Consider the following 119,995-nt stretch of genomic DNA (forward strand, 5'->3'; position numbering starts at 1 on the left):
ACTTTATTGTAACACAATGCACGTAAAGGTGTGCCCACTCTTGATAAGAAAGAGGTGTACATATGAAGTCCAAACGTCTCTGTCATGCACTCCTCAGCAAGAAGAGGTAAAAATAGGTGTGTTTATCCTGTGATTGAGTACTATAAAGCCATTTATCTCAAGGGGCTGTTATACTAGTCATATGCGTTATGATAGGGGATTTGGAATGACACACAGTCCCTTTATCTAAAAGAAACACTCCAGGGGTTAAGTTTTCCTGTTCTGAAGTGAGTGACTTCCTGCACAAGTGTTAGGGGTACATGCTGCATGCACACCCTACATGTGAGCTGTAACAAAATAAAAAAGGCATGTTCATTACATGTCCATTAATGTATTGAAACATGCACATCACTTTGGACCATATTTAATCATTCTTTACATTAGTTGGCGTTTTTGTGATCAGTTTGTTTTCCCATTGCTGTACATGGCACTCCTCAAAAACCACAGTGGAATGTTTCTGAGCAAGGGTTACTGTGGAAACAGTTGCCAGGCAACAGCACAATAGTGCTCTGTTTTTGATCAGACCACACCTTATAAATAGAATGCATAAAACTGACTTGTTTCTCCACATTATACATCAAAACCCATTGGTCTACTGATAGAGGTACAATTCAGTTGATCATTGATTGTTATGATTCCTTATATAAAATAGGCTGCACAGGAAACAGAAAATCGTAACTGATAAAAAAAAACCTAGCTCCCTAAGCCAGTGTGAAGTACGTACCTGTGTGCTCCAGAGACCATCAACTCTCCAGCACAGCCTGTCTTCTTTGGGAGAACTGTATGCTGTATAGCTGATCATTCTCTGCTCCCTTGCCATGACAGCCGCAGCAACAGGCTGAGCCAGCCAGGCCAATGCAGAGGCCCAGCGGGACTCCCCTGGCCCAGCTAAACCCACTACAGCTGTTACAACCCAGTCAGCTCCATCATGGGCTTGGGTTTCTCAGAGTCCATTTCCCATCTCCAACTCTGTCAGTCTGTTCCAAGTCACTCACAACTCCATCATGCTAGCAGTCATGTTGCCCATGCACACTATTCCTTATATAGTGCACAACTTTTGATCAGAGCCCTTTAGGCCTTGGTCAAAAGAAGCACACTACAGTATAAAGGGAATAGGGTGACATTTGGAATAATAATGGTTGGTCTGGACAATAATAACTTCTGCCATACTCTCCTCTGCCAGAGTACTCTCCTCTGATACAAACTTGTTCTGTCTCCTGGCTACAGCCTTCTCCCTGGTGTGGACTCTGAGAAGGTGACCTCCTCTCTCTCTCCAAAAGGTGTGCTCAGCGTCGAGGCCCCCCATCCAGGAAAGAGGCCGCTCCATGGCCATCAGCTATAAGTAAACTCCCCATGAGTAAGCATCCAACATTGTGTAATTTTGCAGGCACCAGTTCTCAAGTGCAATTCATAGCTAATACTTGACATCTTCTTCAGTGGCTTGTATTTTATACCGTAAATTGCATTGTTAGTGTCACTTCTTGTAGTCACTGTCAATCAACTCGTTGAATGTACTGCCTGTTTGTGCAAAATTGCATTTTGATATATTTCATTGGTCCTGTAGATCCAACCCTTTCTCTATTCCCTCTCGTGGTTGTCTTTGAAAAACTGACAGGAGAACTGACAGACATCTAATATGTTTTTTTTATTAACAGGGATGATGATTGGGACTAGCGACTAGTACCTAACAACCAATCATAGCAGGAAGAGCCAAGCATACAGATAATCTGCAGTGGATATTGGTCAACTGGAGAGAAGCGCTTACAGACTATCAGTAACATTTCAGCTAACTATCTACTAACCCTAACCATAACCCTAGCCCTAACCCTAACCTTAACCTTTATCCTAACCCTACACTTAACCCTTACCCTAACGCTAGCCCTAACTCTAAGATAACCCTTACCCGAACCCTTATTCTAACCCTTACCCCAACCCTAACTGTAACCTTAGAAAGCAGTTGCTTATCAACATTTAGTCAGTTGCTTATCAACAGATAGTTTGTTGATAGCATGACCATCTGTAGAGCATCTACAGATGGACTATCCAAATAAAGTGTGACCGTGACTTTTTATATAACTGACCATGTCTGTACACTCAATGATGTATGCAAGTGAGTTGGGAGATAAGTTTCCACCAGGAAATCAGTACTTCTGCAGTCTCATAATGTTTAAATCTTCTGATTTCAAATAGATATACTGTAAGGTGCTTTTTAAAATGTATTTTCAATATAGTGGGCATTTCCAGTGAATTGTAGGAAGAGGAGTGGCTAAGGATAGTTCTCTGTGCGGTTGGAGTCATGGGAAGTTTCTTAAAACCTTCCGCTGAACAATCGGGTTTGTTTGATAAATAATACACAGCAAAGTCTATAAATGTTAATATGAATGAATAATTCATTTTGTAGCAGTCATGCATACTATTTGTCTTTATTTTGTCTTATTGAAGAATATATACAGTACCAGTCAAAAGTTTGGACACACCTACTCATTCATTTTTCTTTATTTGTACTATTTTCTACATTGTAGATCAAAACTATGAAATAACACATATGGAATCATGTAGTAACCAAAAAAGTGTTAAACAGATTCTTCAAAGTAGTCACCCTTTGCCTTGATGAAAGCTTTGCACACTCTTGGCATTCTCTCAACCAGCTTCACCTGGAATGCTTTTCCAACAGTCTTGAAGGAGTTCCCACATATGGAGAGCACTAGTTGGTTGCTTTTCCTTGTACTCGTAACTTACTGCATGTAAAAGATGCCAGGAGACAAGTAGATGCATTAGATTACCATGCATTTTGTTATTCATGATCCAAAATGTGAAGGGAAAAAAATTAGAATACTAGTGGATCTCCAGAAATATCATCCTATTAAAAAGCTAGAAGTACTGTAGAAGCTGAGTACACAAACAGTTATAATAACAGTACTCTCTGCCTGCAGCCTGTGAGTAGACACTGAGTAGAATGGGTACATCAATGTGACAGCCCACCACAGAGACTAGGCTACTGTGTAGTCAGTTCATCAGAGACCAACATACTCTTGCATAACAAGCCAAAATCTCTGAGCCAAATTTAGCACACCACCTCCCTCTAAGCTATGATAGTCATTTACACTGTAAATAAATCCTTTGTAGCACAGCAGGCTAGCTTCAGATTCCACAGTGGACGTAGCAGGCAAATTATGTAATATCATTACTGTAAAAATAGAATACAATAGCATGGTTCATTCTGTCAAAGACTGTTAACACATGTAGTGCATGGTTCAGATCGTGCCCGTGAGGTTTCCTCTCTATATACTGTACACACAGCTGTTTGTCAGGGATGAATGAAACACAAAACATGTATTGTCATGAATGAAGTTTATATATAGCTTGGTTATTACTGTAGCTTTGGTCTTTTTTCAGGTGATGAGTCATACATTATCTTCCTTTATTATCTGCCAACACCTTTAGCAGGGCTGCCTTTGAAACTAAACTCCAAACTAGATGGTCATGAAGTTTATTGTTGTCAGCACCATTTCCATCAGGGCAAATCCCTGGTACATGTAAATGCTTCTGATTCTGATTGGTTGGTCTGGAAAATCTACCAATTGACAAGAGTGGCTCATATCCAGTGACAACGTTTGTGAATCAGAGAGTCGGAGTCTGTGAGTAATGCAATTTCATCAGTGTCTCAGTTGACAACAGTACAGTAGACCTCCGGTTGGTCGCTTATACACAACCATCTAGTGTGCACCTATGGAGCTGTCACTCGTGCCCTGTGTATCCAGCCCATTAACATCCCTCCTGTGAGTTTGATGAAAGAAAACAGCTCTACACCATCTCAATGGGCTCAATACCAGACACACAAGACAGGGGTCTGAGAGCCTTTTAGCTCGGATATTGGCTGGCAATGTTTTAACTCCTGCTTGAAGCTATTAGTGGGCTGCTTTAAAACCCCAGACCTCGATATGACACTTTGATCAGAGTAAAGAACACTGACCTTACATCCTCTTAAAGGTTTATATTTATGTTTATGAAGGGTTTATAATTACGTTATTGGTTATTTAATCATTTGTAAATGCAATATAAACCCTTTATATACCCTTAAGTTTTACCATGTGAATAGAGCCCATAGAATAGGTATTGGTTTGACATGACTTATCAGAGATTTATACATAGAGAGAACTTATCTGGTTAACTTGATTATACTGTAGTATTGTAGTTGACTATGCTGCCTAGTCTGTTGCCTCGATCCAGGAAATCATCAGATGCTCAGAAGGCAGGAAAAAAGGATCAGTGTCAGCAGATAAATCATTTTGTAACAATGTGTTTCCTTGACTATTTTGTCATTGTTTCATAGATACTTTCACAATCTATTGGCCACTGTATGAATGTTGGTTTTGTCATCCTTGGTGCAGATAATGTTGTGCACTACAACACAGCGTGGGGGACAGGTTGGTGCTGCTGAATTCTAATGCTTCCTCTGCTGCTTGAGCTTTCATCTTTTTTGCAGGATGCTATAGGTGTCTGAGCAGTGCAGCAAGGAACTGTGGCTAATAACGGGAGGCTTATTATAGCCCTAGCAACAGGAACGGGATTGGTGGCTGCGCAGGGTGAGCCTATCAGCTATTGGCTGGCAAGGGAGACCGTTCTAAGCACAGAAATTAATCTCATGAAAGCTTCAGTACAGCAGGCTGCAGCAAGAGACTGCAGTCTAGGGTTGGGGAATCCAACAGCTTGCCACTTTAGCTTATCAGTCAGTGTGGGGTTCTGTTTCCGTATTGGAATAAACAGATGTGCAAGAATAATTTGTGTGTGTGAAACTACTGTCGGGGAATGGCAGATAGCATTGGCTTATGGCATCCACATGACATAGATTTATTGTCATGTAAATGAAATTGAGGTTTTGAGTAAGAATATCATATTTCACCTATAGGAAGAGAGTACAGTATACATGGTTTATTGATATAGCCTAGAAGTATGCTTTGATCCATATCGTCATTTTGTAGATGATGATGAGCAAAGCACCTTATCTCTCTCTCTCCTCTTTCTCACTATCACATGCACACATATACAGTTTCCACAGATACCTACAAACATGTTTGAACTTTGATCTCTGACCCAGCATCTCTGACCCAGCACATGAACAGAAAATGAGTGTTTCAAAGGAGAGCACAGTGTCCCAAATGGGTTTCTCTGTCACACTGTCCAATGGTGCACTACACTCTCCTTTTTAAACTGTCCAATGGTGCACTACACTCTCCTTTTTAAAATGTATATGGTGCACTACATTCCTTTCTAAAATGTCTATGGTGCACTACACTCCTTTCTAAAATGTCTATGGTGCACTACACTCCTTTCTAAAATGTATATGGTGCACTACACTCCTTTTTTAAATGTCTATGGTGCACTACACTCTCCTTTTTTAAATGTATATATGTGAGTAAAATACTGGAGAGGACAGGAAACATTGTAGCACTGAGTAAAATACTGGAGAGGACAGGAAACATTGTAGCACTGAGTTTATAGGATGAAATATAGTGAATGAGTTGGTAGTTCAGAATGACAATAATAAAAAAAGAAATTAAATCTACATACTGACAAACAAATAACTTGAATGAGCAACAGATAGCAATGTAATTTCCTAAAAACATACACTACCGGTCAAATGTTTTAGAACATCTACTCATTCAAGGGTTTTTCTTTATTATTACTATTTTCTACATTGTAGAATAATAGTGAAGACATCAAAACTATGAAATAACACATATGGAATCATGTAGTAACCAAAAAAGTGTTAAACATATCAAAATATATGTTATATTCTTCAAATAACCACCCTTTGCCTTGATGACAGCTTTGCACACTCTTGGCATTCTCTCAACCAGCTTCATGAGGTAGTCACTTGGAATGCATTTCAATTAACAGGTGTGCCTTCTTAAAATTTAATTTGTGGAATTTCTTTCCTTCTTAATGTGTTTGAGCAAATCAGTTGTGTTGTGACAAGGTAGGGGGGTATACAGAAGATAGCCCTATTTGGTAAAAGACCAAATCCATATTATGGCAAGAACAGCTCAAATAAGCAAAGAGAAACGACAGTCCATCATTACTTTAAGACATGAAGTTCGGTCAATCCGGAAAATTTCAAGAACTTTGAAAGTTTCTTCAAGTGCAGTCGCAAAAACCATTGAGCTATGATGAAACTGGCTCTCATGAGGACCGCCTGTCACGGTTTCGGCCGAGGCTGCCTCTCCTCCTTGTTCGGGCAGGCTTCGGCGCTCGTCGTCTCCGGAATTCTAGCTGCCACCGATAGATGTTTCATGTTCGTTTGCTTTTGTCTGTTTGTGTCACACCTGTTTCTGTTTTACGTGATTAGTGTCCTATAAGTTTCTCGTTGTGTTTGTCATGTGTTGTGTATGATTGTTTTTCGTCAGTGTTGTGTTTGCTCGGTTGAGCATATTCTCTCCACTGCGCTGGAGCTCGATTGCACTTGTTTCGTGCACTACTTCATTTTGTCGCACCTGTTTGTGCGCCTTTTGCCTATACGCCTTGTGCGTAGTTTAGCTGTTGGGCTTAGTTGCCCTGTTGCCTGTGTTTGGGCCGGAATACAGCATTTGGAACCTACCGTCTGCGTCCTGCATCTGATTTCCTACACTACACCTACACACGCCCTGACAGAATCATACACCAACCATGGAATCAGCAGGAGCCGAAGCAGCCCAGACAAGACTGGAAGCCCAGGTTTGGGATCAGCAGGAGCAACTCCTGCAGATGGGGAACGCCCTGCAGGAGGTGATTACCACACTCCGAGGCTGGGGTTCGCCTCCACCACCGCCCGCCCTGCCAGCACCATCGGCCAGCCCGCCCGTTCCAGCACCGGAACCTCGAGGAGTCCGACTATCTCTCCCGAGGGCTTACGACGGGACAGCGGCTGGGTGTCAGGGATTCCTGCTCCAGGTCGAGCTATACCTGGCCACCGTGCACCCGGCACCTTCAGGGCACGAGAGCGTGTCCGCTCTGATCTCCTGCCTGGCCGGAAAAGCGTTGGAGTGGGCCAACGCGGAGTGGAGGAAGATAGGCGCCACGACCATTACGTACACTGAGTTCTCCCGCCGCTTCAGGGCGGTGTTTGACCATCCCCCGGAGGGGAAAGCGGCGGGGGAGCGTCTGGTCTTCCTCCGACAGGGGAGGAGAAGTGCCCAGGAATTCGCACTCGAATTCCGTACTCTGGCGGCAGATGCAGGGTGGAATGATCGGGCCCTCATCGATCTATATCGATGCAGCCTACGAGAGGACGTCCGTCGGGAGCTGGCTTGCAGGGACGCCAGTCTCACCTTCGACCAGCTGGTGGATATGTCCATCAGGCTGGATACCCTGCTGGCTACCCGCGGACGTCTTGCGGAGGGTCCGTCCATTCCACCCTCCAGCGCCTCCGAGCCTTGTCCCATGGAGCTCGGGGGCGCTGGCGCTAGAGAGAGGAGGAGTCGGCAGGCTAGGGGGTCCATCCACTGCACCAACTGTGGCCGGGGAGGACACACCGCGGCTAGGTGCTGGGGATGGCCTCCTAGGGGAGATGACGACAGGCCCCGCACTGGGGATTCCCTCCAGGTGAGTAGGCGCCCCACTCACCCAGAGCTCTCTGTTGCCCATTTTTGTATGCCTGTATGTTTTCCACAGGTAGCACCTCATGCCCAGCATAAGGCGCTGGTAGATTCAGGCGCAGCTGGGAATTTTATTGATAAAAGGTTTTGTTTAGCGTTAGGGATTCCCCTCATTCCTGTTGATGTTCCTTTTCCCGTTCACGCCCTAGATAGTCGTCCGTTGGGTACGGGCTTGATCAGGGAGGTCACGGCGCCACTTAGGATGTGTGCGCAGGGGGGTCATCAGGAGATGATTCAGCTGTTCCTGATTGACTCTCCTGCGTATCCGGTGGTGCTGGGAATGCCCTGGTTGAGTACCCATAACCCAGTGATTTCGTGGCAGGAGAGGGCTCTGATGGAGTGGTCTGCTCAGTGTGTGGGTAGATGTTTGGGCGTTTCCGTAGGGGCTACCTCGGTGGAGAGTCCAAACCAGGTGCCCGCATTGCACATTCCACCTGAGTATGGGGATTTGGCTATTGCGTTTAGTAAGGCGAGGGCGACGCAGTTGCCACCCCATAGGCAGGGGGATTGTGCGATAAACCTCCAGGCAGGAGCTGCGCTCCCACGGAGCCATGTGTATCCTCTGTCTCAGGAGGAGAAGAAAGCTATGGAGATTTACATAGACGAATCACTGAGACAAGGATACATACGGCCGTCCACTTCCCCCGCGTCCTCGAGTTTCTTTTTCGTGAAGAAAAAGGATGGTGGTTTGCGCCCATGCATCGATTACCGTGGTCTCAATCAGATTACGGTGAAGTATAGTTATCCACTCCCGCTGATTGCGACCATGACTGAGTCGTTGCATGGGGCGCGTTTCTTCACGAAACTAGATCTCAGGAGCGCGTACAACTTGGTGCGCATCAGGGAGAACGATGAATGGAAAACAGCCTTTAGTACCACCTCGGGCCATTACGAGCATCTGGTCATGCCATACGGGTTGATGAACGCTCCATCAGTTTTCCAATCATTTGTGGATGAGATCTTCAGGGACATGCAGGGGCAGGGGGTGGTGGTGTACATTGATGACATTCTCGTGTACTCACCTACCCGTGTCGAGCATGTAGCCCTGGTGCGCAAGGTGTTGCGGAGGCTGGTGGAGCACGACCTGTATGTGAAGGCAGAGAAGTGTCTGTTTTTCCAGGAGTCGGTGTCCTTTTTGGGTTATCAGTTGTCTGCGTCAGGGGTGAGGATGGAGGTAGATCGAGTGTCGGCCGTGCGTAATTGGCAAACACCAACCACTGTGAAGGAGGTGCAGCAGTTCTTGGGGTTTGCAAATTACTACAGGAGGTTTATCCGGGGGTTTGGACAGGTGGCAGCTCCCATCACGTCTCTGTTGAAGGGGGGTCCGGTGCGTCTGCAGTGGTCGGCCGAGGCGGACAGGGCGTTTGGGAGGCTGAAGGACCTGTTTACCTCGGCCCCGGTGCTGGCGCACCCGGATCCCTCTTTGCCGTTCCAAGTAGAGGTGGACGCGTCGGAGGCCGGGTTAGGAGCCGTGCTTTCACAACGATCTGGCGCGCCACCTAAACTCCGCCCCTGTGCTTTTTACTCTAAGAAGCTCAGTCCGGCGGAGCGGAACTATGACGTAGGGGACAGGGAGCTGTTAGCCGTGGTACAGGCTCTAAAGGTGTGGAGGCACTGGCTTGAGGGGGCTCAACACCCTTTCCTCATTTTGACGGACCACCGTAACTTGGAGTACATCCGAGCGGCGAGGAGGCTGAACCCTCGCCAGGCAAGATGGAGTATGTTCTTGACCAGGTTTACGTTTAAGATCACGTACATCCCTGGGTCACAGAATGGCAAGGCAGATGCGCTGTCTCGGCGGTATGACGCGGAGGAGAGGTCCGTGGAGCCCACTCCCATACTGCCTGCGTCGTGTCTGGTGGCGCCGGTAGTGTGGGAGATCGATGCTGAACTCGAGCGGGCGTTACGCACCGACCCTAGTCCATCACAGTGCCCGGAGGGTCGGAAGTACGTTCCGCTCGAGGTTCGGGATCGATTGATTTATTGGGCTCACACGTCACCCTCCTCTGGACATCCGGGTATCGGCCGGACAGTGCACTGTCTTAGTGCCAAGTACTGGTGGCCCACGTTGGCTAGGGATGTGAGGGTTTATGTTTCCTCTTGCTCGGTGTGCGCCCAGTGTAAGGCGCCTAGACATTTACCTAGGGGTAAATTGCTACCCCTGCCCGTTCCACAACGGCCATGGTCCCACCTCTCAGTGGACTTTATAACAGATCTTCCCCTCTCCCAAGGGAATACCACCATCCTGGTCGTTGTGGACCGGTTCTCTAAGGCCTGTCGTTTGCTCCCCATGCCGGGTCTTCCTACGGCCCTGCAAACCGCCGAGGCACTGTTTACCCATGTGTTCCGGCACTACGGGGTGCCCGAGGACATTGTGGCTGATCGGGGTCCCCAATTCACCTCCAGGGTCTGGAGAGCGTTTATGGAGCGGTTGGGGGTCTCGGTGAGTCTCACCTCGGGCTACCACCCGGAGAGCAATGGGCAGGTGGAACGCGTAAACCAGGATGTGGGTAGGTTTCTCAGAACATACTGCCAGGACCGGCCGGAGGAGTGGTCAAGGTACGTTCCCTGGGCCGAGATGGCCCAGAATTCCCTACGCCATTCCTCCACGAACCTAACCCCATTTCAATGTGTGTTAGGTTACCAGCCGGTTCTGGCACCCTGGCAGCAGAGCCAGATCAAGGCTCCTGCGGTGGATGAGTGGGCGCGGCGCTCGGAGGAGACTTGGAACGCTGCACACGTCCACCTGCAGCGGGCCCTCCGACGTCAGAAGGCGAGCGCTGATCTCCACCGCAGTGAGGCACCGGTGTACGCACCTGGTGATCGAGTCTGGCTCTCTACCAGAAACCTGCCCCTCCGCCTGCCCTGTCGGAAACTGGGTCGGCGGTTTGTAGGGCCATTTAAAGTCCTGAGGAGGTTGAACGAGGTTTGTTATAGATTACAGCTACCTGTGGAGTATAAATGTGTTAACCCCTCGTTCCATGTGTCCCTTCTCAGGCCGGTGGTAGCGGGCCCACTCCAAGACGATGAGATCTTGGAGACTCCTCCGCCCCCGTTGGACATCGAGGGGGCACCGGCGTACTCCGTGAGATCCATCTTGGATTCGAGACGTCGGATGGGGGGTCTCCAGTATCTAGTGGAGTGGGAGGGGTACGGTCCGGAGGAGCGGTGCTGGGTGCCGAGGAGAGACGTGTTGGACCCATCGCTTCTGACGGAGTTCCATCGGAGGCATCCGACGCGCCCTGCGCCGCGTCCCCCTGGCCGTCCCCGAGGCCGGAGTCGGCGCGCGTCTGGAGCCGCGCGTCAAGGGGGGGGTACTGTCACGGTTTCGGCCGAGGCTGCCTCTCCTCCTTGTTCGGGCAGGCTTCGGCGCTCGTCGTCTCCGGAATTCTAGCTGCCACCGATAGATGTTTCATGTTCGTTTGCTTTTGTCTGTTTGTGTCACACCTGTTTCTGTTTTACGTGATTAGTGTCCTATAAGTTTCTCGTTGTGTTTGTCATGTGTTGTGTATGATTGTTTTTCGTCAGTGTTGTGTTTGCTCGGTTGAGCATATTCTCTCCACTGCGCTGGAGCTCGATTGCACTTGTTTCGTGCACTACTTCATTTTGTCGCACCTGTTTGTGCGCCTTTTGCCTATACGCCTTGTGCGTAGTTTAGCTGTTGGGCTTAGTTGCCCTGTTGCCTGTGTTTGGGCCGGAATACAGCATTTGGAACCTACCGTCTGCATCCTGCATCTGATTTCCTACACTACACCTACACACGCCCTGACACCGCCACAGGAATGGAAGACCCAGAGTTACCTCTGCTGCAAAGGATAAGTTCATTAGAGTTACCAGCCTCAGAAATTGCAGCCCAAATAAATGCTTCACAGAGTTCAAGTAACAGACACATCTCAACATCAACAGTTCAGAGGAGACTGTGTGAATCAGGCCTTCATGGTCGAATTGCTGCAACGAAACCACTACTAAAGGCCACCAATAATAAGAAGAGACTTGCTTGGGCCAAGAAACACAAGCAATGGGCATTAGACCGGTGGAAATGTGTCCTTTGGTCTGGAGTCCAAATTTGAGATTTTTGGTTCCAACCGCCGTGTCTTTGTGAGACGCGGTGTGGATGAACGGATGATCTCTGCATGTGTATATCCCACTGTAAAGCATGGAGGAGGAAGTGTTATGGTGTGGGGGTGCTTTGCTGGTGACACTGTCTGTGATGTATTTAGAATTCAAGGCACACCTAACCAGCATGGCTACCATTCTGCAGCGATACACCATCCCATCTGGTTTGGGCTTAGTGAGACTCTCATTTGTTTTTCAACAGGACAATGACCCAACACACCTCCAGGTTGTGTAAGGGCTATTTGACCAAGAAGGAGAGTGATGGAGTGCTGCATCAGATGACCTGGCCTCCACAATCCCCCGACCTCAACCAAATTGAGATGGTTTGGGATGAGTCGGACCGCAGAGTGAAGGAAAAGCAGCCAACAAGTGCTCAGCATATGTGGGAACTCATTCAAGACTGTTGGAAAAGCATTCCATGTGAAGCTGGTTGAGAGAATGCCAAAAGCTGTCATCAAGGCAAAGGGTGGCTACTTTGAAGAATCTAAAATCTAAAATATATTTTGATTTGTTTAACACTTTTTTGGTTACTACATGATTCCATATGTATTATTTCATAGTTTTGATGTCTTCACTATTATTCTACAATGTAGAAAATAGTACAAATAAAGAAAAACCCTTGAATGAGTAGGTGTTCTAAAACTTTTGACCGGTAGTGTATATGATTCATTAAACCTATTTTATCCTCCATTTTAATGGTAATCGATTTGTTGACAAGATTACGTGACTTCAGTCTACATTTTTTCTGTTGTATAGCCATAGTGCCAACCCTTTACTTGATTCAATTGAAGTTGAATTCCATTTCAGAGCAAAGAGAGCATACATGTTACAGTAGTGTTCTACCTGAGCTCACAGACACAAGGATCTGTGTCAAACAAATGTAAAATTAAATAAATAAACACAAACAAAACATAGCCAAAAAAACTAAATAAAATCAAACATTACTGTATATCAAAACAATTAATGAACTGTTCTTAATGAATGAACCATCCTTTCTGATGTGTCAAAAAATCTAAACAAAACAAATGATAAAAGAGTTTAAAGTTTCTTTCCGATTAAAAGTCATCTGAATTGTTAACTCTCGCTATCTACGTTGAAATACAGAGGAAAAAGTAACATACAGTGTTCAAAAGTGGCCTTGTGTCCCAGAAGGGACTATGTAAGTACCAGGTTTAATTACATGTGTTAACTGTACTTACTAAATTACATGTGTTAACTGTTCTTAGATTAGCATGGCAAAAATGGAAGGTATAACAGTGTCTCTCTGGTGATGGCACCAGATGAATGGCATAAAGTAACACCCTGACACACCTCAAGTTGTTTGGGTTTCCCAGGGCAAGAGATCATATCTGAGACCTAAAAATACAATTAGCTGAGTTTTAGCCCATTATGATAGAGATTATAAATCTAATAAAATCTAGAGAGCATAGCAGCAAGATGGAGAACAACATCCTCAGCAATATCTATTTGGATACATGTTTAGCTCAGAGGATGCGAGCTCAGAGGATGCGAGATGTACAGAGTGGGTTAAAGACTATATGTGGCGTCCCAAATGCCACCCTCTTCCCTATAGTGCACTACTTTTGACCAAGGCCCATAGGGCTCTGGTCAAAAGTAGTGCACTATATAGGGAAGAGGGTGGCATTTGGGACACTGTTAAAGTCCTAGATCATTTAGATCCGTTCTTTTGTCCTCGTGGGAATCATTCAGTTGGGACATTCAGCCCTCGGTGGTAAATAACGTTAACAGTGTTTGACAAATGACTCTCCCTGTTTGCTTCAACCTGAAGTACTAATAGCCAGCTATTATTTGACTAGCGTTTGCATTATATTGCATGAGCAGACGTGTACTCACTGTACTGGTGTCATGCAAGTTTGTGTAGATCTAAAAGCACAAGTGGGTTTTTACTGTCGTTATGATTCTCTTTTTGCATACATGGTTATGGAGGATGCCTATGGAGGATGTTGAATCAACTATTTCAAGTGGCAAAGGAGGCACACACAATAATAGCATCCTAGCAGCACACAGCAAGAGGTTACAATAAAAAACAAACGTTGACTTATTAGTGACATCACAACAATACACTAGACTGCCATGGAAATGGTGCATTTATAATTTTGTCATATAATTTTTTTATTAGCATAGTTATCTCGTTTCTTGTGCAACTGCTACATAATGACTCACATTCAAGATATTTGTCACTCAGGAACAGCTAAAAGGTATAAAAACAAACAAAAAATGTATACTGTCAGAAATAAATTGTGGTCCATGTTGTGAATTGATAACAGAAACACTGATTCTGAAAACTTCACCATTGTTCAAACTGGTTAATAACATGACAAAATCAGTACTCAAATATAGTTCAAAGAACAAAGTATTTGTTTTACAATGCCATTATTATAATTTAATGTGACAAAGCCATTATTATAATTTAACATGACAAACACCAGCTGGTAAGATTAAGCAAACACTGGTGTGTTTTTCCCCACTTTTTTTTCTTCTATTAAACAAATGATATACACATATTGCATGCCACTATAGCAATGCTCATAGCATGTCCATTTTTTACGATCACCATTTTGGTATAGCAAATAAAAACAAAATAAGAATAAGTTATAAATAAGAAATAAATCAGAAAAAGCCTATGTTTTCTCAATCATATCAATACTTAACACCCACAGTATAAGATAATAAAGCCAAGCTACTGTATGTTTAAATACATCACCAGCATGCACAATACTGAATAATCGATATTATTGTAGTAATCATCTTACACTGAAGAAACAGTATAGTAGGCAAGTGCATTTAATAAAACAAACACAGAAGTAAACCACAAACTCTGAAGCTGCTTTAAGATAATTTCTTTGTTTTAAACAAAGTCTCTGCCTTTAGATAGACTCTATTGGAGGTTAAGCTATGTTTCCATCATATTTAGAGCAGTCAGAGGACAGTCAAATTGGATTTAATGCCGATTATCCCTAAAACTAGAAGTCGTGAAAGAGGAAATTGATAACAGTATTTTATCCTTACCTCATTGCCATGATTAGCATTAACTTTACAATAAACATCCAACATTTTAACAAAACATGTGCATTTTACTTTTTCTAGTTGATTTGGTCAGATTAATAGTATTTGCGTTTTCTTGGCTTTCCTGCACTCCCTTCTAGAGTGAGTGATATTATATCTTAAAGGGCAACTCTGCAACTTTTGAAACCTCATATTCATTATCTCCAGCACCAAACCAATGTCTACATATGTGAAAACAGTGCATTTCTACGTTTAGTAGAAAAAAATATAGCATTAAAATGTTCTACCCGATTACATCATCAAAAGTTAAAACATTTTAAAAACAGTGATTTTCAAACACTATGATATTTGCAGTGACGTGGGGAGCAAGAAAATACCCTCCCTCTGACTAGAAACTCATTGCAGGTTTTGAAAATCACTGTTTTTCTTACTTTTAATCCTACCCTGTGATGTCACAGAGAAGCATTTTTTAGGACCTTTCTTCTTATCTTTTTAACCACAGATCATAGAAACTAGCTGTTTTCACATATGTAGACACTGGTTTGGTGCTGTAGATAATGAATATGAGGTTGAAAAGTGGCTAGTACTGGGACCATTGCAAACTATTTTTGTGAGGCACTCTCACTCAAGTGTTTTTTTCCCCCCCTTCCTCAAGTGTCTGACTTTCTATCATGCATAAACCTAACTAAGCAGCTTCCCTTGGTACGACAATAGTCCCTATGCCAGTGTGAGACTGCCAAACCAATCCAACAACAACCACTTCAGGCTGATTGACTGACATTTCAGTGGTTTTGGCAAATGTCAAAGAGAAAATCAAGAAGACGGAGGCCCTTTCAACCATTTATATATATTTATATATATATTAACCTAAGATGTAACCTCCCCTCTCACCTTTCTTTTGATTATTTTCTTTTAACACATGGAAAAATAAAGAACTGCTGCTGCGGTACGATCATCGGCAAAAGCGGCTGCCAAAGCCCACCGCCCCTTCATAATAATTTTTTTCTAAGTGTGGTTTATTAATCTTTGTTGCCCTCCCCTCCCTCGTCATCCTGCTGGTCACTTGTCCACAGTGTTAAGTTGTCTCGGAGCAGCTGCATGATGAGAGTTGAGTCTTTGTAGGAGTCCTCATTCAGGGTGTCCAGCTCAGCAATAGCGTCATCGAAGGCGGTCTTGGCCAGATGACAGGCCTGCTCAGGGGCATTCTGGATCTCATAGTAAAACACAGAGTAGTTAAGAGCCAAGCCAAGGCGGATGGGGTGGGTGGGCTGCATGTGCTCTTTGCTGATCTCATGGGCCTCGTTGTAAGCCTTCTCTGATGACTCGATGACGGTGGCCCTCTTCTCGCCCGTGGCCACCTCGGCCAGGTAGCGGTAGTAGTCGCCCTTCATCTTCAGGTAAAACACCTTGCTCTCGTGCTGCGTTTCATTGCAGTTCTTGATCAGGTAGTTATCCAGCAGGTTGAGCACGTCCTGACACACAGCCTCCAGCTCCTTCTCAATCTTCTCTCTGTAGGCCCGAACCATTTCAATCTTTTTCTCATTTCCATCTGCAGAGGTCTTCTGCTCGATGCTAGAGATCACCCTCCAAGAGGAACGGCGGGCCCCCACCACATTCTTATAGGCCACAGACAGGAGGTTCCTCTCCTCGTTAGATAGGGCCTCATTGAGCTCTGTTACCTGGGGAGGGGACAGAGCAGTGGTCATAAATGCACTATCCTGTGTAAGACAGCCAAAAAAAACTATGTTATGCATTCATGAACGTAAACAGTTTTTTTTTTTTAAACAATATCACGGACAGAAGGTATGGTTTTACATGAAATCATACCAGAGCATTTATTGTACTCTATGTCACAGCCCTATACAATATCATACCTATCATATCTACTGTACAGTATGTTCTGTTATTATTCTAACTGGATGCACATACGGCACTGCATTGGGAATGAGCAAGATTCAATTAGTTTCCATGGCAATCAGCTCACTTAGTGCACCAGTAGCTCCAGCTGCCATGTGGACAGCTAATGCTAGCAAGTGGAGAACCATATTGAAGATATTGAGAGAGAGTGGGGGTTGGGACTGGAGAGGGGGCAGAGGGTTGGAGGTAGCTATGTTCCCACAAGGAATCCAGAGGCAGCTGCAGTGTAAGTGTAGACGGTCAGTCGATCATCGCACAGGCAGTTCCTGTGTCTCCCTGACCTTCTCCTCTGCTTTAAACTGACCTTTTCACCTGTCTAAAACCCCTTGTAATGCTGTCACCCTGGACATGCTTTTCACCTACTACTTGACTCTATACGTAAAAGGTAGGAGGTAACGTGTTAATCCCGGGAATGTCAAATAGTGTACTGTAAAAAGCACAACAGTAACCTTTGAACTTTTAACGTTGTAAATCCTGACCTCGTTCTACTAACCTACAAGGTATTTAGTGTCTCTGACTGAAAGACATTGGGTAGCAAATTACAATAGGTAAAAATAAATATTCTCAACAGTTTAACCCACACACAAATGTCACATATACAGTATCTTCCCTGGGTCATTCCAACAATTTGGTGCCTTTTGAGATATGTAACTTGGTGAAAAAAAGGTTTGATTTAATAAAAACTTAATAAAAAACATGTTTTCAAATCTCAAGAGGTTAAATATAAAATAACACGGTTGACATCATACATCTACCATAAATTCCCTTGTGACGGGGAATGGAAGTTTGTGTGCAACAGGAAGGGACAATTGAATGCAAGCTTCAAAAAACTAAATGAAATTGTTAAAACATTTCTAGCCTGTCTATCTATGGGTAACAGGGTTGATGTGATATGCTCGACCCACTCAGTTTTCCACCACAAAAAAAACAGAAAATTGCCAAAGAACCAGCTCACCTGCTTTTACACTATGATTTGACTATTAGATGTTCAATGTTTATTTTATTTTGTATCTTCTCTTTAACTCTGCATTGTTGTAAAAGGACCCGTCAGTAAGCATTTCACTGTTAGTCTACATATGTTGTCTACGAAGCATGTGACAAATAACATTTGATTTGTTTCTTTTGAAACTTTTTTTTTAAAAGGAATAGTTTCAACATATTAAAATGAGATTTCAGTTCACGTAACAGGGTAGACCTTAAAATGAGGGACAAGTTTTTTTGTTTGTTTTTTACCTTAAAATGAATCAATAATCACATGAAATAAATAATAGTATTAAGAAATGACTTTTTCAAAACAACTAAATAACTAGGGCTTTAGAATGATGATGAAATTCTGGGGTTAAGTAGGTTAAAGTCTTTTTGGAATTCACAGAGGGTGCACAGAGTGACATGTCAAAATGCTGAATCTTTATTCATATTAGAAATCTGATTTATTGAATTATCCATGTGGTCTATATTAAAGGGTACTTCATTTAAACAGGCTTTTAAAATGCAATATTGGTGCAACATTTCTACTTTAAATACCAAAGGGATGCAAAAGACACGTATTTTGTGGAACGACCCCCCTATCTGTGTTGAATATCACATTAAGAGCAACTGAAAAGACCTGAGACGATCAATATCACTTCCAGTCCACTTCCAGATTACCTTACATCGATAAAACACACGTTTTTATCCCCACCTAAATCAATATCTGCAAAACAATTAGATTATCTAGATTAGAACTATAGAGAGGGAAGATGCAGACAGCAAAATGCTACAGTTTAAATACAGCTACAGAGAAAATACAGCTTAATGAGTGGCCCATTCTAGCAAAGTGCTCTCTCTCATTGAGAAGCTAACGTTGCTCCTTTCTGGTGAGCTGATGTGACATTCCCCTCCCAGCCTGATAGAGGAGCACAAAGGATGCGGCTGAAAGGTGACATCACAGCCATCGTGTGCATGGATGACAGAATATTTCTAAACAGGCCTTTTTCCTTCCCAGCTTGAAATGCAAGAACATACAATTCACAGCTCAAATGCCATGGCATTACTAAGCAAATGTTCAATTACTATCTAATTGTTAGTCCATCTGATTGTGATGGATCCGTAAGAAACATAATGAACAGAGAGTGCAAAAGAACACAAGTGATGTTGGAAAAGCCCATCATATGCAATTCTTGTCAGTGAATCATCATTGTACCAAAATGCTGATGTCAGTAAATATAAATATAGAGAGGCAGCCTACCATACTGATCTGAATACCTAATTGCCAGGCCGAACAATTATTGATGGGCTGGGTAAAAATCTGTCACGACTATCCTGAACACATTATGCTACTGTAAATGCATTACATATTTAAAAAATAAAAATGCCTTCAATGACATTCAATGCATTCACTGACAAAGCAGCACTGCCTATAGTTGCATCTTACTGCATTGATGCATTAAGGAACCAATGCATGCAGGGTAATATTGTACTGTACTGGTCAAGGTGAGATCTCAACATAAAAGTATACTTCTCATTGCTTTTTCCTGCCATCAAGTGAACCCTGGCTGCAGTGGCAAGGAATTTCCCATAGGAGAGGGGAATGAGTACACACCCCTACACTGCAAAAGGCCCAGTTCTGACTGCATGCACTGACACAGCAGATTGCTTAAAGGGAAAGGAATCCCACATGCACATATCACTACAATTATGTTGCTTGCAACCAGAAATCTGAGACAGAAAGTATTATTAGGTAGTAATAATAATGCTTAAGATTTTCTTTCATTACAGGGTGAAAAAACAGTTGTTGAGTATAGTTTTAATTCTAAAGCACTAGGCTAGGCTACATAATGATTGGAGGAGACTGGGCATATAGGTTTAGGGCCTAATGACAACGCATTTTTCACACAGTGTGAGACCTGTATCAATAAACCAAACAATAATCTAAATGTCATTCAATTACTTTAAAGAACACACAGCTCATCCATATCCAAACATATAGTATGTCTAGAGGCTACTGCACACGTTGACAGTGACACACAATGCGACATACAGGTGCAATGCAGAATGATAATGTGATCAAGTAACTTAATGTAGCTCAACGACTGAACACTAAAGGATCAATATCCAATCTGATCATTGACTCACTGCAATACGACAAAATTATGCTGTCTCCTACATTTGTTTTATGTAAAGAACTGGAAACTGAACAACCATTTATGCAGGAATAGATCCTTATCCAGAGAACATCTGTAGCCTATATGAACACATACACACACACACTATATATATATATATATATATATATATATATATATATATATATATATATATATATATATATACACATACATATATATATATATATATTATCAAGAGGACACATTTAACTCACAAATATAATTTAACAAATATTACTATTATTACTAGGCTATTATTTAATTCAATCTAGATATTACAGGAAAAATCTATCAATATTCGAGCAACCTCACATGGCACAATCCTAAAGACCAAATTCTAAATGATCTGAATTTAATAGATCACATGGGGAATTAAGTCCCACTGGGCATACACTGGTTGAATCAAAGTTGTGTCTACGTCATTTCAATGAAATTACGTTAAAACCAACGTGGAATAGACGTTGAATCGACGTCTGTGCCCAGTGGCATAAAACATTTTTCAAATGTTGTAATGTGAGGGACACGTTTGACAGAGAAATCAATGTTCTTTGGTGCCTCTGAATACATTTCGTGGTAATATTACTCCACTACATTTATTTTAAAGGCACGAGAAAGGCACCGCCCAAGGAGCATTCGATAGCATACATTGATTGCCTTTCTTGAATGTTTGAGCTCCACATGCAGGCTATTCTATTCGTTATAATTAAACAGTGATTGAGCCCTATGAAACAGACTTGATATTCTGAATGGTGTAGGCTAGTTTTGGTGTAGGCTATTGCAATGCAGTGTAGTGATGTCTAGGATTGCTGGCAAAACCTTTACTGAATCTAATATCAAATTGTTTAAGTTCTATACACATCACATCCATGAAAAATCTCTAGGAATGCAATCCAATATCTAAATAGAGATCATTCATATTTATTAGAATTACATTGTAGATAAATCAATGTTTCATTGAACACCATATCATAGACCTTATTCATAGCCAATTCACATGCAATGGTTTTGGAGGAGAGACTTACCGATTTCATGGCAGCTGCCATATCATCATATCTTTCAGCCTGTTCAGCCAGCCTGGCTTTCTGCACCAGCTGCTCGCGATCAACCATTTTAATATTTGGTAAGTGTGAACGTTATTCTATAGGTTTTGGGATAAAATGATATGTGTACTACTCGCAATGCTGTGAAATTCTATGCGAACCTAGGCTACAGCTGTTCCGTATAGTCTGTGCTCGTGCCGACGGGACACCCTTTCTCGTTCCTCACAGTTTCCCCTGGCTGCGTCATCACTCAGAAAGGTGGGTGTCTAGCTACTGATGTAACAGTCCTTACATGGGAATCCAGAGGTCCTGCATATGTGGGATGAGAGCGAATCAGATTTCCTGTTTCATTCCCACTAGGCAATCAATGGCTATGTGGGAAATTGAGTCCAATAGGTCTCCTTAGTGATTCTAAACCTAACCCTTACCCTAACCCATAACGCTAAACCTAACCTTAACTTCATGTCCACACCCCAGCTCAACCCTAAACCTACCTCTACCTAACACCTGACACCTGACACCTGTCACTGAACTAACCAATCACTGTTACCAATGCAAAGAGTGACCTCTCCTGGCAAGATAAGCTTAATACAACTATTTGTCATATACTAGTGTCACAACTTGATTGGGCTGCCTGTTTCCTCTGAGAAAATCAGATGCTATCCTTGCAACACAACTGGAAGTCTTGCCAAACATTTTTCAAAGGTCAGATATCCTTATTCATATTCAATGGGTCTGGGAAGTCCCAAATGGAACCCTATTCCCTATATAGTGCACCACTGTTGACCAAGTAGTGCACTATATCACACACAATGTCAGTGCATTAAAATCAAGTTACTGCAGGGAGATGGAGTGATGGAGAAGGGACCGCCTGCTTTCTGTACATTTAGTCCAGCGGCACCAATCCAATGAGTCATTCAGAACCCCCTCTGCTGGTACAGCATGGTATAACGTCATGACTCAGTGCAAAGGATGGATGAATCATCACCGCCTGTGCTAACTCCTTGCATTTGCGAATCACTAAGGGGTGAATCCTAACTTCCCATTGACATTAATGCATTACTAAGTGAAAATTCGACCTAAGTGGAAGTTTAGGATTCACCCCTAAACGTAATTTATTTGGGCTTTTTTGACATAGTTTCAGAGGACTGTAGGTCCAGGTAGAATGTGTTTGTCAGTCACACAAGTCTGAATATTAGCTGGAAAGGAGTCCTACATGTATTGTTGTAGTGGGGACAATGGCGAACATGCATTCTGAAGAATCAGGACATTGTTGGTTCACACCTGGCTCCAGTTGGAGGGACAGATCAGCTAATTAGTAAAGATGTTCCAACCAGATTAAGGTATCACAAACGTCAGATGATTATTTTCTGTCTCTCAGACCTTCAATGTAGGATGGCTGCATATTAGGCACCAACGCTTACCGTCTTTCTTCTCTCTGCCTGCCTTTCTCTCACTCTTTCTTTCTTTCTTTCTTTCTTTCTTTCTTTCTTTCTTTCTTTCTTTCTTTCTTTCTTTCTTTCTTTCTTTCTTTCTTTCTTTCTTTCTTTCTTTCTTTCTTTCTTTCTTTCTTTCTTTCTTTCTTTCTTTCTTTCTCTCTTATGGAGATAGAGTACTGCCATCTCTCCTTCTCTCTCTCTCCCTCTCACACGCTCACTCCCCTGTCTCACGCCCCTCTCTCCCATCTTTCTCTCTTTCTCTCTCCTCTCACTCACTCACTGTCTCCACACTCTTCACCTTAGTTTCAACCCCTTCCATTTTTCAAGGCAGTGGTGAGAGAGATAATCTGCTGCTAACCTAAATTCATAGAAAGAAGTTGAGTTGAGTCTCAATATAACCTGAAAACCCTCTTGAGTCAATTTCAGAAATCTAATTAGCATAATAAAATAATCCCCATAAAAATATGTCTGTTTAAACTAGACATATCAGTTTTTTTGCATGGGCTGTGTCTATGACCACTCTATGGAAAGGTGAGTCTTTCATGAACACATACATGTTGGTTGTTTTGCTCTAGGATGCCCACAAGACTCACCAGAAGATAGCCCAGCACCAGTTTAAAAATGAATGGAAGTATATATGGAAGTAGTTTAGTGCCTATAAAAGTGTTATAAAAAAAAGAAATACTTTCCTGATTTTTCTTATATCTCTCAGATATAGGACAGACACTTCAAAACAAACTTCCTTTATATTTTTTGGGGGGGGAGTGGGGACTATCTGTTTTTCCTTGTATGAATGTGTTATGCGGTTGGGTTAAAGGCAGAAGACACATTTCAGTTGAATGCATTCAGTTGTACAACTGACTAGGTATCCCCTTTCACTTCCCTTTCCCTTCTATTGGCTAATAGCAGTAAAGCCAAATTCAATGTTTCAGCAAATAATTTTTGTACAGTGCCTTCGGAAAGTATTCAGATCCCTTGACTTTTTCCACATTTTGTTAGGTTACAGCCTTATTCTAAAATTGATTAAATTGTTTTTTCCCCTCATCAATCTACACACAAGACCCCATAATGACAAAACAAAAACACGTTTTTAGAAATGTTTGCTAATTGATTAAAAATAAAACACTGAAATATCACATTTACATAAGTGTTCAGACCCTATACTCAGTACTTTGTTGAAGCACCTTTGGCAGCGATCTTTTGGCTGTAGGCTCCACATACTCTCTGCATGATCAGATGACTTGTGTGACCATTTGTCCGCCCAGACTGTACATACATGAACATGAGCTGACCTGGCTGGGAGTCACATTACGTTTTTCTAACATAGGATGCTGTATGTGCACATACTGTATACTGTAGGAAAATTATCACTATAGATGACAGTGGATTGTTTTGTGATGGAGACTAAATATCACTCAACATGTACTGTACATTCATAAATATGGGAACATGGGAACATGATCTTGAAAACGTAAAAACAAATTTGTCATCAATCAATCAGGCATATCATGTCACTACAATGCTTACAGATACATTCAATCTTGTGATCTTCTAATGTTTGATAAATGCAGATACCTGGATGCCAGTTTTATGGGCTTTCAGAAATCATATAGTGCAACTCCATCTCATTGGGCTACTTATTGCAGTCCCTAAAATACAGTGCCTTGTGGTTAAAATATCAAATAGAAAGAGGAATGTATTTCAAAGGTCCAGTTGCTCCAAACAGCTAAGCTGTTGGCAAGCCATGAGCGATTTTCTAGAAACATGCATGTGAAGTGGAGCAACCAGTTGCTATATGTGCCACTGACTGTAGTAAATACATAAATAAAAAGGAGGGACGCATGTCTGGTCCGACATACAGGCCCGGCCATGAGCACTATTGTTGTCTATTTCCATACACCTTGACAACTGTCCACACTCAGAGAACATGAACAAGATTGTACAGATTTAAGCGCTTAATACACCACCATCCATCCAACCATCCATCCACAACACGGAGCAAAGTACAGAGAGATCCTTGATGAAAACCTGCTCCAGAACGTTCAGGACCTCAGACTGAGCAGGACAACAACCCTAAGCACACAGCCAAGACAACGCAGGAGTGGCTTCGGGACAAGTCTCTGAATGTCCTTGAGTGGCCCAGCCAACTTGAAACCCATTGAACATCTCTGGAGAGACCTGAAAATAGCTGTGCAGCAATGCTCCCCATCCAACCTGACAGTGCTTGAGAGGATCTGCAGAGAATAATGGGAGAAACTCCCCAAATACAGGTGTGCCAAGCTTGTAGCGTCATACCCAGGTGGAAACAGGATGTACCTGAGCTCAATTTAGAGTCTCATAGCAAAGGGTCTGAATAAGATATTTCTGTTTTTTTATTTTTAATAAATGTGCAAACATTTCTAAAGACCTGTTTTCACTTTGTCATTATGGGGTATTGTGTGTAGATTGCAGATGTTTTTTAAATATTTTTTATCCATTTTAGAATAAGGCTGTAACGTAACAAAATGTGGAAAAGTCAAGGGGTCTGAATACTTTCCGAAGGCACTGTATATATATTTGTTTTATACTTAAAGGGGTCCTAACTACTTACAGTTACAGTTCATGTAAGGAAATTAGTCAATCAAAATGAATTCATTAGGCCCTAATCTATGGATTTCATATGACTCGGAATACAGATATGAATCTGTTGGTCATAGATACCTTAAAAAATGGTAGACACGTGGATCAGAAAACCAGTCAGTATCTGGTGTGACCACCATTTGCCTCATGCCTCATGCCTCTCCTTCGCATAGAGTTGATCAGGCAGTTGATTGTGGCTTGTGGAATGTTGTCCCACTCCTATTCAATGGCTGTGAAAAGTTGCTGGATTTTGCAGGAACTAGAACACGCTGTCGTACACGTCGAACCAGAGCATCCCAAACATGCTCAATGGGTGACATGTCTGGTGAGTATGCAGGCCATGAAAGAACTGGGACATTTTCAGCTTCCAGGAATTATGTAAAAAAAAAATTTTTGGTAATGAATATAAGCTACAAGATAGAGAGGGTAATTCACCTATTACAAACAGCCTATGTGAATGCACCCGTACACGCAGCTGTTTTACCAAAATAATGCAAATGCTGAAAGTAGTAGCCTAGTTATTATTATTCATGCATGCAAACAAAAAATTATACTGAATAGCAGTTTGGCTTAGAATACCAACACTACTGTGAATGTGAACGAATTAATGCGAATGGAACAAAACAGCGGTACAAAGTAGGCCTAGTAAACAAAATGTCAGATCAATATGAAACAATCTATATTTAGGCTAGTTACATTAACAGTAAATAAACGCACTAAACAAAAAGCAAATGGAGATCCAAATAACCAAAACATAGCCTACAGCCTATTGCAGTGAGATGTAGCCATGCACAGCTGTCTTGCCAAACAAATAGGCCTATAGGCCCACTTCAAACATGGAAAACCATGCTGCTCATGAGTACAGCAACACGTGATATGACACAATACACTTCTGTGGATTAAATTCCACCCACTTAATCAGTTAAGCAATGCCAGCCTACCATAAACACGTTTCCAATACGTACAGTTCCATTTACAACCACAAAAACCAATAGGCTTCCAAGAAAATCATAATAGAATGTATTTATTTCTATGATGAAACATACCGATATGTAGCTACACCCAGGGGTGTCATTTGGGTTCTTGCATTGGAATTAAATTGAATTCTGCAGCCACTCTCTTCCAATGAACCAGTTGCTATTACATGAACATCTTTTAACAAAAACCCGCGGCTAGGGTAGGATTCTAGGCTAACCTGGGCTGGCTCCTCTGTTCCAAGATCATCAGGAACAGTAGGAGGTGGAGGGGCCTGTGGAGACATTATCCTGGCGGCACTTGTGGAAGGGTGGGTAGGCTCTGTATGCGGAGCTATCTGGAGCTCGGCAGCATCATCGCTGCTGGGCTTGGCGGTGGGCTCGGTGGTTTGATGCTGCTGTTGCTCATTACTCTCCTTCTCCTTTTGGCTTTGTTTGGGTACTTTGGCAAAGCCAATTTCTGATATCCATCGTGGCAGTAGCATATTAGCTGGTTCGAGCTAGCTAAATAGGCTAATGCTTATAACACTAACACTTTTTACAGCTAGCTAAGACGCTAACTAAACTCTGTAGTGGTGGGGCGTGAGGCAGAGTTGTGTGCTTCAATGGTAAACTTTTTATAAATCAAAATCAAATATTACAGGCAGAGGCATATCACAATATTCACTTAGCCTACCACAGATGAGAAGCATTTTGCCCACTTTTTATGGAAACCCATAGGAGTCTGTAGCACCCCAGTGGCTTTCCATAGCCCTCCTACACACACTGCGACACACTCTGTCCATTGTGCCGACACAGCACAGCAGAGATGCAGATTTTGCACCAACCTGGCACTCATCATTTGAACTTTCTTGCTATTTTTATATAGGTACATAAAACTAAAACTGAGGGTGCACAAGTTTCAACTGAGGGGGCCCCCTTGTGGATCCGGGCCCGCATACATTCACTTTATAGTATCTCATTGACCACCCATATGTAGTTGGCTGAAAAAATGACATCTGCATGTTCTGTAGTGCCATACACTATCATCTTTTCATTTCAACTTCCCACAACAATGCACATCTTTAGCGCATGCAAAGTTGAGCATTCTTCTCTTGTTGCTACACTTCTACAGGCAGACTGTGTCCCGCAGGTATAGAGGGTTGGGACGAGAATGTTATCCACTTTCCTCAAAGAGGATTACAGCCTCAGGCAGCTTATCTTCATAAAGGGTGAGGGTAAGGAGAGCCCTGTTGTCTCCAGCAGCCATCTGTCTGCCCAGTGTAGAGCTGAGAGGGGTTGCTCTCACTGAAGTTAAGCGGGAATTCAGCAACTCTTGGAGGACAGTGGAAGTTGATTAAAATGCTTCTTTATTGTTAAAACCAAAACATTCTGGTCCTTAACCTTCATCAGGGTTGCTCTCACTCACATAAGGGCTAATGGAGGGGATGCTAGGAGTGGATGTGTTTCTGTACCCTGATGGACTGAGAATTGCTACACCAGAGGATATTAGGCAATGGGAGCTGGACACCGCCAGCCAGGTGTCAAGTCAGGTGTCTCAGGAACCCCCCGTCCGGCTCTTTGTGGCTCTTTTCCCATACAACCCTGCTGCGATGTCCCCAAACCCTGAGACCGCCGCCGAGGAGCTCCCTTTTGTGCCAGGACAGATCATCAAGGTAATGTACTGAGTAGTTTATCTCTACTATAGCATATCAACCGTTGTGCTCAGTTGGTAGAGCATGGTGCTTGCAACGCCAAGGTTGTGGGTTCGTTTCCCACGGGGGGCCAGGGGGGCCAGTATGAAAATATATGCACTCACTAACTGTAAGTCGCTCTGGATAAGAGCGTCTGCTAAATGACTAAAATGTAAATGTTGTGTTATAACTGTTTATACCAGGTGTTTAAACTGTCTATAAACTAATGATTGACAGTTTGTAAACAACGTATAAACTCCTTTTTAAATACTACTTTTTTGTATACCTTATGTAAAGAGTTACCTCCCATTTTAAAGGGGGTATATATGATCAAACCAAGTTAATATGAGGTAGGCAGATTATAATCAGTTATACAGTATATTGGATTTTATTTTTTATCAGTCCTAGATGCTGGTGTTTCCTGTTTGTTCTCTGTTAATGCGTAGGCCTACTTGATGTGCAAAAGCTGTGGTTTCCTCATTTCCTGTCATCATTTGCAACTGGTTGATGTTGACCTGATAACTTTCCACTCATGTTCCTTTCTTTTACACATGCACAGTAGAGCTGTATCATTACCAAACAAATCTCATGATAGCAAAATGGCTGACTCCTGTCTCTGTCTCTGCCAGGTGTTTGGAGATAAAGACGATGATGGTTTCTACCATGGGGAGTCTGGTGGTCTGTCTGGTGTCGTGCCTAGTAACATGGTATCTGAGATCCCAGTGGATGATGACTACCTCAAGCATCAGCTAATGCAGCAGGGTTTCCTGCCTGTCGACCACACCTGTACAGGTATCTCTTTCTCTCACTCTCTCTCACACTCTCTTTTGCTCTCTCTGAAATAATGTATATTAAAAAGAATCAGAGATTTCTTAATGATGACAAATGAGATCTGGTGTGCCTCCCAAACGCACCCTATTCCCTATATACACTAGGGCCCTGGGGATAAGTAGCACATTATATAGGGAATAGGGTGCCATTTGGGATGCAGTCCTAGACTATGATCTAATCCTTCAACTCTTGAACTCTGTGTTTCCCATCAGATCCCAGTGAGGAGTCTAGCGTGCTAGATGACTTGGTCGTCCGCAGGATGGTGGCCATCTTTGAGTATGACCCTTGGGAAAGTTCCCCCAACATGGACAGCAACGTGAGTGTGGAAACTCCACATGGATGTCCAAATCCACTTTAACTTTCTTATTTTGGTCTTTTGAATTTAGTGAACTCCATTTCTGAGGTAATCACAGTTATAGGGCCTCACTGTGCATATTACAGCTACACCAAATGAACAGTAACTTTTCCCCCAAAACATTTTCTTGTAGGCTGAGCTCGCCTTCCGTGCAGGGGACATAATATATGTGTTTGGTGATATGGATGAAGATGGATTCTATTATGTGAGTGCTGGTTAAGTAGTCTTTGGAGAAATGTTACCTTGTTTTCCATTGGTTGTATATCTAAATGACGACTGCTTTGCCAATGTCTAATCTCCATCCAGGGGGACCTTCATGGGCTGAGAGGCCTGGTGCCATCCAACTACCTGGAACCACTACCATGGGAATAGGATTAACAAGGAGCATCGGATACTGTGTCAAATATCAAGATTTTGTCATATTCTTTCTTCTGCATAAATACTTATGACCACAGAAATGTCCTCCATAATTTGTAATGATCATGGGATAGGTTTTTTTTTGAGCCGTGTAACGCAGTAGAGTAACGCAGTAGACAGATTTCGCTCTGTCCAAAGAAATCCTATGAACTACAAACCTTTTGTTGGATATTTTAAGGTGCAGTAAGATTGGCCAAAATAATGAAATCATGGTTATCGTATTACATAATGATTTCCAGGAGTACCTTTGTCAGCAGCTAGGGTATTGCGGCCTTAAAAATATTATTTTTATTCTCACTTTGCTGACCGGGATGTATGTTGTAGTTATGCCTATATTTGCCTTACCAGATCTTTCGGTTTAGAAAGGCTGTGAGCAATCTTTCCTGTCAGAGAAATCATTTTCTTCCTTAGTACTATTTGCATGTTTATATACAATTGGCTTTTGTACATTTTTGGTAATGACCAACTGAGATTATGATGGAACATTGATCACATTGAATTAAGATATCTACAGTATGCAGAATTTAGCAGTACTATTAAACTGTTCATTTTCTGAAATCTGTTTCATTCCCTTGTTCCTCTGTACCTCGTTAGCGGGTTTAGAATTATACAGGGCAGGATCTTCATCAAAACCAGATGCTGATCACTGAAACAACTGTAACTGTACAACTTATTTTACTATAAACTGCACTGAGATTGTTATACAAATATCTACAATTTTAGAATGACCATAAACCATGGAAAGCAAACCATGAAGAAACACTATTTATTTATTTTCATTAGTACAATATTGCAATCACATCCACTTTTATTTGAGAAACATGATCAAATACTTAACGGGAAAATATATTCAGAGGACTGCATTTCTAGTACAAAATTAAATACAACTTAAAAATAGACTTTGGTCTCCAAGCTTTTCAGAATCTATCATTGATGTCAATGGAGTCCCTGTAGTGTTTTCCTCCGTAGCCAACAGTACACTCATCCATAAAGTAGGAAACACTACACTGTGCAGAGGAGTTTAGTAGTACTCTCTACTTTATGGATGACTGCACTGTACATCAGTATCTTCTCGTTGCTGTGGGAGCTTCATGTTTGGTGCTGCTCAGAACTCCTCCTCAGTCCAATTATCACAGCAAATTCAAGACAGAAACTAACTAAATCATCACAAAAACATAATGTTTTTGTAATACATTGCGGATGTGTAACAAAATGATCTAATAATTTATAAAAGTGTACTAAAATCATCTCAACCAGTAGAACCAGTAAAATGTTACAATAGTTTTGTAATACATTGTCTTTACTGTCACCAGACAGTAAACCTCTCCTATGTTTTATACAAAATGATATTCAATGAATCTATTGAGCTACATCAATCAGTATATCACAGGGTCTTACCAGCTTTCTCTCCTCTATCCCAGCAGAAACAGAAGTGTGAACTAACAGTGGTGTTCTTATGAAGCCTCGTAGTCACGTGGTGTAAACCACAGGAAGAGGTCTAACAGTCTCTCTACAGCGATCTCTCCTTCTGTCTCTGAGATACACCACCCAACCCACGCCCATACGGCACAAATAGACAGACAGCTTCACTGCTGACAGAGTATGTGTCCCGAATGGCACCCTTTTCCCTTTACAGTGCACTACTTTTGAACAGAGCCGATCGTGCTCTGTCCAAAAGTAGTGCACTATATAGGGAATAGGGTACCATTTGGGACACAGCCAGAGACTGTGGTCCCCCCTTTTAAGGACATGCAAACAGAAGATAACATCACCTATTAAAAATGAGCTACTTAGATATTGTGAAATTGATATATATTTTATTGATCCCTTTTCAAATTGATTTGACGTACTGACGCACTGTCCATGTTGACTATAGCCTAGAGAAGAGATCAACAGCTTAGGATGTGTTGAACCTGTTATGGGATTCACAGTAAACATTGTTTTAGGCTTATAATAGAATAGATCCACTATTAAAGGAGTGAAGCATGGGTATATATGAGGGTGTATCTCAGACATGCTATAATTAATTGATTCATAACCTGTTTGGTGCAGATATCAGCTTTTCATTGCTTTAAAATATTTGATAGTATAGGTTACACTACCGCTTGTTCTCTTGTCTTCTAATACACTTTGCTAACAGACAGGAACACTAAAGACACACCTCTACCCAGTTTACGGTAGCAGAACATGTGCTATATGTAATAGGCACAACTGAAACTTGTGAGATGATTTTTAAGTGAGATATGTCCTCTGTTGTCAAGACAACCTAAACCTCAGAGTCAAGTCAAGCGAGAGAGGAGGAAGTGAGGATGGGTGGAAACTGTGTGTGCAACTGTGCAAGAGATGTTTGTGAAACGTTGACAACACACCGCGATACGTTCCAAACCTACACTTTTCTTTGTTCAGTTGAAAACACTTGAAGACCTACCAGTTCTCTCACATTGAATGATTTCAATGGGCATCACTACTAGTATTTCAACCTCCCTACACTGTAATTACACTGTACCTGCCTATTTAACTACCATGTAATAACATAGATATTACAGACACATGGTAAAGTTATGGTCCTTGAGTAGCTCTGGTCCAGGGCGTTACGTGTGGCTTTAGCCTCCTTGAAGGAGTCCTATAGCAATTTGCCAAACATGACTGTGCAGCTAGGAGATTATTCCCTTGGCTCAACGCACTGTAGTGTTATTTCTGTGTAACATGGGACTACTTAAGGGGAAATGGATAGTGTAGCCTACCTGTACCTAAACAAGAAGTGCCCTAAATGAAATCAGTGGCTATTATCCACAGGTTGTTGACTAGGGATTGATTGAATTATACCAGTGTGAAATTGTTAGGTGTGTGGTGTCCTGACTAACCTGACCTGGATATGGGAAATATAAAGTCTACAGAGTGGAAATTATATTTTCAGTCAAAATACATGATTATATGACCACATTTTCCCTTATGTAACCGCTGAATCTGAGGGGGGGACATTTGGTTGGAGATAAGTAAGTACTTACTTTATGAGGGGTTGTACAACTTGCAGTGCATTGCTTTGTGCAGTGTGAAGTTGGTCAAACAGGATGAAGAGAGGAATGGAGTGTGTGCTGTTCCCCATTACTGCCACTTGGTGGATTGTAGAAGAAATGACATAGAAGATTAAATCACAAATATTCTTTGTGCTGCCCTGTGCTTCTTAGTGTAAATAAAGTGAAGAAGAAACAATGTGTTTATAGCTTTAACTGATTGGGTACACCTAATATAAAAATGACATGGATGTGCTTTGTTACCGGACAATATAGATCAGAATTCCAGTGCTTTGATACTGATTCTCACCAGTTGTGTTGTTGGTTCTGTGGAAAAGCACAGGTCAAATAATGACACAGACTGTTCAATAACAATAAGAAGTTTGAACGTGAATTAAAATATTGTAAAAAAATTATTAGAGGACTAATAAGAGGGTAATAACAATGCTTGGCGTAATGCCTCAAGTATTATTTTAATACATAACAAAAATAAGATAAAATCAAATCTCTGTGCATTATTCATGCTGTCTCCTTAAACACATTACCCCCTTGAATAAACTGTAACAACTCTAATTTGGCAAGTAAAGTGAACTTGAAAGAGAATAACTGCATTATCGTCATAGCAGAGCGAAATATAAGCATTTGAGATTTTTACAATATTGGGCACTCTCTAATTCACTGACACCCAAATCCAAAGATGCTGGTATTTAGTTGGGCAGTGAAAGTCCAATGACTGATATTTGACATTTACATTTTAGTCATTTAGCAGACACTCCAGAGTGACTTACAGTTAGTGAGTGCATACATTATTTTATTTTTTCATACTGTCCCCCCATGGGAATCGAACCCACAACCCTGGCGTTGCAAACTCCATGCTCTACCAACTGAGCTACATCCCTGCAGGCCATTCCCTCCCCTACCCTGGACAATGCTGGGCCAATTGTGCTCCGCCCCATGGGTCTCCCGGTCGCGGCTGGCTACGACAGAGCCTGGATTCGAACCAGGTTCTCTAGTGCCACAGCTAGCACTGCGATGCAGTGCCTTAGACCACTGCGCCACTCAGGAGGTATATCACAGAAGTGATGAGTAGCAGAGTGCTGACTAAGACAACTTGACTTCCAGAGCGATACACCAGGCGACCAGTCAACAGCTGGACTGGGTGATAGGTTCCCACCATAGGCTCTTCACCAGCAAACTGAAGCTGAGAAAATGCAGCAAGCTGTAGGACACAAAGATGAAACTAACATACAGTACAAAATACAACTCAATAAAGTAATATAGAGAACAACTTAACTTGTTTACAATACATTTACATTCTCAGTGACACAGCAGGTATGATTGTACAAGTATAATGTCAGGTATACTAGTGACATAGGTGAGGTGAGGTAATGCCAAAGGTAATTCTTTAAAATGGAAATCTGCAGTAGAAATAACAAACCCACTCCCCGCCCCTGTTGCAGTAAAAAGCTGAGGGATGGGGCTGGACAAATGTAAGCACCCTCAAATTCACAGACAGAGCTATGGATGCAAGGACTGACCATCCATGTTTTGAGGCAATATATTGTTTGCTTACATTTACTTTGTTCACAAAAAACACACTTATATTTTGAGTATGACAGTTGAACTAAACTCATGAGGCATTTATAAGTTACAGTATATTCTTCAAGAATCAATGGGTAAATATAAATTATTTATCAATCCAAAAATGGATGTATCATCTGCTGATTGCCCCTTTGAAGTACCTGTTGCTTGCTGAGAGGAATGGTGTTTTTGAACACGGTCCAAACTACAGCTTCTGTACAGGGAGGTGTGGTGAGAGCCCTGGTAGCGGAAATAGCTGGTCATATTACACTGAGAGGGGATGAACATGTCCAGGGACACACCACTCAGTGTAGTGTTGGAGCCTAGAGGTGGACACAATAAAGACAATGGAAAAAATACAGGGTAAAACTATCTTAAGTTGCCTCTATGGAACTACACAGTAATAACATAAGGTAAAATGTTGCCAAATACAGTTTATGATGAGAGCTGTAATTTGTCTACAAAATAAGCTACTGTTCATTCTACTAGTGATTGCTAATAGCTTTATCGAAGACACTGTGGTTAAAAAATAAGGGTTTTATTACTTTGTATTCATCACGTGCCAGTTGTACTTTAGTCTCTTGGCACTTATACCAACGTGACTATAAACTACCAGCACTTTCACATAGGCCTATCCCTGTACGATCCGGAACATGGATCATTTAGGACCTGGATCCATGCTATAAAAGATACAAAACAATAGTTGTTGTTTATATTGATATTGTTCATTCATGATGGAGCCATATTTTTTGTTGGAGCTTCCCAATTCCTGAAAATGTAAGAGATATCAGTATTTTCAGAGACTATAATTTATCAAATTTCATAACAACCCAAATCGAGGCTAATCTATTTATCATGTTGTAGAAAGTTGGATAAGATTAAGCAGAAAAATACCTCATAAAAGAATCCAAGAACTCCAACCCCTGCAGGGTCTTTCAGAGCATCAGCCAAAGAGTTGTATTCCTCTTTTATATTTACTATATGAAGCTGAGGACGTCAAGAGATATAATTAAACAATTAATTAAAGATTGCAATACATGTGAACATGAAAAAGTGTATGTAAATGTGATTGATGTATAGAAATTGTACACATACTGTACTTAAAATATCTAAAACTATGTGATAATCATAAATCAATTATTATGGAACTGTTTCCTTTCTTTTGATCATCATACCTCCTTGGGATATCTTTCTCCATCGATGGTGTGTTCTGATCCTGGGGCTCCATCCTTGCCCGAATGCAGGTGGAGCTGTATTTCCTGGTATGGCACGGTCAGATCTCCACCCCGAACCTTCACTGTGGCAGGCAGGTCCACTTGAACTGCAGCGAGATGAACGCTTTAGTCCGTGTAAGAGGAGATATGTGGAGTCCATGGACCTAGCATGTACTGTACTATTGTAATGTTCAGTGTATGTTGTGGAGCTTTGATCTTAGATCAGATCTGTGAAATATCAAGGCATTAGAAGGGTGAATAGTCCTTGCTATTCATGTTCAATACAACTACAATACAGCATGCTGATATACTGTATCATTAGCAGGAGGACATTGTACTGTAAAAGTAATGCAGTGTTGTAAGGTGTCCGTCTGGTAGAGTTCTTCTCATCACAATGTTAATGGGACTGGGCTCTTCCACCACATGCCTCAGTACCCGTGGCCCAATCATCCGGTCCTTCACAGAGAATAACAAGACATAACATTGGTTATGTTTAAAGAACATTGATTCCAATGGGTATTTTAGAATATGTATGTATATGGTTTGTGCAGTGGCCACCATATGAAACCTGGGACTGGTAGCACCAATCTAGAGAAGGGATTTAAGGACATCATGAATCATCCAATGGTATTTTAGTGTTTAAGATACAGTATAAACAAGTTCTGTCTGAGTATTTCACTTCCTACAATAAAAATAAATTATATCATGAGATGTGTTGCAAAGTTCACTGTTATGGTCTTTGTTGTGTATTTGTTGTGAAGCTTCAAATACCAAGCGTTTACTGTAGTTTGTAGTATATTTAACTAGTTACTTTCCACTCAAGCATAGTTTTGCTGTAGTTTAACTTATAAAGGAATAACTTAGCTAATGTTAGCTAACTAGCTAGTTACATTTTCAGAGTAGTTTCCCCAACATTGCATACCCAACATACACACAAATACATCAAGTTTCAACCCATTTTAGTTAGTAAGATTTTATTGATTGATTGATTAAATCAATAAAACAAACTCACCTGACCCTTGAATCTTCACAGTGATGGTGAAGAAAAATGAAAATGCATTGTGATTTATGTTTGGTTGGGTCAAACTGAATCAGTTATTTTCTAAATGATGCACTTCAGTGATGCACTTCAGTTTGACTCAACCAGCAATAATGCCACAATTCCCATTCCGTGGTTGCCATGGTGCTATATGGCAGCCATGGTTGTCTACTCCTGGTAATTGTATCTTTATTTAATTGCTTTAATTGTTATTTTTATGTAACAATTTTACTACAACTTTTATTTTCTGGTAGCTTATCAAGTGTAGATTGTAAATGTCTTCAAATATTAACCCAAAATGTTAAACTGGAAGCATCCCAAGGCTACCTATTGACATTCTTAAAGTGAAGGTAGTATAAATGTAACCACATGTAACATATGGATTTCCATTAGTACAGGTTTAAAAAGTCCCAATGCAAAGTTACCTCAAAAAGTCCCAATGCAAAGTTACCTCAAAAAGTCCGATCAGAATTCCGAAGTCGTGCCGTATTTTTTGTTGTTGTTGAGGGAAGACGCATCATAAATAGGACCTGGTGTGGTGATATTACTTGCAAAACCTAGAACAAGACGTTACCAGTGCAGATTGCAAAGTGCGCTCCATAAGTCACATCCCTGTGCGTAGAGCTGATACATGTTGTTAATCTTTTAATATGGAGATAGGCCTCTCATTTTCCAATGGTCCGCAGTTGTTCTGCGTAGTTATGCTAATATATTTGAGACACGTTTATTGCAGTTAATTTGATCAATTACCTTTCTGACTGTTTACCTGGTTTCTTTGGTTTATCTAGTGACCAGTACTTGAAATAAATGTTGCTTCTTTGAAAAGATTGTCCTGGCTGAGGATCAGTTTTTTCTGTGTTAGTGTGGTGCTATTTACCTTGATTCTTTGTATTACCTTGTGACCAGATCAACACTATTGATTTTACTCGACTAGTGCTTGAAAGCATTGGCCTGACAGACATGAAAATTACATTAAGTGGAAAGGATCAGAGGCTGATTATCTTTTATCACATCTCTTTGTTTGTAATGGTGGCTGCCATGGTTACTGCAAACACAGAACATGAAATGCTACCTGAAGTCACAAAAATACAGCATCACAGCCAGGTAAACACCCAGGTGTGTGTGTGCGCGTGTGCATGCACCATTGGATTGACAGATTATCTAGTGTCCACAGCAACACTATGTATTATTCTTGACCAGTGCTTGTGATGTAGGCCTACTGTGGACTTAGGCATGCTCTCACTAAACCCCCTCTTTTCTCTTTCTCTGTGTCTGCCTGCCTGAACCTCTAGGACTGTGGCCGAGGACACCCTGGACTGACACCTTGACGTGCCTGGCCCGACCCCACCTGGACCCTTCTACCTGCAACCTGCCTGTTGAGGCCTTCACTGGTTCTGTCTCCCCCTCAAGTCACTGACCCCCAAACAACGTGATCAAGACAAAGGAGATAATTGTGGACTACAGGAAAAAAAAAGGACTGAGGACGCCTCAATTCTCATCGACGGGGCTGTTGTGGAACAGGTTGAGAGCTTCAAGTTCCACATCACCAACAAACTATCATGGTCCAAACACACCAAGACAGCTGTGAAGAGGGCAGGACAAAGCCTATTCCCCCTCAGGAGACTGAAAAGATTTGGCATGGGTCCTCAGATCCTCAAAAGGTTCTACAGCTGCACCATCGAGAGCATCCTGACTGGTTGCATCACCACCTGGTATGGCAACTGCTCGGACTCCGACCGCAAGGCACTACAGAGGGTAGTGATACGGCCCAGTACATAACTGGGGCCAAGCCTCCTGCCATCCAGGACCTCTATACCAGGCGGTGTCAGAGGAAGGCCCTAAAAATTGTCAAAGACTCCAGCCACCCTAGTCATAGACTGTTCTCTCTGCTACCGCACGGCAAGCGGTACCGGATCGCCAAGTATAGGTCCAAAAGGCTTCTTAATTGCTTCTACCCCCAAGCCATAAGACTCCTGAACAGCTAATCATTGCTACCCGGATTATTTGCACTGCCCCCCCACCCCCACCCCCCTCTTTTACGCTGCTGCTACTCTGTTTATTATTTATGCATAGTCACTTTAACTCTGCCCACATGTACAGTGCCTTGCAAAAGTATTCATCCCCCTTGGTGTTTTTCCTATTTTGTTGCATTACAACCTGTAATTTAAATGGATTTTTATTTGGATTTCATGTAATGGACATACACAAAATAGTCCAAATTGGTGAAGTGAAGAAAAATAACTTGTTTCTACAAAATAAATAACATAAAAGTGGTGCGTGCATATGTATTCACCCCCTTTGCTATGAAGCCCCAAAATAAGATCTAGTGCAACCAATTACCTTCAGAAGTCACATAATTAGTTAAATAAAGTCCACCTGTGTGCAATCTAAGTGTCACATGATCTGTCACATGATCTCAGATTATATATACAGTGAGGGGAAAAAAGTATTTGATCCCCTGCTGATTTTGTACGTTTGCCCACTGACAAAGAAATGATCAGTCTATAGTTTTAATGGTACGTTTATTTGAACAGTGAGAGACAGAATAACAACAACAAAATCCAGAAAAACGCATGTCAAAAATGTTATAAATCGATTTGCATTTTAATGAGGGAAATAAGTATTTGACCCCCTCGAAATCAGAAAGATTTTTGGCTCCCAGGTGTCTTTTATACAGGTAACGAGCTGAGATTAGGAGCACACTCTTAAAGGGAGTGCTCCTAATCTCAGTTTGTTACCTGTATAAAAGACACCTGTCCACAGAAGCAATCAATCAATCAGATTCCAAACTCTCCACCATGGCCAAGACCAAAGAGCTTTCCAAGGATGTCAGGGCCAAAATTGTAGACCTACACAAGGCTGGAATGGGCTACAAGACCATCGCCAAGCAGCTTTGTGAGAAGGTGACAACAGTTGGTACGATTATTCGCAAATGGAAGAAACACAAAATAACTGTCAAACTCCCTCGGCCTGGGGCTCCATGCAAGATCTCACCTCGTGGAGTTGCAATGATCATGAGAACGGTGAGGAATCAGCCCAGAACTACACGGGAGGATCTTGTTAATGATCTCAAGGCAGCTGGGACCATAGTCCCCAAGAAAAGAATTGGTAACACACTACGCTGTGAAGGACAGAAATCCTGCAGCGCCCGCAGGTTCCCCCTGCTCAAGAAAGCACATGTACATGCCCGTCTGAAGTTTGCCAATGAACATCTGAATGATTCAGAGAAGAACTGGGTGAAAGTGTTGTGGTCAGATGAGACCAAAATTGAGCTCTTTGGCATCAACTCAACTCGCCGTGTTTGGAGGAGGAGGAATGCTGCCTATGACCCCAAGAACACCATCCTCACCGTCAAACATGGAGGTGGAAACATTATGCTTTGGGGGTGTTTTTCTGCTAAGGGGGAGTGGAACAAAACCAATGAAGTTGTCTGCTGACAGGACAACTTCACCACATCAAAGGGACGATGGACGGGGCCATGTACCGTCAAATCTTGGGTGAGAACCTCCTTCCCTCAGCCAGGGCATTGAAAATGGGTCGTGGATGGGTATTCCAGCATGACAATGACCCAAAACACACGGCCAAGGCAACAAAGGAGCGGCTCAAGAAGAAGCACATTAATGTCCTGGAGTGGCCTAGCCAGTCTCCAGACCTTAATCCCATAGAAAATCTGTGGAGGGTGCTGAAGGTTCGAGTTGCCAAACATCAGCCTCAAAACCTTAATGACTTGGAGAAGATCTGCAAAGAGGAGTGGAACAAAATCCCTCCTGAGATGTGTGCAAACCTGGTGGCCAACTACAAGAAACGTCTGACCTCTGTGATTGCCAACAAGGGTTTTGCCACCAAGTACTAAGTCATGTTTTGCAGAGGGGTCAAATACTTATTTCCCTCATTAAAATGCAAATCAATTTATAACATTTGTGACGTCACGAGAGGCTACACAGCTTTCAGCGGGATTGCTCAAGTAGTGCAAGGAGACAAGGTTCAAACAAAACAAGGATTTTATTATAGGTCTTGGGAAATTAACGAAAATATAACAAAATTCTGTTCTCTTGTGGCTCTTTAAGGGTTAACAGTTCAGGGATGTCTCTTCCACATCCAAAATCATAATTCTCACTCGCTCAGATAACTTTTCCCCAGCCTTACTGTAGTCCACGTTGCAGCTAGTGGCCAACCCAGCAAAAAGTCCTTCCAAATGTCTCTCACGTATTTCCACAGGTGCATATATCCAAAGGTGAGTATTTCCCAAAGGTAAGTATCTCCAAATCCTTATATTCCTCATGGAAGTGGACGTGCAGCACTCTTGTCCTCCAGAGAGCCCAGGTTGGAGACTGTGTTTCTTCACCCCCCACACACTCCCTCAGTATGTCTCTTCCCTTCCCAAAACCTTCAGCTCATCAGCTCCTCATTTGTTTCAGCTGCGTGGGAAGATTGGCCATAGAGGGGTGGAGTTCCCGACCATACCAGCAGATGGAGCCATAGCTGTCTGGGTTTGCAGCCACCTCAGGGGGATGTAACGTCCCTCCAGGACACAGCCTCTCGTGACATCACACATCCCCCTCCTCGGGACCGACGTCCTCGTCGGGGTAAAGGCAGCGAAGAAGGCATCCCGCCGGGAGAGGGCGTCCGCATTGCCGTGGTGCTTGCCCGCCCTGTGGACAACAGAAAAGTTAAACGGTTGCAAGCTCAAAAACCATCTGGTTACTCTAATGTTTGATTCCTTGTTCTTGGCCATCCACTGCAGAGGGGCGTGATCAGATACCACCATGAAACGTCGGCCCAGGAGATAGAACCGAAGGGACTCCAGGGCCCAGACTACAGCCAGACATTCTTTCTCCACCGTTGAATAGTTCTTCTCTCTTGGAAGTAACTTTCTGCTTAGGTAGAGAATGGGATGTTCTTCACCGTCATGTGCCTGGGTGAGGACAGCACCCAGACCCACCTCCGAAGCATCCGCTTGGACAATGAATTCCTTCTTGAAGTCTGGTGCCACCAGGATCGGACTGGAGCAGAGTGCTCGCTTCAGGTTGAGGAAAGCCGCCTCCGCCGCAGGGTTCCACTTCACCATTCGTGAGTGGCGTTTGGTCGTCAGCTCCGTCAACGGTGCAGCTATGGTAGCAAAATCTGCAATAAAGCGTCTATAGTAGCCAGCGAGGCCCAAAAATGACCTTACTTGCTTCTTGGTGATGGGCTGCGGCCAGTCCTGTATGGCCCGCAGTTTGGCTTCCTGTGGTTTGACCAACCCCCGCCCAATGGTGTACCCCAGGTAGTTTGTCTCACTGAAGGCCAGCTTGCACTTCTTCGGGTTTGCCGTGAGCCCTGCTTCCCTGAGCGAATCCAGCACCGCTTGTACCCGGGGTATGTGGCTGGCCCAATCCGGACTTTGTATAACAACATCATCCAAATAAGCCGCTGCGTACCTCTTGTGGGGCGCAAGGACTCGATCCATCAGGCGTTGGAACGTGGCAGGTGCCCCGTGGAGACCAAACGGAAGTCGGGTATACTGGTAGAGCCCCTCCGGGGTGGCAAAGGCTGTCTTCTCCTTGGACGCCGGGGTCAGGGGCACCTGCCAGTAGCCTTTTGTGAGATCAAGAGTGGTTAGAAAACGAGCATGCCCCAAGGAGTCTATTAAATCATCGACACGAGGCATTGGGTATGCATCAAATTCAGACACTTCATTCAACTTTCGATAGTCATTACAAAATCGTACTGAACCGTCTGGCTTGGGAACTAGTACGATGGGACTTGCCCAGGCACTGTGGGACTCTTCGATTACTCCCAACTCCCGCATCTTCCTTACCTCCTTCTGTATAACCACTTTACGAGCCTCTGGCACGCGGTACGGGCGCTGGTTTACCGTTCGGCCAGGCATGGTGCGGATCTCATGTTGGACCAACTCTGTGTGACCGGGAAGGGAGGAGAAGACATCCTGGTTCTGCTCCACGAGTTCCAGGGCCATCTGTCGTTGATGTGGGGACAGATTTGGACCCAGCTGAACCTCTTCTCGCGCCGGTTCCTTGGTCTCTGTGGGGGGTAGACAGCTGAACATCGCCTCTCTGGCGTGCCACTTCTTTAAAAGGTTAACATGATAAATCTGCTCGGTTTTTCTTTTATCTGGTTGCCTCACCTTGTAGTTTACTTCTCCCATGCGTTCAATGACCTCATATGGTCCTTGCCAGGTTGCCAGGAATTTACACTCAACGGTTGGCACCAGGACCAGCACTCTGTCCCCCGGCTTAAACTCCCTGGGTTGAGCAGATCTGTTGTAGGAGGCTTGCTGTTGCCGCTGACTGGCCTCCAGGTGTTCCCGCATCATGGGATAGATGGCCTTCATTCTCTCCCTCATAGCCCCGACATGGTCGATCAGTGTCCGCTGTTGGCATGGCTGCTCCTCCCAGGCCTCCTTGGCGATGTCGAGCAGTCCTCTGGGTCTGTAGGAAAGCAAGAGCTCAAAGGGTGAAAAACCAGTAGAAGACTGAGGTACCTCTCTCACCGCAAATAATATGTATGGTAACAGCTGATCCCAGTTGCGCCCATCTTCCCCTACCGCTTTCCGCAGCATGGATTTTAGTGTTTTGTTAAAACGTTCGACTAGGCCATCTGTCTGGGGGTGGTAGACCGAGGTTCTCAGCTGTTTGATTTTCAGTAAAGCACAGAGTTCTTTCATCACCCTGGACATGAATGGAGTCCCTTGGTCCGTCAATATCTCTTTTGGGATTCCCAGACTAGTTGAGAGACGGAACAGCTCCTTGGCGATTTGTCTGGACGTAGCCTTCCTCAGCGGAATGGCCTCCGGGTACCGGGATGCATAGTCCAGAATGACCAGAATGTATGGATGTCCCCTGGAACTTTTCGGTAAGGGCCCGACTATGTCTAATCCAAACCTCTCAAAAGGAGTTTCGATAATGGGCAAGGGAATGAGCGGGTTTCTATATGTGGGCTTTGGCGCAACCTGCTGACACTCAGGGCAACTACGGCAGTAGTTCTCTATCTCTTTGTGTACTCCTGGCCAAAAGAAACGTTGCATGATTCTTTCCTTAGTCTTCTCTACCCCCAAGTGGGCCCCTAGCGGGTGTGTGTGTGCTAGGTTGAGTACTGTGGCCCGATAGGGCTGTGGCACGAGGAGCTGTTCATGCACTTCATCATTTTTCTTGACTATCTGATATACTAACCCCCGGTTTACTGCGAAATGGGGGTAAGTAGGGTTTGTCTTATCACCTAACACTACACCTTCTAATACCTGCACATTTCTTAAGGCATTTGCAAGAGTAGGATCTTGTAATTGAGCCGTACCATACTGGCCTGTGAGAGGGGGAAGCTCTTGGGTGCCTGGGACGTCTTCTTCACTGGAGAACGGAGCACTTTCCTGGGCTGCGTTCTCTTCTCCCGTATCCGGATCAGTCTCGGTGTCGGTCTGGGCACCTGCCATCCCTATCAGAGCCCGGGCGGGAGTGAGTAACTCGGAGGATTGCACCGGAGCCTTCCCAGGATGAGTCTTGCCTCTCCGTTTCCGAGGTACTCGGGTTATCCTCTCCTGAGACTCTCTCCAGAGTGGGTAAAAGGCTGGGCAGTCTCGTCCAATTAGGACAGGGACGGGGAGGGAATCAACCACCCCCGCCGTCGTGTGTATGGTTCCCCGTGTGCTGGTCATTGTAAGTTCAGTAATAGGGTATTCTCTGGTGTCCCCATGGACACAGGAAACTGGGAGGACTTTCCCCGGGGTCAGACACGTTGGGCCCACCAAATCCTTACGCACCAGGGTGGCCCGGCTACCAGAATCCAGTAAGGCCTCCACATCATGGTGATTCACAGTTACCGGGCAGGTGGGGGGTCGATCTGGGCCGCCATCTACGACTCCCAAGAGCGAGGCAACACGGTGTGTGGGTGCTGAGCTGGAGGACTCCGCAGTGGGCATAGGTTCATCGGCTGGTTTCCCACACTGCCAGGAGATATGTCCCATCTCCCCACACCGGTAACACTGTCGAGTTTCCCCCTCCTGGTGTACTCTTCTTGGACCCGCCTGGTTTCTGGCTCCCCCTGGAGCCGGGATAAGTCCTGACGTGGCTGGGTTCGAGACCTTGGGGTCCTTTGGACGGGTTCTTCCCATTTGTGGTGGGGCCGCACTCCTGGGGTCTTTTCGGGAAGCATTCAGCATCTCCGCTGTGGCCTGGTACTTTTCCACAGCTTCCACGGTCAGATCAGCCGTGGTCAAGGCCTGTTGACTGATGAACCGTTTTGCCTCATAAGGCAGGGCGCGTAGGTAACGATCCACCACAACGGCCTCCACCACCGCCGCTGCTGTATTCCTCTGCGGATCCAGCCATTTCCTTGCGATTCGGACAAGTTCATGCATCTGCGCCCGAGGAGGTTGGTCTGGTTGGAAGGTCCAGCTGTGAAAGCGCTGGGCCATACCAAACTTTGTGAGTCCATATCTGCTGAGGATCTCAGACTTCAGGGCATCATAGTCAGTAACCTGGTCAGGGCCCAGGTCCCGGACAGCATTCAGCGATTCCCCGGTTAGAAAGGGGGCTAACAGACCAACCCACTGTTGCTTGGGCCAGGCTTCCCTAGTGGCCGTGGCCTCAAATGCATGCAGGTATGCCTCAATGTCATCGGTAGCTCCCATCTTAGATATAAAGTCACTTGCCTTTATTGGGCGGGTATTTTGGACAACCCTCTGTCTCTGCAACTGCAATTCCTCTGCCTTCAGAAGGTTGGCTTTCTTTTGCTCCTCCAAGAGAGCCACGTTTGCTTGCATCTGGGCTTGCTGGCCAGCAACAAGGGCTTTCAATATGTCCTCCATTTCAGTCGGCGGGGAGCCTACGGCCAACTTGGAAAACTGGGTGATCAAACCTTCGGTATCCCCCTCTGACATGCACTATTAACGCTTGAGCATGCCCGTATTCTCCACCATCTGTGACGTCACGAGAGGCTACACAGCTTTCAGCGGGATTGCTCAAGTAGTGCAAGGAGACAAGGTTCAAACAAAACAAGGATTTTATTATAGGTCTTGGGAAATTAACGAAAATATAACAAAATTCTGTTCTCTTGTGGCTCTTTAAGGGTTAACAGTTCAGGGATGTCTCTTCCACATCCAAAATCATAATTCTCACTCGCTCAGATAACTTTTCCCCAGCCTTACTGTAGTCCACGTTGCAGCTAGTGGCCAACCCAGCAAAAAGTCCTTCCAAATGTCTCTCACGTATTTCCACAGGTGCATATATCCAAAGGTGAGTATTTCCCAAAGGTAAGTATCTCCAAATCCTTATATTCCTCATGGAAGTGGACGTGCAGCACTCTTGTCCTCCAGAGAGCCCAGGTTGGAGACTGTGTTTCTTCACCCCCCACACACTCCCTCAGTATGTCTCTTCCCTTCCCAAAACCTTCAGCTCATCAGCTCCTCATTTGTTTCAGCTGCGTGGGAAGATTGGCCATAGAGGGGTGGAGTTCCCGACCATACCAGCAGATGGAGCCATAGCTGTCTGGGTTTGCAGCCACCTCAGGGGGATGTAACGTCCCTCCAGGACACAGCCTCTCGTGACATCACACATCCCCCTCCTCGGGACCGACGTCCTCGTCGGGGTAAAGGCAGCGAAGAAGGCATCCCGCCGGGAGAGGGCGTTCGCATTGCCGTGGTGCTTGCCCGCCCTGTGGACAACAGAAAAGTTAAACGGTTGCAAGCTCAAAAACCATCTGGTTACTCTAATGTTTGATTCCTTGTTCTTGGCCATCCACTGCAGAGGGGCGTGATCAGATACCACCATGAAACGTCGGCCCAGGAGATAGAACCGAAGGGACTCCAGGGCCCAGACTACAGCCAGACATTCTTTCTCCACCGTTGAATAGTTCTTCTCTCTTGGAAGTAACTTTCTGCTTAGGTAGAGAATGGGATGTTCTTCACCGTCATGTGCCTGGGTGAGGACAGCACCCAGACCCACCTCCGAAGCATCCGCTTGGACAATGAATTCCTTCTTGAAGTCTGGTGCCACCAGGATCGGACTGGAGCAGAGTGCTCGCTTCAGGTTGAGGAAAGCCGCCTCCGCCGCAGGGTTCCACTTCACCATTCGTGAGTGGCGTTTGGTCGTCAGCTCCGTCAACGGTGCAGCTATGGTAGCAAAATCTGCAATAAAGCGTCTATAGTAGCCAGCGAGGCCCAAAAATGACCTTACTTGCTTCTTGGTGATGGGCTGCGGCCAGTCCTGTATGGCCCGCAGTTTGGCTTCCTGTGGTTTGACCAACCCCCGCCCAATGGTGTACCCCAGGTAGTTTGTCTCACTGAAGGCCAGCTTGCACTTCTTCGGGTTTGCCGTGAGCCCTGCTTCCCTGAGCGAATCCAGCACCGCTTGTACCCGGGGTATGTGGCTGGCCCAATCCGGACTTTGTATAACAACATCATCCAAATAAGCCGCTGCGTACCTCTTGTGGGGCGCAAGGACTCGATCCATCAGGCGTTGGAACGTGGCAGGTGCCCCGTGGAGACCAAACGGAAGTCGGGTATACTGGTAGAGCCCCTCCGGGGTGGCAAAGGCTGTCTTCTCCTTGGACGCCGGGGTCAGGGGCACCTGCCAGTAGCCTTTTGTGAGATCAAGAGTGGTTAGAAAACGAGCATGCCCCAAGGAGTCTATTAAATCATCGACACGAGGCATTGGGTATGCATCAAATTCAGACACTTCATTCAACTTTCGATAGTCATTACAAAATCGTACTGAACCGTCTGGCTTGGGAACTAGTACGATGGGACTTGCCCAGGCACTGTGGGACTCTTCGATTACTCCCAACTCCCGCATCTTCCTTACCTCCTTCTGTATAACCACTTTACGAGCCTCTGGCACGCGGTACGGGTGCTGGTTTACCGTTCGGCCAGGCATGGTGCGGATCTCATGTTGGACCAACTCTGTGTGACCGGGAAGGGAGGAGAAGACATCCTGGTTCTGCTCCACGAGTTCCAGGGCCATCTGTCGTTGATGTGGGGACAGATTTGGACCCAGCTGAACCTCTTCTCGCGCCGGTTCCTTGGTCTCTGTGGGGGGTAGACAGCTGAACATCGCCTCTCTGGCGTGCCACTTCTTTAAAAGGTTAACATGATAAATCTGCTCGGTTTTTCTTTTATCTGGTTGCCTCACCTTGTAGTTTACTTCTCCCATGCGTTCAATGACCTCATATGGTCCTTGCCAGGTTGCCAGGAATTTACACTCAACGGTTGGCACCAGGACCAGCACTCTGTCCCCCGGCTTAAACTCCCTGGGTTGAGCAGATCTGTTGTAGGAGGCTTGCTGTTGCCGCTGACTGGCCTCCAGGTGTTCCCGCATCATGGGATAGATGGCCTTCATTCTCTCCCTCATAGCCCCGACATGGTCGATCAGTGTCCGCTGTTGGCATGGCTGCTCCTCCCAGGCCTCCTTGGCGATGTCGAGCAGTCCTCTGGGTCTGTAGGAAAGCAAGAGCTCAAAGGGTGAAAAACCAGTAGAAGACTGAGGTACCTCTCTCACCGCAAATAATATGTATGGTAACAGCTGATCCCAGTTGCGCCCATCTTCCCCTACCGCTTTCCGCAGCATGGATTTTAGTGTTTTGTTAAAACGTTCGACTAGGTCATCTGTCTGGGGGTGGTAGACCGAGGTTCTCAGCTGTTTGATTTTCAGTAAAGCACAGAGTTCTTTCATCACCCTGGACATGAATGGAGTCCCTTGGTCCGTCAATATCTCTTTTGGGATTCCCAGACTAGTTGAGAGACGGAACAGCTCCTTGGCGATTTGTCTGGACGTAGCCTTCCTCAGCGGAATGGCCTCCGGGTACCGGGATGCATAGTCCAGAATGACCAGAATGTATGGATGTCCCCTGGAACTTTTCGGTAAGGGCCCGACTATGTCTAATCCAATCCTCTCAAAAGGAGTTTCGATAATGGGCAAGGGAATGAGCGGGTTTCTATATGTGGGCTTTGGCGCAACCTGCTGACACTCAGGGCAACTACGGCATGAGTTCTCTATCTCTTTGTGTACTCCTGGCCAAAAGAAACGTTGCATGATTCTTTCCTTAGTCTTCTCTACCCCCAAGTGGGCCCCTAGCGGGTGTGTGTGTGCTAGGTTGAGTACTGTGGCCCGATAGGGCTGTGGCACGAGGAGCTGTTCATGCACTTCATCATTTTTCTTGACTATCTGATATACTAACCCCCGGTTTACTGCGAAATGGGGGTAAGTAGGGTTTGTCTTATCACCTAACACTACACCTTCTAATACCTGCACATTTCTTAAGGCATTTGCAAGAGTAGGATCTTGTAATTGAGCCGTACCATACTGGCCTGTGAGAGGGGGAAGCTCTTGGGTGCCTGGGACGTCTTCTTCACTGGAGAACGGAGCACTTTCCTGGGCTGCGTTCTCTTCTCCCGTATCCGGATCAGTCTCGGTGTCGGTCTGGGCACCTGCCATCCCTATCAGAGCCCGGGCGGGAGTGAGTAACTCGGAGGATTGCACCGGAGCCTTCCCAGGATGAGTCTTGCCTCTCCGTTTCCGAGGTACTCGGGTTATCCTCTCCTGAGACTCTCTCCAGAGTGGGTAAAAGGCTGGGCAGTCTCGTCCAATTAGGACAGGGACGGGGAGGGAATCAACCACCCCCGCCGTCGTGTGTATGGTTCCCCGTGTGCTGGTCATTGTAAGTTCAGTAATAGGGTATTCTCTGGTGTCCCCATGGACACAGGAAACTGGGAGGACTTTCCCCGGGGTCAGACACGTTGGGCCCACCAAATCCTTACGCACCAGGGTGGCCCGGCTACCAGAATCCAGTAAGGCCTCCACATCATGGTGATTCACAGTTACCGGGCAGGTGGGGGGTCGATCTGGGCCGCCATCTACGACTCCCAAGAGCGAGGCAACACGGTGTGTGGGTGCTGAGCTGGAGGACTCCGCAGTGGGCATAGGTTCATCGGCTGGTTTCCCACACTGCCAGGAGATATGTCCCATCTCCCCACACCGGTAACACTGTCGAGTTTCCCCCTCCTGGTGTACTCTTCTTGGACCCGCCTGGTTTCTGGCTCCCCCTGGAGCCGGGATAAGTCCTGACGTGGCTGGGTTCGAGACCTTGGGGTCCTTTGGACGGGTTCTTCCCATTTGTGGTGGGGCCGCACTCCTGGGGTCTTTTCGGGAAGCATTCAGCATCTCCGCTGTGGCCTGGTACTTTTCCACAGCTTCCACGGTCAGATCAGCCGTGGTCAAGGCCTGTTGACTGATGAACCGTTTTGCCTCATAAGGCAGGGCGCGTAGGTAACGATCCACCACAACGGCCTCCACCACCGCCGCTGCTGTATTCCTCTGCGGATCCAGCCATTTCCTTGCGATTCGGACAAGTTCATGCATCTGCGCCCGAGGAGGTTGGTCTGGTTGGAAGGTCCAGCTGTGAAAGCGCTGGGCCATACCAAACTTTGTGAGTCCATATCTGCTGAGGATCTCAGACTTCAGGGCATCATAGTCAGTAACCTGGTCAGGGCCCAGGTCCCGGACAGCATTCAGCGATTCCCCGGTTAGAAAGGGGGCTAACAGACCAACCCACTGTTGCTTGGGCCAGGCTTCCCTAGTGGCCGTGGCCTCAAATGCATGCAGGTATGCCTCAATGTCATCGGTAGCTCCCATCTTAGATATAAAGTCACTTGCCTTTATTGGGCGGGTATTTTGGACAACCCTCTGTCTCTGCAACTGCAATTCCTCTGCCTTCAGAAGGTTGGCTTTCTTTTGCTCCTCCAAGAGAGCCACGTTTGCTTGCATCTGGGCTTGCTGGCCAGCAACAAGGGCTTTCAATATGTCCTCCATTTCAGTCGGCGGGGAGCCTACGGCCAACTTGGAAAACTGGGTGATCAAACCTTCGGTATCCCCCTCTGACATGCACTATTAACGCTTGAGCATGCCCGTATTCTCCACCATCTGTGACGTCACAAGAGGCTACACAGCTTTCAGCGGGATTGCTCAAGTAGTGCAAGGAGACAAGGTTCAAACAAAACAAGGATTTTATTATAGGTCTTGGGAAATTAACGAAAATATAACAAAATTCTGTTCTCTTGTGGCTCTTTAAGGGTTAACAGTTCAGGGATGTCTCTTCCACATCCAAAATCATAATTCTCACTCGCTCAGATAACTTTTCCCCAGCCTTACTGTAGTCCACGTTGCAGCTAGTGGCCAACCCAGCAAAAAGTCCTTCCAAATGTCTCTCACGTATTTCCACAGGTGCATATATCCAAAGGTGAGTATTTCCCAAAGGTAAGTATCTCCAAATCCTTATATTCCTCATGGAAGTGGACGTGCAGCACTCTTGTCCTCCAGAGAGCCCAGGTTGGAGACTGTGTTTCTTCACCCCCCACACACTCCCTCAGTATGTCTCTTCCCTTCCCAAAACCTTCAGCTCATCAGCTCCTCATTTGTTTCAGCTGCGTGGGAAGATTGGCCATAGAGGGGTGGAGTTCCCGACCATACCAGCAGATGGAGCCATAGCTGTCTGGGTTTGCAGCCACCTCAGGGGGATGTAACGTCCCTCCAGGACACAGCCTCTCGTGACATCACACATTTTTGACATGCGTTTTTCTGGATTTTTGTTGTTGTTATTCTGTCTCTCACTGTTCAAATAAACCTACCATTAAAATTATAGACTGATCATGTCTTTGTCAGTGGGCAAACGTACAAAATCAGCAGGGGATCAAATACTTTTTTCCCTAACCATATCAGTGTGGATGACAGATCACCACCTCAAGCTGAACCTCGGCAAGACGGAGCTGCTCTTCCTCCCGGGGAAGGACTGCCCGTTCCATGATCTCGCCATCACGGTTGACAACTCCGTTGTGTCCTCCTCCCAGAGTGTGAAGAGCGTTGGCGTGACCCTGGACAACACCCTGTCGTTCTCTGCTAACATCAAGGTGGTGACCCGATTCTGTAGGTTCATGCTCTACAACATTCGGAGAGTACGACCCTGCCTTACACAGGAAGCGGCACAGGTCCTAATCCAGGCACTTGTCATCTCCCGTCTGGATTACTGCAACTCGCTGTTGGCTGGGCTCCCTGCCTGTGCCATTAAACCCCTACAACTCATCCAGAATGCCGCAGCCCATCTTGTATTCAACCTTCCCAAGTTCTCTCACGTCACCCCGCTCCTCCGCACACTCCACTGGCTTCCAGTTGAAGCTCTCATCTGCTACAAGACCATGGTGCTTGCCTACGGAGCTGTGAGGGGAACGGCACCTCCGTACCTTCAGGCTCTGATCAGTCCCTACACCCAAACGAGGGCATTGCGTTCATCCACCTCTGGCCTGCTGGCCCCCCTACCTCTGCGGAAGCACAGTTCCCGCTCAGCCCAGTCAAAACTGTTCGCTGCTCTGGCACCCCAATGGTGGAACAAGCTCCCTCACGACGCCAGGACAGCGGAGTCACTCACCACCTTCCGGAGACACTTGAAACCCCACCTCTTTAAGGAATACCTGGGATAGGATAAAGTAATCCTTCTACCCCCCCCCCCCCCGCCCCATTTTTTTTTTTTTTAATAAATAAATAAACATATTGTAAAGTGGTTATCCCACTAGCTATAAGGGGAATGCACCAATTTGTAAGTCGCTCTGGATAAGAGCATCTGCTAAATGACGTAAATGTAAATGTAAGACCAAGGAGCTCTCCAAACAGGTCAGGGACAAAGTTGTGGAGAAGTACAGATCAGGGTTGGGTTATAAAAAAGTATCCGTAACTTTGAACATCCCATGGAGCACCATTAAATCCATTATTACAAAATTGAAAGAATATGACACCACAACAAACCTGCCAAAAGAGGTGCCGCCCACCAAAACTCACAGACCAAGCAAGGAGGGCATTAATCAGAGAGGCAACAAAGAGACCAAAGATAGATTGGAGTATCTGTCCATAGGACAACTTTAAGCCTTACACTCCAGACTTAGCCTTTACGGAAGAGTGGCCAGAAAAGCCATTGCTTAAAGAAAAAAATAAGCAAACACGTTTGGTGTTCGCCAAAAGGCATGTGGGAGACTCCCCAAACATATGGAAGAAGGTACTCTGGTCAGATGAGACTAAAAGTGAGCTTTTTGGCCATCAAGGAAAACGCTATGTCTGGTGCAAACCCAACACCTCTCATCACCCCGAGAACACCACCCCCACGGTGAAGCATGGTGGTGGCAACATCATGCTGTGGGGATGTTTTTCATCGGCAGGGACTGGGAAGCTGGTCAGAATTGAAGGAATGATGGATGGCGCTAAATACAGGGAAATTCTAGAGGGAAACCCGTTTCAGTCTCCCAGAGATTTGAGACTGGGACGGAGGTTGACCTTCCAGCAGGACAATGACCCTAAGCATACTGCTAAAGCAACACTTGAGTGGTTTAAGGGGAAACATTTAAATGTCTTGGAATGACCTAGTGAATGCCCAGACGTCAATCCAATTGAGAATCTGTGGTATGACTTAAAGATTGCTGTACACCAGCGGAACCCATCCAACTTGAAGGAGCTGGAGCAGTTTTGCCTTGAAGAATGGACAGAAATCCCAGTGGCTAGATGTGCCAAGCTTATAGAGACATACCCCAAGAGAGTTGCAGCTGTAATTGCTGCAAAAGGTGGCTCTGGGGGGGTCTCTTTTGTTTTGTCTTATTTCTTGTGTGTTTCAAAATAAAAAATATTTTGCATCTTCAAAGTGGTAGGCATGCTGTGTAAATCAAATTAATTCCAGGTTGTAAGGCAACAAAATAGGAAAGATTTCAAGCCACTGTACACATTGACTATGTACCGGTACCCACTGTATATAGCCTCCCTACTGTTATTTTATTTAACTGCTGCTCTTTAATTATTTGCTCTTTTTTACTTCTTTTTTTTTTCTTCTTAAAAACTGCATTGTTGGTTAAGGGCTTGTAAGTTAGCATTTCACTGTAAGGTCTACACCTGTTGTAATCAGCGCATGTGGCAAATAGAATTAGATTTAAAACACTCAGAAACCTGGATTCCTTTACTCACCATGACGTCTTTAAGTGTTTGTACCCTCTATAGCCATGGATATTGTCTTAGCCTTCTGGTAATATTTAACCGTGATTTAATACGGGATGGGAAACTGACTGTTGCTCTTTCCTTATTTGAAATGGTGAATAAAAGGGAGACTGCTTTCAATTTGTAAATTCTGAATCAAAATTCAAAAGACACTAGCACATCTGAGACGGGTGTTGTTTCAGACCACAACAATATGTCCTCCAAACACCGGCTTCGAGGGCATTATCACTTTTATACAACGGGTTACCAACATATTCAAATAATAATAATAATAATAATAATAATGATTGACATGTTTTCATTAGAAACGTTAATTTCATTAATTTATTCATACTATTTCATCCTTCCACGAGATATAGTCTCGACACAAATCTAGGGTTGCTACCCAAGCCGGCTGGTCGTTCATTCTATCGGTTCGGTTGCCAGAGATGCGACCCAGTTGTTAAGTATTTTTGTTCTAAATCTATGGATGCGACCCAGTCGTTCGTTCTAAATGTTTCGTTGCCATGATGGCTGGCAACGTTCTTATCCCTTGCTTGCTAGCTAGCTAGCCAACTTTGGCTAACACAGTCATGTCAAAAAGTGGAACCAGAATAACAGCAAAGTAGCTGCATTTGCATTTGTTTAAGCTGTTTTCTAGTGATTTGTTTGTTGTTGATACATCCATAACAATGAGCTAATGATGTGCGAGTTCTCCTGGCATAGAACATTTGTTCTCTCGCCAGGCCACTGTTCAGAAGAGATAACCAACTGCAGCTAACACAAACACTTCAAACTGAAGATGGAATGATTGCAAACTAGCCTCATTTTGTGTTTTTCTATTGACATTTTTTTGTATATATCCATAAAAATGATGCTGATTCATGACTTCGACTGGCTGAGAAAAGCTGCCAGGCTGTCTGTCTCGTCCCGACTTCCGACACATTCATTACCATAGGACAGCTGGAGATCGAATTTCAATATTGAAGCAATTTTTAAAATGTCGGAGAGACAAACCACAAGGTTATTACAAATCTCCTCTGTTGAAAACCAAATGCTAGTCTAAAAGAAATGGGAGATAATGTGTAGATTGTTTTTACAGTGTAGATCTAGTATATACACGTTGCCTGGCTGAGCTGATGAGACAATGGATTGCGCAGTCAGATGGAACAGAGGAAATAGGCATTTCAACGTCATATATTTAGCCGGTGGTAACTTGTGGAATAGACCCCGGCTGGAATGCGGTTTTAACCAATCAGCATCCAGGATTAGACCCACCCGTTGCATAAATAGGGAATAGGGTGCCATTTGGGACACAGGCAGAGACAGTCGTCCTCCTTTTAAGGACATGCCTACTCCTTGAAGAGAGGTGCATCAGAATGAAATCAATGCATCACAGGCGCATCACAATGAAATAATTGCATCACAGGCGCCTCAGTACATGTACTATATGAGAGCAAGAGTATTTGCCGAGTTGCTATTTAACACAAGTGGAAGTCCTCCTAAGACTAGGTATGCAATTTTCTTGACAAAGTTGCCAATAATTTTGACTATTACTCAATCATGTCAAACAAAGGAACAACATAAAGGCTCTCATCAGCACCATAAGCACTTTGAAGGACAAAAGGCTTATACAATTTCAGATCATCAACTTTGACAATAACTTGGTCATCAACACCATCAAACACAGTGAATGCATGGTGATGTTCACTGAAATTATCAGTATGCAACTTGTCCAGCAATAAATATACAATATTGTCAACCACAATGATCTTAGTTATTTTACAAAAGACTGGCATTTCATGCTCCATCTTACTGCAAACTAACAGTCCCTCTCTGTACTCAGTGCCATCCATCTTAACCCAGCTGGTAGAGTAAATGGCTTTCTGCATAGTGACCTGAGGTGACACTGCCAACTCCTCACCACCAGTAAAATCACTCAGGGAAAATGCTTTCACCGGTCCATACTCAATAGGTCTCGGTGGGGATGTCTCCCAGTGATGGCCTATAGAAAATGGGTGTTTTTGGGCAAGGGACTTAGTAATGTTCTTGAAGTTTTTGAGGGTGTTCTTAAAGAGTTTGTGCTTGGCCTCAAACCTCATGCTCCACATATGTAATAAAGGACCAATTTGTCTTATGCATGCTGGGTAATGTATCATAAAGTGATTTTTGGTTATTACGTTTTTATGTGGGTACTGTTTGAAAAGTGTGTGATGTTCGATTATCAAATGCTTCATATACACAGTCATGCCCTGGCTAAGAAAAGGGGAAAAAAACAATGTTGATTATTTGCAGTAAGATGAGCAGCAAATTCCAGTTCTCATTTCCTGGTGGAACAACATCACCCACAATCAAGGGAATGTTTCTCACAAGACAGAGAGTTTGAATATAATTAAGTGCTATGCTATTTCCACTGTTCTCTAGGTTGACTTTAGTTGGACGGTTTTTGTGCTCCAAGTACCCATAGTCAAACGAGTAGATTCTAGAGAGAAGCGCACGTTTCAAAATAAAATGTTCAGAGACATATTCAAACAACAATTTTAACTCAAACTGAGCCACCCCTTCAAGAATGTCATGCATTATGTCCACAGAAAAATTACTACAAACATTGGGAGTGCTGCAAAGAATTTTTCTTTACACCACACACGGATGGGAGCTGTGGGTCCAGGGACGGCCTGTTCAATAGGGCGATATGGGCGACGCACTGCCAAACGGGAAAAGGAAGGGATTTTTTTCTAATCAATTATATCACGGCAACAGTAGTTATCAGTGTTGTAATCTGATCTGACTGCCACTAAATGTCAAATCAGGCTAAAGTCGTGCTTCAAATGGCCCCGCCCGTTTTTGGGGCGATTTCAGTCAAGTTGAAAATCGCCCAGAAGTCTCTCATAGCCTGTCATGTAAAATCTATTTTTTTCAAATTTCAAAGCTTTCAATACATTCTCTATGGGTGTCTGTGGGCTTGCACTTACGCGCTTTCGTCATTTGTGACGTAACCATGAACGTAACTAAGAAAATGGCGTCTAGCAGCGTCTCTGTTGCGACCTGCAGTGTGGCGTTATTTTATGTTTTTAATTTGTAGACTTAGTTTACAAACATTCTGCCAACCATGGATTTCCAGTGGTTGGTTTTGGACTGATCTTGTTGATCGTGTACATACCCGCTACGAACGGACTAAATAATGAAAACGCTGCTGGCAGCGGAATCCCAATACAGCTGGGAGACTTGGCTGGATGACAGAGTCCCGGACAGAGAAGTGGAGCCGGCCGGCTTCACCCTGGTCAGAGCGGACCGCGATCCTGGTAAGAGAGCGACTCTGTACCCCGACATTGAACTGCTTTCTGTGTCACTGCGACCTTACTATCTGCCCCGTGAGTTCCCCCAATTGTTTGTTACCGTTGTGTACTGTTGATAATCACAAGTTTACTGGAGAACTGAGACCAAGTAGAGACTTTGGACAGGGTGGATATGGTATAATAAAGGCAGTTTATTCAGAGGTAAAGATATCTGGAATCGCGTGCACGGACCCGTTCGTCAAACTCTTAGGGAGCTATCTGAAGAGAGCCCCGAAAACATTGTGCAGACATTTTATACAATAAATGATGTAGGTTGAATCTAGTAGTTCTGATCTTCTGATTGGTCCTGATGAGTTGGGCGAGGTCCCCTCCACTGTTGCATTGGCTCTGAGTCGGGTTCTCTGTCTTCAAATGTTCAGCCTAAAGAGAGGGGATTTTTGTGTGTGTGTGTGTGTGTGTGTTTAACAGTGATGATGTGTGTGTGTGTGTGTGTGTTATCAGTGATGATGTGTGTGTGTGTGTGTGTGTGTGTGTGTGTCCTCAGAGCAAGAACTCGTGAGTTGGAAGAACTGAGAGACCTATGGCGTGGGTGTTGTCCTTGGCCACCTGCTGACAAGGCTGACAAGATAGGACTCTTTTGTCCATTGTTATAGGATAGGAACAGCATTGATTGAAAACAAACGCCCAACACAAAATGGGTCATGCACAAGATTTTAGTCAGACCAAGCTATAACATTATATATTTACTACGACAGTACATTCAACCAAAAGCTAATATAACAAAGGCATCAGAGATTATTTATAATCTGTCACAGAAACTGGAATCCATCTCCCCAGATCAGTCAATAAATGCTTCTGGTATTGACTTATATGCTGCCCCTGTCTTCATGTTGTTGCTGGACATATCTTTTTTTAAATGTGTGTAGGTCACCTAAATCATCAGAAAAATTGCCCCTCCTGAGAATTTTTTCAGGAGCCGCCACTGTGTGGGTCTGATTGCAACTGATTCAAATGCATTTCAAATGTATCTTTATCACGCAAGAAAATCTTACGGTCATCCTCAGTGTAAACCGTCTGAGCATTAGACTTTTCTATCAAACAGAACCGGCAAAAGTAATGACCACTGAAGGACTCTGTGAAACCAACGACTGCATGCATCCCCAGTCTCCAGTTATTTGGCAGATAGTGCCATAAACTATCAGTTGAAAAAGGCAAATTTACACCATCACTTACACCAGTTGTTTAACAACATTAACCAAGGGCTCTAGAATGGCATCAAAGACATATTTCTTTAGATCTTGATAATGAAATAATGACACTAAATGAATATTCATCACAGCAGAGTTCAACTTGGGTGGCAGATTCCTGAGGACAAAATAAATGGCGCCTATCTTGTGAACACCATGCTCGGATCCAAGTGGGTTGGCAGTTTCAAAGTCATCATAGTACAATTGGATCTGTAAAGCATTTCTATGTTTTGAGAAAAGGGATGAGTCTTAAAGTAACTTCCATCACAAATGTCTTCATAAGTATCTTCCACAAATGAACTTTTAACAAAGCACACCTGTTAATTGAAATGCATTCCAGGTGACTACCTCATGAAGCTGGTTCAGAGAATGCCAAGAGTGTGCAAAGCTGTCATCAAGGCAAAGGGTGGCTACTTTGAAGAATCTAATGTATATTTTCATTTGTTTAACACTTTTTTGGTTACTACATGATTCCATATGTGTTATTTCATAGTTTTGATGTCTTCACTATTATTCTACAATCTAGAAAATAGTAAAAATAAAGAAAAACCCTTGAATGAGTAGGTGTGTCCAAACTTTTGACTGGTACTGTATATTAAAACATGAACATATTACTTACCTTTCACTGCTGCGCAATTCCAGCTTCCCTTACACTGTCAGTAATTAGATGAAAAGGACATTTCAAGTTAAAACCGGAAGCTCAATCAACACTGCTCAGTGCCACCGCCCAACCTCTCACCTGGGAGTTATATTAGCACAGAGCGTGTAAAAACAACTCTTAAATCAACACCTCAACACTACAAATTTAACACCAAGAAAATGAACACTTGTTTACACTGGCCAATTTGCTGTGTACTGCCATACCCCGTTCAAAGGCACTTCAATCTTTTGTCTTGCCCATTCAACCTCTGAATGGCACACATACAGTACACAATCCATGTGTCACGACTTCCTCTGAAGCTGCCACCTCTCCTTGTTTGGGCAGGCTTCGGCGTTCGTCGTCACCGGCCTTCTAGCCACTGCCGCTCCTCATTCCATTTGTTTTGTTTTGTTTATTACACACACCTGGTTCATATCCCCTCATCAGTACCTGTATAAGTGTTCCCTCTGCCCCCTTGTCTTTGTGTGTGATTGTTTATTGTGGAGGATAGTGGAGCTCCTTGTATTTTGTATCGCCGGGATATTTCCCTGTGTTCCTTGTATTTTGTATCGCCGGGATATTTCCCTGTGTTCCTTGTATTTTCCAGTGCGCACTGGAGTGTTTTTGATGCGTTATTGAAGAATTTTGAAATGAATAATGGGCAGATATTGTACAAGCCAGGTGTGCAAAGCTCTTAGAGACTTACCCAGAAAGACTCACAGCTGTAATCATTGCCAAAGGTGACTCTAACATGTATTGACTCAGAGGTGTGAATACTTATGGAAATGAGATATTTTTGTATTTCATTTTCAATAAATGTGCAGACAGGGGTATTGTGTGTAGACGGGTGAGAGAAAAACAATCTATTTAATAAAATTTGAATTCAGGCTGTAACACAACAAAATGTGGAATAAGTCAAGGGGGTATGAATACTTTTTGAAGGCACTGTACTCGGTGTAGATCAGAGTCCAGTGCTTTGATAGTGATTCTCACCAGTTGTGTTACTAGGTCAAATAATGACACAGACCGTTCAATAAAAATAGGAAGTTTATGAGGTGAATCAAATATTAACAATAATGATAAGAAGTGTGCTAATAACAGGGTGATGGCAATGCATGGAGTAATGCCCTCTCAAGTATTATTTAAACACATAACAAAAACAAGATAAAATGTCTTGGTGCAAAATGTAATGATGTGTCCTTAAACACATTACCCCCTTAAATAAACTGTAACAACTATAATTTGCCAAGTAAAGTGAACTTTAATGAAAACAACTGCATTACCGTCATACACAAACATATTCTGGGTTGTTTGGTTGACTCAACTGCTGGGTTGCAGGTGGTCAGTTAGTTGGGTTGTTTTCTTTTAAAAGAGCAAGGTTGGGTTGTTGATGCTGGGTTATTGGTTCTGGGTAATTGAGACTGGAGGCATAGTTTAGTAGGAGCGTGGCTTTCAGATAGTTATTTTTAGACACCCGTGAGAGTAAATATCATTCCTGTTCATCTGTTCTGTCGTACAGTTATCACATGTTAAGGTTGAACATTGACATTTTTGTAGCTTCACTGAGGCTTACAGAAGTGTATGAGTTCCTTAAAAGCCTATGTAAAAGGATACCACCTTATTATAATATGTAATAAATAATTAATTAATATTCTACAAGAATGTGTAAAATGCAAAACATTAAGGAAAAATTAAATGTGCAGTATGTAAACTTAACATGATGAACAGGACTGACATTTACTCTCACGGGTGTCCAATAAGATCTATCTGAAAGCCATTCCCATAATAAGCCACGCCTCCTGAAAATAACCTAAGGATTACATTCAAAAAGACCCAGCTGCTAGGTCAACCCAGCATGAAAGTAAAAAATACCAAACTGAAGGTTAAATAAAATCATGTTTGGGTAATCCCAACCACCCAACATGTTGGGTTATTCACGCAACCCCACTGGCTGGGTCAAAATACCCCAGCTTGAGTTCTGTCCAATATTTACCCAGTGCTGGGTAACCAAAGAACCCGAATTGGGTTGTTTTTGACCCAGCATTTTTTAGAGTGTAGCATTTGAGATTATGATAATATTGGTCACTCTCTAGTTCACTGATACACATATCCAAAGATGTTAGTATTTATTTGGGCAGTTTATTTGGGCAGTGGGAGTCCAATGGCTGATATCACAGTATGAAAATGTATGCACTCACTAACTGTAAGTCGCTCTGGATACGAGCGTCTGCTAAATGACTAAAATGTAAAATGTAAAATCACAGAGGTGATGAGTAGCAGAGTGCTGACTAAGACAACTTGATTTCCAGAGCGATACACCTGGCGACCATTCAATGGCTGGTTTGGGCGATAGGTTCCCACCATAGGCTTTCCATCAGCAAACTGAAGCTGAGAAAATGCAGCAAGCTGTAGGACACAAAAAAAAACATGTTAGACATACAGTATAATAATACAACTCAATAAAGTCATACAAATAACAATTTTTTTTTACAATACATTTACTATACATTCACGACAGCAGGTGATTTCATAGGTATAATGTCAGGTATAAAAGTGACCTAGGTGAGGTGAGGTATAATGTCAAGCATAATACACCTGTTGCCTGCTGAGAGGAATGGTATTTTCGAATATTGTCCAGACGACAGCTTCTGCACAGGGAGGTGTGGTAAGAGAGCCCTGGTAGCGGAAATAGCTGGTCATATTACACTGAGAGGGGATGAACATGTCCAGGGACACACCACTCAGTGTAGTGTTGGAGCCTAGAGGTGGACACAATAAAGACAATGGAAAAAATACAGGGTAAAACTTTCTTAAGTTGCCTTTATGGAACTACACAGTAATAACTTATGGTAAAGTGTTGCCCAATGCAGTTTCAAATAAAAAATGTATTTGTCACATGCGTCGAATACAACAGGTATTACCGTGAAATGCTTACTTACTAGTCCTTAACCAACAATGCAGTTCAAGAAATAGAGTTAAGAAAATATTTACTAAACAAACTAAAGTAAAAAAAAGTAACACAATAAAATTACATAACAATAACGAGGCTATATACAGGGGGTACCGGTACCGAGTCAATGTGCATGGGTACAGGTTAGTCGAGGTAGTTTGTACATGTAGGTTGGGGTAATGTGACTATGCATAGATAATAAACAGCGAGTAGCAGCAGTGTAAAAACAAAGGGAGGGGGCCATTTGATTAATTGTTCAGCAGTCTTATAGCTTGGGGGTAGAAGCTGTTAAGGAGCCTTTTGGACCTAGACTTGGTGCTCCGGTACCGCTTGCCATGCGGTAGCAGAGAGAACAGTCTATGACTTGGGTGACTGGAGTCTTTTACAATTTTTTGGGCTTTCCTCTGACACCGCCTAGTATATACAGTTGAAGTCGGAAGTTTACATACACCTTAGCCAAACACATTTAAACTCAGTTTTTCACAATTCCTGACATTTAATCCTAGTAAATATTCACTGTTTTAGGTCAGTTAGGATCACCACTTTATTTTAAGAATGTGAAATGTCAGAATAATAGTAGAGAAAATGATTTATTTCAGCTTTTATTTCTTTCATCACATTCAGAAGCTTACATACACTCAATTAGTATTTGGTAGCATTGCCTTTAAATTGTTTAACTTAGGTCAAACGTTTCGGCCTTCCACAAGCTTCCCACAATAAGTTGGGTGAATTTTGGCCCATTCCTCCTGACAGAGCTGGTGTAACTGAGTCAGGTTTGTAGGCCTACTTGCTCGCACACGCTTTTTCAGTTCTGGCCACACATTTTCTATAGGGTTGAGGTCAGGGCTTTGTGATGGCCACTCCAATACCTTGACTTTGTTGTCCTTAAGCCATTTTGCCACAACTTTGGAAGTATGCTTGGGGTCATTGTCCATTTGGAAGATCCATTTGCGACCAAGCTTTAACTTCCTGACTGATGTCTTGAGATGTTGCTTCAATATATCCACATAATTTCCCTTCCTCATGATGCCATCTATTTTGTGAAGTGCACCAGTCCCTCCTGCAGCAAAGCACCCCCACAGCATGATGCTGCCAACCCCATGCTTCATGGTTGGGATGGTGTTCTTCAGCTTCAGACCAGAGGACATTTCTCCAAAAAGTACTATCTTTGACCCCATGTGCAGTTGCAAACCGTAGTCTGGCTTTTTTTATGGAGCAGTGGCTTCTTCCTTGCTGAGCGGCCTTTCAGGTTATCTCGATATAGGACTCGTTTTACTGTGGATATGGATACTTTTGTACCTGTTTCCTCCAGCATCTTGACAAGGTCCTTTGCTGTTGTTCTGGGATTGATTTGCACTATTCGCACCAAAGTACGTTCATCTCTAGGAGACAGAACGCGTCTCCTTCCTGAGCGGTATGGCGGCCCATGGTGTTTATACTTGCGTACTATTGTTTGTTCAGATGAATATGGTACCTTCAGGCGTTTGGAAATTGCTCCCAAAGATGAACCAGACTTGTGGAGATCTACCATTTTTTTCTGAGGTCTTGGCTGATTTCTTTTGATTTTCCCATGATGTCAAGCAAAGAGGCACTGAGTTTGAAGGTAGGCCTTGAAATACATCCACAGGTACACCTCCAATTGACTCAAATTATGTCAATTAGCCTATCAGAAGCTTCTAAAGCTTTTCTGGAATTGTCCAAGCTGTTTAAAGGCACAGTCAACTTAATGTACAGTGGGGAAAAAAAGTATTTAGTCAGCCACCAATTGTGCAAGTTCTCCCACTTAAAAAGATGAGAGAGGCCTTTAATTTTCATCATAGGTACACGTCAACTATGACAGACAAAATGAGAAAAAAAAATCCAGAAAATCACATTGTAGGGTTTTTTATGATTTTATTTGCAAATTATGGTGGAAAATAAGTATTTGGTCAATAACAAAAGTTTCTCAATACTTTGTTATATACCCTTTGTTGGCAATGACACAGGTCAAACGTTTTCTGTAAGTCTTCACAAGGTTTTCACACACTATTTTGGCCCATTCCTCCATGCAGATCTCCTCTAGAGCAGTGATGTTTTGGGGCTGTCGCTGGGCAACACAGACTTTCAACTCCCTCAAAGATTTTCTATGGGGTTGAGATCTGGAGACTGGCTAGGCCACTCCAGGACCTTGAAATGCTTCTTACGAAGCCACTCCTTCGTTGCCCGGGCAGTGTGTTTGGGATCATTGTCATGCTGAAAGACCCAGCCACGTTTCATCTTCAATGCCCTTGCTGATGGAAGGAGGTTTTCACTCAAAATCTCACGATACATGGCCCCATTCATTCTTTCCTTTACACGGATCAGTCGTCCTGGTCCCTTTGCAGAAAAACAGCCCCAAAGCATGATGTTTACACCCCCATGCTTCACAGTAGGTATGGTGTTCTTTGGATGCAACTCAGCATTCTTTGTCCTCCAAACACGACGAGTTGAGTTTTTACCAAAAAGTTCTATTTTGGTTTCATCTGACCATATGACATTCTCCCAATCCTCTTCTGGATCATCCAAATGCACTCTAGCAAACTTCAGACGGGCCTGGACATGTACTGGCTTAAGCAGGGGGACACGTCTGGAACTGCAGGATTTGAGTCCCTGGCGGCGTAGTGTGTTACTGATGGTAGGCTTTGTTACTTTGGTCCCAGCTCTCTGCAGGTCATTCACTAGGTCCCCCTGTGTGGTTCTGGGATTTTTGCTCACCGTTCTTGTGATCATTTTGACCCCACGGGGTGAGATCTTGCGTGGAGCCCCAGATCGAGGGAGATTATCAGTGGACTTGTATGTCTTCCATTTCCTAATAATTGCTCCCACAGTTGATTTCTTCAAACCAAGCTGCTCACCTATTGCAGATTCAGTCTTCCCAGCCTGGTGCAGGTCTACAATTTTGTTTCTGGTGTCCTTTGACAGCTCTTTGGTCTTGGCCATAGTGGAGTTTGGAGTGTGACTGTTTGAGGTTGTGGACAGGTGTCTTTTATACTGATAACAAGTTCAAACAGGTGCTATTAATACAGGTAACGAGTGGAGGACAGAGGAGCCTCTTAAAGAAGAAGTTACAGGTCTGTGAGAGCCAGAAATCTTGCTTGTTTGTAGGTGACCAAATACTTATTTTCCACCATAATCTGCAAATAAATTCATTAAAAATCCTACAGTGTGATTTTCTGGATTTTTTTTTCTTAATTTGTCTGTCATAGTTGACGTGTACCTATGATGAAAATTACAGGCCTCTCTCATCTTTTTAAGTGGGAGAACTTGCACAATTGGTGGCTGACTAAATACTTTTTTCCCCCACTGTATGTAAACTTCTGACCCACTGGAATTGTGATACAGTGAATTATAAGTGAAATAATCTGTCTGTAAACAATTGTTGGATGCACAAGTAGATGTCCTAAGCGACTTGCCAAAACTATAGTTTGTTAACAAGAAATTTGTGGAGTGGTTGAAAAACGATTTTTAATGACTCCAACCTAAGTGTATGTAAACTTCCGACTTCAACTGTAGGTCCTGGATGGCAGGAAGCTTGGCCCCAGTGATGTATTGGGTCGTACGCACTACCCTCTGTAGCGCCTTACAGTCGGATGCCTAGCAGTTGCCATACCAGGCGGTGATGCAACCGGTCAGGATGCTCTCGATGGTGCAGCTGTAGAACTTTTTGAGGATCTGGGGACCCTGAGGGGGAAAAGGTGTTGTCGTGCCCTCTTCACGACCGTCTTCGTGTGTTTGGACCATGATAGTTTGTTGGTGATGTGGACACCAACGAACTTGAAACTCTCGACACGCTCCACTACAGCCCCGTTGATGTTGATGGGGGCCTGTTCGGCCCTCCTTTTCCTGTAGTCCACAATCATCTCCTTTGTCTTGCTCACTTTGAGGGAGAGGTTGTTGTCCTGGCACCACACTGCCAGGTCTCTGACCTCCTCCCTATAGGCTGTCTCATCGTTGTCGGTGATCAGGCCGACCACTGTTGTGTCGTCAGCAAACTTAATGATGGTGTTGGAGTCGTGCTTGACCATGCGGTCATGGGAGAACAGGGAGTACAGGAGGGGACTAAGCATGCACCCATGAGGGCCCCAGTGTTGAGGATCAGCGTGGCAGATGTGTTGTTGCCTACCCTTACCACCTGGGGGCGGCCCGTCAGTAAGTCCAGGATCCAGTTGCAGAGGGAGGTGTTTAGTCCCAGGGTCCTTAGCTTAGTGATGAGCTTTGAGGGCACTATGGTGTTGAACGCTGAGCTGTAGTCAATGAACAGCATTCTCACATAGGTGTTCCTTTTGTCCAGGTGGGAAAGGGCAGTGTGGAGTGCGATTGAGATTGTGTCATCTGTGGATCATTTGGGGCGGTATGCGAATTGGAGTGGGTTTAGGGTTTCCGGGATGATGGCGTTGATGTGAGCCATGACCAGCCTTTCAAAGCACTTCATGGCTACTGACTTGAGTGCTACGGTGCGGTAGTCATTTAGGCAGGTTATCTTCGCATTCTTGGGCACAGGGACTATGGTGGTCTGCTTGAAACATGTGGGTATTACAGACTCAGTCAGGGAGAGGTTGAAAATGTCAGGGAAGACACTTGCCAGTTGGTCTACGCATGCTCTGAGTACACATTTAACATTTTAGTCATTTAGCAGACGCTCTTATCCAGAGCGACTTACAGTTAGTGAGTGCATACATTTTTCATTCTGGCCCCCCGTGGGAAACGAACCCACAACCCTGGCGTTGCAAGCGCCATGCTCTACCAAGTGAGCTACAGGGGACCCTGAGCTCACGCCCTGGTAATCCGTCTGGCCCCGCGGCCTTGTAAATGTTGACCTGTTTAAAGGTCTTTCTCACATCAGCTATGGAGAGCGTGATCACACAGTCGTCCGGAACAGCTGGTGCTCTCATGCATGCTTCAGTGTTGCTTGCCTCGAATCGAGCATAAAAGGCATTTCACTCGTCTGGTAGGCTCGCGTCACTGGGCAGCTCGAGGCTGGGTTTCCCTTTGCAGTCCATAATAGTTTGCAAACCCTGCCACATCCGACCAGTGTCAGAGCCAGTGTAGTAGGATTCAATCTTAGTCCTGTATTGACGCTTTGCCTGTTTAATGGTTCGTTTGAGGGCATAGCGGGATTTCTTATAAGCATCCGGATTAGTGTCCCGCTCCTTGAAAGCGGCAGCTCTAGCTTTTAGCTCGGTGCGGATGTTGCCTGTAATCCACTGCTTCTGGTTGGGATATGTACGTACAGTGACTGTGGGGACGACGTCGTCAATGCACTTATTGATGAAGCCGGTGACTGAGGTGGTATACTCCTCAATGCCATTGGATGAATCACGGAACATATTCCAGTCTGTGCTAGCAAAACAGTCCTGTAGCGTAGCATCCGCATCATCTGACCACTTCCATATTGAGCGAGTCACTGGTACTTCCTGCTTTAGTTTTTGCTTGTAAGCAGGAATCAGGAGTATAGAATTATGGTCAGATTTGCCAAATGGAGGGCGAGGGAGAGCTTTGTATGCGTCTCTGTGTGTGAAGTAAAGGTGGTCTAGAGTTTTTTTTCCTCTGGTTGCACGTGACATGCTGGTAGAAATTAGGTAAAACTGATTTAAGTTTGCCTGCACTAAAGTCCCTGGCCTTAATTGGTCTACAAAATAAGCTACTGTTCATTCTACTAGTGATTGCTAATAGCTTTATCGAATACACTGTAGTTAAAAAATAAGGGTTTTATTACTTTGTATTCATCACGTGCCAGTTGTACTTTAGTCTCTTGGCACTTATACCAACGTGACTATAAACTACCAGCACTTTCACATAGGCCTATCCCTGTACGATCCGGAACATGGATCATTTAGGACCTGGATCCATGCTATAAAAGATACAAAACAATAGTTGTTGTTTATTAGCTGACTTACTGGGCTTATTGATTGTGTTCAGAGCATTTATGATGGAGTCGTATTTTTTGTTGGAGCTTCCTGATTGCTGAAAATATAAGAGACATTATCAGTATTATCAGAGAGTATCATCTATCAAATGTCATTAAACCCCATTTTCTCATGTTGTAGAAAGTTTGATAAGATTAAGCTGAAAAATACCTCATAAAAGAATCCAAGAACTCCAACCCCTGCAGGGTCTTTCAGAGCATCAGCCAAAGAGTTGTATTCCTCTTTTATATTTACTATATGAAGCTGAGGATATCAAGACATATCATTGACAAATATATTAAAGATTGCAATGCATGTGAACAGGAAAAAGTGTACGTAAATGTGATTGATGTATAATTACTGTACACATAATGTAGTTTACAAAAGTTAAATCAGAAAGGCTGGTCTGAATGCTAATTTAAATTCATCAAGTAAGTAGAACACAATTCACTTTGTTTCCTATTCTACAAGCATAGTGGGAATGAACACAAACATATTGTCACACCCTGATCTGTTTCACCTGTCTTTGTGCTCGTCTCCACCCCCCTCCAGGTGTCGCCCATCTTCCCCATTATCCCCTGTGCATTTATACCTGTGTTCTCTGTTTGTCTGTTGCCAGTTCGTCTTGTCAAGCTTACCAGCGTGTTTTTCGTACTCCTGTTTTCTTGAGCCGTTTCCTAGTTTTCCCAGTTATCATTCTGCCTGCCCTGACCCTGAGCCTGCCTGCCGTTCTGTACCGTTTGAAACGGCCCTGGACTACTGACCTCTGCCTTCCCCGACCCTGCCTGCCGCTCTGTACCTTACGGACTCTGCCCTGGACTACCGACCTCTGCCTGCCCTTGACCTGTCTTTTGCCTGCCCCGTTTATATAAAAATAATTTGAACTGTCTGCATCTGGGTCTTTTCCTGAGCCGTGATACGTATCATCATCAGCATAGCATCTTGCTTCTTCTTTTCTTTCCTATTAGCCATGTGCGGATTAATAATAACCTTAAGGCCCGTCATTGTAACTCCTTTCGATGCCAGCTGCCTAACATAGGTCTACCTGTCATCAGCATCTGGCTCCGAGGAGCAATCCCCAAACTATTCAATAAAATGTTATATTGCATTCTGTCTTTGTTGTCCATTCAGATAAGCCTGTACTCAAATTGAACTGTATCTAAAAGACCTAAAACTATGTGATAATCATAAATATCAGGAGTATGAAAATACATTGTTTATTATGGGAATGTTTCCTTTCATTTGGTCATCATACCTCCATGGGATATCGTTCTCCATCGATGGTATGTTCTGATCCAAGGCCTCCATCCTTGCCCAAGTGCAGGTGGAGCTGTACTGCCTTGTAAGGCATGGCCAGATCTCCACCCTGAACCTTCGCTGTGGCAGGCAGGTCCACTTGAACTGCAGAGAGATGAAAGCTTTAGTCCGTGTAAGAGGATATATGTGGAGTCCAAGGACCTTGCATGTACTGTACTATTGTAATGTTAAGCAAATGTTATGGAGCTTTGAGCTTAGATCAGATCTGTGAAATATCAAGGCATTGAGTGAGTGAATAGGCCTTGCTATTCGTGTTCAATACAACTACAATACACCATGCTGATATACTGTATCATTTGCAGGGGGGTTCTGTACTGTAAATGTAAATGCAGCATCTATATCAGGGGTTCCCAAACTTTTTTGGCCTACGACCCCATTTTGAAATCTGAAAATTCTCGCCACCCTAACCATGTGAAAAAAATTATGTAAATAACAGTCAATGTTTACTTTTTTATTTGGGGCTATGGCAGTCAATAGAAAAACATTGTAACAGTATTTATGATTGTCTTCTCAACTCACCATCACATAATTTTAATGTGGGGCTATGACAGTCAATTGCAAATGAGTCTGACATAATGTCTCTTACCTCACCACCACTAATGAGATGGGTGTGCTTGAGGCATGTCGCATCGGAGCTTCTCAAAGTCATGGGGCGTGGTCGACAGTACGCACCTCATCTCTGCTGTCACATCCAATCTGGATCGATATTTGGTTTTAATGCAGACGAGAGCAATGAATCCAGCTTCACACATATGAGCTGGCGAAAGGTACCATGAGTTTTAATGTTCAGAGGGAGACGGCAGGGTATTCCCTTTGAGTCAGGAACCAAAAGTTCCTTCATAGTGACTTGTGAATGCGTTGTCTGCAGCATTCGGTCACATGACAGCTCGATCAGCTGTTCAATTTCACTTACCGACATTTCAACTGAGCCAGGATCACACAGTCAAACGGATTGGGATGTAGGTCCCAAGGTGCTCTTCCAAGCGTTGGAGGTGATCCCACTTGTGTGGGACACTTACTGATGCTGTTTTCTGTTAGAAACATGCACAGCTGAGGGAAGGGGGCATGCTTAGCTTTTGAAAGACTCTCTCCACGAATAATTATTTCCTCTGAATCCACTGATTCGGTCACTCATTCATCTGTCTAATGTTTTTGTATTTCCCCTGCATGCTTGCATTCAGTTCGTTCAGTTTCCCAAATGTGTCTGTTACATAGGCAAGGAGACATTTTATTTTCAGTCAACCAAGTCAGTTTTTTTTTTTTACATCCATTGTGAATGACAACAGTTCCTCTCTCAATACAAAATATATTTCCAACACTCCCCCTTGATAACCACCAAGCCAAGGTGTGAAATAGAACATTGACATGCTCTGATCCCATATCCCCACATAGTTTTGTGAACAGGCCTGCGCGCAGTGGATGTGGTTTGATGTAGTTTACAATCAAAGTTACCTGCTGCAGTATATCTCAGAGTTCTGTGCTCAGCTCTTTTGGAGCCAGTTGCTCTCGGTGTTCATACAATGCGTCCATATGGCAGAGGGAGACACATTCATAACTAGAGTGCAGAGGCCTGCCCGCCGTCCCGTCATAGATGGAGCCCCATCTGTGCAAAAGCCCACCATTCGATCCCATGGAATCTGTTTTTCAGGAATATAGCCACGCAGCACACTGAACATCCCCTGTGCCGTTTCATGCTCGGGAATCGTGAGACAGAACAATATGTCCTCATGATTACCATCCCGGGACATGTATAGCGAACAAAAGTCAATGCATGGGCATCTCGGCCCTCACAGTTAACATCCATTTGGAGAGCATAAGCTGGGGAGTTTGAGTCGTTCAGTCAGAGTTTCCTCTTGATTGTTAGCAATAGCATAAATTATTTGTTTAACAGTGTTATCTGACAAATGTATTGATGTGAGTTTGTGTGCCTCTGCCTCCCCACACATTGATTTCACCATATCAATTACGGCCGGTAATATCAAAGTCTCTGCAATAGTGTGTGGTTTCATATGATAGCAGGCCTAGCCATGGCAACGGTGCAGCCTTCTCCCATGATCTAAGGGAGCTCTCTGGTTGAATTTTGTATTTTAGATTTGAATCATTTTCATATGAGGTTAACCACATTACAATGATTTTGAAATACAAAGATGATATTGTAATATATATTTTTCTTCAGGATTTTGTAAATTTTCCCGCGACCCCATTTTCATATTAGGCGACACCACATGGGGTCACGACCCCTTGTTTGGGAACCACTGATGTACACTACTGGTCAAAAGTGTTAGAACACCTACTCATTCAAGGGTTTTTCTTTATTTTTACTATTTTCTACATTGTAGAATAATAGTGAAGACATCAAAACTATGAAATAACACATGTGGAATCATGTAGTAACCAAAAAAGTGTTAAACAAATGAAAATATATTTTGTATTTGAGATTCTTCAAATAGCCCCCCCTTTGCCTTGATGACAGCTTTGCACACTCTTGGCATTCTCTCAACCAGCTTCATGAGGTAGTCCCCTGGAAAGCATTTCAATTAACAGGTGCCTTCTTAAAAGTTAATTTGTGGAATTTCTTTCCTTCTTAATGCGTTTGAGCAAATCAGTTGTGTTGTGACAAGGGTATACAGAAGATAGCCCTATTTGGTAAAAGACCAAGTCCATATTATGGCAAGAACAGCTCAAATAAGCAAGGGGAAACGACAGTCCATCATTACTTTAAGACATGAAGGTCAGTCAATCCGGAAAACTTCAAGAACTTTTAAAGTTTCTTCAAGTGCAGTCGCAAAAACCATCAAGCGCTATGATGAAACTGGCTCTCATGAGGACCGCCACAGGAATGGAAGACCCAGAGTTACCTCTGCTGCAGAGGATAAGTTCATTAGAGTTACCAGCCTCATTAATTGCAGCCCAAATAAATGCTTCACAGAGTTCAAGTAACAGACACATCTCAACATCAACTGTTCAGAGGAGACTATGTGAATCAGGCCTTCATGGTCGAATTGCTGCAAAGAAACCACTACTAAAGGACACCAATAATAAGAGACTTGCTTGTTGCAAGAAACACAAGCAATGGACATTAGACTGGTGGAAATGTGTCCTTTGGTCTGGAGTCCAAATTGAAGATTTTTGGTTCTTTGTGAGACGCGGTGTGGCTGAACGGATGATCTCCGCATGTGTATTTGCCACCGTAAAGCATGGAGGGGGAGGTGTTATGGTGCTTTGCTGGTGACACTGTCTGTGATTTATTTAGAATTCAAGGCACACTTAACCAGCATGGCTACCACAGCATTCTGCAGCGATACGCCATCACATCTGGTTTGGGCTTAGTGGGACTATCATTTGTTTTTCAACAGGACAATGACCCAACACACATCCAGGCTGTGTAAGGGCTATTTTACCAAGAAGGAGAGTGATGGAGCGCTGAATCAGATGACCTGGCCTCCACAATTCCCCGACCTCAACCAAATTGAGATGGTTTGGGATGAGTCGGACCGCAGAGTGAAGGAAAAGCAGCCAACAAGTGCTCAGCATATGTGGGAACTCTTTCAAGACTGGTGTAAAAGCATTCCAGGTGAAGCTGGTTGAGAGAATGCCAAGAGTGTGCAAAGCTGTCATCAAGGCAAAGGGTGGCTATTTGAAGAATCTCAAATATAAAATATATTTTGATTTGTTTAACACTTTATTGGTTACTACATGATTCCATGTGTTATTTCATAGTTTTGGTGTCTTCACTATTATTCTACACTGTAGAAAATAGTAAAAATAAAGAAAAACCCTTGAATGAGTAGGTGTTCTAAAACTTTTGACCAGTAGTGTATATAGAAACTTACCAGTGCGACCTTTGTTTGTGATGAAACTGTGGAAGGCCTCTTGGTACCCAGTGAATGTGAATGGTGTAAGGCGTCTGTCTGGTAGAGTTCTTCTCGTCACAATGTTAATGGGGGACTGGGCTCTTCTCCCACATGCCCCAGCAACAGTTGCCCAACCATCAGGTCCTTCACATGAGTAACGAGACAGCACATTGGTTATGTTTAAAGAACTTTGATTCCAATGGGTATTTTAGAATATGTACTGTATGTGTATAGTTTACCTATGCAGTTGCCACCACATGTAACCTGGGACTGGTAGCACCAATCTGGAGAAGGGATTTAAGGACATCATGGACCATCTTTTCCCATTGAATAAAATGTGAAGCTCAATTTTTTCCTATTAAATACAATGTCCCATTGACGTTGTCGTCAATACGTATTTTTCCATTAAATGCAATGTATTGATAACGTCATAGATTGTGAAGTTTTCCTTTTTGCATAAACGTAACAGGGTGACATTTTCCTATATCATGTTGGGATATTGTGGGGATCTATTTTCTCATAACTAGATGTGATGCCTAGCTTAGAAAGAATACATTAATGATTAAACATAATAGGTTTGTACTGTACTGATATATTGTTTAATATAACAAGCTGTGATTAATGTGGGGAACTGTTAGGGGGTAGGATGAGATAAGACTTGTGTCTCACATACATACACACACACTGCCTCTTTGTTAAACCGCTCAAGGACATGTGTTCTGCTACAAAGATGTCTGAGGTTGCTGACTCAAGACAAGTTGTGGAGATAACTACTAATGCCTGGCAACAGTGAAGCGCCAAGGGCCTGGGACCAGCCTGTGCGCCAACGATAGGCTGAGTAAGTCTAAACCACGCTCAGTCTCTACTCTTATAGGCCAGCAGGGAGCGGGAACTCTCTCTGTCAGAGTATTTAAAGAAGAACTTATAACAATGGCTCAGTTCTCTGACTGCCCTGCGTGGTTTTTCAGTGGGCCCGTATATACGAACATCATATTTACCATTCAAGTGTCTGCATTAATTAAAATACTAGTCTATTTTAGAAGACGTGTATTGACCTCTTTTTGTTCCTATACCAGATTTGAATTGACGCAACTTAACAATATCATGAATCATCCAATGGCATTTTAGTGTGCTCAAGATACAGCATAAATAAATTGTTTGAGTATTTCACTTCCTAAATTTAAAAAATATAAGATGTTGCAAAGTTCACTGTTATGGTCAACTTTGTCAATCAGATACAGACAGCTGTAAAGGAACACAATTTTAGTGGCTTTTGACAGACCATTACGAAGCGTTACCTGCCACATGTGATAGAAATGTATATGTCAAAAGCAGAGTTCTAAGATCCCACGGCAAACAACCAAAGAGGCAGGCCAAAGTACAATCCAAAGTTATTTATTATAAAAAAATTTTTACAACAATGACAATACACAGTATCACTATGGCCCGATTAGAAACATTTAAAAAGGGCTAGGATTTAGGGCTATAGGCTAACTATGAACACCGGGACAAATTTACACAACAGTTTATTTGTTCGTCCGGCTCGTTCGTTCAGCTCTACCTGAACAGGGTTCATTAGTTGACGGCTGGTTCGGTCATCAATGGCAGATTCGGTTGTTGATTGCTGCTTGCTGGGTGGTAGCGTTGGGTGTAGCCTCTGGCAGCTGCATCGGGCGTGTCCCCCATGTCTGTAGTCGTGGGGGACACAAAACATACGATTACAGCATGTACTGGCCAACAATTGGAGTCACACGCTGGAAATAAGCACTTTCCTTGATAGCGTTGTGATTTGTGTCGAGGTCGAGGGGTCCGCCGGTCCGAATGCCGTCCTGAAGGTAAATTCCAGTTCCTTTTGACTAGTTCTGGGGCGTGTTTAGCAATTTGTTTGGGGAGGGAGGAGGTGATAGGACATTGGCAACTGCTGTCTCAATGTCACTTTAGTCCATGCCAATCTGTGGAATCACTGCACACCATACAAGCAAGCAAAATAGTCCATGCGATTCAATTAGATTTCACACGTGAGAATGTAAGGAATTACAGTAAGTGAAAGGCAATCGTTGTATACGACACACAGTCGTTGTAAACAAAACTGTCATGTTCAAAACATATAGATGCAATGGTTGTAAAGATGGGGAGAGGTCTGTCCATAATAATGAGATGATCTGCTTTTTTGACACCACACTCCAAAAAGCAAGTCCTGCAGGCTCTAGTTTTGTCTTATCGTCCCTATTGTCCAGTTGTGTGGTGGAGTGCAGCAAGGAAAGACCTAGTTAAGCTGCAGCTGGCCCAGAACAGAGCAGCACATCTTGCTCTTCATTGTAATCAGAGGGCTTATATAAATACTATGCATGCCAGTGTCTCTTGGCTAAGAGTTGAGGAGGGACTGACTGCATCACTTCTTCTTTTTATAAGAAACATTAATGTGTTGAAAATCCCAAATTGTTTGCATAGTCAATCTACACACAGCTCTGACACACACACTTACCTCACCAGACATGCCACCAGGGATCTTTTCACAGTCCCCAAATCCAGAACAAATTCAAGAAAGCATACAGTATTATATAGAGCCATTATTGCATGGAACTCCGTTCCATCTCATATTGCTCAAATAAACAGCAAACCTGGTTTCAAAAAACAGATAAAGCAACACCTCACGGCACAACGCCTAGATAGTTTGTGTGTATGTATTGATATGTAGGCTACGTGTGCCTTTTGTATTTATTTTTACATTTATGTAGTTCTGTCCTTGAGCTGTTGTCTATTAATGTTCTGTATTATGTCATGTTTCATGTTTTGTGTGGACCACAGGAAAAGTAGCTGCTGCTTTTGCAACAGCTAATGGGGATCCTAATAAAATACCAAATACCAAATACACAGCACACGTGATTAAAAGGCACTCATAATATCAAATCAAATAATATGACTTGCTGATACGTTATAGAAAGAGAATGGCAGTCTCTAGTTTAGTAAGAGTCAGTGACATATTTCGAACATTTGATTCTCTTAGAAAGAAGTAGTTGAATTTCAAAATCATGTGTCTAATTCAGTAGTTTCATCACCACGTAGTGGGGTAAGCCTAGCTTTGATAAAATGAAAATGTTCCTCTCTTTCCTATTTGTATTTATTAAGGATACTCATTAGCTGCTGCCAAGGCAGGCAGCAGCTACTGATCCTGGGGTCCAGTAACATTAAGAAAGTTATATACAGTTTAAAATATTACGACATTACATTTCATAACACTTTACCCAATACATTTAGTGTGTTCCCTCAGGCCACTACTCCACTATCATATATTTACAATACAACATCCATGTGTACGTGTGTGTAGAGGGCGTGTCTTATCATGTGTATGTGTGTCTGTGCCTGTGTGTGTCTCTTCACAGTCCCCGTTGTTCCATAAGGTGTCCTTTTATCAGTTTTTTAAATCCGATTCTACTGCTTGCATCAGTTACCTGATGTGGAATAGAGTTCCATGTAGCCATGGCTCTATATAGTACTACACGCCTCCCATAGTCTGTTCTTGACTTGGGGATTGTGAAGAAACCTTTGGTGGCATGTCTTGTGGGCTATGCATGGGTGTCCGAGCTGTGTGCTAGTAGTTTAAACAGACAGCTCGCTGCATTCAGCATGTCAACACTTCTTACAAAAACAAGTAATGATGAAGTCAATCTCTCCTCCACTTTGAGCCATGAGAGACTGTTAGCTCTCCGTGTACATTTAAGGGACAGCTGTGCTGCCCTGTTCTGAGCCAATTTTAATTTTCCGAGGTCCCTCTTTGTGGCACCTGACCACTCGACTGAACAGTAGTCCAGGTGCAACAGAACTATAGCCTGTAGGACCTGCTTTGTTGATAGTGTTGTTCATTTATTTCTTGAGAAAACATAGCATATTTCCTTAAATTACAGGCTGTTTAGCTGATAATGTCTCTATAATTGACCATTTATATTTCAAACACACTGAGCATTTTCCTCCTGATTGATCTGCTACTGTGAGTCCCATCACTTCTTTGTTGTATTACATTTCAGCCAAAATGACTATTTAGATGTGCTTGCTGAAAGCATACGTCTTAGCATACTTAGCATCCTTCTTCTTCTTCTTCTTCTTCTTCTTCTTATTATTATTATTATTTGCCTTCCGCTGCCACCTGTAGGACCAAAACTGTAAAAGCTACCAAGACCAAAACAACTTAAAACGTGCAGGCTGACCATCCACAGGTTGCTTGAAATTATTTTGGATACTACTTATACTTTTCACACTACTACAACAACAACCACAATTATTGACCATGTCCATACTGTAGGGCCCAAAGAGCCTGCAACACAACCACAAAACTATTGACCACAACTACTGACCAAAACTACTGACCATAACTACTGACCACAACCACACAACTACTGACCACAACTACTGACCACAACCACACAACTACTGACCACAACCACACAACTACTGACCACAACTATCGACCACAACTACTGACCACAACCACTGACCACAACAACTACTGACCACAACTATCGACCACAACTACTGACCACAACTACTGACCACAACCACACAACTACTGACCACAACTACTGACCACAACCACTGACCACAACCACTGACCACAACAACTACTGACCACAACTACAGACCACAACCACACAACTACTGACCACAACTACTGACCACTGCACTAGCTCTGTTCCAGCTCTGATCCTGGGCGTGTCTAACTAGCTCTGATCCGCACTAGTGCGGTCTAGCTCTGGTCTGCACTAACTAGCTCTGGTCCAGGGCGTATATAATAGCTAGCTAGCTCTGGTCTGCACTAGCTGTGGTCAAGCTCTGATCTGCACTAACTAGCTCTGGTACAGGGTGTAGCTAGTAGCTAGTTAGATCTGATAATGCTAGCATTTGTCTAGCTCTTGTCCAGGGCGTACCTAGTAGCTAGCTCTGGTCCAGGGTGTAGCTAGTAGCTAGCTATTTAGCTCTGGTCCACATTAGCTCTGGTCTAACTCTGGTCCGCACTAACAAGCTCTAGTCCAGGGCATAGCTAGTAACTGGCTAAATCTGGTCTGCACTAGTTCGGGTCTGCACTATCTTTGATCCAGCTTGGCAAAAATGCTTGATTTGCTGAGGCAATTCTAACATTATGCATGGCAATATGTGATGATTTTGTCATGAAAATGCATTGAAGAGGGAAAAGGTTTGATTTATGTGGTAAAGGTGCGGTGATTGGTTGAATTTGCAGCCCTCTTTTTGTACTGTGGTGATGGGTCAGTTTCATGCGATATTGTAATGATTTGACTGTTTTATGTGGAAATAGTGTGGTGATTGGTCAAATTTGCAAGCCCTCACATAACATACGGGGAATTGTTGATTTTACAAAAATCACGGAATCCTGGAGGGACTGACTGCTACCATACATTACTATTATCCCACTATAACCCAGTATGATAACTCCTACAAACCACCCCAACATAGGTCACTAACCCTAACTATGAAAACCCTATTACTGCCATTACTGCTACTACTGCCTTTACTACTGCAGTCACTACCACTACAACTTGTGGAAATGACATTTTCTAGTTTGTTATAGGCTTTGGGGTTTTGCTCGATTTCGTTTTTTGCTTTTGATTTCAAGGTTGGTGCTGTTTGGGTGGGCTTGCCCTGATTGTCACCTCGTTAGTCAGTCGTTCGTTTTTAAGAGCAACTGGCCCAGCGCTCCAAGGGGCATGAAAGATGTTGGAAGTGCTTGACTTGGCCCTTGGCCTTAAATTGTACCAATTAGTTTTTCTTGGTTGCCCATGCTATTTCAATAATAACTCATTAGATTTTTCCATTGTGTTAATGATGGCGGATTGATTGATATCCACGATTTTAGTATACATTTTTTAAAGATGAGTGATGAGAAGAGAATCGTCCAGCTCATCTCACTACACCCCCATATGCCATGTCTTGAAATATGCAGGCAGATGGATTAAAAGTACGTTTACATTGTAATACTTCTGACAGCCAACTTTCTAGCTCTGCCCATAACTTTTGGACTTTATAGCATTCCCAGAAAGAATGGATTATCAGTAGTGGTGTGTGTGTAAAATCACTTGGGAAGCCAAGCCAGAAACAAAAAGCCATATTACAACCTATTTGTGATTATTATCGTATCTGAAGATTATGCCTTTGTTAAATGTTTTTCATGACGAAATGGAATGTTGGTTGTTAGTATAATGTAACATATAATAGACAGGAAGTGTATTGTAAACTGGCCAGCAGAGGGAGCCATCTTGTTGCATTGGTTATAAATAGGGGTGCACGAAGAAGATAGGTCAGAGCAGACATCAGAATTGGACGACACTACTGCTCTCCGGGTGTCATGTCACCTGTTACTCATGCTGAAGCTTATGATCTGAATAAATCTTATGATCGACGTTCAGTATGAGCAGACTCCTTGATTGACGGTAACACCTACGAATAACATACACTACATAATGGAGGCTCCGCTGAGATATTGATTGCATCGTTATTGGTCCCTTTCCTGGATTCGTGAGTTGACTATTGTTCAAGCCGGCTAAAAGGTGAGATTATTCACAAACTTTGGACACCAGTCATTTTGTTGATTGGGGAGAGGGCTTTGACGGTGCACAGTTAAAAGTACTTGGGTCGTTATTGAGGTATGGTGTTGCTGTTAACTGGGAGTCTGAACGAAAATATTCTAAATTTGGTTGATGTGTAAACGCTGTTTACAACAATGGATTGTACAAATGGATTGGTAGAGAATAATGTTGGAATACGTATGCATTTTTTAGGGCACCGTGAATACGGAAAAGACCTCGAAACGAGGCGACTTGTAATAATAATTATTATTATTATTAAGTGGGCTACAAATCCTGTGTTAAGTGGTAGGCTTTGGCAGGTTGATTTCTTAAGCGGAAATTATGAAGTGAATTGGTGTATTTATGTTATATTCCGCCTCTGGTCGACGGGAAATTGGTTTGGGGTTGACCTCTGGATATGAGATTCATCTTTCAAGGCAGCATAAAGTTAGACGGGGATATTACTGATAGACAATGATTTGGCCACGGTGCAGGATATTGATTTGTGTTGTAGGCCGCTGTTGGCTAGAGGCTGAAGCTAAGGCTGGATTGTTTCAGGCCACGTGGTGCCTCGTTGCTAAGGCTTGATTGTATGGTTCGGGTCACGTGGTACATCGTGGCGAAATGCTAAATGCTAAGGCTTGAGGCTAATTTTTGTAAGGCTAAAGTGTGAATCAGGCTACATCATGGTGGCTGGATGCTAGTGTTAATTGTGTTTTGTGTCACGATGTACCGTAGGCTAAGCTAACTGCTAAGGTTGAAGGCTAATTGTGTTGCGTGCTGCATGCTAACGTATCCTTAGAGATTCCGTTGCGACGGGTGAAAGTCTCTTAAACTTGTTTATGTGTTTGTAAGTCAGGTTGTATGTTTTGTGAGCGCTGTTAAATGTTGTTTGACTATAGGGGACATGGGAAGTTACAGCTGGCTGTTATTCTTTCTGTTTGGGGAGAGAGGAGAGAATCATTCTTTCATGGGGAAACGTATTTTTGAATGGTTGTGCGCATGCGTTTAATTTTGCGACACTACACTACAGAAAGGGGAGTTTAGGACACGAGATTAGGACACGTTTTGGTTTATGGCACTAAATCTACGACATGCGGTCGACGAAACAAAATGGTGGCGTAAGGTCATATGTTTGTTTGGGGTTTCTTGTTCAGGGGTTTAAGGGCTACCGGAAGAGAGAGGTGAACACGACTCTTTTAAAATCGTTAAAGTAACTGTTATGTGAACGTTAAACTATTTGGCGAGATGTAGTACATTTATAGATCAAATATATGTTGACGGAGTATAATTAATTAAAATAAGACTATTAAAATTAAATGAAATGTTTTGGAGCGATCTATGTAATAAATGATATTTGCGCATGCGTGGGATTCTGCAAAACAACACATGGGGGCTGCAGGGAGACGGAGAAACACACAGACAGAGAGATTTTAGCACGAGTATTCTAGTTTAAAGATTGGTTGAAGATGAAACTTGCTTTGTAGCCTATTGAATTTATAAATTAGATATATGGTAGCGGATTATAATACATTTAATTAAAGAATTAAATAACGGATTAAAATAAAAATAAAAGGTTTTGGAGCGATTTATTTAATTCTGAGTTTAGTCTTAGAGTGAATAATGTAGAACGAATGAATATTGAATGGTTGGAAATACTCAGTGACTGCATTAACGACTAAAATGTTATGTTGTGTCTCTGTTCTTCTGTCATATGAGAGGAACGCTAAGTGAGAGGAGTGAGGAGATACAGGAAGTGATCACGTCACGTGGCAGAGGATCAAGTCAAAAAGGGTTTGGTACTGATTATGGTTACAAAATCTTTCCCTAACAGGATATGTGATGTTATGACGATTTTACAAGGGGCTTGGCAAATTCTATTTCAATAAAAGTTACATTTTGGAAGCTATGTGCATCACTGGGCTGGATTGCAGTTCGATTGGAAATCAGGTACTGACATTATTCTTTAAATTTATGATAATTAGAGCTAATGGAGCAAGGGGTTATGGGAATTGGAGTATTGTAGTATTGAAGGTAAGGCTTTGGTTATGGGTATTTTAGTCTGAAGATGACTAACTTGCATTTACTGGCAGTTGATGGGCTGTGGTAATATACTAGGAATAGGAATTGGGGTTAATTATTCAGGATGGTTAATGGATTTGTTTAGGTTATATTAACAATTTTAGGGGGGAAGTCTATAACTTAAATAGTCTAAAATAGGATAGTTCACAATAAAGGAATATAAAGGGCTTGATATAGGGGGAAATTGATTAAAATAGTCATTTTTTAATCAAAGTAGACTAGTGTTAGGAGAGACTAATGGCAGAAGTTAGTACCCCTTTCTCACACATGGATTCAGCAGAAAGACATCATCCAGCAGGGTGATTATGGCATCAGAGATGAAGACGAATATGAGCAGAAACAACGATGAAGATGAATCCAGAAGAAGGAAAGAAAATCGGGATGTCTGGGAACTTAAGGAGAAGAGGATGATGATGATGAGAGGTCATGGGTGGAGGTGACTCTGTGATCAGAAGGAAGTGACTCTGTGATCAGAAGGTGGCAAGAGAGGAAAGAAGAAATGGATACTAGAGATTTGATCTCTGATGAAAGTTGAAGGTACAAGAGAGGAAAGACGAAATGGAGAAATGGAAGTAACATGACTGGATGAAGACCTCAAGAATTGAAGGAAAAGAATAATACAGTGAGGCTAAAGGAAAGGCCACTGGTAAGAAGATGATATTTCAAGAACAGAACTTAGAAGATAATCGTTTGAAGAATACTGATAGGTCCACAACGAGAAGAAACGGACGAAGAAAACTCTATCAAATACAACTTATAACTGGTGGTGGAGAAGAAGAAAATAAGTGTTGGTTATGAAGAATCAGAGTGAATCAAATCAACAATCACTGTTACAGCTTTAACTGAACAATATCAAAGGCAATTGTACCAACCAAGGGGGGACCAGATGTTCCATATAGACTGTCAGTTTCTGGACAGACACAGAATTGGAGAAGAAGAAACAGAGGAAGATCAACGAGCAAGTGAAGATCACCTGTGCTTCAGGTGAACACTAAATATTCTAGAGTGCCGAGAATATTCGGAAGGGGTGCATTGCTGAGAGCCTTGATTAGAGAAGAAGAGAAAATAGCTAACAGTTGAAACCACTGACCATTAGAAGTGATAGTGAATAGGGGAAAACTTATCTGGGTTCAGTCTAAAGAGGTTAAACATATCACTCTGTAAAGTAAACTAATTAGGATAGGGATTTGAGGTAGTAAAACAGTTTAAATACTCTTAGGGAATCAATTGAGCTCTGCTATAGAAGTCAAATAGGAATTAAAAGAGACAATATACCAATGACATTGTGGGAAGAGATGCATGGTGTAAATTGAAGTATTCAATCAGAGGCACAATAGACGACTGACTGTCTGGGAGACTATTTTAAGAAGTAGGGTTTTTGGGGAGTCATTTGCTTAAAAGATAAATATCATAGGAAGGATGATAATGTATTAGATTGCCTGTTAGACAATCTGTTTGGGAAATAAACTTAATAGGGGTGACTGTTATTTTGGGTTACATTCTTACACTAAGAGATTTGAGGTTAGGCTAAAAGGTGTTTAGTCGGTTTTGCCAAGTCTGTGTGTAATGAGTCAGAAGCAGGTGGGGAATTTTCCAATCACATATTCTAAAATTTGGTGGTAAGAGATTTTGTCAATAGATCAGGGGAAAAGGTTTTAAATGTTATGAGAGAAAAGATTAGATTAAAATAGGTTAGGAGAACTAGGGGTGAAGGAACTCTGAGACAGTAAGCTAAGTTTCAAAGTTAGTAGTAAGACAGAGAGAGAACAGTGAGGAAGGACATTTTAACGTTTAGTGGGAAGATAGGGGAGGAGTTTAGATCGGTTAGGAGCAGATGCATTGAGAAAGTATGTGTTGCTGAATGATTTGAGGGTGATTGAGTATCTATATTTACAGTTTCCAGTAGGGAGATCAAGGTCATTATAGGTGTATTGTGTTATAATCAGGAGGTTTAAAGTTTAGAGGTAGAACTGAAAGGGGGAAAAGGTGACACTAGTGGTGATAGATGGAAGTACAAGCAAAGACCATTTTTTTTCCTTTGGGGAAAACTAGGAGTAACTAAGGACATTAACACTTCAGTCTATTATAACAACAGGGAGAAGCAATTTAACTCTTTCAACATTGATAGGGATTAAAGTCATAAACATATTGCATTTGATTATAAGGGAACCAATACAGCACCAATTTTAGGGGGAAAAATACTTATTAGGGTTTAAGATGGGGACGTTTCTCTCATATGGAGAGATAATTATGGAGAATAAGTATTGTTATCAGGACCAGGAGTAGAAGGAGGTATAGTTTGGAATAGGGTTAGGAGTGACTGTTCACTTATGTTGCGTAATATTATAGAGAAAGGTTAGGGAGAATATATGTGTACTTATTTAGGGCAAGCATTAGAATTTGTTTCGGTTAGGAATTATTGGTTACGGGCAATGTAATTCATAAAGTAACGCTTATAATGGAAGATTTGAAGTCTGTGGAAGTTTTCACAGTCATTGAGGGAGTTCAGGAGGAGTAGAACTGAATGGACAGTAGTCACTCCAACAGTGAATAATACACATAGGATAATGGGAAATTTTGCACTAGAAGTAATTAGGGTTAATACAGCAGCTAAATCAACTACTTTAATGGTAACTTTGGAAGGGATTAATGATACGATGGTAATAGCAAATGTAGGAAGGATGACAACAACTTTTCTGAAATTGAAGGAGGCAGCAAGAGAGACTCAGGGGTTTAGGTTATTACGAATAGGGTTAAAAAAGGAGAGCCGATATTAATAGAAACAATATAGATTAATCTGAAATGGAGAATAGAGATTCGTCATGGAAGCTACAGTATGGGGTCTTTTGATTTTGATGACGGAGGGGGGGGGCATCTGATCAGTGCTGCTCGTTCCTCTGTTGTGAAAATTAGAGATAGATTAACTCATTCTGTAAGAATCAGTGAGGAATCTTGAGGGTCCATGTCTGTTGAGAATTCCATCCAGGACCTGTTAGACGGTTGCGCAGCCTCTGTCAGGTGTGGATCAGTTTTGAGCTTTGTCATAACTGTGGAATTGGCAACAGTCATTGACAGATAAAATTAAGTTGTTGTCAAAACAGTAGGGTTTAAGTGTTCTTGGGTAAATGGATTACCCTATGGGAATTGTTAGATGTGAAGTCAGGTAACAGTGGAAACCTTAAGTATTCAGGTGAAATATTGAGGGATAAAAGTCTAATAAAACATATGAGGTAAGGGGTATGTTTATGGAAAGATCAGATTGGGATGTTAGATGATAACTTTGGATAAGTATGACCTTAAGGGTAGTAATGACAAATAATAGGTTACTTTTTATATATCAGGTAGTAAGAAGAGCAGGACTTTGAGGGTTAAAAGATTAGCTTTTGACTGACAAGGTGACTATGGGAATTTTAGAGGATAAGGGGAAATTATGATAGAGTATATTCTTACCCTATGGGGATAGGATGTTGTTACAGGTCAACGTTGAAGCTTCCATATGAGGTTTTACCATTATAAGAGGGATAGCATTGGACACAGCTAAATCTAGGATTAAAAGGGTGACATTACATTTACATTTTAGTCATTTAGCAGACACATGGCGACATGTCATAGTCTTCAAGCCTATCATTGAAGAATAAGTTTAAGGGAGAAGGGGGGACTTCATTCATGGTATGGTGTAACATTTGGGAAGATAATATTGATAAATATTAGTGTATTACTGTGAGTCCAGATAGTTCAGATAATATCACGAGTGTTATAGATGCTTTGAAGATTATAAGGGAGGCATTTGAAAGGATTTGGTTGCAAAATCAGTTGGGGCAGTGATGGGGTACATTTTAAGGCACTGTGTAATATGTTACTGACTTTTGAGAAAGTTATGAGATTGAGATAGGTTGGAGAAGTGGTGCCTGGAGGCAACACTCAGATGCCATTGTTGACTGTTCCGGATCTGGACGAAGAGGGACAAGTGGCCTACTGATGGATAAATATCATTTTGGATTATTTGATGATTTGTCAAATTGTTTTTTCAATATTAGTATGATTTTTAGTATGATTTATGAATCAAAGGGGGGGATGGATAATGTGATTCATGCATCATTTATATATCATTTTTAGATTGTTAGTGGATATTGATGTTTAATTTGAAAATGTTGTTTTGCAAAAGATACTGTTTGGTCGGTTATTTTCTTGTCATTCCAGAAGTATGTGGGAGAACATGTGGAGATTGGAATACTCAAACAAAGACAATATGAAGGGACAATATGACTGGAGGAGATGAAACAAGGATGGTGTGGCTGATTCCATCATCAACAAGTCCATTGGAAGAGGACACTACAGGAAGAGGAAGTGTAGTGGACTACATTCCAGTGTCTGCAATGAAATATAGATATGTGTAATACATAATTGGGTCATATTCTTAGGTATTGATTTTAGTAGAATTATGTTTGATGTTATTGAATGCAGATGAGGATCGTAGATGCTTTTGTTTATTTCGATGGGGTTAGGGACAGAGGTTTAAGCAGGGAGAGATTCCCTTTCAGGTCCTATGGGTTGACCAGCCTGAGAGTGGATATTTATGGATAGGATTTTGTTTACATGGGTATTTAATTACATCATAGTTTCAAATGCATTTACATGAGTTATGAGGTTATCTGGAGTACCGACGGTGGTTGCCTGGGGCAGAGGAACGGTGAGAGAATTTTACTGTCTTGATTGATATGGATGGATGGCTGCTGGACAGTTTTTCGCTCTCACACTCCATAGAGATATATTCATAATTCATAGTAATGTATTTACACTCCATAAAGCGTTATTCATAATTCATAGTAATGTGTTCACACTCCATAGAGATATATTCATAATTCATAGTAATGTATTTACACTCCATAAAGAGTTATTCATAATTCATAGTAATGTGTTCATACTTCATAAACAGTTGTTCATATGTCATAGTAATGTATTCACACTTCATAAACGGGTATTTCATAGAAAGGTATTTACACTCTAGAGGAGAATGTTTTTGGGTTTAAGGTTAAGAATATTCAATGAGATAAATGGTTAATAGTCATAATCTTATTCTGTTTGTTTTCGAGACGTTTATTTCGTCTCGAAAGGGGGGAATATCGTATCTGAAGATTATGCCTTTGTTAAATGTTTTTCATGACGAAATGGAATGTTGGTTGTTAGTATAATGTAACATATAATAGACAGGAAGTGTATTGTAAACTGGCCAGCAGAGGGAGCCATCTTGTTGCATTGGTTATAAATAGGGGTGCACGAAGAAGATAGGTCAGAGCAGACATCAGAATTGGACGACACTACTGCTCTCCGGGTGTCATGTCACCTGTTACTCATGCTGAAGCTTATGATCTGAATAAATCTTATGATCGACGTTCAGTATGAGCAGACTCCTTGATTGACGGTAACACCTACGAATAACATACACTACATTATTCAAGTCATAAGCACTTAGTTATTATCATAATGTTTTATTAATGCTTTATCAGTACAGTTTTGATGTTGAGGGAATATCTGTCCTTATAGATGCCTCTATCCAACAAAGAGAGGGCTGCAAGGTTCAGGGCCCAGAAGAACTCAGATCCTCTAGTTAGGGAAGAGTGGCTTCTGAGCAGAAAAGCAAGGAATTATAGTGGTCATTCAGTTAGCTAAGTGACAAGTGCAGTTCAGTAACCAGCAAACCTGAATTAAGACTAAGTTCAATTAGGTTCACACTCATTTTCAGTAGGCTAGATCTTTTAGGTAATCAATACAATGTATGAGTGTCAGGCTAAGCTGTGGGCGATTTACTCAAAGTTTGTTTCAATAGCATTTAGGAAATATTCATGTAATGGAAGTAATTTTGACTATAGCCTGCACTATATCTCTATAATTATATTAGTCTTGTGTTTAGCTACCACAGACTTAAGGAGGATGGGCATATAGACCATCGCCCAGTTAGGGAGATGACGACCTCTGCAGCTGAAAAGAGAAGGGATAAATGGAGGGAAAACCAGAGGAGTCGGAGGGAAAAATTGAGGCAGATGCATGCTGTGATGAACCTCACTCCAGTGTCCATGGATGGTGACCATCTTGAGGAGCACCCTGAGCAACATCTACAAGAGCCACAAGCTCAACAGCAGCACCCACCTCAGCCCTCAACTCCACAGCCAAGCCAACAACCTTCACAGCACCCACCTCATTCCTCAACTCCACAGCAAAGCCAACAACCTTCACAGCACCCACCTGAGAAGCCACCAACAGAGCAGGGACAACCACTTACAGTTGGGAAAAAAAGTATTTAGTCAGCCACCAATTGTGCAAGTTCTCCCACTTAAAAATATGAGAGAGGGCTGTAATTTTTATCATAGGTACACGTCAACTATGACAGACAAATTGAGAAAAAAAAATCGAGAAAATCACATTGTAGGATTTTTAATGAATTTATTTGCAAATTATGGTGGAAAATAAGTATTTGGTCACCTACAAACAAGATTTCTGGCTCTCACAGACCTGTAACTTCTTCTTTAAAAGGCTCCTCTGTCCTCCACTCGTTACCTGTATTAATGGCACCTGTTTGAACTTGTTATCAGTATAAAAGTGTCACGATCGTTATGAGATGAAGCGGACCAAGGCGCAGCGTGATAAGCGTACATTCTTTATTGCGTACACCCACGAACCAAAACAATAAACAAACGATATGTGAAGTCCTAGGTTAATAACACAAACCTTAACGGAACAAGATCCCACAACCTAACCTGCCAAAAGGCTGCCTAAGTATGGTCCCCAATCAGAGACAACGAGCTACAGCCGTCTCTGATTGGGAACCACCCTGGCCAAACATAGATATAAACGATCTAGATCAAAAACCAATGAAAACTAAACATAGAAAATCCACACCCTGGCTCAACAATTAAGAGTCCCCAGAGCCAGGGCGTGACAGTACCCCCCCCCCCCCCCCCCCCCCCCAAAGGCGCAGACTGCGACCGCGCCACACCAACACAACAGGGTAGGGGCCGGGTGGGCATTCCGCCTCGGAGGCGGATCCGGCTCCGGGTGTGACCACCACTCTCTCTCTACCCCCCCCGTTGCGCCCCTGGTCTGGTCTGGCCCCGCTGGCCGGAGCTGGACTGGACACCGGTGGAGCGGATTGCTCTGGCGCCGGAGTGGAGCAGCTGACCGGTGCCGGACCAGACACCGGTGGAACAGGCATGGGCCGTGCCGGGCTGACGACGCGCACCCCTGGCTTGGTGCGGGGAGCAGAAACGGGCTGGACTGGGCTGACGACGCGCACAACTGGCTTGGTGCGGGGAGTAGGAACGGGCCGGACTGGGCTGACGACGCGCACCACTGGCTTGGTGCGGGGAGCAGGAACGGGCCGGACTGGGCTGACGACGCGCACCACTGGCTTGGTGCGGGGAGCTGGAACGGGCCGGACCGTACTGGGAACACACATCACTGGCCTTGTGCGGGAATCAGGAACGGGCCGGACCGGACTGGTGACACACACCACTTGCTTGGTGCGAGGAGCGGGACTGGGTTTCCTTCTAAACCTCCGCTCCCTCTGCTGCCTAACCAGTTCCTCTCGCCGTGCCTCTACACTCTCCTTCTGCTCCCTCTGCACCAATGACCCCCTTAATCTGGCGGCGTCCTCTGCTAACCGGCTGAACCGCTCTATCGCGGCCTCCTGCTGCCTCGTCGTCCACGGCGTGAGCCCCCCCCTAAAAAATTATTGGGCTTGTCTCTCCCCCGTGATCATAGCCTCCATCCCTCTCGCCAGACTCTCTCTCCTCTCCTCCCAAGTCTATCCTCTCTCCTCGTCACGCTGCTTGATCCAGTCGAGGTGGGATCTTCTGTCACGATCGTTTTGAGATGAAGCGGACCAAGGCGCAGCGTGATAAGCGTACATTCTTTATTGCGTACACCCACGAACCAAAACAATAAACAAACAATACGTGAAGTCCTAGGTTAATAACACAAACCTTAACGGAACAAGATCCCACAACCTAACCTGCCAAAAGGCTGCCTAAGTATGGTCCCCAATCAGAGACAACGAGCTACAGCCGTCTCTGATTGGGAACCACCCTGGCCAAACATAGATATAAACGATCTAGAACAAAAACCAATGAAAACTAAACATAGAAAATCCACACCCTGGCTCAACAATTAAGAGTCCCCAGAGCCAGGGCGTGACAAAAAGACACCTGTCCACAACCTCAAACAGTCACACTCCAAACTCCACTATGGCCAAGACCAAAGAGCTGTCAAAGGACACCAGAAACAAAATTGTAGACCTGCACCAGGCTGGGAAGACTGAATCTGCAATAGGTAAGCAGCTTGGTTTGAAGAAATCAACTGTGGGAGCAATTATTAGGAAATGGAAGACATACAAGACCACTGATAATCTCACTCGATCTGGGGCTCCACGCAAGATCTCACCCCGTGGGGTCAAAATGATCACAAGAACGGTGAGCAAAAATCCCAGAACCACACGGGGGGACCTAGTGAATGACCTGCAGAGAGCTGGGACCAAAGTAACAAAGCCTACCATCAGTAACACACTACGCCGCCAGGGACTCAAATCCTGCAGTGCCAGACGTGTCCCCCTGCTTAAGCCAGTACATGTCCAGGCCCGTCTGAAGTTTGCTAGAGTGCATTTGGATGATCCAGAAGAGGATTGGGAGAATGTCATATGGTCAGATGAAACCAAAATATAACTTTTTGGTAAAAACTCAACTCGTCGTGTTTGGAGGACAAAGAATGCTGAGTTGCATCCAAAGAACACCATACCTACTGTGAAGCATGGGGGTGGAAACATCATGCTTTGGGGCTGTTTTTCTGCAAAGGGACCAGGACGACTGATCCGTGTAAAGGAAAGAATGAATGGGGCCATGTATCGTGAGATTTTGAGTGAAAACCTCCTTCCATCAGCAAGAGCATTGAAGATGAAACGTGGCTGGGTCTTTCAGCATGACAATGATCCCAAACACACCGCCCAGGCAAAGAAGGAGTGGCTTCGTAAGAAGCATTTCAAGGTCCTGGATTGGCCTAGCCAGTCTCCAGATCTCAACCCCATAGAAAATCTTTGGAGGGAGTTGAAAGTCTGTGTTGCCCAGTGACAGCCCCAAAACATCACTGCTCTAGAGGAGATCTGCATGGAGGAATGGGCCAAAATACCAGCAACAGTGTGTGAAAACCTTGTGAAGACTTACAGAAAATGTTTGACCTGTGTCATTGCCAACAAAGGGTATATAACAAAGTATTGAGAAACTTTTGTTATTGACCAAATACTTATTTTCCACCATAATTTGCAAATAAATTCATTAAAAATCCTACAATGTGATTTTCTGGATTTTTTTCCCTCATTTTGTCTGTCATAGTTGACGTGTACCTATGATGAAAATTACAGGCCTCTCATCTTTTTAAGTGGGAGAACTTGCACAATTGGTGGCTGACTAAATACTTTTTTCCCCCACTGTACTTAATCAACCCCAAAGATAAGTGATGTAGAGAAGATATCCAGGCGATGCACGCAGTTGGGTAAAGAAAAGGCACAGTTGAAGCAACAAATTATCAGACTTAAAATGCAACTTGCACAGTCAACAAGAAAATGTGAGAAAATGAGAGAATATGCAAAGAAGGGAAAAAGAGAACTGTCAGTAAGAAATACAAGCAAAGAGGGAGAAAGAAACTGGCAGCAGAAAAGAAGGCACAGGTCACTCAATTCCTGTGTAGGGATGAAAATAGCAGACTTCTGCCTGGGAAGAAAGACACCGTAACGAGGCACAAAGAGAAAGTTCAGAGAGGAGTCCTTCTCAAAGTTGTTGTTACAGTGAGGTATAACTAGCTCTGCCTGAAGTGAACACCACATGGCAGCAATGGAAAAGAGAGAAGACCAGCGATGAAGGAAATAATAAAAAATAAAAAAATAAGACAGGAACATGGTAGGATCTGAACAGAATCCTGAATTAAAAACTCAACCTGCTTGCCAAGCACCATTTCATAGGCTTCATCAAGTTGAGAAGTGCCAAAATCTTAAGGAAAACATTGGTGACAATGAGGTAGTTGTTCACATGGACTTCTCAGAAAACTATGCATGTAAATTGCACACAGAGGTTCAGGCTTTCCATTCTGTAGGGAGCAGAAAGCAGGCCGCCACACAGTACAGTGGTGCCAGTCAAACGCTACATTATCAGATACAGTGGGGAGAACAAGTATTTGATACACTGCCGATTTTGCAGGTTTTCCTACTTACAAAGCATGTAGAGGTCTGTAATTTTTATCATAGGCACACTTCAACTGTGAGAGACGGAATTTAAAACAAAAATCCAGAAAATCACATTGTATGATTTTTAAGTAATTAATTTGCATTTTATTGCATGACATAAGTATTTGATACATCAGAAAAGCAGAACTTAATATTTGGTACAGAAACCTTTGTTTGCAATTACAGAGATCATACGTTTCCTATAGGTCTTGACCAGGTTTGCACACACTGCAGCAGGGATTTTGGCCCACTCCTCCATACAGAACTTCTCCAGATCCTTCAGGTTTCGGGGCTGTCGCTGGGCAATACGGACTTTCAGCTCCCTCCAAAGATTTTCTATTGGGTTCAGGTCTGGAGACTGGCTAGGCCACTCCAGGACCTTGAGATGCTTCTTACAGAGCCACTCCTTAGTTGCCCTGGCTGTGTGTTTCGTGTCGTTGTCATGCTGGAAGACCCAACCACGACCCATCTTCAATGCTCTTACTGAGGGAAGGTGGTTGTTGGCCAAGATCTCGCGATACATGGCCCCATCCATCCTCCCCTCAATACGGTGCAGTCGTCCTGTCCCCTTTGCAGAAAAGCATCCCCAAATAATTATGTTTCCACCTCCATGCTTCACGGTTGGGATGGTGTTCTTGGGGTTGTACTCATCCTTTTTCTTCCTCCAAACACGGCGAGTGGAGTTTAGACCAAAAAGCTCTATTTTTTTCTCATCAGACCACATGACCTTCTCCCATTCCTCCTCTGGATCATCCAGATGGTCATTGGCAAACTTCAGACGGGCCTGGACATGCGCTGGCTTGAGCAGGGGGACCTTGCGTGCGCTGCAGGATTTTAATCCATGACGGCGTAGTGTGTTACTAATGGTTTTCTTTGAGACTGTGGTCCCAGCTCTCTTCAGGTCATTTACCAGGTCCTGCCGTGTAGTTCTGGGCTGATCCCTCACGTTCCTCATGATCATTGATGCCCCACGAGGTGAGATCTTGCATGGAGCCCCAGACCGAGGATGATTGACCGTCATCTTGAACTTCCATTTTCTAATAATTGCGCCAACAGTTGTTGCCTTCTCACCAAGCTGCTTGCCTATTGTCCTGTAGGCCATCCCAGCCTTGTGCAGGTCTACAATTTTATCCCTGATGTCCTTACACAGCTCTCTGGTCTTGGCCATTGTGGAGAGGTTGGATTCTGTTTGATTGAGTGTGTGGACAGGTGTCTTTTATACAGGTAACGAGTTCAAACAGGTGCAGTTAATACAGGTAATGAGTGGAGAACAGGAGGGCTTCTTAAAGAAAAAATTAACAGGTCTGTGAGAGCCGGAATTCTTACTGGTTGGTAGGTGATCAAATACTTATGTCATGCAATAAAATGCAAATTAATTACTTAAAAATCATACAATGTGATTTTCTGGATTTTTGTTTTAGATTCCATCTCTCACAATTGAAGTGTACCTATGATAAAAAGTACAGACCTCTACATGCTTTGTAAGTAGGAATACCTGCAAAATCGGCAGTGTATCAAATACTTGTTCTCCCCACTGTAGCCTCCGCCACGATGAAAGAGCCATGTGGACACAGCTTGAGCCTATTTTATGAAGGGGCAAACTCCCTCTATAACTACTCTTCACTTCATGGGTGACGTCCTGTCACTCAGTACAGGAACAAAATAAACTTTTACCTACTCAGCACACTTCCATTTCTTTGGTGATTCAAAGAAGTAACATGGAACTTCTCAGAGAAGGTGCACGGTAAAAGTGCTCCTGATGGAATCGGTGGAGCAGTCAAACGTGGTGCTGATGACATGGTGAAAATGGGAGCAGATATCCAGACCCCAAAAGATCTGTACAGCAAACTACAGGAGAACACAAGCTCAAGCATAAAGTACTTTTGGATATTTGAAGATGACGTGTGTAGATTGCCTCACAAACCCCTGGGAAGATGTCACAGAGAGCTGTCCTGCTTCTGCAGCCGCGGAGAGAGACATTGTGACTGCAACGGTCCAAATGAGGTGGACTTCAATCAAGAAGGATCTGAGGAGCCTGCCACCACAAGCTCAAAATCAACACTGCAGACTGCACACAAAAAAAAAACACTGGATTTGGTTGGGAAGTTTGTTATTGTGATGTATGATGACCAACCATTCGTCGGCCAAGTCCTTGACCTGGTGTGGAATGAAATTGAGGTGAGCTGCATGAGACAAACTTAAATAACTAATTTATGTGGCCAGAAACAAGCGATGTGATCTTTTACTATATATCTGATGTGAAAGCAGTCATCAGAGCCATCCACCAATCGCAGCTCAAAACTATGCAGCCCGGACTGGGAACAATTCAAAGAGATGTGGTAACTCAAAGGCTCCACCTAAACAGGGGAGAGTTCACCACAGATTGGGTATTTTGTGAAAAGAAAATCTAAAGTTTTTTTTTTTTTTTTTAAATCAACATTACAAATGATAAACAGGGTTAGTATAATTATTTCATAGCATCCTCAGTCTTGTCAGTTGGATAAGACACCAACCAGGATTTTGTTAATTCGATTTTTAAATCCAAGTTCATCACGTTTTGCTGACAATGTTATTCAATCAAAATGTTATACTTTTCAATGTTTCAAAATTAATTGATCTTGACTTCATGTCTTATATGAATAAGTACATATTTGTTGCTGAGACAGTCTTTTAGGATCATCCAATGTAGAATCTCACAGTATGTCACTTGGTATAATGATGCCACAGTCAGACGGTGTAATGCAGGTTTTTCACGTAATATTACATCATTTAGTTTTGTCAAGCTGAGTATACAATAACAATCTTTACCCCTTTACAAAAAAGCATTTTGAGCGTGAAATTTTGGGTGCTAAATCAACAAATGAGGTCATGTTAGTAGAAAAGCCAAAATGTATGATGCCATTTTGATTTTCAAAGCAGTACATGTTTGTTGAGATCAAACTATTACTATTACAGCTGAATGCTAATACTGGTAAATAATCAAATAATTTGAAAATCCATTATCGTTACACGGAATTCAATTATTCATGGGATAAATAATATGATTCAAAATTAAAATGTATGGATTTAATTCTCGGTGACTAAAACTTGTTCCCACTCTTCTGGGAAGGCTTTCCACTAGATGTTGGAACATTGCTGCTGGGACTTGCTTCCATTCAGCCACAAGAGGATTAGTGAGGTCGGGCACTGATGTTGGAGTGATAAGGCCTGGCTCGCAGTCTGCGTTCCAATTCATCCCAAAGGTGTTCGATGGGGTTGAGGTCAGGGCTCTGTGCAGGCCAGTCTTCCACACTGATCACGACAAACCATTTCTCTATGGACCTCACTTTGTGCACGGGGGCATTGTCATGCTCAAAGTTGGAAGCATAGAATCGTCTAGAATGTCATTGTATGCTGTAGCGTTAAGATTTCCCTTCACTAGAACTAAGGAGCCTGAACCATAAAAAACAGCTCCAGACCATTATTCCTCCTCCACCAAACTTTACAGTTTGCACTATGCAATGGGGCAGGTAGCGTTCTCCTGGCATCCGCCAAACCCAGATTCGTCCGTCGGACTGCCAGATGGTGAAGCGTGATTCATCACTCCAGAGAACGCGTTTCCACTGCTCCAGAGTCCAATGGCGGTGAGCTTTACACCTCTCCAGCCGATGGTTGGCATTGCGCATGGTGATCATTGGCTTGTGTGCGGCTGAGCCGTTGTTGCTCATAGATGTTTCCACTTCATAATAACAGCATTTACAGTTGACTGAGGCAGCTCTAGCAGGGCAGAAATTTGACGAACTGAGTTGTTGGAAAGGAAGCATCCTATGACGGTGCCACGTTGAAAGTCACTGAGCTCTTCAGTAAGCCCATTCTACTGCCAATGTTTGTCTACGGAGATTGCATGGCTGTGTGCTCGATTTTATACACCTGTCAGCAACGGGTATGGCTGAAATAGCCGAATCCAGTCATTTGAAGGGGTGTCCACAGACTTTTGTATATATAGTGTATATATACAACACTCTAATGAAGGTAGAAATAACTTTAATTAGCATTTTTAACACATTTGAGTTTTTTCCCATTTTGACATCCTTATTCGTCATTGACCAATAAATATGTTTTATCAAATGTATTATTTCAGCTGGAGTTGAAAGCTTCCAAAGTTTTGAATAGAAAAGGCATTCAAGACGGTCGAAAGCCTTTTCGGCATCAACAGCCATTATTGATAAATCTATATCTTGTTTTTTTGCATATTGTATTAAACTGAAACATGTCTATTTTTAATAAACTTTGTTTGATTGATGTGTATCAAGTCTGGTAAGACTTTTGCCATAAGCTTTGTTGTTATTTTTATTGTGCACAATTTATTAAACTTATGGGTCTATAATCAGCAGGGGACTGTCCAGATTTTCCTGGTTTTAATATAACTGAAATAACTGTTTGATACATGGACCTAGGAAGTACTGAATTGAGTGGCGTGTGTTGTCATTTTGTGTAAATAGGGGGCTACTTTGTCCCAAAATGTTCAATAGAATTCTATGGGAAAGCCGTCCATTCCTGGTGCTTTTCTCCGTTCAAATGTTTTAACACTATCTAATATTTCTTCTTGGGTGATCTTTGTTTTTAGTGATTATTTTTAGTCTATTGATAATTGTTTCAGAGGTGTTGAGTCTAAGAAGGCTATAGGATCCGTCAAACTGTTGTTTAATTATGATTTATATACATTTTCATAGAAGCTTTTAAAATTGTCATTAATCGCGTTGTTGTTTCTAATTACCACTTTTGTATCTTTCCCCTTTAAAATTGAAAATGGTTTAGCATGTATTAGTTTTGTGAGAGCTGCGATATTTACCATGTTTATTTTCCATTAAAGGTGCAATATGCAGAAATCACTCCGCCATTTCCTGGTTGCTAAAATCCGAATAGTTCGCCTAATTTAAGTTTATGTAACAAGCAGTCATTGTGTAGAGAATCATTGTAACATCTAAACCGCTGTGAAATGTATTTTCCGTAACCAAAAATATTGTATATTCAGGTGTTTGAAGCTGGTGTACAAAACCAAAGCTAAAAGACGCAAAAGCTTGGTTTCCAAAAAAAAAAAATGTTGGGTCACCCAAAAAGTTACATATTGTAGCTTTAAGTAATATGCTTTATTTGAGTTTAACCTGTTGTCTCTCTTCAAAAGTCAAAGTTTGTATTCCTGCTTAAGTTCGGAAATTTTATTTTCTTCTTTACCTTTTTGTAGTCCCTATTTCTGTTGAGCAATGATATTTTGGGTTTTCTTATTGGGGAACGTAACAAAATGGAGGCTCGTCCAGGATATTGTTTCCCATGAGCATGGTAGTTGCTCTAATCAACTACTCTGAGGCTCTACTGTGCCCAGATATGTGAGTGTTTAAATGACACTTTGTGGTGGAGTTTGTTACTGACAACCACTCAGAGGGGTTATGAGCATGGTGAAAACATTTAGAAAGTTGCATAAACACACATGCTAATAAAAAAAGCCATGGACTTTAAATTGGAAGCATTTGTGGAAAACCATACTTGGCAAATTGGATCATCATTGCAAAGCATTTTGACGTCAGTGTATCCTCTGCCCAGAAAAAGCAGTAGTCAAGGAGTTGCTCGATGCTGCTTTGGTGGAGGAGGAAATCCTCCCAGCGAGAGAGGCTGATGAAAAGGTTGCTCCCTTAGATGTGCAACTGAGGGAGTTAGAACTAAAGTACTGCGAGACACTGGGGCAGCCCAGTCCTTCATTTTAGAGGGTGTTTTGCCTTTGTCTGACAATTCTGCAACTTGTTTCTGGTTCTGTTGTCGTAGGAGTGAGGCCTAGCCTACTGGTGAAAAGGGTCTCATTCATTTTGGGCAACAATTTGGCTGGCGGGAATGTTGTGTCAAATCCTGTCATTTGTAGGGAACCCGGAGTGGAGGAAGCTGATGGGTTATCGGAAAAGTACCCTAGAGTGTTCCCAGCAAATGCCTTTACACGTGCTATGTCTAAGAAGATAGCCGAAAGTCAGTCTAGTATTGAGGAGGATGTCAGCGATTCCACCATGTTCGATCTGTCTGAGACCTTTGTGTGGTCCTAATTTCGGTAAACCTCCTGAGTTGACCTCTCCTTTGAAAACCCCAAAGGTGAGCAAGTTTGTATGACCTCTGACAGAAGAGAGGGTCCCTACAAATGACACCGATGTCTAGTAAGCAGCTTATTGCTGAACAGAGTAAAGATGTTTCCCTTTCCCCTCTTTTTATTAATGAGATACGTCCAGAGGAGGAGTTTGATGAAGTTTGTGTGGGTTACTTTGACAGAGATGATGTTCTGATGAGGAAATGGCATTCTTGCACCACTTCTGGGTAGGACGATTGGCCCAGTGTATCTCAAATTGTCATTCCAGTTACCCTTTGACAAGAGATACTGAGGTTGGCTGATGATGGTAGTATGGCGGGTCAACAAGACGCATGACCATATCTTGGGTAACTTCTTCTGGACTGGTCTGAAACAGGATGTTGTGGCTTACTATTATGTTTGCCAGAGGACAGGTAAACTGAACCAAGCTGTACCAGTTGCACCTTTGCAGCCTATTCCTGCTTTTGACTAACCTTTCAGCAGTGGACTGTGTTGTTTGCAGCGTAGGAGGAATTCTCGTGTTCAGGAATCTCTCGGTTTCAGTCCGAATGAGCTCGTGTTTGGACATCGTGTCAGAGGTCATTTGAGCTTGCTGGGAGAGAGGTTGTTGCAGGACAAAACCTCAAACACGAAAATAAATATGTTGGAGCATCTTAGCACTTTTTGATACAGATTGCACTGCGCCTGTGAGTTTGCCAGTGAGAATCTGGTTCCGCAAACAAAAATGAAAGTTTGGTACGATCAAAAGGCCCGAAGCCACGCTTTCGATGCGGGTGACCAAGTTCTGGTTTTGTTGCCCGTTCTGGGATCACCGTTGCAAGATTGGCAGGTCCCCCTTACACCATTGAGAAAAAAGTTGCTAATCTGGGTTACCTCATCACCACACCAGAGCGCAGGAAGAACATGTGTCATGTCAACATGCTGAAACCATGCTTCTCCCGCTGCAATCGGGCGGAGAAGTCTGTGGGAACCAGCAGTGATCCTCTACCTGTTACCACTGCCGTCACTATTAACTATAGCCTTCTTTGAGAGCTCAAGGAAAGCCCAATAAGCCCTGTGCCCATGGGGCAGTTGAGTAACTCAGACATTCTGGAAAACCTTGATTTATTTTTGGCACACTTGTCTTCGGAGGAAAAAGGCGACATTGTTGCACTGCTTTTTAGAATATCAGGGTTTAATCTCACATGTGCCAACTCAGATAAATGTACTAGAGCATTACATTGACGTTGGGCACTCTGCTAATCAAACAACATGCCTATCGAGTGATTCCTGAAAAGAGAGAAAAACTCTGCAGTGAAGTGGAGTTCATGCTTGAGCACGGCATTGCACAACATGGCAACAGTCTGTGGAGTTCACCCTGTATATTAGTAATTAAGGCAGATGGGTCTCTGTGGTTTTGTTCAGTTTTTTCTGCAAACTCAGTGGCATTACTAAGTCTGACTCGTACCCTTTGCCCCGGGTCGATGATTGTGTGGACCGTGTTGGCACTGCCAAGTAGGTTAGCTAGTTCGACCTGTTGAAGGGATATTGGCAGGTCCCTCTAACTGAGTGTGCCAAATACCTGTCTGCTTTTGTCACTCTTAATGGTTAATTTTCCTACCTTCATCTTCCATTCGGTTTGAGAAATGCCGGAGCCACGTTTCAAAGGCTCATGCAGATAGTGCTACGTGGTCTGGAAAATGCAGAGGTGTATTTGGACGATGTGGTTGTATTTAGTGTCACCTGGCCAGATCACCTTCAGAACATTAGGAGTCTGTTCGAACAATTTTGCCTCTGCCAACTTGACAGTGAACCTGTCAGAGTGAAATCGCCCAAGCATCAGTGTAGTATCTTGTGAAGGTTGTTGGGCAAGGGAAGGTCCGACTGCTCTTGGCAAAAGTGGAGGCTGTCAATAACCTTCCGGTGCCAGCTTCTCGCCAGGAAGTGCACCGATTCTTGGGAATGGCTGGCTACTACCGGGCATTTTGCAAAAACGTTGCCCAGCATGTTGCTCCAATTACAGATTTGACCAATCCGAAAGTCATTTTCTGTTGGAGCCCAGACTGTCAGTAGACTTTTGAGAAGACAAAGACTCTTTTGGTCTCTGCACCGGTGCTAGCTGCTCCGGATTTCCATTGTCTATTTACTTTGTACACCAATGCCAGCGATGTAGAAGCAGGTGCGGTGCTCCTACAGAAAGAGGACAACAATATCGAGCACCTTGGGGGTACTTTTCAAAGAGAATGATGAGAAACACTACTTGACTATCGAGAAGGAGACGCTCGCTTTGGCACTGGCTCTTCCGCACATCGAGGTTTATGTATTGGTCTCTACCCCCTTTTGGTCTATACCGATCATAACCCTCTCATTTTCCTGCGAAAGACGAGCTCCACGAATCGCCAACTCCTTCACTGAAGTCTCATATTGTAGGAGTTTCCCCTTGAAATCAGACATGTCCGTGGTAAAGATAACTTGGTTGCTGATTGTCTTTCAAGGGTGGGCAGTCAATACGTTTTGTGTTTAGCCAGTGTGTAGCTCTGGCACGCATTTTGTTTTGGCTGCACGTTTTGCCGTATTGGAGACGAGTTTTGTTTCGGTTGGGCTCGTCGTAAGGGGATGAGAGTTATAGAAAGGTACAAAGATCAGAATGTACCTGTTAAAAAAAATGGCAGCTATATAAAAATAAATAAGGGAAAAAACGTTTTTAAAAGATGCAAAATATTATAGAAAAAGTGTATATTTATAAAAGGAAATCTAAAAAGTGTCTGTTTTGTCTTGTATGAGAGCCCGCCAGTTATCACCATATTTTTATTGGAGAAAACGATACATTTAAGTAGCGACGCATTTAAGCTGATCATTTTATGAAATGGAAGTTGTTTTCTATAGTTTTTGTAGTTTTTGATTTCAAGGTTGGTTCAGTTTGGGTGTGGCTTCTCTGATTGGAAACATCCTCGTTGGTCAGGATGTGTTGCACCTGTCGCCTCGTTAGTCAGTCGTTAGTTTCACCTGTGCTGGTTTGCTCCACTTGCTTTTAGCTCCGTACTATAAGTGTGTGTGTGGTTTTATTTTGGTTTGCCTTTTCTGGGGCAAATTTAGTGGGCACTTATGGTGGGTTTCTTTTAGGACCCAGATTATTGTTGCTAGTCAACTTTCAGTGAACACCCCCATGAGTGTCTTTGAGAACCCCTCCTAAAACCCCACCTGTTTCGTTCTGGTTGCCGTGGCTTATTTGTTAGTTCCCTATTTCTGTTTATTCATGCATTTCTATGGTATTTGTTGTGAAACTGCAAAGTACCAAACGTTTAATTTGAAGTATATTTAACTAGTTACTTTCCACTCAAGCATAGCTTTGCTGTAGTTTAACTTATTTCAGTGAGGAATAACTTAAGGTTTAGCTTACCAAATTTTCACTGAAGCTTGCCCAACATTGTATACCCAATGCCAGTACACACAAATACAACAAATACATCAAGTGTCAACCCATTTTAGTTACTAAGATTGAATAAATCAATCAATAAAAAAAACTCACCTGCCCCTTGAATCTTCACAATGATGGCGAAGAAATATGAAATAAGTAAATGCATTGTGATTTATGTTTGGTTGGGTCAAACTGAATCAGTTATTTTCTAAATGATGCTACAAGCAGAGCACCTGGTAAATAAATGTTGGGTGGCAAGGTCCTCTAGAAAAGACAACCCCTCCCACTAGGTTGTATCCATACCTGTTAATAAGATTTATTTACATAGGGCTGTTCCCTTGATATCTATAAATTTATAGGCATTCGTTAATAAATGTCACATACCCCAGTCAAGAGCGGTTTATGGACAGTGATATGAGTCAAAACTATTAAATATGAGTGAGATCTCCCTGTAGGCTATTTCCTCAGCACTACTCTGATCAGAGAGTTGGCATATCATTTCATGATTTGAGATTTAATGTACTCTCACATGATGAGTAAACAGTAACTGTTTCAACTGTGATGAATACTACTAGCAATGATATTTCAACAATTTAGTAAAGGATTGATTCATCATCAGGCTAAGCTACTCTTTAGAAGTAGCATGTCATATGTAGCCTATGGGCCAAAAAAGTAATAATTAACCTTTACCTGCATTCTGTCACAAGGTTTGCATCACATGACGTTTTACTGCCCTTAGGCCTTTTATAGCTAACTACAGTCTAATGACATTGAAACCTGTTCTATGCCAGTTGTGAAGTATTCTTTGCAAACTGCTTAATTACTTTCATGATGTGCTCCACATTCCTCACAGTAGAATATGATCTTTTAGAAAACGTTCTGTGTCAAATGAAGCACATTTGTAAATTACTCTCATATGGCTTCACCATGGTGTTTTAACCTATGAAACATTGTGCATGATGTCCTCTTACCTCTTGATTTTAGAAACTGGCAGCCGAGTGTCAGGGCACTGGGCACACTGGCACCCACGTTCCCTACAAATGTGACCTATCAAATGAAGAGGAGATCCTTTCCATGTTCTCTGCCATCAAAACTCTCCATCAGAGTGGATGTGTGCATCAACAATGCTGGCCTGGCCCATCCAGAGTCACTGCAGAATGGCAAAACCGATGGCTGGAGGACAATGATTGATGTACAGTTTGCACACACTGCAGCAGGGATTTTGGCCCACTCTTCCATACAGACCTTCTCCAGATCCTTCAGGTTTCGGGGCTGTCGCTGGGCAATACGGACTTTCAGCTCCCTCCAAAGATTTTCTATTGGGTTCAGGTCTGGAGACTGGCTAGGCCACTCCAGGACCTTGAGATGCTTCTTACGGAGTCACTCCTTAGTTGCCCTGGCTGTGTGTTTTGGGTCATTGTCATGCTGGAAGACCCAGCCACGACCCACCTTCAATGCTCTTACTGAGGGAAGGAGGTTGTTGGCCAAGATCTCGCGATACATGGCCCCATCCATCCTCCCCTCAATACGGTGCAGTCGTCCTGTCCCCTTTGCAGAAAAGCATCCCCAAAGAATGATGTTTCCACCTCCATGCTTCACGGTTGGGATGGTGTTCTTGGGGTTGTACTCATCCTTCTTCTTCCTCCAAACACGGCGAGTGGAGTTTAGACCAAAAAGCTCTATTTTTGTCGCATCAGACCACATGACTTCTCCCATTCCTCCTCTGGATCATCCAGATGGTCATTGGCAAACTTCAGATGGGCCTGGACATGCGCTGGCTTGAGCAGGGGGACCTTGCGTGTGCTGCAGGATTTTAATCCATGACGGCGTAATGTGTTACTAATGGTTTTCTTTGAGACTGTGGTCCCAGCTCTCTTCAGGTCATTGACCAGGTCCTGCCGTGTAGTTCTGGGCTGATCCCTCACGTTCCTCATGATCATTGATGCCCCACGAGGTGAGATCTTGCATGGAGCCCCAGACCGAGGGTGATTGACCGTCATCTTGAACTTCTTCCATTTTCTAATAATTGCGCCAACAGTTGTTGCCTTCTCACCAAGCTGCTTGCCTATTGTCCTGTAGGCCATCCCAGCCTTGTGCAGGTCTACAATGTTATCCCTGATGTCCTTACACAGCTCTCTGGTCTTGGCCATTGTGGAGAGGTTGGAGTCTGTTTGATTGAGTGTTTGGACAGGTGTCTTTTATACAGGTAACGAGTTCAAACAGGTGCAGTTAATACAGGTAATGAGTGGAGAACAGGAGGGCTTCTTAAAGAAAAACTATCAGGTCTGTGAGAGACGGAATTCTTACTGGTTGGTAGGTGATCAAATACTTATGTCATGCAATAAAATGCAAATTAATTACTTAAAAATCATACAATGTGACTTTCTGGATTTTTGTTTTAGATTCCGTCTCTCACAGTTGAAGTGTAGCTATGATAAAAATTACAGACCTCTACATGCTTTGTAAGTAGGAAAACCTGCAAAATCGGCAGTGTATCAAATACTTGTTCTCCCCACTGTAGGTGTCACTGTCGATGTTTATATATTTTTCAAATGTCGATACTATCTAAACATTTCGAGATAAAAACAGAGAAAAAGTCGAGACTTTGGGACTACAAGGTTCTATCCGCGCAAAGCATAGTTCTGAGATATTGAGCATTAAAGTTTTCACATCCCAGATTTTCACATCTCAATTCTTCTTTCATAACCCATTAAGGTCTGCACCTAAAGTGCAGAGTATCAAAATCCTAAGACATTTGTAAATCCGTTTTTTTAGGGGGGTGAAATCGCAGATTGAACCTTATGGCTCTGAAATGTCAATCTATTTAAATAAGGTTCTATCTGGCACAGAATGTTAAAATTCTTTCAATTTCAATAGAAATGATTAAATAAAGAGAATACCCTTCCTTCTTTCTAATCACATCATCAAATATATGAATTCATATTCATCACACATTTGTTAAAGCAATAGTTCCCTAAAATGACACTACTATATATCATATGGATAACTAACAACATTGCTAAAGCTTAGCTCTGGATGATTAAACTAACATATTTTTATGTTCTCTGACACCCAAAGTCAGTAAACTACTTGCTAGTTATCAATGAAATGTACGTTTGTAATTTTAGTGAAATACCCCTTCTATGGAAGTTTTCGTATTGATATAGAACAAGAAACAAACAGCAATGCCTCTCCAATGGTCCATTAACATGCTCTAAGGCACCTGTATTTATTTGTTTTTACCATAAAGAGTTTACATTATGGCCATTCTTCTGAAAAAGTGGTGAAAAAAATCTAAGTAATTTAAAAAGAGGACCAGAACCTATTATATGAATAATCAAGGACTTGGGACTATAAGGTTCTATCTGCAAAATGTATAGTTTTGAGATACATATTTTTCAAGTCCCAGATCTCAGAACTGTTTTGTGATGTCTTCCTCTTTCATGACTCAATAAGTACTGTATATCCCCTTACATTCAATTATTTTTGATTGACAACACAGCATTGTGTGATTGAATTGCAGATAGAACCTTATACCACCAAGTTAAAAGGTATTTGCGCAGAGAGAACTTTCTGAGTATTTACTTTACTTTTAAAAAATCTGACACATCTCACATGTAAAGGACCATCTAAAGAACAACTGGGCTATCTAGCTGTCTGGCCAGCCGGACCTAGCTATCTGGCCGGTCGACTGGCCGGCCCTAGCTATCTGGCCAGCCGGACCAAGCTATCTGGCCGGCCGGCCGGCCGGCTGGACCTATCTGTCTGGTCGGCTGACCGGACCTACAGTGAGGGAAAAAAGTATTTGATCCCCTGCTGATTTTGTACGTTTGCTCACTGACAAAGACATGATCAGTCTATACTTTTAATGGTAGGTTTATTTGAGCAGTGAGAGACAGAATAACAACAGAAAAATCCAGAAAAACGCATGTCAAAAATGTTATATATTGATTTGCATTTTAATGAGGGAAATAAGTATTTGACCCCTCTGCAAAACATGACTTAGTACTTGGTGGCAAAACCCTTGTTGGCAATCACAGAGGTCAGACTTTTCTTGTAGTTGGCCACCAGGTTTTCACACATCTCAGGAGGGATTTTGTCCCACTCCTCTTTGCAGATCTTCTCCAAGTCATTAAGGTTTCGAGCCTGACATTTGGCAACTCGAACCTTCAGCTTTCTCCACAAATGTTCTATGGGATTAAGTTCTGGAGACTGGCTAGGCCACTCCAGGACCTTAATGTGCTTCTTCTTGAGCCTCTCCTTTGTTGCCTTGGCCGTGTGTTTTGGGTCATTGTCATGCTGGAATACCCATCCATGACCCATTTTCAATGCCCTGGCTGAGGGAAGGAGGTTCACACCCAAGATTTGACGGTACATGGCGCCGTCCATCGTCCCTTTGATGCGGTGAAGTTGTCCTGTCCCTTTAGCAGAAAAACACCCCCAAAGCATACTGTTTCCACCTCCATGTTTGACGGTGGGGATGGTGTTCTTGGGGTCATAGGCAGCATTCCTCCTCCTCCAAACACGGCGAGTTGAGTTGATGCCAAAGAGCTCGATTTTGGTCTCATCTGACCACAACACTTTCACCCAGTTCTCCTTTGAATCATTCAGATGTTCATTGGCAAACTTCAGATGGGCCTGTATATGTGCATTCTTGAGCAGGGGGACCTTGCGGGCGCTGCAGAATTTCAGTCCTTCACAGCGTAGTGTGTTACCAATTGTTTTCTTGGTGACTATGGTCCCAGCTGCCTTGAGATCATTGACAAGATCCTCCCGTGTAGTTCTGGGCTGATTCCTCACCATTCTCATGATCATTGCAACTCCACGAGGTGAGATCTTGCATGGAGCCCCAGGCCGAGGGAGATTGACAGTTATTTTGTGTTTCTTCCATTTGCGAATAATCGCACCAACTGTTGTCACCTTCTCACTAAGCTGCTTGGCGATGGTCTTGTAGCCCATTCCAGCCTTGTGTAGGTCTAAAATCTTGTCCCTGACATCCTTGGAGAGCTCTTTGGTCTTGGCCATGGTGGAGAGTTTGGAATCTGATTGATTGATTGCTTCTGTGGACAGGTGTCTTTTATACAGGTAACAAGCTGATATTAGGAGCACTCCCTTTAAGAATGTGCTCCTAATCTCAGCTCGTTACCTGTATAAAAGACACCTGGGAGCCAGAAATCTTTCTGATTGAGAGGGGGTCAAATACTTATTTCCCTCATTAAAATGCAAATCAATTTATAACATTTTTGACATGCGTTTTTCTGGATTTTTTTGTTGTTATTCTGTCTCTCACTGTTCAAATAAACCTACCATTAAAATTATAGACTGATCATTTCTTTGTCAGTGGGCAAACGTACAAAATCAGCAGGGGATCAAATACTTTTTTCCCTCACTGGCCGGCCGGACCTATCTATCTGGGCATCCAGCCGGACCTACAGTAGCTATCTGGCCGGCCGGACTTAGCTATCTGGCCAGCCTTTCCTACACACGCCTTTCCTACGCACTTCTCAGTAGTTGGTATTCAGACTTACCTTATGCAGGTGCGTAACGGGCTTTTCAGGCGTGGTTCCCTTACGCTCTCTGAATACATTTAATTCAACTGCTGAAAACCCTCCCACTTGCTGGCCAACAGATTTCCGTGTCAAGTTTCCATTCAATAGGGTTTTCAGTACATTTATCTAAAGCCATCCCTTTAAATTTAGTCTACCTTTAATATGAATATTCTCGACAGAATCACTATAATATATGGAGAGAATGGTTCAGAATATTAAGGATCAATGAAAAAAAGCCATGTAAATAAATTCACACATATTCGTCTCCTTTTCAGCACCAATTGGTAGATTTGTATATTATTTAGGGTTAGGAAAGTATTCATGAATAATAATACAAAAATAGATTGGAGAGCCTTTACGCACAAAATATATTGGTGAATAAAAAATACAGTGGTTTGTTTCATCCTGAAAGTTGCCATATTCAATTGTTCAATTAGAAAGTGAGAAAAGTGTACAATAAGGGTTGAACAGTAGTCCTATAAATCTACCCTAACAATCCTCACACATTTGGTCTGTGTTCCATAATGATTCAAATAGGCTACATGTTCCAAATTATTGCACAAGTTGTAATACGTTGGCCTACTATGATCCACCATTGCTACTGTAGTGATCCTCAGGAACAACCAGATGAACATGACAGAGGAAAGAAAGGTAAACTAACAATGTAATGGAATGATGCAAAATATAAGTAAAATAACAAGTGACAGTTATAAGTGTGTGTGGGTATAACTGATGGTGGCTACTGATACTGGCCAATATGTAACACCAATACATTTTTTTTAAAAATACAACGAAAAGTCTGGGCATTTAATTAAAACATTATAGAAAACATACATAAACTCGGTAGGTTTGGCGCTATACTGTCATTTGCGCATGGCTACAGAAGCCTTTAGCTTTGGTCTCTAAATTTAATCCCTGTAAATTATAAGGCCAGCATTTCATAAACTTTACTGTGGTATGCTTAATGTTGACATGCTTCAGTTTGCTGCCATATGACTGGTTTCACATTTGTCTCCAGCGATCATAAGGTAAAATAGATCTAAAACAATTGTAATTTACATTTACAATCCCCTTGTCCAAATGGCTTACTCATTTACCTAGATCTTATCAATAGCTCCTATCAATTTGTAAGTTACAGTGCATGGAGTATGGTGTTATTTATATAGAGAAAAATAAAGTAGACGTTGTTCCACTTGGAATCGACACGTTGCTCGACTTCATTCATCGTTTCATGGCCCGTTAAGGTGGTGGATTTATGACGGAATTAAGTCAAGGTCAGAATACAACATATCTGTAGACACACCTCTGCCACACCTCCATTTCTGTGATCTCAACCCCGAAAGAATAGCTGGCTAAAACGTGTTACCTCATGCCAAGGTCAGAATATGCTTAGAGAGAAAAGTGCATTAAAGGGAATTAAGTTCCATTTATGCACATATAACGGGTCTGAATTGGCCCATATTTGAATAACTTATTTTTGAGGAAAAAGTCAGATAGAACCTTATAGTCCCAAGGTCAAGAGGTGTCAATGTCATTAGACTGTAGTAAGCTATAATAAGCCTAAGTGCAGTAAAACGTTGTGTGATGCAAACCTTGTGACAGAATGCAGGTGACATTGTCAATTATTAATTTTTGGGCCCATGGGCTATGACAAGTTACTTCTAAAGAGTAGCTTAGTCTGGTGATGAATCAATCCTTCAGTAAATCGGTGAAATATCATCACTAGTAGTATTCATCACAGTTGAAATAGTTACTGTTTACTCATCACGTGAGAGTACACAACATCTCAAAAGAAGTACTGGTATTTAGTTAGATACAGTGGGGAAAGAAAGTATTTAGTCAGCCACCAATTGTGCAAGTTCTCCCACTTAAAAAGATGAGAGAGGCCTGTAATTTTCATCATAGGTACACGTCAACTATGACAGACAAGTTGAGGAAAAAAAATCCAGAAAATCACATTGTAGGGTTTTTCATGAATTTATTTGCAAATTATGGTGGAAAATAAGTATTTGGTCACCTACAAACAAGCAAGATTTCTGGCTCTCACAGACCTGTAACTTCTTCTTTAAGAGGCTCCTCTGTCCTCCACTCGTTACCTGTATTAAATGGCACCTGTTTGAACTTGTTATCAGTATAAAAGACACCTGTCCACAACCTCAAACAGTCACACTCCAAACTCCACTATGGCCAAGACCAAAGAGCTGTCAAAGGACACCAGAAACAAAATTGTAGACTTGCACCAGGCTGGGAAGACTGAATCTACAATAGGTAAGCAGCTTGGTTTGAAGAAATCAACTGTGGGAGCAATTATTAGGAAATGGAAGACATACAAGACCACTGATAATCTCCCTCGATCTGGGGCTCCACGCAAGATCTCACCCCGTGGGGTCAAAATGATCACCAGAACGGTGAGCAAAAATCCCAGAACCACACAGGGGGACCTAGTGAATGACCTGCAGAGAGCTGGGACCAAAGTAACAAAGCCTACCATCAGTAACACACTACGCCGCCAGGGACTCAAATCCTGCAGTGCCAGACGTGTCCCCCTGCTTAAGCCAGTACATGTCCAGGCCCGTCTGAAGTTTGCTAGAGTGCATTTGGATGATCCAGAAGAGGATTGGGAGAATGTCATATGGTCAGATGAAACCAAAATATAACTTTTTGGTAAAAACTCAACTTGTCGTGTTTGGAGGACAAAGAATGCTGAGTTGCATCCAAAGAACACCATACCTACTGTGAAGCATGGGGGTGGAAACATCATGCTTTAGGTCTGTTTTTCTGCAAAGGGACCAGGACGACTGATCCGTGTAAAGGAAAGAATGAATGGGGCCATGTATCGTGAGATTTTGAGTGAAAACCTCCTTCCATCAGCAAGGGCATTGAAGATGAAACGTGGCTGGGTCTTTCAGCATGACAATGATCCCAAACACACCGCCCGGGCAATGAAGGAGTGGCTTCGTAAGAAGCATTTCAAGGTCCTGGAGTGGCCTAGCCAGTCTCCAGATCTCAACCCCATAGAAAATCTTTGGAGGGAGTTGAAAGTCTGTGTTGCCCAGCGACAGCCCAAAAACATCACTGCTCTAGAGGAGATCTGCATGGAGGAATGGGCCAAAATACCAGCAACAGTGTGTGAAAACCTTGTGAAGACTTACAGAAAACGTTTGACCTGTGTCATTGCCAACAAAGGGTATATAACAAAGTATTGAGAAACTTTTGTTATTGACCAAATACTTATTTTCCACCATAATTTGCAAATAAATTCATAAAAAATCCTACAATGTGATTTTCTGGAAAGAAATTTCTCATTTTGTCTGTCATAGTTGACATGTACCTATGATGAAAATTACAGGCCTCTCTCATCTTTTTAAGTGGGAGAACTTGCACAATTGGTGGCTGACTAAATACTTTTTTCCCCCACTGTATGTAGTTAGCTAAACCATAAGTTATTCCTCATTGGAAGAAGTTAAACTACAGCAAAGCTATGCTTGAGTGGAAAGTAACTAGCTAAATATACTACAAATTAAACACTTGATACTTTGAAGCTGCACAACAAATACCATAGAAATGTATTAATAAACTAGAAAATGAAATTTGTTCCTCTTTAAGTGTTTTTCATGGTAATTAAATATGTTTTAGTGGTAATGACGGCAGTAGTAATGGTAGTAGTACTAATGGTAGTAATGGGGTTTTTATGGGTTAGTTATAGTGACCTATTCTGGGGTGGTTTTGAGTTATTATAGTGGGTTATAGTAATGGTAGTGGAAGTAATGGTAGTGGTACACTCTTAGAAAGAAAGGTGCTATCTAGAACACTTTGAAGAACCCTTTTTGCTTCCATTTTCGTGAACAATTTAACAAAATCATCACATTTTGCCATGCAAAATGTCAGAATTGCTGCAGCAAAATAAAATAAAATTGCCCACAAATATCACAAACAACCCCTGCGAAATTCTGGAGGGACTAAGTAGTGGTGAATGTGGCAGTAGTGGTGGTGGTAGTAGTTGTTGTAATGGTAGTTAATGCAATAGTAGTGGTATTATTAGTGATTGTGGTAAATTGCAGCATAAAGTTTTATGTTGAGTCAGTCAGTACACCCTGGACCAGAGCTAGTTAGTTGGTGGCGGGAATGGGCTTACATATTTATGTCATCTGCTGTCCATAATTATATACATACATACAAACATATATATATATATACAGTGGGGAGAACAAGTATTTGATACACTGCCGATTTTGCAGGTTTTCCTACATACAAAGCATGTAGAGGTCTGTAATTTTTATCATAGGTACACTTCAACTGTGAGAGACGGAATCTAAAACAAACATCCAGAAAATCACATTGTATGATTTTTAAGTAATTAATTTGCATTTTATTGCATGACATAAGTATTTGATCACCTACCAACCAGTAAGAATTCCGGCTCTCACAGACCTGTTAGTTATTTTTTAAGAAGCCCTCCTGTTCTCCACTCATTACCTGTATTAACTGCACCTGTTTGAACTTGTTACCTGTATAAAAGACACCTGTCCACACACTCAATCAAACAGACTCCAACCTCTCCACAATGGCCAAGACCAGAGAGCTGTGTAAGGACATCAGGGATACAATTGTAGACCTGCACAAGGCTGGGATGGCCTACAGGACAGTAGGCAAGCAGCTTGGTGAGAAGGCAACAACTGTTGGCGCAATTATTAGAAAATGGAAGAAGTTCAAGATGACGGTCAATCACCCTTGGTCTGGGGCTCCATGCAAGATCTCACCTCGTGGGGCATCAATGATCATGAGGAAGGTGAGGGATCAGCCCAGAACTACACGGCAGGACCTGGTCAATGACCTGAAGACAGCTGGGACCACAGTCTCAAAGAAAATCATTAGTAACAAACTACGCCGCCATGGATTAAAATCCTGCAGCGCACGCAAGGTCCCCCTGCTCAAGCCAGCGCATGTCCAGGCCCATCTGAAGTTTGCCAATGACCATCTGGATGATCCAGAGGAGGAATGGGAGAAGGTCATGTGGTCTGATGCGACAAAAATAGAGCTTTTTGGTCTAAACTCCACTCGCCGTGTTTGGAGGAAGAAGAAGGATGAGTACAACCCCAAGAACACCATCCCAACCATGAAGCATGGAGGTGGAAACATCATTCTTTGGGGATGCTTTTCTGCATAGGGGACAGTACGACTGGATGGATGGGGCCATGTATCGCGAGATCTTGGCCAACAACCTCCTTCCCTCAGTAAGAGCATTGAAGATGGGTCGTAGCTGGGTCTTCCACCATGACAACGACCCGAAACACACAGCCAGGGCAACTAAGGAGTGTCTCCGTAAGAAGCATCTCAAAGTCCTGGAGTGGCCTAGCCAGTCTCCAGACCTGAACCCAATAGAAAATCTTTGGAGGGAGCTGAAAGTACGTATTGCCCAGCGACAGCCCCGAAACCTGAAGGATCTGGAGAAGGTCTGTATGGAGGAGTGGGCCAAAATCCCTGCTGCAGTGTGTGCAAACCTGGTCAAGACCTACAGGAAACGTATGATCTCTGTAATTGCAAATAAAGGTTTCTGTACCAAATATTAAGTTCTGCTTTTCTGATGTATCAAATACTTATGTCATGCAATAAAATGCAAATTAATTACTTAAAAATCATACAATGTGATTTTCTGGATTTTTGTTCTAGATTCCGTCTCTCACAGTTGAAGTGTACATATGATAAATATTACAGACCTCTACATGCTTTGTAAGTAGGAAAATCTGCAAAATCGGCAGTGTATCAAATACATGTTCTCCCCATTGTATATATTGTGTATTTCATTACATTATTATTTTGTACATTTAACTTTGTACATATTATTATTATTATTTTTACATTTGAGTCATTTAGCCGACCCTCTTATCCAGTGTGACTTACAGTCAAGAAACAAGGGATGATTGTCTCTATTCTGTGTCATGCTCTCCATCATTTAATTGCATTTGTTATTGATGTACAGTACCAGTCAAAAGTTTGGACACACCTACTCATTCAAGGGTTTTTCTTAATTTTTTACTATTTTCTACATTGTAGAATAATAGTGAAGACATCAAAACTATGAAATAACACATATGGAATCATGTAGTAACCAAAAAAGGGTTAAAAAAGTTAAAATATATTTTAGATTTTAGATTCTTTAAAGTAGCCACCCTTTGCCTTGACGACAGCTTTGCACACTCTTTGCATTCTCTCAACCAGCTTCATGAGGAATGCTTTTCCAACAGTCTTGAATGAGTTCCCACATATGCTGAGCACTTGTTGGCTGCTTTTCCTTCACACTGCGGTCCAACTCATCCCAAACCATCTCAATTGGGTTGAGGTTGGGTGATTGTGGTGGCAAGGACATCTGATGCAGCACTCCATCACTCTCTTTGGTCAAATAGCCCTTACACAGCCTGGAGGTGTGTTTTGGATCATTGTCCTGTTGAAAAACAGATACGAAAGTATACATTTTGAGATACTACATTTTTATATTGTAGATCATACAAATTTAATATGTTTTTACATTTGTAACGTTGTGTGGTGATTTCAGAGGTGGCACCACAGGTCCCCCATTCCCGCCACTATGTTTTTTTTTTTTTATGTCGACACTATCTCAAAATGTTTAGATACGGAAGTCAACATTTTTATGTAGTAGACCATACATATCGCTTATGTTTCTTCATTTGTATCATTGTGTGGTGATTTCCATCTATCCATGTTGCAGATCAGCGGCGCCAGCAAACGTGGCGAGCTGGCATTTGCCCCAGCACTTTTGATTTGGTTTAATAAAACATATTGACACAAAAGCATTGAAAAGAGGGACAATACTGTTGTATAGACTGATTTGCCTCATGATCAACTCGTGCACAATTAATCTGTGCTTCAGTCTGATCAACTGTAGCCTACTGATAACAACCACAGCTGCAGGTAACCTAGAGAAGCCTATGTGCTCTGATCCCATCTGGCACTGGCCAGGGGAAACAAAGCGGTAACGTCATGTACAGTATATTTGGCCTTGTGTTTTAGGTTATTGTCCTGCTGAAAGGTGAATTTGTCTCCCAGTGTCTGTTGGAAAGCAGACTGAACCAGGTTTTCCTCTAGGATTGTGCATGTGCTTAGTTCTATTTATCCTTAAAAAAAACTCCCTAGTGCTTGCCGTTGACAAGCATATCCATAACATGATGCAGCCACCAACATGCTTGAAAATATGAAGAGTGGTACTCAGTGATGTGTTGTGTTGGATTTGCCCCAAACATAATGCTTTGTATTCAGGACATAAAGTTCACTTTTTGCCACACTTTTTGCAGTTTTACTTTAGTGCCTATTGCAAACAGGATGCATGTTTTGGAATAGTTTTATTCTGTACAGGCTTCCTTCTTGTCACTCTGTCATTTAGGTTAGTGTTGTGGAGTAACTACAATGTTGTTGATCCATCCTCTGTTTTCTCCTATCATAGTTATTAAACCCTGTGACTGTTTTAAAGTCACATTGGCCTCATGGTGAAATCCATGAGCTGTTTCCATGAAATCCATGAGCTGTTGGTAGATGGGTTAGGAAGGACACCTGTATCTTTGTAGTGACTGGGGGTATTGATACCCAAATTAATAACTTCATCATGCTCAAAGGGATATTCAATGTCTGCTTTTTTAATGTTTTACCCATCTACCAATAGGTGCCCTTCTTTGCGAGGCATTGAAATACCTCCCTTGTCTTTGTGGTTGAATCTGTGTTTGAAATTCACTGGTTGACTGAGGGACCTTACAGATAATTGTATGTTTGGGGTACAGAGATTAGGTAGTCATTAAAAAATCACGTTAAACACTATAATTGCACACAGAGTGAGTCCATGCAACTTATTATGTGACTTGTTAAGCATATTTTTACTCCTAACTTATTTAGGCTTGCCATAACAAATGTGTTGAATACTTATTGACTCATGACATTTTGGCTTTTCATTTTTAATTAGTTTGACATTATGGGGTATTGTGTGTAGGCCAGTGACAAAAACATCTCAATTTAATCAATTTTAAATTCAGGCTGTAACACAACAACATTTGGAAAAAGTCAAGGGGTGTGACTACTTTCTGAAGGCACTGTATATTACCTTTATTTTGCATTGTTGGGAAAGAGCTTGCAAGTTAAGCATTTCACTGTACTGTTTTACACCTGCTGTATCCTGTGCATGTGACAATACAACTTTGAAACCTTTGAAACATGCCAGTTGTACTTTAGTCTCTTGGCACTTATGCCAATGTGACTGGAAACTATAGGCACTTTCACATAGGCCTATCTGTCACGATCGTCTACCAATGAGGAGGACCAAGGCGCAGCGTGATAAGCGTACATACTTTATTTGTACTGAACACGACACAAAAACAATAAACAACGATGCGTGACGTCCTGAAGTTATTCACAACACAAACCTTAACGGAACAAAATCCCACAAACCCGAATGAAAAACAGACAGTTTAAATATGGCTCCCAATCAGAGACAACCAACGAACAGCTGACACTCGTTGCCTCTGATTGGGAGTCACTAAGGCAAACATAGAAAACAACAAACCAGAACCCCCAACATAGAAACACACCACATAGAACAAACACACCCTGGCTCAACAACTAGAGTCCCATAGCCAGGGTGTGACAGTACCCCCCCCCTAAAGGCGCGGACTGCGACCGCGCCTCAAAAAGAGCAAAACAGGGGAGGGCTGGGTGGGCATACCTCCTCGGCGGCGGTTCTGGCTCCGGGCTTGACCCCCACTCCTTCTCTAACCCCCCAAAGTACCCCTGGTCCGGTCTGGCCCTGCTGGCCGGAGCTGGACTGAACACTGGTGGAGCGGATTGCTCTAGCTCCGACGTGAAGCCTCTGACCGGTGCCGGACCAGCCACCGGTGGAACAGGCACGGGCCGTGCCGGACTGACGACGCACACCACTGGCTTGGTGTGGGGAGCAGGAGCGGGCCGAGCCGGGCTGTCGAAGCGCACCCCTGACTTGGTGCGGGGAACAGGCACGGGCCGTGCCGGACTGACGACGCACACCACTTGCTTGGTGTGGGGAGCAGGAGCGGGCCGAGCCGGGCTGTCGAAGCGCACCACTGACTTGGTGCGGGGAGCAGGAACGGGCCGAGCCGGGCTGACGAAACGCACCACTGACTTGGTGCGGGGAGCAGGAATGGGCCGGACCGGGCTGACGACGCGCACCACTGACTTGGTGCGGGGAGCAGGAATGGGCCGGACCGGGCTGACGACGCGCACCACTGACTTGGTGCGGGGAGCAGGAATGGGCCGGACCGGGCTGACGACGCGCACCACTGACTTGGTGCGAGTGGCAGGAACAGGCCGGACCGTACTGGGAACACACACCACTGGCCCTACGTGGGGATCAGGAACAGGCCGGACCGGACTGGCAACACACGCCAGTACCTCTCGCCGTGCCTCTACAACCTCCTTCCCCCTGGTGACCAGTGACTCCCGTAACCTGGCGTCCTCCTCTGCCAATCCGCTGGGCCGCTCTGCCGCGGTCTCCTGCTGGCCCGTCGTCCACGGCGTTAGCCCCCCCCTAAAAAATTTCTGGGCGTCTCCCCTACCCGTGGACCAGGTCTCCATGTCCCTCGCCAGCCTTTCGCCCTTCTGCCACAAGGTCAAGCCCTTCTCCTCCTCACTTGGCTTGACCCAGTCGAGGAGGCGAAGGAGATCTGTTAGGGATCTCCCTGGCGATGGCTCCTGGACACGCTGCTTGGTCACATCTTGGTGGGATTTTCTGTCACGATCGTCTACCAATGAGGAGGACCAAGGCGCAGCGTGATAAGCGTACATACTTTATTTGTACTGAACACGACACAAAAACAATAAACAACGATGCGTGACGTCCTGAAGTTATTCACAACACAAACCTTAACGGAACAAAATCCCACAAACCCGAATGAAAAACAGACAGTTTAAATATGGCTCCCAATCAGAGACAACCAACGAACAGCTGACACTCGTTGCCTCTGATTGGGAGTCACTAAGGCAAACATAGAAAACAACAAACCAGAACCCCCAACATAGAAACACACCACATAGAACAAACACACCCTGGCTCAACAACTAGAGTCCCATAGCCAGGGTGTGACACTATCCCTGTATGATCCGGATCCTGGAGCGTTATCTAACTGGATCCATCTTATAAAATGCTACATAACAATGGCTGTTGTTTATAGGATTATATGACTTACTGGGATGTTTGATATTGTTTGATGGTGTCATATTTTTGGTTGGAGCTTCCTGATTCCTGAAAATATAATCATCAATCAAATGTCCTCACAACCTGTCACGATCGTTATGAGAAGCGGACCAAGGCGCAGCGTGATAGGCGTACATACTTTATTAAGTGTACACAACACGAACAAAAACAACAAAACGATACGTGAAGTCCTAGGTAATAACAACAAACCATACGGAACAAGATCCCACAAATAACTAGTGCAAAACAGGCTGCCTAAGTATGGTCCCCAATCAGAGACAATATGTGTGAGGCATCAGCACAGGACGTACAGGGCTGTGCACTCGTACTGGCGCTACAGCACGTGGCACTGGCGCAGGATATCCGGGACCGAGGAGGGGTACTGGAGGCCACGAGCGTTGAGCCGGCACACTCCGTCCTGGCTGTGGTAGCACAGGACGTACAGGACTGTGCCGGAACACTCGCGGCACAGTACGTGGCTCCGCATAACACGGAGCCTGCCCAGTCTCACGCTTCCTAGCCTGAGTACGGGGAGTTGGCTCTGCTCTAACTCTAGGCTCCGCCAACCACCCTTTTAGCCCCCCCCCCAAAAAATATTGGGGCTGTCTCTCGGGCTTCCTCCTCGGCCGGTACCCTCTGCGTTGCCACTGCTCCTCTCTGTAGCGCGCCTCCACAGTCTCCTCCAAAGGACGGCGATCCATTCCGGCCTGGATCTCTTCCCAAGTCCAGGATCCCTTCCCGTCCAGGATCTCCTCCCAAGTCCAGGCTGTCCGTTCCTGGACACGCTGCTTGGTCCTCCTTTGGTGGGATCTTCTGTCACGATCGTTATGAGAAGCGGACCAAGGTGCAGCGTGATAGGCGTACATACTTTATTAAGTGTACACAACACGAACAAAAACAACAAAACGATACGTGAAGTCCTAGGTAATAACAACAAACCATACAGAACAAGATCCCACAAATAACTAGTGCAAAACAGGCTGCCTAAGTATGGTCCCCAATCAGAGACAACGAGCTACAGCTGTCTCTGATTGGGAACCACCCTGGCCAACATAGATCAACACGATCTAGAAACAAAAACATAGAAAACAAAACATAGAAAATCCACACCCTGGCTCAACATATAAGAGTCCCCAGAGCCAGTGCGTGACAGTACCCCCCCCCCCCAAAGGCGCGGACTGCGACCGCGCCACACAAACACAAGAGGGTAGGGGGCCGGGTGGGCATTCCGCCTCGGAGGCGGATCCGGCTCCAGGCGTGACCACCACTCTCTCTCTACTCCCCCGTTGCGCCCCTGGTCTGGTCTGGCCACGCTGGCCAGAGCTGGACTGGACACTGGTGGAGCGGATTGCTCAGACTCCGGAGTGGAGCAGCTGACCGGTGCCGGACCAGGCACCGGTGGAACAGGCACGGGCCATGCCGGACTGGACACACGCACCACTGGCTTGGTGCGGGGAGCAGGAACGGGCCGGACCGGGCTGACGACGCGCACCACTGGCTTGGTGCGGGGAGCAGGAACGGGCCGGACCGGGCCGACGACGCGCACCACTGGCTTGGTGCGGGGAGCAGGAGCAGGCTGGACCGGGCTGACGACGCGCACCACTGGCTTGGTGCGGGGAGCAGGAACAGGCCGGACCGGGCTGACGACGCGCACCACTGGCTTGGTGCGAGGGACAGGAACAGGCCGGACCGGGCTGGCGACGCGCACCATTGGCTTGGTGCGAGGGACAGGAACAGGCCGGACCGGGCTGGCGACGCGCACCACTGGCTTGGTGCGAGGGAACGGAACAGGCCGGGCTGGACTGGAAACACGAACCACAGGCTTGGTGCGGGGAGAAGGAACAGGCCGGGCCGGACTGTCGACGCGCACCACTGGCTTGGTGCGGGGAGCAGGAACGGGCAGACCGGGCTGGCGACGCGCACCACTGGCTTGGTGCGAGGGCCAGGAACAGGCCGAGCTGGCGACGCGCACCACTGGCTTGGTGCGAGGGACAGGAACAGGACGGACCGGGCTGGCGACGCGCACCACTGGCTTGGTGCGAGGGACAGGAACAGGCCGGGCTGGACTGGGAACACGCACCACAGGCTTGGTGCGGGGAGAAGGAACAGGCTGGGCCGGACTGTCGACGCGCACCACTGGCTTGGTGCAGGGAGCAGGAACGGGCCAGGCCGGACTGTGGAGGCGGACTGGAGGTCTGGAGCGGAGAGCTGACACAACCCGTCCTGGCTGAATGCCTATCTCCACACAATATGTGTGAGGCATCAGCACAGGACGTACAGGGCTGTGCACTCGTACTGGCGCTACAGCACGTGGCACTGGCGCAGGATATCCGGGACCGAGGAGGGGTACTGGAGGCCACGAGCGTTGAGCCGGCACACTCCGTCCTGGCTGTGGTAGCACAGGACGTACAGGACTGTGCCGGAACACTCGCGGCACAGTACGTGGCTCCGCATAACACGGAGCCTGCCCAGTCTCACGCTTCCTAGCCTGAGTACGGGGAGTTGGCTCTGCTCTAACTCTAGGCTCCGCCAACCACCCTTTTAGCCCCCCCCCAAAAAAAATATTGGGGCTGTCTCTCGGGCTTCCTCCTCGGCCGGTACCCTCTGCGTTGCCGCTGCTCCTCTCTGTAGCGCGCCTCCACAGTCTCCTCCAAAGGACGGCGATCCATTCCGGCCTGGATCTCTTCCCAAGTCCAGGATCCCTTCCCGTCCAGGATCTCCTCCCAAGTCCAGGCTGTCCGTTCCTGGACACGCTGCTTGGTCCTCCTTTGGTGGGATCTTCTTTCACGATCGCGGACCAAGGTGCAGCGTGATAGGCGTACATACTTTATTAAGTGTACACAACACGAACAAAAACAACAAAACGATACGTGAAGTCCTAGGTAATAACAACAAACCATACAGAACAAGATCCCACAAATAACTAGTGCAAAACAGGCTGCCTAAGTATGGTCCCCAATCAGAGACAACGAGCTACAGCTGTCTCTGATTGGGAACCACCCTGGCCAACATAGATCAACACGATCTAGAAACAAAAACATAGAAAACAAAACATAGAAAATCCACACCCTCAACATATAAGAGTCCCCTGAGCCAGGGCGTGACACAACCCGAATAAAATCTCACAGTTGTAGATCTCACAGATAATCTCATAATAATCTCACAGTTAATAAAATTAAGCTGAAAAATACATTCTAAAAGAATCCAAGAACTCCAACCCCTGCAGGGTCTTTTAGAGCTTCAGCCAAATAGCTGTATTCCTCTTTTATATTCCTCTATATGCAGCTGAGGACAAATAAATGAAATGTGAATACTCATAGTGTATGTATATGGGATTGCTGTATAATTACTGTACACATACGGTACCCAAATGACCGTAAAATAATGCGATAAACACAAATCAAGAGTATGAAAATGTACTGTGAATGTTTCCTTTCTTTTGGTCATCGAACCTCCATGGGATATCGTTCTCCATCGATGGTATGTTCTGATCCAAGGCC

At 43.5% G+C, this 119,995-nt stretch overlaps 3 protein-coding genes across 4 annotated transcripts; 1 reads left to right on the forward strand and 2 right to left on the reverse strand.

Moving 5' to 3' along the window:
• Positions 1 to 15,757: 15,757 nt before the first annotated feature.
• ywhag2 (3-monooxygenase/tryptophan 5-monooxygenase activation protein, gamma polypeptide 2) lies at positions 15,758 to 29,159 on the reverse strand (the record flags this gene model as incomplete). Of its 2 annotated transcripts, none has more annotated exons than XM_084147769.1 (2): positions 15,758 to 16,495; positions 29,053 to 29,159. In XM_084147769.1, the coding sequence occupies 2 exons, from the start codon at positions 29,110 to 29,112 to the stop codon at positions 15,836 to 15,838; spliced, it is 720 nt and encodes a 239-aa protein (XP_084003895.1). In that variant the 3' UTR covers positions 15,758 to 15,835. The 2 variants fall into 2 exon arrangements, with proteins under 2 accessions (XP_084003895.1, XP_084003894.1); XM_084147768.1 differs by lacking the exon at positions 29,053 to 29,159 and adding an exon at positions 20,902 to 20,988.
• LOC311105582 (RIMS-binding protein 2-like) lies at positions 27,379 to 29,491 on the forward strand (the record flags this gene model as incomplete). The annotated part of the gene is made up of 5 exons (XM_084147770.1): positions 27,379 to 27,606; positions 28,254 to 28,416; positions 28,668 to 28,771; positions 28,944 to 29,015; positions 29,117 to 29,491. 5 exons carry the CDS (start codon positions 27,379 to 27,381, stop codon positions 29,180 to 29,182), a joined length of 633 nt encoding a protein of 210 aa, XP_084003896.1. The 3' UTR covers positions 29,183 to 29,491.
• Positions 29,492 to 60,388: 30,897 nt separating this feature from the next.
• LOC311105409 (carbonic anhydrase 4-like) lies at positions 60,389 to 100,884 on the reverse strand (the record flags this gene model as incomplete). Its single annotated transcript, XM_084147560.1, has 9 exons — positions 60,389 to 60,424; positions 60,512 to 60,655; positions 60,845 to 61,008; positions 67,115 to 67,181; positions 67,295 to 67,387; positions 68,379 to 68,524; positions 72,274 to 72,438; positions 72,534 to 72,578; positions 100,830 to 100,884. 9 exons carry the CDS (start codon positions 100,882 to 100,884, stop codon positions 60,389 to 60,391), a joined length of 915 nt encoding a protein of 304 aa, XP_084003686.1.
• Between the last annotated feature and the right edge of the window lie 19,111 nt (positions 100,885 to 119,995).

The sequence above is a fragment of the Coregonus lavaretus genome, assembly GCF_964263955.1.
Source record: "Coregonus lavaretus genome assembly, chromosome: 30".
In the NCBI taxonomy this organism is placed as follows: domain Eukaryota; kingdom Metazoa; phylum Chordata; class Actinopteri; order Salmoniformes; family Salmonidae; genus Coregonus; species Coregonus lavaretus.